The following is a 144179-nucleotide window of genomic DNA, read 5'->3' on the forward strand; positions in this document are numbered from 1 at the left end:
GAAAAGGAGGGCTTGAATTTGCCCATGCAGCTATGAGATTTGCAAAACACTGCCAGGCACTAATGAAATGTGTTAAGTTTCTTTTCTCACAGGTAAAGAAGCGCTACCCAAAGACCCTAGCAGCCCTGCCACTCCTTGGAACCAGGAGACGGGATTGATGTAAAGGTCCACCAACGAAAGACTGCTCTAGCTCCACCCTGGAAAGGCCCTTATTAAGTCCTGCTACCTACCAACACCACTGTCAAGTGCCAAAGACTGACTGCTTGGACCCAAGATTCTCACTGCAAAAAGACCTCTCCACATCAGGAGAATTCTCCTATTGATGCTTAGCCTATTTCTCCTTCTAGCTCCACTGTGCCTTCTGGACAGTAGGGAAAAAGTATAAGGTGAAGTGCTAGTAACCTCTCCCTTGTCCACTGACAGATCTACTGTGCCTTTGAATTTTTCTAGAAGAATCAAAACCATTACAGGGTGATGTGCTGGTAACCTCTTCCCTGTAGGATGCTGCACCACGACTGTTTTGGGAAAGAAGGAACACTCACTCCACTAAAATTGCCAAAGTCCAGGAATTCCTGACTAGAAAGGACGTTAAGAACTGACCCTGGTGAAGAAACAAAGAATTATACACTGGCGGGAGGACATTTGTGGGACCCATGTTTGGGAATGTGGTATTAATTGGATTTTGGGGTTTATTCTACAGGCTGCGCCCTGTGTTTTGGATAAACCCTTCAGCATGTATAGCTCTCTCTAATTGGATTTTAAATAACAAGTACCCAAAGAGTTTGTTCTGCTACTAGAAATTGTACCCGTATTGAAACCATTCCAGTGATTAATAATGTGTGCTATTAATGGGAATGCCTTTTGACAGTACCTGAGAATAGTTAAATAACAGGTGTATTATAGTACTACACCAAGAAAAGATGGTATTGAATATAACTGAGGCTGGGAAGGCATTGCAGTGGGATCTAGTATGTTTAGGAATTCGGGATTTCCTGAATGACTAGCTGATGGCCATTCGGAGTGATCTTGAGTACCAGACTTGGCCCACTGCCCTTACAGACGCATCAGGAATACCATCTGATCTGTGATCATGAAGACATACTTGGACACTTTCTGGGTGGAAGTGTGGCTTCCCAGGGCGGGGTGTGCGCCCTTATAGGGGATGAATGCTGTACTTAAGTCCCAGAAAACGCACAGGATATTAACAAGTACATCCTGTCAGCCGAACAGGCTTTTGAACAGTGGACAGCCCAGGAAAGGGAACTCACTATTTCTGATTCCCTCTGGGGCTGGTTACCCAGCCTGGGTGGGGCAGGGGGGAGGCATTGCTCGCCTCCTGCTCACTGGTGTGGTGTTGTGTATCATTACTCTCCTCTTGCTTGCTTGTTGTAAAGCACTCCAGCTCCCTAGAGCTTAATCGCTTTTTGTCCTCAAAGTATGAGAAAACTCTGCCAAAAGTTTGTTGAGTATTCTCAAAGGAGGGAGTTGTTGGTGTCACTAGGCATAACCCTAGGTAACTCGGGAGGGTGGTAGACCACAAGTGTCAATGAAGCCCTCCTGTTGTAGGCCTCAATGAACCAATGTTCCTCCATGTTAAACACTTTGTGCAACCTAGTGTAACCTAATATGTTAAGAGCTGTAAAATGTAATGTCAGCAGTTAGTTTTCTGATTGTAACAGCCAGTTCCCTGCTGTAACACACTGGAGCTAAATTGAAGCAAGTTTCAAGGTCGCTTTTAGATACAGTATACATGTCTCAGCAGCGGAGGGGGAGGAGGAAGGGGGAAGACAAAAGATTGAGTGAGAAAAGATACTGCAGCTGGATGGGAAAGGATGGGGGAGTGAGAGATCAACTAGTCAGCAAGAAATAGTTCTCAGAAAGCAACTGGGATATAAAAGGAGGAAGCCGCTTGTGTAGGGGTGCTGGATCTGAGGCATGCTAAGTCTCCCTGCACCGCTTTGAGATCTCAAATAAACTTTGCTTGCTTCTCCACCCTGGTGTGTTTATTGGCGCTAAGCACTCTGGGCACGAACCACTGTTGCTTGCCTTAGGCACCCTCTGTGCCTGCAACAGGACCGCTTGCAAATAGTGACCATAATATAATAACATTTAACATCCCTGTGGTGGGAAGAACATCTCAACAGCCCAACGCTGTGGCATTTAATTTCAAAAGGGGGATCTATACAGAAATGAGGGGGTTAGTTAAACAAAAGTTAAAAGGTACAGTGACTAAAGTGAAATCCCTGCAAGCTGCTTGGGCGCTTTTTAAAGACACCATAATAGAGGCCCAACTTCAATGTATACCCCAAATTAAGAAACAGTAAAAGAACTAAAAAAGAACCACCGTGGCTTAACAACCATGTAAAAGAAGCAGTGAGAGATAAAAAGACTTCCTTTAAAAAGTGGGAGTCAAATCCTAGTGAGGCAAATAGAAAGGAGCATAAACACTGCCAACTTAAGTGCAAGAGTATAATAAGAAAAGCCAAAGAGGAGTTTGAAGAACAGCTAGCCAAAAACTCCAAAGGTAATAACAAAATGTTTTTTAAGTACATCAGAAGTAGGAAGCCTGCTAAACAACCAGTGGGGCCCCTTGACGATAGAAATACAAAAGGAGCACTTAAAGATGATAAAGTCATTGCGGAGAAACTAAATAGATTCTTTGCTTCAGTCTTCACGACTGAGGATGTTAGGGAGATTCCCAAACCTGAGCTGGCTTTTGTAGGTGACAAATCCGAGGAACTGTCACAGATTGAAGTGTCACTAGAGGAGGTTTTGGAATTAATTGATAAACTCAACATTAACAAGTCACCGGGACCAGATGGCATTCACCCAAGAGTTCTGAAAGAACTCAAATGTGAAGTTGCTGAACTATTAACTAAGATTTGTAACCTGTCCTTTAAATTGGCTTCTGTACCCAAATGACTGGAAGTTAGCTAATGTAATGCCAATATTTAAAAAGGGCTCTAGAGGTGATCCTGGCAATTACAAACTGGCAAGTCTAATGTCGGTACCGGGCAAATTAGTCGCAACAATAGTTAAGAATAAAATTGTCAAACACATAGAAAAACATAAATTGTTGAGCAATAGTCAACATGGTTTCTGTAAAGGGAAATCGTGTCTTACTAATCTTTTAGAGTTCTTTGAAGGGGTCAACAAACATGTGGACAAGGGGGATCCAGTGGACATAGTGTACTTAGATTTCCAGAAAGCCTTTGACAAGGTCCCTCACCAAAGGCTGTTATGTAAATTAAGCTGTCATGGGATAAAAGGGAAGGTCCTTTCATAGATTGAAAACTGGTTAAAAGACAGGGAACAAAGGGTAGGAATAAATCGTAAATTCTCAGAATGAGAGGGGTAACTAGTGGTGTTCCCCAAGGGTCAGTCCTAGGACCAGGCCTATTCAATTTATTCATAAATGATCTGGAGAAAGGGGGTACAAAGTGAGGTGGCAAAGTTTGCAGATGATACTAAACTACTCAAGATAGTTAAGACCAAAGCAGATTGTGAAGAACTTCAAAAAGATCTCACAAAACTAAGTGATTGGGCAACAAAATGGCAAATTAAATTTAATGTGGATAAATGTAAAGTAATGCACACTGGAAAAAACAACCCCAACTATACATAGAATATGATGGGGGCTAATTTAGCTACAGGGAAAAGATCTTGGGACTCATCGTGGATAGTTCTCTGAAGATGTCCACGCAGTGTGCAGAGGCGGTCAAAAAAGCAAACAGGATGTTACGAATCCTTAAAAAGGGGATAGAGAATAAGACTGAGAATATATTATTGCCCTTATATAAATTCATGGTACGCCCACATCTCAAATACTGTGTACAGATGTGGTCTCCTCATCTCAAAAAAGATATGCTGGCACTAGAAAAGGTTCAGAAAAGGGCAACTAAAATGATTAGGGGTTTGGAGAGGGTCCCATATGAGGAAAGATTAAAGAGGCTAGGACTTTTCAGCTTGGAAAAGAGGAGACTAAGGGGGGATATGATAGAGGTATATAAAATCATGAGTGATGTTGAGAAAGTGGATAAGGAAAAGTTATTTACTTATTCTCATAATACAAGAACTAGGGGTCACCAAATGAAATTAATGGGCAGCAGGTTTTAAACAAATAAAAGGAAGTTCTTCACGCAGCACACAGTCAACTTGTGGAACTCTTTACCTGAGAAGATTGTGAAGGTTAGGACTATGGCAGTGTTTAAAAGAGAACTGGATAAATTCATGGTAGTTAAGTCCATAAATGGCTATTAGCCAGGATGGGTAAAGAATGGTGTCCTTAGCCTCTGTTCATCAGAGGACGGAGATGGATGGCAGGAGAGAGATCACTTGATCATTGCCTGTTAGGTTCACTCCCTCTGGGGCACCTGGCATTGGCCACTGTTGGTAGACAGATACTGGGCTAGATGGACCTTTGGTCTGACCAGTATGGCTGTTCTTGTGTTCTTACCAATGGCTCCATAGAGCCAGGCCTATGCTCAGAAGGGGCTCCAGCCTGCTCCACTTGCACTGTGCCCTGAGATCCTGCTGGCTCCCCTCACCCACCACTTGCTCCTCTCGGCCTGCCAGCTGGCCAACCAAGGATTCCTTTCTGCTCCCTGGCCCCATCTCCCTGCTCATCTCTGTCCCCTGGCCAAACCCAGTGCACCTCTGGCTCTGGGGCAGTCTCTTGCTTCCCACCACCTGTGAAGCCCTGCCGGTCTCCCCAGAGCTGAGCCGCCTGGGACTGGTGCAGAAGCCTGGCCAATCTCAGCCACGGAGGGGGGAGGGAACAACGGGGGCAGGGGGGGCATAGCTGGGCCACTCCAGGCAACTGTGTCTTGAGGGATCCTGGCTGGGGCATGCCCTGGCCTGGCTGATCACGTCACTCCCAAGAGGCTGGAGTGATTCCCAGCTCAAGGGCCAGCCCTAGTTATGCTGCTGGCTCAGCCCCTCTGACAGTCTCCTCCCAGCAGGGCCGGTGAGTGTGGCCAGGAGACAGGGCATGAGGGAGAGGGTGTCCAGGGGGTTGGGCTGTGAGGTGGCAGGGACGTTCTGTGTGTTGTGGCACTAGGGAGTGAGGGTTCTATGTGGGGTGCTAGTCAGTTGTGGTGGGGCTGTGGGCATGAGTGGTTTTATGCAGGGTGCTGTGCATTTGTGGGGGATGTCTGGGAGAACACTGGGCTCTGGCCACAGGGAGTTGTTGGGTGGGGTTGTGGCATGACATGGGCTTGCCCCAGAGGGGAGGGGGCATGCTGGGAGCACAGAGCCAGGAGCCACTGTGCATCTGGCAACAGCCAGTTTGTAAACAGTGTCCTTGCACTGGGCTGCACAGAGCAGGGCCACCCCTGCCATCTCCTGCCCCATTGACTCTGGCTGGCCCCAGGCTGGGGACTGACCTCCCTGTGCCATGCTCCACTGCCTCCGTGGGGGCCCACAAAAGGTTAATCTGGCCCTGCCCAGCATCTCTGCGTCCAGCACCTGTGGCCCGGGATGCACGGCGAGCAGCCCCGCTGGGAAGGCGAAAGTGTCTCGGGCAGGGGCTCAGCGCTTGTGGCGCGGGACAAGTGGGCCAGGCCTGATCGCTGCGTAGGCTGCAGGCAGCGCCCAGAGACGTAGGAAGCCCACGAGGCAGCCGCACTCACTCCGCTCCGGGAAAGTAACGGCGCCAGCAGGCTCCTAACGCGCTGCCCACTGCGTTTGGAACCTTACGGGGGCTGTAGCCCCGGTGCATGTTGGGCCCTGTAGTCTCATTCCGTCCAGGTGCAGGCCGGGCCTCGCGGTCCCCATGGCGCTGCGTTCTGCTCTATGTGACGCTGCCGGCGAGGGTAGTGGGCGTGTCGCGAGCCGCTGGGGGGCCGGCCCTCGTGCAGGCCGGTGATGAGCGGTTAAGCCGGCCCCTGCCTGCGGCTCACTGGTTGCCGGCCGGCGAGGGGGTTCCGGGGCGGAGTTCGTTCCTCTCACGCCTGTCCCGGCTCCTTGCGGCAAGTTCGCTCTCGGCGTCTGCGGTGAGGGAAATGCTCGAAGTCAGCAGCGGGGACGAGGCCGAGAGCCCCCTGGAGAGCGGGACCGCCCCGGAGAGCAGCAAGAGGAGGAGGAGGCGGCACAAGGTACCGGCGCCTTTTGCGCCGTGAGGCTGCGTGCGGCAGGGTCCTGGCTGCCTCTGGCGAGAACCAGGCTCCCCAGGGCTGCCAACCTGCCGTCGGGCTGGACTCGTGGGCTGCAGCGTGGCCAGCAGGGCTGGTGCAAGGATATTTTGTGCCCTAGGTGAAACTTCTATCTTACGCCCCTCCCCCCCCAAAAAAGTCACATACATTATACACGGTCACAGAGTAACATGTTATAATTTAGAAGTTATGTTTCTGCGCTTTAAGTTTAGCAAATTTAGAAACAAGTTCCTCCAAGTCAATGCTGTGAGCAATGCCATGTTCTAGTGACAAGGTAGATAGCCCGACAAGTCTTTGTTACAACATTGATGTTCGCATGTATGTTTTTATCAACTTGAGCTTCGAGGAGCTTCGCTCACCACTGGCTACAGAAACTGGGAGAGTCAAGAGGATGCAAAGAGCAATAACTGTGTTAGGGACACTATCTGTCAGCTGGGGGTCAGGGCTGTGGGGGGACGGGGTGAGGGGGTTTCCAGCTCAGAGGGACTGGGCTCGGAGCTGGGGGTCAGGGCTGTGGGGGGGATGGGGTGAGGGGGTTTCCAGCTCAGAGGGACTGGGCTCGGAGCTGGGGGTCAGGGCTGTGGGGGGATAGGGTCAGGGGGGGTGCCTGGGGGCACTGGGGCAGCTCAGCTTTGCAGGCTGCTGTTCTCTCCAGCCATCTAGGCACAAGGGGAGCAGGAGCAGGGACCAGCCAAGGATCAAGGGGGCAGGAGCACAGGCACCTGAGGCCGACCTGTGGGGAAACACTTGCTTATCTTGCCCAACGCATGAGTGTCGGGGTCCTCTTTCTTCCTCTACTCCACCAGACCACGGCTGAGGCTCTTTTCTTCTTCGTGCCCCTCGCTGGGGCTGACGTGGAGGCTGAGCCAAGGGGAGCCGCTGCTTTCCTCCAGAAGCCGTGGTGTCACGCCGCTGTCGCAGGGCCCCTGCCATGTGCCCGAAGCAGAGCTGAAGCTCTGCCCAGTCGCCGGCGCCCCCGCCGGCAACGAGAAAAATTGCATAGGCTGGAGCTCCTGCTCTGGGAGGAAGAGGGATTCTGAGCCTCTGCCTGCAGCCCAGGGATTCCCCTGGGTCAGCATGCCGTCGGCAGCCTGAACCTCTGGGATGCCGCGGCGGCGCCCTGACCCAGGGGACCCCCTGGGCTGCCGGCTGCCACGGCGGCGCCCTGACCCAGGGGACCCCCTGGGCTGCCGGCTGCCGCTGGCAGCTCAGACTCTCTCTCTGTCTCAGCAGCAGCAGCTGCTCAACCATTTAAAAAAAATTGGGGGGTGCCGCTTTTTGGCGCCCCCAAATCTTGGCTCCCTAGTCAAGCGCCTAGTCCACCTAAATGGTTGCACCGGCCCTGATGCCATCGCTGCTTCACTTCTCCCGCCTTCCAGGCTTGCGGTGCCAATCAGTTTAGGTGCTGCAAGCCTGGGAGGTGGGAGAAGTGAAGCAGCCACAGCGTGCTCGGGGAGGAGGCGGGGCAGGGGTAAGCTGGGGCGGGGAGTTCCCCTGCGTGCCACACCCCCCCTTACTTGCTGCAGGTGGCCCTCTCCACTCTCCCCTGCCCCAGAGCCCTCCGCCTAAATGCTGGTGGCGACTGGGGCAGCCGAAGATCCGGCTGCCACAGTTGCTGCCAAAAAAATGCTGCCCCCCAAATCCTAGCACCCTAGGCGACCACCTAGGTCGCCTAAATGGTTGCACTGGCTCTGGTGGCCAGGTTGTGTGGGAGCGGGGTGGCCAGTGCTGTCCCTGCGCGGGATCCCCAGTCTCGCGCTCATCCAGCGGGGTGGCGGCGACTCTTGCCCGGGGGATCCCTGGGGCGTCGGTTGGGTGTTGGGCAGCATTCCCTCCCCAGCCCGCTTGTTTCTGTTACTCGATGGTCGTGCCTCCCGGGCCCCTCCGGTGCTGATCCCTGGCGACCGCTTACGGAGAGGTGCTGCCTTTCCCATGTTCACTCTTTTCTCCTTGTCTCTCTTGCCCTTTCCCGTGTAACTTGCCCTTAGCAGTGCTGGTATGTAACCCGGTTAGATGTCCCCAGTGCTTTTAGCTTTTCATATTATACCCAGGCAGTGTTTTTGTGTGCTGGTGGCATTGTTGTGCAGGAATCAGGAAGTGCATTGCACAGCGATCCCTAGAAGCACTAGGACAGTAGAGCTGGATTTGGGATAAAAATCACTTTTTGTCTGTTCATTTCGTACTCTCAGCTCAAAAACCTGTGCTGTGGTATGAATCCTGTAGTCTGTTTTATGACAGACTCTCTTAGGGTATGTCTCCACTGTGAAATTACTCTGATTTTACATAAGTCGATTTTTGGGAACAGATTGTATAAAGTCAAGTGCATGCGTCCACGCTAAGCACATTAATTCGGCGGTGTGCGTCCATAGTACTGTGGCTAGCGTTGACATTCTGAGCTTTGCACTGTGGGTAGCTATCCCACAGTTCCCGCAGTCCCCGCTGCCCATTAGGATTCTGGGTTGAGCTCCCAATGCCTGATGTTGCCAAAAATATGTTGTGAATGGTTACGGGTAAATGTTATCCGTCAACCCTCCCTCCGTGAAACCAACGGCAGACAATCATTTTGCACCCTTTTCCCTGGATTGCCCAAGCAGACGCCATAGCACGGCAAGCATGGAGCCCGTTCAGCTCACCGCAGCAGTTATGAGAATTGTAAACGCCTCACACATTATTGTGCAGTTTATGCAGAACCAGAAGCTGAAAAACCAGGCGAGGAGGTGACGGCAGCGCGGTAATGAGAGTGATGAGGACACGAACACAGACTTCTCTCAAAGCGCGGGCCCTGGCAATGTGGACATCGTAGTGTTAATGGGGCAGATTCATGCTTTGGAATGCCGATTCTGGGTCCGGGAAACAAGCACAAACTAGTGGGATTACATAGTGTTTCAGGTCTGGGATGATTCCCAGTGGCTACAAAGCTTTCGCATGCATAAGGGCACTTTCATGGAACTTTGTGACTTGCTTTCGCCTGCCCTGAACCACAAGAATACCATGATGAGAGCAGCCCTCGCAGTTGAAAGCAAGTGGCAATAGCCCTTTGGAAGCTTGCAATGCCAGACAGCTACTGGTCAGTCAGGAATCAATTTGGTGTGGGCAAATCTACTATGGGGGTTGCTGTGATGCAAGTAGCCAACGCAATCACTGAGCTGCTGCTATCAAAGGTAGTGACTCTGGGAAACGTGCAGGTCATAGTAGATAGCTTTGCTGCAATGGGATTCCCTAACTGTGGTAAGGCGATAGATGGAACCCATATCCCTATCTTGAGATTGGACCACCAAGGCAGCCAGTACATAAACCGCAAGAGGTACTTTTCAATGCTGCAAGCACTGGTGGATCACAAGGGACTTTTCACCAACATCAACGTGGGATGGCAGGGAAAGGTTCATGACGCTCGCGTCTTCAGGAACTCTGGTCTGTTTAAACGGCTGCAGGAAGGGATTTACTTCTCAGACCAGAAAATAACTGTTGGGGATGTTGAAATGCCTATAGATATCCTTAGGGACACAGCCTACCCCTTAGTGTTCTGGCTTATGAAGCCATACACAGGCATCCTGGACAGTAGTATGGGGCTGTTCAACTATAGGCTGAGCAAGTGCAGAATGGTGGTAGAGTGAGCATTTGGACATTGAAGGGTCACTGACACAGTTTACTGTCTTGCTCAAACCTCAGCGAAACCAATATTCTCATTGTTATTGCTGCTTGCTGCGTGCTCCACAATGTCTGTGAGAGTAAAGGGGAAACATTTATGACAGAGTGGGAGGTTGAGGCAAATTGCCTGGCCGCTGATTACCGCACAGCCAGACAACAGAGTGATTAGAAGAGCACATCAGGAAGCGCTGCGCATCAGAGAAGCTTTGAAAACCAGTTTCATGACTGGTCAGGGTACTGTGTGACAGTTCTATTTGTTTCTCTTTGATGAAACAACCCGCCCACTTGGTTGACTCTAATTCCCTGTAAGCCAACTGCCCTCCCCCCTTTGATCACAGCTTGGAAATAAAGTCACTGTCATTTAAGAACCATGTATTCTTTATTAATTGATTATAAAAATAGGGAGATAACTCACAAGGTATCCTGGGTGGGGTGTGGGAGGAGGGAAGGAAAAGGTCACTTCAAAACTTGTTGAATGACAGCTTTCTGTCTACTGGGGTGATATAGTTGGGTGCCTGGAGCCGCCTCCTGCGCTCTCTTCACCCCCGGCATTCTTGGGCATCTGGGTGAGGAGGCGGCTATGGAACTTGGGGAGGAGGGAGAGCAGTTAAACAGGGGCTGCAGCAGCAGTCTCTCTAGCTGACGTTCCTGCACCTCCACCAGACGCAGATCATGTCCGTTTGTTCCCACGGTAGCCCCAGCGTTGCATCCTGCTTCCTCTGATCTTCCTGACGCCACCTCTCCTCACGTTCACTAGCCGCTTTCCTGTCCTGTGCTATTGTGTCCCTCCACACTTTCTGCTGGGCTCTTTCAGTATGGGACACCTGCATAGCTCAGAGAACATTTCATCGTGTGTGCGTTTTTTTTCACCGCCTTATCTGAGATAGCCTTTGGGACGGAGGAGGGAGGCTTAAAACATCTGCAGCTGCAAGAGGAAAAAAAGGGAGAGAAGTATTTTAAAAAGATACCCATTGTTCTGTAAAATGTATACTCTTTCACAGTGAACAACACTACTCACATTACATAGCACATGTGATTTCGGTACAAGGTCATTTTTTGCATCTTATATTGAGTGCCTGCGGCTTTGGTGTTAGGGCAGCAGAATTCGGCTTGCAGGCAGCTATGGTAAGCCATAGTCTTTCAGCTTCTGCAACGTTTGTAACAGCAGCGCCCTCCTTTCCCATACCAAGCAAAACCCATTGAGTTGTCCATTTAGGGCTGTGGTTTTCATGTTAACGTGCAGCAGCACAAACCAAACTATCCCCCCTCCTTTTCTCTGGGATGACTGCTTTAACCCTCCCCCCAACTGCACCGCGTGGCTGGTATCAGGCAAGATCCCTGCTAGCCAAACGTGAACAGCTCAGCGCCAATGTTTCCCGCCCCCGCTTGGCTAACTGCGGGGAGGATTTCTTTTCAGCTACCTGCAAACAGCCACCTATGAATGTCCCCTTAATTAAATTCCCATATTTCAACCAGGTTACCATGAACAATATCTCTCCTGAGGATAACACAGCGAGATAAAGAACGGATGTTGCTTGAATGCCAGCAAGCACCGGGACCATACACTGCTAGGCTTTGTCATGCAAAGATACCAGATTACTTGCTACTAGCATGGCATGGTAAAGTGTCCTACCATGGAGGATGGAATAAGGCTGCTGTCCCCAGAAACCTTCTGCAATGGCTTTTAGAGTACCTCCAGGAGAGCTTCATGGACATGTCCCTGGAGGATTTCTGCTCCATCCCCAGACACGTTAACAGACTTTTCCAGTAGCTGTACTGGCCACAAGTGCATCCCAAGTCCTCAGGGCAAATTAATCATTAAAAAACACTTGCTTTTAAATCATGTTTTATATTTACAAAGGTACACTCACCAGAGGTCCCTTCTATGGCTTCATGGTCCGGGATACCTCCTCGGGAGGGTTGGGAGGGTATTTCAGTCAGGATGAGAAAAAGATCCTGGCTGTCGGGGAGGACGGTGTGCTGTGTGCTCTCCTCAACCTCATAGTCGTCGTCCTCATCTTCCCCATCCGCAGAATCCTCAGGCATGGCGACTGAGAGTACCCCATCATCGGAGTCCACAGCCAAGGGTGGGGTAGTGGTGGCAGCCCCCCATAGACTCATATGAGTCTATAATTTCCTGCAGCTCAGCGTAGAAGTGGCATGCCTGCAGCTCTGTCCCGGAGCATCCGTTTGATTATTTGGTTTTCTGGTACGCTTGTCTCAGCTCCTTAAGTTTCATGCGGCACTGTGTTGAGTCCCTGTTGTGGCCTCTGTCCATCATGGCCTTGGAGATTTTTTCAGAAGTTTTGGCATTCTGTCTTTTGGAACAGAGTTCTGATAGCACAGATTTGTCTCCCCGTACAGCAATCAGATCCAGTACCTTCCGTACAGTCCATGCTGGAGCTCTTTTTCAATTCTGGGACTGCATGGTCACCTGTGCTGATCAGTTGTCCATGCTGGGTAAACAGGAAATGAAATTCAAAAGTTCTCGGGGCTTTTCATGTCTACCTGGCCAGTGCATCCGAGTTCAGATTGCTGTCCAGAGCGATCACAACGGTGCACTGTGGGATAACTCCTGGAGGCCAATACTGTCAAATTGCATCCGCACTAACCCTAATTTGAACTGGCAATGTTGATTTCAGCACTACTCCCCTCGTCGGGAGGGAGTACAGAAATTGATTTTAAGAGCCCTTTATGTCGACAAAAGTGGCTTTGTTGTGTGGACAGATGCAGGTTTAATTTGATTTAATGCTGCTAAATTCGACCTAAACTCATAGTATAGACCAGGCCTTAGGGTTTCTTACTTCTCATATTTTGGTACTATTTACTGCTAGAAACAAACAGTATACCAAACTCAAGTCAAATGTGATATGGTAACCCTATGTTTCTGCTTCACACCAAAGTGTATGCTCACCTTTTTAAAAGGGATGAAGTATTTTATAGTATCTGTTACAAATAATCTGAAAAAGAGGGTAAAACTTTAGGATTAAACCATGATATTGATCTCTCTGAAATTCCTTAATGGGTTGCAAACTACTTTGTAAAAAAAAGCACGTGTATTATGGTTTGAGTTCCAAATGAATGGACAGTATAAATTCTTTGCAAATAAAATCAGAAAAATGCATGATGGGATTTTCCCCCATAACATGAATGAGTCTGTTTTCATTCACGTCCTTATGCAAAAGATGCCTCTGATTTTAACTAATATGAAAACAAGTATTTACAGATGGATAGAGAGCAACCAGTTCCTTTCATTCTTGGAACAATTTCATTCTTGGAACAATTTTACATTGTATGAAAATCTGCAGTTTTATTTTAATTGTGGTTTCTTTGTTTATTACTTAATAGAAAGATAAAAAAGAGAGTGAGTCTAAACACCATGATAAATCCAAGAAGAGGAAATCCCGAACAGAGGAAAATGGGCTGTCTGAAGATGACCTTGAACCTCCCAAACTCAAAAAGATGAAGGGGAGAGAGAGTGCGAATGGAGATACTGGGGAAAGAAGTCCAGAGCACAAGAAGAAATCCTTCTCCCTAAGCAATGGAGTCACCCCCACAAAAACACAATGTAATTTCAGTGAAGCATTAAGTGGAGAGTGTGACAGCGAACAGGAGCAGGTGCAAGTAGATGCTGGGTTTTGCTACAGTTGGGTTCCTCTGTTATACCGTGATTGAGTTTGGAAGAAATTCTCTTTAATAGATTTATTTTTCAACATTTGTTTTTGTGTAACCAATGTAAAGGATATTTAGTTTTTACTTAAATTACAACATGGGCAGCTGCAAAACTTATGCTGTGGGTAATAACTGCAGCCAGGTAGTGCTTTTAGATTCTGTATTAGTCATTCGATATGGATGCAGTTTCCAGGAGTCTATTTTAATTGGTCTATTTTGAATATAATTATTTTTTACAGTAAAGTAAACTTGAATTGCTTCTAGCTGAAAACTACTGCATATATGTATATGCTGTGCTCTAAATGTTTGTGCTTGACTTAATGCTCAAAAATCCCATGAGAAGAACTAGACTGATTTTAAAAATGAAAAATCTTTACTGCAGATTAGTTCCCCAAATATACCCAATCATAACAAGAGTTTATGCTTCTAAATGTAACCTGCTTATTGCTGAAAACCTTTTAGAAGCGTGGAGAGAAGCAGTAACTCCCATGTTCTTCTCTGTTGTTTCTTTATAGTTTTTTTTTTTCCCTTTCTTGAGCCCCATTTGATGTGAAATAGCAATAAGGTTAGTGCTCATTAGTCCTCCTTGTGGAGAGAAACTGAACCATCACACTGAATAGGCTTGTAAAGTTTTACTTGGTGCCCCTCAGAGCCCCCTCAAGTCCCCCATTCTAGCTTTCTTTCCCCAGAGTTCTGTATTGTAGCCACTACAAATTCAATTGATACAAGTTACACATAACTAGGGCTTCCAGTACTCCTTCAGTTTAATTCAAGGATGTTTATTTTTAAAACAGTTACTGGTGGCCCAGTGATAGTGATTTGTACTGCAATAAGCAAAAGTTGGGCTTGATTCCAAGCCATTTCTTACTCCCTGGATTAGCCTACTACTGGTGCACTGCTATGGAAATAGTTTCAAACCTTAAGTGCGTGAACCACAGTTCACTAATATCAATGCCTTCCACAGATTGTGATGCAGTTTTAATACGTTTTTGATGATATAGTGGCTCCAACACAGAATTCTGAGGAAAGAAAGCTAGGATGGGAGACTTCAGGGCTCTCTGAGGGGCACCAAGTAAAACTTTACAAGCCTATTTCAGTGTGATGGTTAGTCCTCCTTGTGGAGAGAGACTGAACCATCACACTGAAATAGGCTTGTAAAGTTTTACTTGGTGCCCCTCAGAGAGCCCTGAAGTCTCCCATCCTAGCTTTCTTTCCTCAGAATTCTGTGTTGGAGCCACTATATCATCAAAAACGTATTAAAACTGCATCACAATCTGTGGAAGGCATTGATATTAGTGAACTGTGGAGTACTGGAAGCCCTAGTAATGTGTAACTTGTATCAATTGAATTTGTAGTGGCTACAACACAGAATTCTGGGGAAAGAAAGCTAGAATGGGGGACTTGAGGGATCTGTGGAGGTCGTCAAGTAAAACATAACAAGCTTACTTTTCTGACTCTGTTCAGTCTCTCTCCACAAGAGGACTAATGAGCACTAACCTTGCTATTTCATATGCATTAGATAAAAAAAATGTGACTTCCTAATGTACTTTTTAAATCCTTTGCATGGAGGTCACGCAAGGCAGTGGTGTTCAGTAGTTAGAACAAGAGATTGGATTTCAGGACCTTGCATTGTGGTCCTGATCCTGCTACTGCAAAACGGACCTTGGGATTAGTCATTTAACCCTTTCTGCCTTAATTTTCTTACCTCTGAAATGCTCAATACTTATGTGCAAAGTATTATTTTTACCTAACAGGAACTGACTGTAGAGCAGAAGGAAGGTGCTTTCTCCAATTTTTGTATTTCCAAAGGGACTATTGAGCTTCTTCGAGGTAACTTTCATGGCATAATAATTTAACAGTAAAACTGACAGAACAGAAGCATCTTTAATTCTGTTTGTGTTGATTGTGAGGGAAAAAGTAGTAATAAGATGTGTCCCCTACCCTTGTGAATGCAAACACTATTGTCACACTTCTGGTGGTACCCAAATGGCATGGTATCCACATATGTCATCCTAGTCAGCTCAGCCTTTATGCTAGAACTTTAACTAACATGAACCCAATATCAAGATACTGTGGCTTAAAATTACTTTATTCCATTTACAGAATAAGAATTAATTCCACTGAAATTGAGCTAAAAGTTCTACAATAAATACTGATGAACAAATTTATAACACAATATTTGTATGTAATATTATAACAGGTTCAAGTAATTCATAAACGACTGTTTCAAATCAAACAGTACTCAAGCGATTGAAGAAATGGGTGGAGAGTACTGCATACGTAGGGCAGCAGAATTATTCTTTTGAAGGAAAGTTGGTGGGCAGGAACAGAGTAATCAATATCTCTGGCAATGCAATGTTAGCAAATTGAGTGAAGTGAGTCCAACTGGATTATTATTGAACTGGATTCTGAGACTTAGTAAACTAGAGAAGGTGATATAATCCTGCTTTTTCTGGGAATAGTGTCTAGTCTGCTTGTGATGTTCTGCCATGTTCAAGTTTACACACATAGAGCACCAAATATAATGTACTTATCAGCTCATTGGACCTTTTAACAAAGCCTTATTCGACTGTCTCACAGCTCGAGGTGTAACATACCTGTTTCCTGTACAAGTAAAGACCTTCAAGCACATATATGATGGCAAAGATGTTGTAGCTCAAGCTCGAACTGGAACTGGAAAAACATTCTCTTTTGCCATTCCCTTGATTGAAAAGCTTCAGGGAGAAATACAGGAGAGGAAAAGAGGCCGCACGCCAAAGGTAACTAAATTACCTGATAGTGAACAAATTCTGATGTCACATTTACTGTTTTTTTGTTGTGCTGGTTCAGGTTTTTAGTCATCTCTGAAAAAGGATTCTTAAAGTATGTGCTCATGTAGATTCTGCTGTAGGTGTGTATGTGCCTTCGGTTCTTCAAGTGATTGCACATGGACGTTCTACTCTTGGTGTATGTTTTTACCTCAAGCACTGTTTTTCATAGATTCATAGATTCATAGACTCTAGGACTGGAAGGGACCTTGAGAGGTCATTGAGTCCAGTCCCCTGCCCTCATGGCAGGACCAAATATTGTCTAGACCATCCCTAATAGACATTTATCTAACCTACTCTTAAATATCTCCAGAGATGGAGATTCCACAACTTCCCTAGGCAATCTATTCCAGTGTTTAACTACCCTGACAGTTAGAAACTTTTTCCTAATGTCCAACCTAAATCTCCCTTGCTGCAGTTTAAGCCCATTGCTTCTTGTTCTGTCATTGGAGGCTAAGGTGAACAAGTTTTCTCCCTCCTCCTGATGACACCCTTTTAGATACCTGTTGTCAGAATGTTTCCCCTAGTAGTACCCATCAGTGCAGCACGAGCAGTCTCTGCTGCCACGTGCCACTGTGTGCAAGTATAAAGGGCGAAGCTGCCCCTGATTCCCTGAGTTCCTTCTTACTGCCCTTGACAGGTGTTGGAATTTGTCTTGCTTCAGCAAGTTCTTTCAGCATCTAGTTGTATATAGATTCCCAGTCTTAGTTAGTAATAACATTTCGTTTATTAAAATTTGTTTCTCAGGTTCCCAATTTCAGGGTTGCATTTGTCGGTATTGAGGAATGCCTTAGTGACTGGGCTTCAAGCCCTATATTTCATCTAAACTGATGCCTGTGCGTGGCCCACATTCTAGTTTAAAGGTGTCTGGGTGAGTCTCACATTAGGGATTGGTATGAGGTTTGTAATGACTTCAAGCTGAGGACCAAGAAAGTTAGAGAGGTCAGGCTAAAGTTTCTTTTGAGGGAGACCTTCAGAGGGTGTTCAGCACTTGGGCTTCTCTGAGAAGTGCACGTCTGATATTGGCAGAGTCCTGGCACCACTCATCCTCTCTGTTGCGCAGGAGGAATCATAGGAGTTCCAAGTAGAGGAAGACAAGCTTTTCCATTCTTTCTACTCCCAGTTGGTGTCTTAATTTTGAATGAAACTAACTGAATGAACTGAAATGAAGAAAATATTCTCTTTGATATTCTCTGCAGAAGTGAATACTGCTGTCAAAAGCTGGTTTATCACTGTAACAAATTGCAATTCCAGGTACTTAGGCAGTGACTTCCACCAATTCAGTGGTTTGACTTTCTTTAGAAATTCAGCAGCAAATATGTACTGCTTGAATATTTTTAAATTTAAAATATTTTAATAGATTATATTAAGTTTAGGTCTTAACATAGGTTGTCATGTGCTGTAATTTTCTATGTGAGATAGCAGTGTCTCTTACAAGCATGTAAAATGATGAGTTTGTGATTTGATGAGGCCATAGGAACCTTGAACTGTGCTTTAAATGTCATTTCTTTAAACCTGCAACAATTACAATAGAGGTGTAAATTTACCAACCTAAATGGAAAACCAGTATGGCTTCTTGACAGACTCCAAGTGAAGTAACATCTATTTTTAACTCTTTCTTCCTTCTTTGTAGGTGTTAGTTCTTACTCCCACTAGAGAGTTGGCAAACCAAGTAGCCAGAAACTTCAAAGACATCACCAAGATACTCTCAGTGGCTTGTTTTTATGGAGGAACTGCATACAGTGGACAAAGTAAGTAAGGTTCTAATGATTGACCTGCAGATTGATTGGTAACACTTCAAACACTGTTGTCTCTCTCCAAATAAATAATTTTAATCAGAAACTGAAAACTCTTAAAGAAACTAAGTAGCCTACTCTGTCCATCTGTGCTAGGAAAACAAGAGGATCCTTAGTAAAACACACAGCTGCCTTCCTTATTCCAGGGGTCATGCACCTCTTCCACATTGACTTGGGTGTTTGAGAGAAAGGAGGACATTTCCTGCTACATGTATATGAAAACATTGTGTTTTCTTGTAAACAACCTTTGTCTTACAAACATCAAGAAAGTAAATCTAAAAGTGGAAGATGTTAAGTCTTAAAGCTGTCAATGGAGATGGCATCTGTGCAAGTAGCTGGATCTCTTATGGAGAATATCCTTATATCCAGGAGGATGGAGGAAACATTCTATATTACGGTAATGTTATTAGTTATATCAGGATGGTTGTGAATGCATAACTAGGATGGAAAGAAGACACTTCATTGTTAATTATGCATCATGGGCATAGCTATTGGGTTTGGCTGGGATCGAGAAGGAATCCTATTTTTCTGTAGGATTTCAGGAAACGGGGGTTAAGTGACATTGACAGCATGAAGAAGTTTTCAGAGACAACACTTCTTTAACATTTTTTAATTCAACTTTTTTGTCCCAGTTTTGAACTAGTGAGCTTTGGTAAACTAACTAATGGCTTGATAGTTTAGTTTTCCCAAGAGTCATTTCAGTTTGATTAAAATAAATAATTTGGAAAGAGCCAACTGTTTCTTAACTGCTTAAAAAAATAACTTGTTTACTCACCACTAAACTCTCATTGCCCTTCTCATTCTTATTAGAAAAAATATTTCACAATGCTGAGACCATTGTGGTCCCTGTCTGTCCTTTTTATCATTTTTTTTCATTCCCCTTCTCTTGTTTTATTTGGGAAATGAACTCTGACATAAAACTTCACAAGCTGTGGCTTCAGTATTTCTCAGCTGTATAAATTTTCTGATCTCTGTTCAGCTATAACATTTATCAGTGCATTATTGCCAATATAGTGAAAGTGATCCTGTACTTGTAAACTGCTGCCATTTTCTAAACTCTTCTGCTCTTACGTGTATCTTTTACTAATTTTTCTTTCAGTTGATTTAATTCGAAGTGGTATTGACATCTTGGTTGGGACCCCAGGTCGAATCAAAGACCACCTTCAGAATGGCAAGCTTGATCTTTCCAAACTCAAGCATGTTGTCCTGGATGAAGTTGACCAGATGTTGGACATGGGCTTTGCTGAACAAGTGGAGGACATTTTACGAGTTGCGTACAAGAAGGGTAAATTCAGTATTTAAGTGAATAGTAAGGAATATCATTTAGTAATTAGACCACTAAAACCCAGGTGGTTGCATGTGGTGTTATAACACCATGTAAATCAACTGTCTTGTGACAAGATTAATGGTAGTGAAAACGAATGAGTGCTATGGAAACCTGCTGGAGATGTCTCTATCTAGTGTACTATAGATCTGGAAATCATTAATAGAATCTTCAGACCCTATAAGATGTCACTCTTCAGGCATGGCCCAAGTCCATCTGCCAATGTCAGCTAGATAACTTTCCTTGGCACTTATCCATAGGCTGAAATGGAAAGTTGGCACTCCTAAGCAGTGTCAGTGGAAGCTCCCTACTCTTACCCTTTTCAGTATGTTAATGGGGTCTGGACATCTCATCAGGCTAGTATTTAATCTTGAAGATAAACCCTTCCTCTTTTTAATCCAGTTTTTTTTTCTCCCTGTATCTGTAATTAATTTGGGATTAGGATTGTCAAGCCATCTGGAGTGGTTCACGAACATGGGTGCCAACGTTAAGGCAGACTTACAAACCAGGGCATAAACTGGTTGTGTGTTCTATAATTAGATTTCACCAACCAATTGTCAAATGTGAACTCTTTAAGCTCCATATAACAGCATTAGCATGGAGTCACAGACAGTTCCCTTGGGCACTCTCTGGTGTCTCTTGCCATCCAGGTAAGCCTGCCTTTTGGTAGATGGTCCCTTACTCCCAAAATTACAATAATTTTCAGGTTACTCCTAGTTCCAAAGGACCAGTCACTTACTTACCCTAGATCAATTTTACCATAGATCTCTCAAAAAAGATGACACTTGTAGCCAATCTTGTAATAGACTAACTAAAGATTTATTAACTCTTACTAATTTGTCTTAGTTATTTATAAGATTAAAGCAGGTAAACATGCACACAAATTAGTTAAAGCCTTAGGTTTCAAAAAGAAATTGAAGCTGCTGTAATGTACTACCTCTACATGTCTTTTAGGGCTAACCCAAGCTAAGTAGCTTGGGGATCTCTTGCTTATACTTAAAATATTGCCTTCTCCAGATTCAAAGCAGCATAATGATACAGTTCCTTCTGGTCAAGGATTTTTAGTCCAGAGTTCAAACTGTGATAGGAGGAGTGTATGATAGGTTGGACACTCCCCCACCCCCTCTCCAGGGTGCCACCTGATGTACTGGGGTTTCACTGGGCCCACCTGTTCCACCAGCCTGGGTTCCCTCACCCTGTCCTGCTGCACGTGTGCACACGCACATACAGGTAGAGACACACCCCGCTGCAGAATGACACCAATACTGAAATCAGTGCTGCATGGGAAGGCTTTCAGCTAGGGAATTGCCTAGCACTCAAGTGCACACACCTTCTGGAAAGTAAACCCCAAATTGTATTGTTTTGTGCTGTATAAAGATCTATACAGTGTAAACTCATGAAATATGCTCCCTCCCTCAATGTGGAGGAAAATATGCACAGCTTTCCTCCTGCTCCAAGCCAGTATGAATTGCACAAACTGTGTTTTAGAATAAAAAACAAATTTAACTACAAAAGATTATAAGTGATTATAAGGGATATCAAACAAATCAGAACAGATTACTGAGCAAATAAAACAAAATACTCAACCTAAACTTAAAACACTAAATTAACTGGTTAATAGCGAATTCTGACCCTAAATGTTGTGTTATGCTGGTTGCAGAGTTTCTTGAAGGTAAACTGCAATGCTTTCAACTAAAACTCCAGGTATTCTTTTCACAGGAATTCCTTTCTTCTTTGCTTCAGTCTTCACGGCTAAGGAGGTTAGGGAGATTCCCAAACCTGAGCTGGCTTTTGTAGGTGACAAATCTGAGGAACTGTCACAGATTGAAGTGTCACTAGAGGAGGTATTGGAATTAATTGATAAACTCAATATTAATAAGTCACCGGGACCAGATGGCATTCACCCAAGAGTTCTGAAAGAACTCAAATGTGAAGTTGCAGAACTATTAACTAAGATTTGTAACCTGTCCTTTAAACCGGCTTCGGTACCCAGTGACTGGAAGTTAGCTAATGTAACACCAATATTTTAAAAGGGCTCTAGAAGTGATCCTGGCAATTACAGACCGGTAAATCTAACGTCAGTACCGGGCAAATTAGTCGCAACAATAGTTAAGAATAAAATTCAGACACATAGAAAAAGATAAACTGTTGAGCAATAGTCAACATGGTTTCTGTAAAGGGAAATCATCTCTTACTAATCTATTAGAGGTCTTTGAAAGGGTCAACAAACATGTGGACAAGGGGGATCCAGTGAACATAGTGTACTTAGATTTCCAGAAAGCCTTTGACAAGGTCCCTCACCAAAGGCTGTTATGTAAATTAAGCTGTCATGGGATAAAAGGGAAGGTCCTTTCATAGATTGAGAACTGGTTAAAAGACAGGGAACAAAGGGTAGGAATTAATGGTAAATTCTCAGAATGGAGAGGGGTAACTAGTGGTGTTCCCCAAGGGTCAGTCCTAGGACCAATCCTATTCAATTTATTCATAAATGATCTGGAGAAAGGGGTAAACAGTGAGGTGGCAAAGTTTGCAGATGATACTAAACTACTCAAGATAGTTAAGACCAAAGCAGATTGTGAAGAACTTCAAAAAGATCTCACAAAACTAAGTGATTGGGCAACAAAATGCCAAATGAAATTTAATGTGGATAAATGTAAAATAATGCACATTGGAAAAAATAACCCCAACTATACATAGAATATGATGGGGGCTAATTTAGCTACAACGAGTCAGGAAAAAGATCTTGGAGTTATCGTGGACAGTTCTCTGAAGATGTCCACGCAGTGTGCAGAGGCGGTCAAAAAAGCAAACAAGATGTTAGGAATCCTTAAAAAGGGGATAGAGAATAAGACTGAGAATATATTATTGCTCTTATATAAATTCATGATACGCCCACATCTCGAATACTGTGTACAGATGTGGTCTCCTCACCTCAAAAAAGATATACTGGCACTAGAAAAGGTTCAGAAAAGGGCAACTAAAATGATTAGAGGTTTGGAGAGGGTCCCATATGAGGAAAGATTAAAGAGGCTAGGACTCTTCAGCTTGGAAAAGAGGAGACTAAGGAGGGATATGATAGAGGTATATAAAATCATGAGTGATGATGAGAAAGTGGATAAGGAAAAGTTATTTACTTATTCCCATAATACAAGAACTAGGGGGTCACCAAATGAAATTAATGGGCAGCAGGTTTAAAACAAATAAAAGAAAGTTCTTCTTCACGCAGCGCCCAGTCAACTTGTGGAACTCCTTACCAGAGGAGATTATGAAGGCTAGGACTATAACAGCATTTAAAAGAGAACTGGATAAACTCATGGTGGCTAAGTCCATAAATGGCTGTTTGCCAGGATGGGTAAGGAATGGTGTCCCTAGCCTCTGTTCATCAGAGGACGGAGATGGATGGCAGGAGAGAGATCACTTGATCGTTGCCTGTTAGGTTCACTCCCTCTGGGGCACCTGGCATTGGCCACTGTCGGTAGACAGATACTGGGCTAGATGGACCTTTGGTCTGACCCGGTACAGCCATTCTTATGTTCACAGGTAGACTTTCTTACCTAGGCTCAGCCCCTGTTTCTTCCTCACCCCCATTCAGCTTAGTTACTTTGTTTCTTCAGGTGTTTTCAGCAGTCTTCCTTCTTGGGTAGGGAGGCAGTGGAGAAGAACCTAGATTAACTCACTCCCCAGCCTTAAATAGGATTTGCATATGGCAGGAATCCTTTGTTTCCCAGTTTTACTTCCACCCCCTTCTAATGGAAAAATTCCAGCAGTCCAAGATGGTGTCCAGTACCAGGTGACATCACATGACCTTGCAGTGTCAAAGCAGCATCCCAGGAAACTTCTCAGGAAGGAGGGAGATTAGCATCTTCAGAGTCCTATTGTCCTTCCTAATGGCCCATCTGGGCTGATTGCATATTGTCTGGTGGGCGTTCTCCAAGTGTAAACACAGTTGTAATTGTAACATAGTTAATATTCCTAACTTCAGGTACAGAAATTATACATGCTTACAAATAGGATAATCCTATTCAGTAAATCATAACCTTTCCACTGATACCTAACATGATGTGTCTTGCATAAAACATTGTGACATTCCGCTCTGGTGTTATCTGGACCGGTGATCTGTTAGGTCATTCCAATCCTAGACTCTGGGAGCCAGCCTTACCCTGCTCTGCTGTGAGAACCTCCACTTCTGGGCTATTCAGCTCTGGCATGTAAGCTGCTCCTTAGATTGTGCAACCGATTGACACTAGCCAATATCTTTGGTCCCAGACACAATCCTTGGAACCTCAGTCTTGCAGTGTCCAGTTATGCCTGCTGGATGCTGCAAGCTTATATGAGTTTGTCAATTTAACAAAGAAATTGATATGTACCATGCTTGTTATCCCAAAGGGAGTCTCTGACACACTTCAGATCAAATGGACTGCTTCAGGTAGACTAAACAAACAGATTTATTAACTACAAAGATAAATTTTAAGTGCTTATAAGTCAAAACATAACAAGTCAGATTTGGTCAAATGAAAATAAAAGCAACATGCATTCTAAGCTGAACTTAACGCTTTCAATGTCCTTACAAACTTAGATGCGTCTTACCACAGGCTGGCTGGTTGCTCTTCAGCCAGGCTCTCCCCTTTGATCAGCGCTTCAGTTGCTTGATGTGGTGTCTGTAGATGCAGGTGGAAGAGAGAGAGAGCATGGCAAATTTCTCTCCCTTTTATCATGCCCTTTCTTCCACCTTGGCTTTGCCCCCCCACCTTCAGAGTCAGGTGAGCATTACCTCATCGCAGACTCAAACTGATCAAAGGAATGGGGTATGACTCACTCAGTCCAACAGATCCTTTTGTTGCTGCCTAGGCCAGCGTCCTTTGTTCCTGTGAGGCTGGGTTTGTCCCATACCTGCCCTGATGAGGTGTGAACTGCCTCTCTGCTCTTCGAGAGTTTTTCCTGGGCTTGCTTTAAGCTATGAGGATACGTTTTCAGCCTCATGACTATATACATGAAATTATAACCTATATCATTACTGTAACAACAATGTTCAGTGCATCGTGAGCCTTCCGAAGACATACGACATGACAAACTTTGCATTGAATACTACAAAATCATATTATAAGGATGAATATTGGGGTGCAGGGTGTTCCCTCGAGGCACTGTGTTACAAATATATCTTAGTTATGCCATATTCATATAATATCTCTATGAAGAATATGGGCTATAGGGTCACAGAGGGTTTGTGCACATCCCCTCTTCATGGGTGTGCGGGGAGCAATCAGCAAAATCTTTTGTCCACTGATGTTCCACAATAGTTTGTCTAGTCTCAGTAGGCCTTTTGTTGGGCAGATGACACCTCTTGTGGTAAACTAGTATTTCATGCTTGGTAATGCTTCTCTCCTGACTGAGTGGGATGGGAGGTTTCTAGTTTCATAGCAAACACTATTATAGTTACAAAGCAAACACTTAAATATTACCTTATAACAGGGATGGCCAAACTGGCTCATGAGTTACATGTGGTTCTTTTACCATTAAAGTGTGGCTCACAGAGCCTCCTACTCCCCTCCTGTTCTCCATCTACCTGACTGGGTAGGGGAACTCGGGACCTCTGCCTTGCAGTGGGGTGGTGAGGTAGGGGTTTCTTCCCAATGGGGAGGAGGGTCTTGGGGCTTCAGCAGGAGTGGGATAAAGTCCTGTGCTCTGTCAGGTGCTTCCTGCAGAGCCGAAGCCCTGAGTCCTGGCAAGTGTGCCTCGGCTCTTGGACTTCTGAAGATTGTCATATGCAGCTTGGAGGATCAGTAAGTTTGGCCACCTCGTCTTATAAAATGGTAACATATTACAAGTGAGAGTAATGCATGCAACAATTCACGAGCATTTCATAAAGTCCAAACATGTTCTTATCAACTTAACATCTATTTTAACAATGCTAGCACACAGGTGCGCCGGACTGATTTCCAGTTACTCATTTGTCAGGGTTCGGTGACTCCTTGGAATGAGCAGGCATCTAGTCTGCCAGTGTCACAAACATTACTTTTGTCTTGTGTGGGTGTCACAGCAGCTTACTGAATAGTACTAGTAGTTGGATCTTGCTAAAGTTGGTTTGTTTTTTTTTTTTTAACTTAAAAGAAAAAGTGGTGCTAATGATGTTTTATGAGTTGGTCTGGTGGCCTGGTAAGCTATAGTCTACATAAATACATGGAGTTTTTTACCTTCCCTCTTGAACAAGATGGCTGCACACTTACTATGAGGGTGGAGGCAAAAACACCTTATGTTGCTCAAAAGAAAAACACTCTTCTACTTTACTGACATGGCTCAGTGTTAACACCCAAGGGAGGTATGTTTAACTCTACTCATCTGGAAGTTGGCTCAAAAGTGAGCACTTTCCAGAATGGTTGGAAAAGAGTACAGCAGCTTAGAGTACCGGTCATCATGAAGACAACTCGAATAGAATGTTGTCCATATTTTATGTATCTGAAGCATCACAAGAGTACATGGGGAAAATTTGTCCTGAATCAACATGCCACTTTAGGATTTTAGATACCAAGGTCATAAAACAGATCATTGGTTTTTTTTAAGATTCTGAAGACAATCCCCAGACATTGCTGTTTTCTGCAACTTGCCCACATTGGGTATATGATGTGGCTAAGAAATACATGAAATCCAGATATGAACAGGTTGACCTCATCGGGAAGAGGACTCAGAAAGCTGCTGTGACTGTAGAAGTAAGTAACTTGGCTAGTGTGGCATATTTTTAGTTCCTTTTTCTGTTTTTCCATGTTACGTATACTTTATTATGGTATGAATTTGAAAATACATCACAAATATATCTTTGTTATTGGTGTAACTTGGAAATATAGTTTGAAATGTAATACTCTTTTGGTACAGAAGTTATTACAGCTACTCAAACTATTTTTTGTAAATGTGAAATGTCTATATTTTCTCCTGAAATAGCTGGTGATCTTACTTGTGGCTAAAGCAAAGTTAGTTATTTAACACCATTCTCTGTTGTTAACCTTTGCTATTTCTGGTCTTAGCATGTACTTTTACTTTTGACCTTCACCTTTGAAGCAGTAGGCTTATTAAATTAGAAATCACCTAGTCTTCTGGCTGGAAGTATCTGCTTTCACAGTGCCACTTCAAACACTGCAAGGTGTGCCACCCTATTGAAGACACTCTTTGATATGTATTCAGTTACCACAGTGCTGGACACAGTATGAGCACTTAAATATTAAAAACAAACTAGTTAAATTGTTCTTTACTTGACAAAGTAGACACTTCCATTTAAATAGTTTACCCTGAAAATTATTTTTGACTGGTCAGTACGGCACAATATGGTTTCTTCAGTAGGACTGAAAAATGCCAAAATCCATTGTCACAAAGAATTGACTTTAATTAAACCATTATCTTCAAAATATGGATTGTTTTTATGTAACTTTCCATAAAGCTCTAGTAAATATCTATATCTATATATAAAACAAATAAAATATGGGCAGGGGGGTGGAATTATGTATACCTGACTCTACTTCGTGAAAGATCAGCTCATTGTTGGTTTCTCTCTGTGGGGGAACTTGTTTGGAACAAATCTAATTTTTCATCCTATGACCACACCTTCTTATTCTGTTTTTTTCTAATCATACTGGGCAAAACAGATCTATGCATTTGATTGCTTTGACATATTTTAATAGTATGTCTAATCTAATTCTGTGTAATCTGAACATATTCCTCAAAGGATAACATCTTTGTACTTATATTGGAGTCTACATTTTCAAATAGATTCTAAATATTTTTAAAACTTGACTTTATTTAAGGTTTTTTTTCTGCCAGCTAAATGGTAGAATATTTCTTCAACAGCATTTGGCTATAGAGTGTCACTGGTCTCAAAAAGAAGCAGTTATTGGAGATGTCATACAGGTTTACAGTGGCAGTTATGGACGGACCATAGTCTTTTGTGAGACCAAAAAGGAAGCAAATGAACTGGCCCTGAATAATTCTATTAAACAGGTATGCCGTCTTAGTTATTTTGCAAGGTAGTATGTTGTTTATCAACATGGGGCTGGCATCAGACACATGCTTACTAAATCTGCAAGAGCGTAACGTTCTTTCTATGGGGACAAGGCAAAATTGGGCAGGAGGTAACTGAACTATCATGTGGTTTCAGAATTTTGATATAACTACCAAGATCAGCCAAGAGTCTACAGCCAGGGTGGGCAAACTATGGCCCCGTGGGTCAGGGGCTGCACCAACGACTTGGCCATGCTCTGGCGCTCCAGCCGGGGTGCTGGGTTGGAGGCTGCCCCACACTGCTCCGGCCAGGGCGCTGGGTTGGAGGCTGTCCCACTCCCGTTCCTGCACTCCAATGGGAGCTGCAGGGGTGGTGCTGTGTGCAGAGCCACCTGGCCACGCCTCCACATAGGAGCTGAAGAAGGGATATATCACTGCTTCTGGGAGCCACTTGAAGTAAGCGCCACTTGGAGCCTGTACCCCTGAGCCTCTCCCCACGCCCCTGCCCCCCTGATCCCCCTCCTGCTCTCCAAACCCCTTGATCCCAGCCTGGAGCACCCTCCTACACACCAAACTCCTCATCCCTAGCCCCACCCCAGAGCCCGCACCGCAACCCCAATTTTGTGATCATTCATGGCCTGCCATACAATTTCTAGTCCCTGGCCAAAAATGTAACCCATCCCTGGTCTACAGCATTGTAGTCTTAAATGTTGGATTCCCCTATGGTGCTGAAGAGTCTTTCTTAGAGGTTACCATACGGGTTGCCAGCATCCACAGCTGAGCTCCTCATGCTCCAAAGTGAGAGTATAAAGGGAAGAATTGTCCTGCCCCTCCTTTGGTTCTTTCTTAACTTCGGTGGTCAGAGCATTTGTGTTCCTTGTCAACAAAAGCTTTTGTACCTAGTGGCACTCCTTTTTGTCACCTGATGCTTACAATTTTTATTTGACTTTGTTGTATTTTAAATAAAAAATTTTTGTTCTTAATCTTTTTTTTTTTTTTTTTTTTTTTTTTTCCAGTCAGCAGGGCATCCATGCCCCACCTGGTACTGAGGGAGCATATGCCAAGGTTCCCAGATTTTAAAACTTGCTCGGGTTGCAGAAAGCTTGTGCTTGTCAGTGACCTTTATTTGTGCAGTCTCAAGTGCTTTCAAGATCAGGACAAAGAAGCTAATGGATGGACATCTCCATTACATTGTGAAGGTGGCTGGCATTAGACCAGTATTGGAACCTTATTGATCATCAAGTGAAGTTTTTCTACTCTCTCTTGCAGTGCTTCCTTGGTTTGTCCTACAGACAGGAGCCCTAGGAGACACCTGTATGTGGTGCTGTTGTCTTTGAGGCCTAAGACTTCCTGGTCTCAGAAATAGAAGAAAAAGTCGGCATCAGGCTATTCAAAGTCTGTTACATGGGACTTCTCTACGGATGGATGCTCTGGTACCAATGGTGGAGTGTGCCCTTTGGCTCCCTACTGCCCAATACTGGCTAATACAGAGATACTTGAGCCATCAACTCTGGTGCCCTCCCAGAGACCATCGAGACTGGCTCCCTTGGTTGCAACCAAGGGAGTTGTTCCTGGTCGCAGTGGGACAGCAGCCTATGTCCGTACTGATTAAACCAGAGGTTAATGTCACGGCATAGGCACCAACTTCCACTGTTCCCAGTGGGTGCTCGGCACCCCCTGGCCCCGCCATCGCCCTGCCCTCATCCCACCCCCTTTCCCCAAGTCCCCTCCCCTGCCCTGCCTTTTCTCGCCTCCTCCCCTGAGCGCACTGCGTCCCCACTCCTCCCCCGTTCCTCCTGGAAAGTCCTAAGCAGGAAGCGCTGGGAGGTAGGCAGCTTGGCTGCCAGTGGGTGCAGAGCACCCACTAATTTTTCCCTGTGGGTGCTCCAGCCTCAGAGCACCCACGGAGTCGGTACCTATGTGCCACAACCAGGGACTTATTATGTCTGTCAGTACTACAGTCACTGTTGCTTCAGGGCAAAGTTCCCTGTCAAGGACTAGTGCAGTTCTCAAGACCGTTTGTACTAGAATGCTCTGTTTTGGAGCCACCAGCTTCAGGCTTGGTATTGGCTCCTTCCTTCTGGTTTGGTGCCAGATCCTCCACACTGCATATTACCAGCAGCTAGGAAGCCATCCATGCTTCACTTGATACCATGCCCCTGATGCAAATATAAATTGAGGTCACAGAAGACCCTTCCTGGTATCATGCCACACTGCCTTTTGGAATTCCCAGATTCTTCGTCAAGCTTTGAGGTAGGCTTTCTGGGTATTGACAGAGAGTTCAGATCTTTCCTCCTGAACTCATTCCTGCACTCACTGGCATGGGTTCAAGAAGACTTCAACCACAGATTGGGACGTTTGGGCCAGTCATGACTAGGCCCCGGTGCTTCCAGTATCTAGATTACACACACACACACACCCTTCTCTTACTGGTTTTGAGACTCCCGACATGGTTGGTAGTGATAAGCCTTTGTATGTTCAAGCTCAGGACTTGCCTCACCTTGCTCCAGAGCTGGAGCCTGCCCCAGTACTACAGGATCAACCTTGGGAGCAATCTCCAGTGCCTCCCCTTTAGACATCCTCCTCCTCATCTGAAGAGGCTCTGATACCAGAGGCATCATCCCTGCTGTGACTTTAAGACATCAGGAGCTTCCCAGGAGAGCAGCAGCTTCCCTGGGCATCCAAGCTGAGCTAGTGGAAGAGAATACATGTGAGCTGATCAACAGTCTCTACTAACTGTAGCAGGAAAGGCAGCCCTGCCTGTCAATGAAGCCATTTTACAGGCAGCTGAAACCTTCTGGCAAACCATTTCTCCATTCCAGTTGTGACCAAACAAATGGAACCGTAAATGCCAGGTTTCATCCCAGCAGTTTGAATGTTTTTTTATTTACATTCCACATGTGGCTCTTTAGTTGTGGCCATGATGAATGAGAGGAGCCAGTAGAGCTGGGCTAAGGCTACACCTCATACCCCTTTCCCACCCCCACCCCCCGAAAACACAAGTGCCAAAAAGCTCATCATTTCTGGTAGGAAAAACTTATCCTATGGCAAGTGTGCAACTCTGTGTTGCCAGTTACCCTGCTGTTTGTCTCATTCCTGTTAATTTTCCTTAATTAGCATTTGACTAGTATGCTAATAGACTTCTATTGTAAGATATACAGTGGTAACCTAGGGAGATAGGTGTCTCCCATCTCCTGTCTGAAGGAGTCTGTCTCCACTGGATGACCTGCCTTTAACTACAAGGCTTTATACCAGAGGTGGGCAAACTACAGCCCATGGAAGCTAGTCCGCAGCCCCTCCCCCACCTCACCTCGCTGCCAGCACTCTGGCCCACTGCTCTTGCTGAGCAGCATGGGCGGTGTGGCTGGTTACAGCGGGGCTGCAAGCTTTTGCTGCTCTGAGCAGCATGATATGGGGGCGGGAGGTTGGATAAGGGGCAGAGGGTCCCCAGGGGCAGTAAGAGAGCAAGGGATGGTTGGATAGGGCACAGGTTTGGGGGGGGGGCAGTCAGGGGACAGGGAGCAGGGGGAGTTGAATAGAGGGTGGGGGGCAGTTGGGGCGGGGGTCCCAGGAGGGGGCGGTCAGGGGACAAGGAGCGGGGGCGTCGGATGGGTCGGGGGTTCTGAGGGGAGCAGTCGGGGGGCAGGAAGTGGGAGGAGGTGAATGGGGGCAGGAGCCAGGCTGTTTGGGGAGGCACAGCCTTCCCTCCCCAGCCCTCCATACAGTTTTGGAATGCCGATGTCACCCTTGGGCCAAAAAGTTTGCCCACCCCTGCCTTATCTGCATAATTTCCAGTGTATATGTGCATATGTCTTTACATATTATCTGTGCGTACATTTTTCAAAGATTATGATGACCAATGTGTCACAGACTTATGTGACAGTCCTTGGTGAACTAGAATGTAAATACCAGACCCAGGGGTCCTTCTAACCCTTATGCATCCCTGTGCCCTCTCCCAGCTGGCATCAAGAGGTCCTTGAGTCAGTGGGTACATCTGGTGACTATTTGAGTGATCCAGCCTCGCATAGACAGAGTGAGTGAAATTAGTCTTACTATCACAACCAAATTTCTGAAAGGTCTAGATAGATAGTTAGGTTCCTGGCAAGTAGAAACACCTTCTTGAGATTACAGTTTAGCATTATCTGCTTTGTTGGACACTCCTTTTGTGCTTTTAGCATTGTGCACACTTCTACACGTGGTAGGTAGTTTTCTTAGTAGCCATTGTTTCTACTAGGAGAGTGCATTGGTCACTGATGTGCCATACACACCTACAAGGACAATGTTCAACTTAGACCACATCTAAATTTCTCTTGCAAGTAGTATCTAATTTCTATCTGAATCGACTGTATAGCTGCCAGTTTTCTTCCCAAAGCCACAAGGAGTGAAGACTTCCCCTGCCTGGATGTTCATTGAGATCTGGCTTTTCACTTGGAATAGACAAAGCCCTTTTGAGTTTCTTATGCAGTGTATGAAAGTTCAATCAGTCACTGTTCAGACTCTTATGCTGTTAGAGGGAGCCTCCTGATGAACTCATGGCATGCTCAACCAGAGCACATTTTGGCCTCGGCAGCAATTGTGGCACATGTTCTGGTTATAGTCATATGTAGGGTGGCAGAGTGGTCTTCTGTTCATATATTCACCAGATATTATGTGTTGTCTGCCACATTGAGTGAAGATACAACTGTAGGGACAGTGGTCCTGCAGTCAAGTCATCCACTGCCTGGGTAACACTTGGGAGTCACCTACAGTGTAATAGACGTATGCAAGTACTTGAATTAAAAACAGTTACCTTGTAACTGTTGTTTGAGATGTCACATATATTCATTATACAACCCACCCTTCTTCTCTGCACTGGATTCTACCAATGGCTTCCAGTGTGAAGAAGCTGAAAGAGGAGTTCTGCAGGTTATGCTCTGAAGTCAGAGTATGAGGAACCTGGCAGTGGACGGGGCTGCCACTATGCATACCAGTAAGGAAAATTCTGACACTGGTGCACAGGCCATGCACATACGTACATCTGCAACACATTTCGAAGAAGATGAGTAATCTCTTTTGTGACAACAATGAAGGTTCTGATATATCTTTTGGAAGGTGATTTGTAGTCATGGGAGTTACTCTGGCAGCAGTTCATAGTGTGGTTAACGTACTATGACACTAGCACAGTGACTGGCTGGGATGCACCTCTTGTAAGAAGTGTCAGTTACTAGGGGTTGCTTCTGTTTTGTTACTTTAGTTATTAATTACTAGGGGTTATTACATTCATTAGTTATTAATTACTAAGGTTTTATTACATTCATTATGAACTGTTTTATGAGGAATTTGAAATTAGCTTAATTTAAATCTGTATTGGGGCATGAAAAAAGGGGGGTTCTCAGACTTTCTAGAGTCACAGAATAGAGGTCTTCAGTTCTTATTTCTAAGTCTGCAGAGAACTGAATATAGTTGATTTTAGTGCTGATACTAGCATTTGAGATAGTGGTGCATCAGCAAATCACCCTAACATTAGTGATGAGTGCTTGTATTGCAGTAAATCCCTTGGTGGTAAATATCATCCTAGTACAACTCCAATCTGCATGGTATTGATTTTAATAATTGATTCAATCAGATCCATTACAGCATGAATAGAAAGTAGTATGGCATTCTACTTTTTGGGGGGAACTGAGACACTTTTACCTGCCACAACTGTGTTCAGGAGTGTTTTTCTCCTGCACTATTAGATGACCTCACTAACAACTAAACCTGAGCATGGAGCCTTTTCCTGCATTCTGTTAGTGATATCACCTGTTGCATGGGAAATGCAGAACTCTGATCTTGGCAGGTAGAAGAAAAAATATTTTCAGCTGTTTTTGTTTTAGTATCTTAATATATCAGCTTGCTGGAGGAATACATACCCATACCCTCTACAAAGCAGCATCAATCTGAAATGTAATCATTTTTAAAGAATTTAGGTCCTATAGTGGTCCCTGAGTCCTTATCCAATTTGTGGTTTATAATCTTTCTCTGTTCCTGTATGGAAGACAACAAAAAGAAAAACTGAGGCTACGTCTACACTTAAAAACACGGACGCAGCACAGCATTGGGGCTGTGTCACTGTAGAGCTTCAGTGTAGATACTTACTACAGTGATGAGAGGGTTCTTCGGTCAATGTAGTAAATCTGTCCCCCTAAGAGGTGGTAGCTAGTTTGGTGGAAAAATTCTTCCATTGACCTAGTGCTGTTTATGTGGGGATTTAGCTGACTGTTGCTCAGCAGTGTCGATTTTTCACACCCCTGAGCGATGTAGCTGGATCAGTGTAACCTTCTGGTGTAGACCAGCCCTGACTATGCATAAAATGCTTTCAAGTGCACAAAATAAAGAAACAATATTCTCTAATCTTTCAGTTATATTAATTTTGGGTGTTTGTAATAATAAGTAAAGAAACTTTCAGGCACATGTGTGGGTGTCTAAAAGATGATTATTTTTAAACTCCTTTTTTTAGTCATTTTTAAAAAATCATTTTATCCTTTAAGAATTACTGGTACTTTTGCCCTTGCTTCTTTTGACGGGAGCATAGGCTGTGTATCTTTCTAACAAAAGGCAGCTAAATGACATTGATGATATAGTGGCACAATAGTGTGACTAGAACTGCGTTAGAGGTAGCTTTTATGTTTTATTTTGGGACGTCAACAAAGCCTGTTGGATAGAGCACTGGATTGGAAGCTGGGACAGGGTTATAGATCTAGCTCTGACACTGACTCTGTGTGGCTGTGGCAAGATACCTGTTGCTTCCATATCCTAATCTGTAAAATGGGAATAATGCTTTCCTACTTCTTTGTAAAGCAGTTTGGGCTATAAGGGTAAAAAGCACTGTATAGAAAGCTAAGTATTGAGATAATTTTTTGCCATGTAAACTAAAATATTTCAGTTTTTCAGTATCCTTCCTGTAGCGTAGTGCCTTTTATACACTGTCATAATAATCTTGTTTTACAGGATTGCCAGTCACTGCATGGTGACATTCCTCAGAATCAAAGGGAGATAACATTGAAAGGTTTTAGAAATGGAGTGTTTAAAGTTCTGGTTGCAACTAATGTAGCTGCCCGCGGTTTAGATATCCCTGAAGTTGACCTGGTTGTACAAAGTTCACCACCGAAGGTAGGAGATGGGTATATTGTGTGTCTTTTGTAATATATACAGTAGTCCTCTATTTGTTTTCATGTGATCGATAAAGTAACATTTAAATAGTGGTATTCACCACACACACAGTTCTTATTATAGTTTTGCTGTAAGGAAGCTTATAGTAACCAGAGGTAGTCTCCTGATCAGAATACAACTTAGGATGCATCAGTTGTAGACTCCATGGTACCTTTTAGAGGTGTTTCCTTTTAAAATGCCTTCTGATGAGCTCTGGCAAGGCTCTAGTTCTGTTTGATATATTAACTGTTGAGCAAAGTTGACTAAAATCCTGCCCTCCAAAGCAGTGTGTGGTGGTAAATTTGAAAAGAATTTGGAGAGGCAGTAGAATGGAATGGCTACCAAGAGCAACATAATTGGGTGGGAAGAAGAGCCCAATGGAGAGAGAGAACCCTGAATGAAGTTAAGCGAATACAGACAAGACCTAGGTTTATTCAGCTTAGCTGGGGACATGCTGATTTCTCATCCTGTACACTGTGGTAAGTGTGATGTGTGGTATTTAGCTACATGTAGTTGCACAAGAGCAAATTGAAACCTTTGCTTGAATTCCCTATGATGATAGAAGCATAGTAGCACATACTTGTCCTAGGCTTGTAACTTAAGCTCTGAGCAATATTTAACCTAGGTTGATGGGTATTTTTTTTTACCTAGTTTGACTTTAAAAAAAAATTAATTAATTTCTCAGATACAATTTATTATAATATATCTCCAAACACTAATGTAATAGCTTCCATGGACCTTTGTGAATTGACTAACTACAAAAGTAATAAAGGTATTTTTCTTGAAGGATGTGGAGTCATATATTCATCGTTCTGGGCGCACAGGCCGAGCTGGACGGACTGGGATGTGTGTCTGTTTTTATCAGCGAAAGGAAGAAAGTCAGCTAAGACATGTGGAACAAAAAGCAGTACAGTATCATTTTAGTCATGTGCACTTTATGTATGTAGTGTGTTAGGATAGCTCATAAAATCCTGCAATCCATACACTATTTGATAATCAGATTGTTATGAAGCGTAAAGTGAGCACTACCCTCTAACTGAAGTGTAGTTGGTTTTCCCTTTTTCCTTTTACTGGATAATCACTTGTCACCCACCTACACCAAAATTTGATGATTTTAAACTCTATGGAATCATTGAATTGAATTTCTAATACATTGTCGTTTTGTTTACCTGGAACGTCTGCAGGCATGGAGCCCCTTGGCTCCCTGTGGACGCGGTTTGGTGTTCCCAGCCAATGGGAGCTGCGGGAAGTGGTGCGCTACTTCCTGCAGCTCCTATTGGCTGGGAACAGCAAACCGCGACCACAGGGAACCAAGGGGCTCCATGCCTACAGACATTCCAGGTAAACAGAATGTCCAGGCCTGCTTGTGGCTTACGCTAACGGGCCAGGAGCCAAAGTTTGCCAACCCCTGAAATATAGGGTCAGTTTATGAAAGGGTCATACAGTTTTTTGCTATTTTTACCGAACCATCTTGGGGAGTCAGCTTATAAACAAACGGGCTAATGAACGAGTATATAGGGTAAATGTTATGCTTTTGTTTCAAGTTTCACAAGACTCTGAGCACTTAGTTTATGTCTGCATTGCAAAAAACATGTGTTCTTAATTCAGATTATCTGGCCCAAATTAGCTAACTTGAGTTTAAATTGTAGTGAAAACACAACAACTTGGCTTTTAATTGAGGTAGCAGCTTGGGTTCAAGACAATATGAGAGCCTGTGGTTGAACTCAAGCTGCTAACCCAAGTTAAATGCCAACCTGTTGTGTCTTCACTGAAATTTAAACCCAGGTTTGGCTAACCTAAGTTAGGTTATCTAAGTTAAGAATTGACTTTTTTTTTTCTTCTTCAGTGCAGACATATCTGCTGAGTTAAGGGTGAAACTTCTTGACATAAAGGCTGTGTAATAGCATATACTTCACTAAAGTAAATTTTAAGTTTGACATTTTAATTTACAGTTTTGTTTAGAACTTCTGTTTTTGTTCATGGGGAATCTTTTCATGAGATTTCAAAATAGACAAAGCGAGTAGTTAGACATGAAATAGGTGATTTTGATATCAAAATCAGTCTTTGACTGGTAAAGAAGCTTATATTTGTGTGTCCATGCAAGAAACACTTGGCATTGCTTTTAGTTCTTGCATACTGACAGTGTGAGGTGATTACCTTCCTTAAACAGCTAACAACCTGTGATATGTAGTTAAGACAAACTTTTTTTTAATAAAGCTAGAATATCGTATTTGTTAACTGTTCTATTTGCTCTTTTAAAAATAAAAACCCAGCTCTTGAACGCCATTTTTCCTTTAACCATGTTTAAGTAAAGAGAACATTTGATTAAATCACCCTAATAGCGATGGACTTGAGAATTTTTGTATGTCAGTGCCACTTGATGAAATTATGTTCAAGGGAGGGTGCCTGCTCAGTTTAGATTCAACAGAAGCACACATTTTAAAAAGCTTCCAGGGGAAATAGTTTCCTTCTTTTCAGGGAACATCATTTCCCTGTAGTCACCTTAACCAAACATTGCAACATCCTTGAAAATTAGTGAAATAGATTAAACTGATTGGGAAAAAAAGTGAAATAGACTAGCCAATTTTCACGGGTAAGCTGAGTGAAATAGTGAAAAATAATTGCCAAAATGAGTATTTTAATCTAAATTGTTACTAGTACAGTAGAGCATCCTGTCTCTCTAAATATTAATTTTAACCCAACAGTGTCTCCTTAATTAGGTTCTAAGCATGTTTAGTCCAAGGAATTCACATAGGAAACTTTAGGCCAGGCTAACCTCCATGTCAGAGTGCTTTGTAAAAAATGTGCACAATATATAGTTTTGTCAACTATTCCGTTGAAAAGGAAAAGGAAATTTAAGGGTAAATGCTTATTGAACTGAATTCCAGCATTAGTTGGCTATAATACAGTTCTTAAACAGTCTGTAAACTTCCTATTCTTCCGTTTTCTCTTAATTGCAGGGAATTACATTTAAGCGTGTAGGTGTTCCTACCGCAACAGATATAATAAAGGCTTCCAGCAAAGATGCCATCAGGTACGTTCAGTGACCCTTGATCTTGTCATCATATCATTCTCATTTATAATAACTCTTTGGATTATCTCTTGCCATACATTTGTCTGAGATGACCATGAAATAAATTGTTCATGGATATCAGTTGATCAGGTTTTGGTCTCTTGCAATTTCTCATCTATCCCATAGCTCCCAGATTCCAGTGTCTAAATTTTGCCTTTTGCCAAGTAACGTTCTTGCTTTTAAATATTTAGGTGTTTGGATTCTGTTCCTCAAACTGCCATTGACTATTTCAAAGAGTCAGCTCAGGGGCTGATAGAGGAAAAGGGGGCAGTTGAAGCTCTGGCTGCAGCACTAGCCCATATTTCTGGGGCTACTTCCATTGAACAGCGTTCCTTGCTCAACTCAGATGTGGTAAGAATATTTAGTTTATTTTTGTCAAAATCTTGGATTTCAAATATCTGAATGTGAGCATGTTTGGTATAATTTACATGAAGCTACAGTCTAACTAGAAGAAATATAATTTCCTGAACACATTTGGTGGTTATAGACAAGCTTGTTCTCCCATAATAAGACTGACTTCTGACACTAGCATGAACTGCTTGTAATTCCCCATTCATGGAATAGAAATAGCTGATTAGTACAGGTAGTTTACATATAGAGGAAGTTTGGGGTCCTTTGTCAGTAGAGACTGTAATTTCCTCTAAGGCAGGTAGAATTCTGAACACTCACATTATGTGTACAAGCTTTGTTCCTACCATTATTTAATGGTAACTATCTGACCCAATTACAATCCCTTTTCTAATCTTTTATTATGGAAAATACTTTGGTGAGAACTCTGAATCTATATAGCTTAGATCTTCTAGATTCTTGTCATTGTCCTGGTTTTGAACTTGGTCATAGCATTGAAATTTCAGTGGTGGTGTTCCTCCTAGCCATGGATAAAGATCAGGTGTCGTCTGACTTACTAGATCAGCTGCATTAGATATTTTAATTGAGGTGTAGACTTGATTGCAGACACAGGGCTGCCATGAGGTGGCTTCATTCTTTCTTCATAGATCCCAGCATAGTTTCCTGTAACTTCTGCTGCAGAGATCTCATCTTACTAACTTCCTGTTTATTGGTGTTAAAAGGTCATGGAAGGGGGCCTGGATAAAAGTGTTTTCAGCACACGTGTGCTCTTTCTCACTCTGTCATCTAACCCAAGGGGTGCAGTTACTGGGTTGTTTATATATATATATATATATATATATATATATATATATATATATATATATATAGTAGTGATTAGGGCCTGGATGCTAGTTTAACCTCAATCCAGAGAAAACTGAGGTAATCAGAGGTTGGTTGGGGGAAGTAACCAGGCAGGGCCGGCTTTAGGAAGTGCGGGGCCCAATTCGAACACTTGCGGCGGGGCCCTGGCAGGGATAACTTAAAAAGAAAAAAGTGTAAAAAAAAAAAGCCTTCCATTTCTTCCATGTATTATTTACTTTCCATAACTATATAAATAATAAAATTGTATATTATGTACATTGCATCATATATGCTGTTGATTGGTTATTAATGACTGCCGTTTCACATGTGTGGGTCCCCGCCACTCCCTGGGGGGGTGCACATGTGTGGGTTCCCGCTGCTTCCTTCCCTCCTCATTGAAGCAGGTGTGCAGGTTACTGGCCTGGGAACTGCAGGGCAGCAGTGGACATGGGGCTGGTTCGAGGCAGGGCAGGGGCTGACTGGAGGTAGGGTCTGGCTGCAGGCAGGGCAAGGGGTGCGGGGCTGGCTGGAGACAGGGGAGTGTGGGGCGGGCTGGCTTCAGGCAGGGCCACAGGGGGGTGCAGCAGGGGTTGGCAGGGCTGGAGACAGGAGTATGAGACTGGCTGGCTTCAGGCAGGGGGTTGCAGCAGGGGTTGGCTGGAGACAGGGCAGGGGGTTTGGTAGGGGCTGGCTGCGGGCAGGGGGTGCAGAGCTGGCTGCAGGCAGTGGGGGGCGGGGCTGGTGCGGGCAGGGCAGGGGGTGCAGCAGAGGCAGCTGGAGCCCCAGCCCTTTAAAAAGCCCCCAAGCCCCCCGCTATCCCAGGGCTCTGGGGGCTATTTAAAGGGCCCGGGACTCCCTTGCTTCTACCCCCCCCCCGGACCTTTTAAATAGCTGTGGGAGTCCTGGGAAATGCATGGGGGCGGTGGGGCTCCAGCGGCTATTTAAAGGACTGGGGTGGCAGAGGCAACTGGAGCCCTGGCCCTTTAAATAGCCCCCAGAGCCCCCTGCTACCGCAGGGCTCTGGGGGCTATTTAAAGGGCCCGGAGCTCCAGCCAGGGGCTCGGTGCTTGCCGCGCTCCAGCCGGAGCTCCAGCCAGGAAAGCGGGGCCGCAGGGCTTGCGACGCTCCGGCTGGAGCTCTAGCCAGGGCCACGGGACTTACCGTGCTCCGGCCGAAGCTCCAGCCGGGGCCGCGGGGCTTGTCGCGCTCCGGCCGAAGCTCCAGCCGGGGCCGCTTGGCTTGTCGCTCTCCTGCTGGCGCTTTGGTCAGGGGAGCGGGGCCATGGAAGACCCCGGAGCAGACCGCAGCCAGGGTAAGTAAAACAATTTAAAAGATGCCTAAAGCGCGGGGCCCTTTTAGGCGCGGGGCCCGATTCCCAGGAATCGGGCGAATTGGCCTAAAGCCGGCCCTGTAACCAGGGGTTATGGTGCAGATTATATTGACCTCTCTGAGTGATTAGCAAATAATACAAGTTCACTATGAAGGTCATCTTATGCTTCCAACTGCTATTACATGAGCCTACAGTAGCAGTGGCTGGGACCATCTGGGTCTAATTGGGAAGTTGATGCTTTTACTTGGATGCACATGTTACTACTGATGAGACTGCAGCACTGTGCTTTGTAGGGCTACACCTTAAACAACTCAAACTAAGGCTATGTCTATACTACAGACTTCTGCTGGCATAGATGTGTTGGTCATGGGTGTGAATAGGTGTGATCCCTGACTGACATAGCTGTGCCATCAGAAGACTCTAGTGTAAATGCAGCTATACTTGCAAAGCTGGATTTTTACCAGAAAAACTATGGTACAAAACACAAGTTTGCCAGTATAGCTGTGTCCGCATTAGGAGTGCTTTATTGGTATATGTCATAACTATAAAGGGAAGGGTAACAACCCTCCTGTATACAATACTATAAAATCCTTCCTAGTGAGAGGCTCCAAAATCCTTTTACCTGTAAAGGGTTAAGAAGCTCAGGTAACCTGGCTGACACCTGACCCAAAGGACCAATAAGGGGACAAGATACTTTGATATCTTGGCGGGGAGAGAGGCTTTAGTTTTGTGCTCTTTGTTTTGGTGGTGTTCGCTCTTGGGACTAAGAGGGACCAGACATCAATCCATGTTCTCCAAATCTTTCTGAACAAGTTTCTCTCATTTCAAACTTGTAAGTAACAGCCAGACAAGGCGTATTAGTTTATCTTTGTTTTCTCAAGTTGTGAATGTTCCCTTTGCTAGAGGGAGGTTTATCCCTGTTTTGTTGTAACTTTGGCTAGAGGAGGTTCCTCTGGGCTCTTTGAATCTGATTACTCTGTGAAGATATTTTCTGTCCTGATTTTACAGAGATGATTTTTACCTTTTCCTTTTATTAAAATCCTTCTTTTAGGAATCTGACTGATTTTTCCATTGTCCAAAGACCCAGAGGGTTGGGTCTTTAATCTCTTTGTAACCAATTGGTTAGGATATTATTCTCAAGCCTCCCTAGGAAAGGGGGTGTAAGGGCTTGGTGGGATATTTTGGGGGAAGAGGAACTCCAAGTTGTCCTTTCCCTGTTTCTTGTTAAATCACTTGGTGGTGGCAGCATACCAGGTTTTACCTAAGCTGGTAGAAATAAGTTTAGGGGGTCTTTCATGTGGGTCCCCACATCTGTACCCTAGAGTTCAGAGTGCGGAAGGAACCCTGACAGTATAGCATTCCAATAAAGCACTGCTAATATAAACCTAGCCTGAAACTGGGGTAAAAGGCAGCCACACACTTAAGTGAGTGTCTTGCTGTGAGCACATAGTTCTAATGCTCTGGAATCTGCATTGGCTGACTTAGTTTCCAGCTGGAATTTCAGATATTGGTTGTGACTATAAAGCCCTAAATACCTCATCTGCCTACTTGGGAACCATCTGTCTCCCTATGCAATACTACCACAATTGCCATCACCTGATTGAGCTATCCTAGCATTTGAATCAGCTCCTGGTAGCTGCTGACTGTCCTCTGACTTTGGAGTTCACATCCCTCTGTGGCCCAAAATAGCACATGCTATATCTTTGGGGACATGCTACAAAACTGACTTGAGTGGACATCTGAGGCTTGCTTGATTCAAGTGTGGAATTATTTAGGGAAATTAAGGTTTTATGAGAAGGGGATATTTAGTGGGGTTGTATGGACTCTGTTAAGGTGTGGATCATCTGCCATTTTAACTGGACTGTGTATTTAATTCTGTCAGGGTTTTTTTTTTATTTCAATATAAAATATACAAAAGATATTACTATTTCCGGTTTTTTATATAGAATCTTTCAGTTTCCTTACATTCAACAGCCTCTCTGCATTGCTTCTGGCAATACAAACTTTACAGACGTGATAGTGAAGCTGGAAGTGTTACATATGTATTAATGCACCAAAATGTCATGTCTGTCCACCATCTGTTTGTCTTCAAATCTACATATTTGCCCTCTAATAACCTTTTATAAATTCTGAATATGCAGATTCATTAGATGCATGCTGATCAGTATTCAGGGAATGTATTGAGGTTATTCCTTTTTACTCTGAGCATGTATTGCCTTTTTATCCTTCAGGGATTTGTAACAATGACATTGCAATGCTCAGAAGAGATAAACAACATAAGCTATGCCTGGCGAGGACTAAGAGAACAGCTGGGTTATGAAATAGATAGGAAAGTGAACAGAATGTGTCTTCTCAAGGGAAAAATGGTAAGATGCAACAATCAGTCTTTATAGTTTTGCTTACTATACTCTTAAGTTTATAGATGTGTCTTCTTAAAAGGCAGGAGAGACTTATTCCCTCTACAGTTCGAGGCCTGATTGTCAAGTCACCCTTTCTCTGGCTGAGGAGGGGCTGGACATAGTAATCTTTGATCTAATAATGCAGCAGTTTATAGTCAGTGGGGTCACTACAGTGCCACAAGATACTCTGTTGAACTGAAATGTTGAGGGAGGGGCTTAATTTAATTTCAATGTAAATATCCAGACAAGTAAACCACTAAATGTAGTGGACACCGGCATAAGTACAGACTCCATGGGTGCTTCAGGGCTGGAGCATCCATGGAATAAAATTAACGAGTGCTTAGCATGCATGGGTAGCCAAGCTATTACCCCGCCAACTCCCTCCCCAGTGCCTCCCGTCCACCAGGGGCCCCGCTGATCAACTCCTCCCTCCAAGCACCTCCTGCACGCCACGGAGTAGCTGTTCCGGGGAATGCAGGAGGCACAGGGAGGGAGGCGGAGGAGCAGGGATAGGGCATGCTCAGGGGAAGAGATGGGGTGGGGCCTTGGGAGAAGGGCAGAGTGGGGGTGGAGCCTGGGGTGGGGGCTTGGGCAGAGGGTGGGATCAAGAATTCCCCCTGGTAGAGAGGAAGTCAGTGCCTATGAACACTGGTACTGTGCTTAGTGCTCATAGTAAATATCAGATAAATGGCTTTTATTGAGGGGACGCTGTCAATTTTGATATCATACATCTGTCAATCTTTTATTAAAAGTAACACCTAAAAGTGAAAGACTAGAGAAACGTTTTTTTAATCTCTTCAGGTTTATTTTGTGTGCTTGACAATGCTGTAGAGCAAGTAGGCATTTTTACCATTTCATCTTTATAATCAGTTTTCCCTGTGTGTATGGGTCACACAGCAATAGGAGAGAAGTACTTTTTTGAAAGGAAAATATTGTAAAGCCACAAATTGTGAGGATGACTTGGGTAGATATAAAACCAACTTTTTGTAGGCTAATCCATTTATAAAGATTGATTTCAAGGAAGAATAAAATTATAGACCAAATCACTATATTTTTTTCATTTTCATAAGTCTTTCTTAGTTTAACTTCACCCTTCCATTCAGCGTTTAGAATACAGTTGTATGATAATGCATTGGCATTTAGAAACTGTTTTTAAAGAAAAATCCTCTCCTACTGACTCCTGAGATAAGTATGGAGTCAGTATTATTTCCTTCAAAAATATAACTTTCAGAAAGCAGGGCTTCTAAATATTGTCAGAATTTCATACATGGTTCACCAACTATTTTTTTCTTGGTAAGTAATTTCCAGTTCTAAAATCCCTTTTCAGGACACTTATGGCACTAGAGCTTTCTACTGTCAATTCTAAACTGGATTGCTCTAGTTCAGTGTCCCCAAACTTTTCAGGGTCACACACACCCCTTACTTCATCCATGCCCCACTCCCAGCCAGGGCAAGAGCAGAGCTGCAATCCTGGTGGGAGAGAGGGGATGAGTAAGGAGACTGGGGCCACAGGTGAGGGCGGGGCCAGGAGCGGAGCTGGATGGTGCTTCCTGCCCTGCCCTGCGTGGGGGCTGGCCTGTGCCCCAGCCATGCCCCCACCAAACAGTTCTCTGTGTGCCCCCCTAAGGGGGCGCACCCCACAGTTTGGGGACCTCTGCTCTAGTTCTTTGTCTTTGTAAACTGTGAATTTTTGTGATAGTATTTGTGGTGTTACCTTCACTGATCTTGTGACCTACTGTTTTAGGATCCTTTCTTCCCTGACTGAAATAAACATTTAATGAAGTTTACATTCTACATTTGAATATTTTAAATCCACAGTAAACGTATACATCTATCTGCTTAGCTCAAATGTTCCTTGTCGAAAAGAATTGACAATCTGAGCCACTGGAGACAGTGGACAACATTTTAGGAAAGGAAGAATAATATTGGTGAGAAGTAAGAAAATATGTATGGAAAGAAGTGGCTCTGCAGGAAAGAGAAAATGTTATCTAGGGAAGAATTAATGAAGAACATGATGTAAAAGCTGCTGTGCTGAACTGCTTAATTCCTGTGAAATAGTTTGAGATCTTGGATGAAAGGCACTATAGTTGTGAAAAACATTGTGCTGCTCCATGTGTCAGTTTTTTTCCAAAGGTAAAATTGCTTTAGCTCGCAAATATTAAGCAAGTTAAACTTGACATCAGAAAGTAAAAGTTCACAGATGTCTTTCATTAAACTATGTCTCTATTACCTAAAGGTTGTGTACCTTAACAAATACTTCAGTGTTACCTGAAATTATGGATTACAAGGTCTAGATTTTCTGGTATCCACTTGAAACTTTTTTTTTTTTTTTTTTTTTTAGGGTGTGTGTTTTGATATTCCTGCAGTGGATCTTAGACAAATACAGGTATTCTCTTTATTTCAGTAATTCTTAATTTATGGTAGGGGTTCCCAAACATTTTCATAGTGTAGACCATCTTGTGGATCCCCTCACCTCCCTGTCACTGCTGGCAGACTGAACTCTGTAGCCAGAACCAGTTCTTACCATTACATCAAAAGCAGTTCCCTGTCATAACTTCATTTTGCCCCAAATCAAAATGGATTTCCTCCACAAATGATTTCTTAATCCAGTTTTTCTTTTGTCAGAATTGGGTTCTCATCACTTCAACTTATATTCATTTCCTTCCCACTTCTACCTATTGCCCCACAACGTTTTTCACAAACTAAAATGGAATTCTCTTAATGCTTCCAGATCAACAACTTAGTCAGTTTTCCCTATTTGCAACTAAGGTTTTTCTTGCTCTTCTCCAAAAACAAATTCCTGCCAATCAAATCTACTGTAATTATTGCTCCTTTGGGGGCCTGGTTTTCCAATTTTTAGGGTTCCCACTCCAGCCATTCCTTGCCCCATGCAGAGGTCCCCCAGTCTTCCTACCTTCATTCAGGATTGTGCCCCCAGTGCTTTCCTACTCCCAACCTCAGCACTGACTCAGACTAGAGTCCTAAAGTGGTGGCAAGTCCTGGTCCAGAGGTGGGTGTTGAGGGTGTTGGTGGCTCTTCCAGCTCCCTTTATAGCTTCACTCCTGTTTCAGGAGAGGGGGAAGGGATGCCACCTCTACTTTTGAGACTGCTCTATAACTCCTTACTGGCAGCTCCCACTTCATGCTGAGGCATCCATTCCTGGCTGGATCTACACTCAAGGCAATAGAACTATCTCCGGTTTCTCCAGTGCCTGACTAGTAGTGGTCCAGAGTCCTCAAAACGGGAACTTCTACTTTGTAGGACCCCAAGGGTTCCTTGATGGCATGTGCTTGTATTATTTATTTCATGTGTACTTTAAGTGGCTGTCTTTATGTACACTTTCATTTTTATAATTGAGACCTAGAGGTTTGTGATTTGTTTAACTCATAACTGTTTGTTTTCATAAAATCTGGAATCAGATGTTTCCTATGCTTCATATTTTATTTTTAATTCCAGTCCAAACTTTTTAGTTATTTTTTAAATACTAGTTTGTATTTGCTACTAAGTAGTTTTTCCTTGTTTGTGCTCAATTTTGCAGTTGCACAATTTTATAAAGCTGTAAAATGTACTGTATTTGCTTTCTTGCAAGTTTTGTCTGCATGTCAAGCTCTTAAATGTATAAAGTTCAAATACATATTTAACTTTGTTTTTTACCAGGGAAAATGGCAGGATTCAAAACACTGGCATCTGACTGTGGCAACTCAATTACCTGAGTTGGCAGAAACCCAGCGAGAAGGAGGCAGAGGGTTCTACGACTCCAGGAATGGGAGGCGAGGTGACAGCTTTAATAGAAACAGATTCAGAAATAGAGACCAGAAACGAAGTTTTGACTGAGCATTTGATCGCTAGCTCTGACAATAAAATTTGCAGAAATTGGACTAAAATACTTTTATCTACATTAAAAGATGTCATGTTCATTATATGTTTGTGCCACTTGCAAAATCTGTCATTCAAAATTTGTTTTTCCAGTATTGCTAGGGATGGCTGTATACAGGACCATTTCACAGAGCAGTTTAATTTATTTTTAAAAAATGCTTTGTTATCTTCCCCACAGCTATGTTTAAAGAATATTCATGAGCCTCCTCCACAGAACCTTGTTTCAGGATGTCTTTTGCAATCAGAAATCTGACTTGGGCTTACTACACAGTATATATCAAAATCTCCATTTGAATTGGTCTCCAGTGGTGACTGAAACCTGTCCATTTTCCAAAATAATTAAAATACTATTTCTACATGGTCATTTGTACATAGTGAAGTGATTGTTGGATGAATGGTATATGTTGCTTCAGTTAGAGAGTGAGTGGGATGTAACCTTGATTCAGTTCCCGTACACGTGCACTATGATAGAACGCAATCATGTAACTAAATACTATTTTTTCCACAAGGTCCTTGCCTCAATCAATATACAAAATCTTTGCTCCACTAGACATGAATCAGAGTTATGTAGTAAGTGAAGCTGTTGTCTGTAGGCCTCTTGCCTCATTTATGGTAGAAGTCAAAATATACATAGTAAATGAAGCGAGGGATTGCAGGAAAAGAAGAGTGTCTCATGATTGAGGCAGTTCAGTGCTGCATTGGCTAAGTGTATTTTATTCTCTCTGCTATAGAATTCATCTATGATGGGCAAGTCGTTTACATTTTCACAGCTGGTCACTGATTGTGTTCCTCATGTTCTGGGTTTTGATGAGAGGCATGGGGCCAGATTTGCAGAAGTGCTGAGAGATCACAGTTGTAACTAAAATCAATTAGTGTTGTAAAAGTACTAAGAACTATGAAAAAATCAGGCCCTGCCATCTTAAGTTAGCCACCCAAACTTAGTGGGCACTTGATAATTTCGGCCTTATTCTCTCCTCAGTTTCCCATCTGTAAAATGGTGGTAAATACCATCACCTGCTTTCACAGATGTGTTGTGAAGAACAAATTAATTGTTTGTGAAGTACTTTGATACTATGATATGAGCACTATGGAAATGCCCATGAAGAAAGGAATATTTTTGAGTTATTGTATATTCCTAGTTAATTGTAGTTGTGTATGTACCAGTGCACGGATGGTGGAGAAATTTTATCCCTAGTCGTAGCCCTCAGGTAGCCTCCTCTGTGGTAGCCTTCTTGACGCTCATCTCTTTTCCCTCACATCTAGTGAGTAGGGTTTTGAACAGAATAGTTTCTGCCCTGTCAGCCTGACCATATTACCTCCTTCCTTAAATCCCTCCACTAGCTTCCACTTCTTTATTACATCAAATACAAGTATCTGGTCTATACCTGTAAGGCCCTTTCTAACTCAGTCCAGCCCTTCTTTTCTACTTGCAGTCTGCTCTGCCAATAATGCTGTTCTCCAATGGTTTCTTGTCTGCTTTTTCCAAATGACTTCCTTTTACTTGGAACACCCTTTCTGAACTTGTCAGTAAACCCAAGACCCTCTTCTTCAAATCCTTCTTCAAGATCCAGTTATCTTGTGATGCTTATAGGAAACTGCCAAAGGCTAATGACTAGGTAGATGAGTTTTACCTGATGTTTACCTACCTTATATTTTATGTATTTTTATAATAAAAGTAAATGGACCAACTTGGAACCATGTATCTGCATGTATAGCTGACTTATATCAATATACATTCTTGTTAATTTTCCTCCCTCCCCATCTCTCCTAATTGTTTGTTATGGCCATTTGTAATTAATCTTAGAGTATAAGACAGCCTTGAAAAATTTGCCAACTATCTGTACAGCAACTGGGCCAGTAGTGGCTTAATCCTGATTAGTGCTTCCTATGTACTGCTGGAATACTTACATCAAGAGAGGGGTTTTTTGGGGGGCAGGAACTTTATCTACTACTTTACAGCAATGATTGTCAATCTCTGGATCAAACCCTGCTATGGAGGTTGATGCCTTGGGAATACAGTAAAAAAGGAGTAATGCAATGGGGCATCAAACATAGAATCTTTATAGCTGAACCACTCCTTATTCTTTCCTCTCTATCACTCACATCCAGCCCTCTTCTTCCCCCTCACACTCCAGGTCCCTGGGAGGGAGTTGCCATCACAGTTTGGTGTGGGCAGGAATGCATGGACCATGCACCCCTGCCCCACCCATGACATAGGCTTTCCACCCAGTGTGCCACAGCACCCTGCCAGGCTGCTGAGGGCTCATTGCACCACAACCCCTGGATGCTGCTTCCAGTGCCAGAGACCATCCTCTCCACAGCTGGCTTTATGCACTCCAGGACGGCACCATGGACAGCCTCATTCCTGGACCCTGCCTTCCTAACCCTTCCCTGCTGGCTTGTGGCTTCCCACCTGTCCCCAGTGCTGAGAGGAGCTGCCCCAGGTTCTGGCAGGCGGAGCAAGGCCTAGCCATGCTCCCTCCTAGCAGGAGCCCATACGTCCCTCACACTGCTCCTTTCCATAGCTCTTGGCTTAAGGTTTCCTGTGATTCAGAGGAGCAGCAGTGGGTGCCAGTAGCGGTGCCAAGCCGGATCTGGGTCTGTGTCTTGTGACGTAGTTCCTGCTGTGTGATGATGTGCACTTGGTGTAAAGCAAGCATTGGTGAGCGGGCCAGACTTGACTGGTGGTATGACCTGGCACAGAGGGTTACAATACTACTGAAATTTAGCCTAGCTGCCCATCCATCTGGCATTATGACGGGGCAAGTGGGCCAAGTTTCAGTGGTGTTGCAACCCTGTGTGCTATGTGCTGCTGTGTCAAGGATTTTAGGTGCCAGAGCAATGTTTTTGACTGATCTGACATCACACCCTTCCTGAGGACCAAAAACAAATAATGGCACATTTTCTTAGACCTAACTCAGGTCTACTTACTATGACTTACCACTCCCACTGGCTACTGTCCTCTTCAAAGGGCAGAGTTAAGGGATTGTGGTGGTGGTGGGGTACTTATCACTGTATTGCCTGCTTCACAAAGGGTTATGTTTAGCCTCTCTCTGTGTTTTGGAATGACACATGGCACCACTGTGCAGCCTTAATTTAATGAAGTTTTGGAGCATTTAATTTTATTGAACCAGATGTATTAGTTTGCTGTCTGGCAAAGGGCTTGATTTCATACAAACACCACGCCTAGCACAGTACAGCTCCACTTTTCATGATGGAGTGCAGGCTGCAATAAAAATAATGAAAAGAGATTATTTTGTTTAGCATAATATTTGACACAGTCTTAGTGCCACTATGGTACTTAGGCTCGTAATGGCCACTGAAATCAGTTAAAGTTAGGAGCCCTAATGACTTTGTGGATCTAGGCTTCACACTGTAGCATTCCGCTTCCCTCAACCCTTCAGTGTTGCTCTATGCTAGTGTAACCCTTCACTGTTCCTGGGTCTATGCAGCTGCCTGTGAACAGTGAAGTGTGTGTGTGTGTTTGGGAAACAGTATTCTGTTTCCAAATCTAATCCATTTTAGTTAGCGGTAATGTACGCAGGGGAGGATTAAAGCTGCAGCTTTCAGAGAGTTTTCTGTGCAGCAATACCAAGGTAAGCCATGGGTGCTCTAACAGAGCATCATGTTGATTCCATCGTGGATTAGGACCCAAACCTGACTGTTGATAGCTACAAATTTTCCCTGAAGCAGGAACTCCAGATGGTTTGTCACATGGAGAAGAGTGTGTATTTTCCAGGCCCTCCATATAGCTGATTAGTCCACTCCACTCACAAATGTGCTGTTCAGTCACTATTAATTTGAATACTTCTGCTGCAGACATTGCAAGTTTCCCTCCAGCAGCTTGAAACAACCTCTCTCTGCTACTAGTGCACCTCAAGACCTGTCATGTCTTCCAAAATATGAAAGAACTGAAATGACAGAAAACATTTTGCTGCGTGGGTCCTATATAACCCTCCCCACCCATCCGCATGGCAATTAGGACATGTTTATGAAGCTGAGTAAAGGTTTTAATTTTAAATTTACCATTGCCTCTGCACTTCTGTAACTACGATTAATAAGTCTGCGTCCACCAGAGACAGCGTGTGGACTGAAGCATCCCCTTCAGAATATGTGTAGGTTCACTTTAGAACTGTTATATTGTACGTACTTGACATTCTACAGTTATTAATTCTGTGCTCCTCCACAGAACTCCTTTAAACAAGAACTCTCTGTTTCTTGTCCTGTTTCAGGACCCTTAACCTACACTGCCTGTGTTCTTCAGGAACTCCATTCCTGGGCCAACATACCCTCATAGACCATTCCAAAAGGAGGCGTTTCCTTGAAGAACTCATGATTGCTGTTCTTGCAGGGCAGACCAGCTGTTCAAGGACCAGAAGAAGAGGGATGACAGACTGGAAAAACTGTATGCTGACAGCAGGCAGAGAGGCTGAAGCCCAGCTGGAGGCGAGTGTTTCAGTGAAGGAGCAGGCACTTGCACAGCAGTAAGATAAGGGAGGAATATGGAGCCCAACAGAGAGAACTGTTCCAGCAACTCCTGTCTGTAATGGCTGCAAGAGCACCGCCTCCTGATGCCTCTCACCATGGCATGATGCCCCAGCAACATACCCTCAGCACAGCAGTAGCTTGCACAACTCCATGCAGTGGTGCGGGAGGGGGATGCATTCAGGACTGGGCAGGGCAACTACCTCCTGTATAGTTTTCCTTCTTACAACTCTGGTGGAAACTTCCCTCTCCCCCACCACAAAGTGAGTGCTAAACTCGTAAAGAAGGGAAAGCAGAACTTGGGGGCCAGGAGACATGCAGTAATAGGGGGATTGTGTTGAGTATTAACTATTTCCTGCCCTTTTTTAGGGGGGGATAAGGGGGAGTGGTTGGTTTTGTAATGGCAGTTGGCCTGCCCAAAACTGTATGAGTGGGACTGAGTGACAGGGCATGGACCATTTGATGATAACTGTCTGTTCATTCCCTTTGGGGCACCTGTCATTGGCCACTGTCAGAAGAGACAGCATACTGGGCTTGATGAACCTTTGGTCTGACCCAGTATGGCTGTTCTTATGTAGTGTTTACATACCTGTTAACAAATAAAGAATATGTTTTCAAGAAAGTTTATTGCTATCAGTGCATCACATCATACAGTCAGGATTTGAGATGAACGTAAAAACGTGTTATGGAGCAATTAAACATGATAAAACAAACAGTATTCCTCTATTTACTGCCCTCCCCCACAACACAAATTTATTTTTCATGTTGATCAAGCATGATGATCAAGACCATCTCCCTCCCAAGAATGAGCCAGTTTTCCCACCCAGCACATTTGTACAGGTGCTATTCCCCCTCTTCCACTGGGCCATACAAGTTCATAATGTGAGCACACAAAGCATCCCTTACATTTGCTGCTTGGGTGCAATCAGCTCCTGCATTGATAGCTGCACTTTCTGGCTGAGGGTACCAATTCTGTGTTCCCTTGCTGTCAGAGGTCCATTCAGGGGAAAATGGCTCACCTCTGGCTTCACAAAGGTTGTGAAGAGCACAACAAGCCACAGTAATGCGGACAGCATTGATGACACTGACATCCAAACGGGTCTGTAAACACCTCCAGCGTGATTTTAATCTGCCAAAAGTGCATTCAACAACCATTCTACACTTGCTTACAGTGTAATTAAACCTTTTTTGGCCTGGGTCTTTGACATCAGGGTATGGTTTCATTAACCAAGGCAAAAGAGGGTATGCAGGGTCCCCTAGAATAACAGTGGGGACAGTAACACCATTTATGTCAATGTCATTGGGTGGGAATAGTGTCCTAGCCTGTCCGTGGATGTAGATTCCAGAGTGGTGAAAAACTCTGGCATTGTGAACTTTTCCTGTATAGCCCACATTGACATTCATAAATCTGCCTCTGTGATCCATTAGTGCCTGCATAACAATGGAGTAGTACCCTTTGCGATTTAGGTACTCGTGCTCCTTGTGGAGGGCAAGCTATGGGCACATGACTCCCATCAATGGCCCCGGCGCAGTTAGGAAACCCCATTCTCTCAAAGCCAGCAATTACTTCAGGAATATCTTTAATGCCTGCTACTTTGGGGTAAACCACACGCCTGATTGCCTCAGTTACCTCTGCCACCACTTTACCCACAGTTGACTTTCCAACCCCAAACTGTTTGGCAACAGACCTGTAGCAGTCTGGGGTAGCCAGCTTCCACACAGTTATAGCAACCCGCTTCTGGACTGGCAAGGGTGACCTCATGTGTGTCTCTTTATGCTGGAGGATGGGGGTGAGCTGCTCACAAAGCTCCAGAAATGTGGCTTTCTTCATGTGAAAGTACTGGACCCAGTGCTGGTCATCCCAAGTCTGCATGACAATGTGGTCCCACCAGTCTGTGCTTGTGACCCTGCACCAAAAGCGGCGGTCTACACAGGGGACATCAGCGGTTATGCCAATTATACTGAGCAACATCTGCCACTGAGAGTCCGTGATGCCAGGGTACTCTTTCTCTTCTGCCTCCTCTTCCTCCTCCTCTTCCTGCAGATCCCTCAGGAAATTAGTCAGGTACCTTTGGTAGGACAGAAAATGCCGCTGAAATGTCCACCAGCGCCTCATGGAAGCTCTGCCAGTTTCCTGACACAGAAGTGAGAGCGCAAGTAGGAGGAGTTCATCCAGAGGTACCTCCTCCATGTTGCTGGCTCTGGTGGCTAGGAGTGCACAGACCAAAATGACTGCTAGGCAGCTTGAGGGGGGAAAGGAGGGGAGCAGTTCCAGTTTCTTATAAGAAGCATGGTGGGCAGTAGAGTTTTCCCACAGTACAACAGGGTCCTAGAGCTACAGTGTCGACAAAGGCAGGGGAAGGGCACTCTGGGACAGGGTTACCTTGACTTGGGTCTGTGCTGTAGTGTGGTTGCCAAAGCCCTAGGCTCAAGCCTGAGTCAGAAACACTTGAACCTAGGGTTAAAATGCAGTGCAGACGCTCACACCCAGGGTTCCATGACACAGGTCAGCTGACTTGAGTTTCAAGGACCCTACCTGCTGTGTAGCCACAGAGCCTGTGACACTAGCTACACTGCAGGGGGGTCTCATCTCCGCAGCAGTGTGGGCTCGCGGGGAGTGGAACAGGCTTGTACACCGGGGGGGGGGGGGATCCCCAGCACCCACAAGCCATAGCTCTGCCCCGGCGGAGGGTGTGCGGGCAACGCAGGGACGGCACGACCCCGCCGGCTCCTTCTGAGCTGCTCCCCGAGACGGGTGACGCGGGCGGCGGGGGAGGGCGCTGGGCCAAGAGGCGGGTGCGCGGGGCGGCCGGGCCATCCCAGCGCGCTTGATGGGCGCAGCGTGCCGCACGCTGCTGTACGGAGCCGGGCGGCCGGGCCCAGGGGCTACGGGGCTCCGCGCCCTACCCCCCCGGCTCGCGCGAGGACCCGGCTCGGCGCGCCCCCCGCTCGCCCCCCGTTCGGCGCTACGGCTGCTCCAGCCTGGCGCTACAGCAGGCGGCGCAGCGCCCTTCTCCCTCGGCCGGCGCTGGGCCTGGGCCCCGGCCTTCATCCCCTCGCCTCACTTCCTGTGCGCCGGCGCCGGGGCGGGGCTCGTTCCTTTCACCGCGGCCGCCGACCAGCGCAGCCGCTCCGTGCCCGAGCTCCACGGGGAACAGCCAGAGGAAATGCCCGCAGCCGCCCTCCTTGCAGCCGACAGCGAGCCCGAGAGCGCCCTGGAAGGCGAGGTCGCCCGGGCGGGCCGGAGGAGGAAGCACAAGGTACCGGCGGTGGAGACGAAAATGTCGGGGAAGAGACGCCACCTAACCCGGGATCCCCGGGCGTGCTGGAGGCAGGGGCGCGAACAGCCGGCGGGGCGGGGCCCGATCCCCGCCGGCTGGAGGGAGAACTGGGTCTGGGGGGTCCCCGCACAGATCCGTGCCGTGCGGGAGGCTCCTCGTGCTATTCGCCGCTTGGCCTCCATTGCTGCGCCACGTGGGCGCCTCGCTTCCTGATAGCGGCTGTGGGCACGGCGGGCTGGGTGAGCGGAGGCCTCGGCACCGCTCCTTTGCCGCTGAACCATCAGCGGCGCTCGCCACGCTGCCGTCCCGATGGTCTGCCGCATTTCTGCCCGCTCGTCAGTCTCCCAAGGGACGAGAAAGCGGCCAGCCCTGGGCTGTGCCAGACGCAGAGCATGTGTGTTCTCTAGCCAGAGGGACTCCACCGAGCACGCCCTGCCTCCATCCCCAGAAGGTGTTTGGCCCAGACACTGGCGGCTGGATGAGTTATAAGAGCCAAAGAGTTCTGTGGCACCTTATAGAGTAACAGAAGTATTATCATGCATCTGACAAAGTGGATATTCACTCAGGAAAGCTCATGCTCCACTATTGCTGTAAGTCTATAAGGTGCGACAGGACTCGTTGCTTTTTACATATCCAGACTAATGCTGCTACTCTTCTGATACATGAGTTAATGAGTGGCTTGTGCTAGCCAGCCGCCTGAGCTCAGAGCCAGGGGGTTGGGTGGGCTTGGACTGGGACAACTAGCATAAGCCATCACCTGCTCTACAATGTCCAGCCTGCTATTTTCAGAGCATTAGTTTGAGCACTGATAGTGAGAGTGTGTCTACTGATGCCGATCATAACGTCTCTCAGCTGCAGTGTAAACATACCACATTTTCAGATTATAATGTGTCCTCAGTTTGGTTATAGCACATTTATACATACTAATCCCACCCTATCCCAAATGTCTGTGTGAAATGCAGATCTCTAAATGTCAGTGTCTAAAAGCTCAAGATTTGGTTTAATATCTTGGTCCAGTGGATAGGATAGGGCATTAGACTGGGACTCAGTAGAGAGTTTTGTTCCTGACACTGCCATTAACCTTCTGCGTGAGGCTGGGCAAATCACATCACCTCCTGCCTCTGTTTCCCCTCCTATCATTTGTCTGTGGTGTCTGTTTTGATTGTACATGCTTTGGGATAAGACAGTTGTGCCTGTACAGTGTCTCTTAAAATAGAGTTCTAAACTTGTTTGTGGCCTCTAGGGACTTCCATCATACAAATAATAATTACATATGGTAATCATGAGTGAGTAAACAGGTAGATGCATGTGACACTAATTCAGCCACTGTTAGCCTAGGAACAATCTGATTCTCCCCAGATTCAGTACTTAGGATTCAGTATCAGTTCTCAAGTAATCTAACTGTGACTGAAAATCCTCTTGCAATAGGGGGTGTTTTAATTAAAATGGGGTATGACCTTCCTGGAGAGATTCTGACGACAAAGGAATCCTGCTCTCCCTGAAGAATATCAGGCGTCACAGACGAAAAGTCTAAAGGCATTTTACTTTTCTTTATAGACTTTGTTTTTTGTCCTTTTTTGTTTGATGTCGTTGTCTCTCTGAAGGATAAAAAGGAGAAGAAATCGAAACGCCGCAATAAATCCAAGGAGCTGAAATCCCAAACAGAGGAAAATGGGCTATCTGAAGATGACCTTGAGCCTCCTAAACCCAAAAAGAAGAAAAAAGTTAAAGAAAAAGTGAATCTAGAGATTGAAGAAAACAGTCCAGAGAGCATGGTGAAATCCTCGTCCATGAGCAATGGCATTGTCTGCTCAAAAGCTCAGAGTAATTCCAGCGAAGCATCAAGTGCGGAATATGACAGTGACCAAGAGCCAGTAAAGGTACACACTGAAACCCTTAATTTTCCCTGCTTTAAAAATGTAATCTACCAGTCTTGCTTGGTGGAAGTGCTCAGCACTGCTAGGAAATATCTTGTGTCATCCCTGGTCCTAGCAGAGGATGGTAGATTCTTTGCTCTACCTATAAGAGGCGCGGCGCAGAATTCACAATCCAGGACGGGGGGACGCTAAAGTGGCTTTAAGTTTAATCAACCTTTAAGCTCTGTTGTTTCTAGTCTGCTCTGGTGGGTGGAGCAGCCCTGATGTAACTTGGGCTGCCTGCGATACAGTCTGTCCCCAACTGACTGTAGGCAGCAGCTCTGCCAAGAATCTCTGCAGAGATTGCCCACATACAGTCCACATTGCCCTCTTCCCCCCCATCTCTGCCAGAGTTTACAAACTGGTCCTCATAAGACAGTTTATGGCTGTATTCTTCAGTTCTTGCTCTGGAAACAATTCTCCCCATGCCAGGTCCAGGGCTTTTAGACCCCTTTGACCTGCGTAAAGGTGTCAAAATGCAAGGGGGAAATCTCACCATTGATCTGTAAATCCATCTCCTGCCAAGGAAGGATATATATGGTTTTTTTTGTACGGCTAAATTTACTGACATGATTATACTGGTATAACTCAATGTAGTTGTATCTTATTCTGGAATAAGAGTATGCACTTGGGGAGTTACGCTGGTATAATTAAGACAGTAAATTTTTCTGTCTAGACAAGCCCATAGCCTCCATGCCAAAAAATATCAGACAATCTGATTTCATGCATCAGGCTGAGAAAGGAATTTTACAAAAAGAGAGCATGGAGTGCCTTCTGTTGCTGTGTTCTGTTTGATCAGAGTCTTGTTGACAAGTTTCAGAGAGACCGTGCTCACTGAGTTCACCACTTGTATATATTGCTGGGTCTTGCAGCTCTTCTATTTATTGCATGTTACATAAGAAGGTGTATGTCAACAGTAGAGTGTTTTTGTAGCTCACCTGTAGTTTGTTTTCAATTTCTGTAGCAGAAGTTGGGTAGCTAATTTCAAATTAGTCAATTTAGTGGATAATTTAAATTAAAATATTTATTTGCAAAATCTCTGAGAAAGTTCCATCATCCAGAAATGTTCTTTAGTGGATTTTATATGCTAATAGTGAATATGTGTTTTGTTTTTGTTTCTTCTGCATTTGGCAGAACAATTTTCTAATGTTTTCCAGGGGTGAGTTAAAAAATATTAATTAGCAAAGGGAATACAAATAGTCCAAAAAATACATTCCTTTTATTGCCAAGTGTATACGCACAATGTAATAGCAGCCTGAGGTGCAGGGGCCAATGGTGGTTGCCCTGCATTTATCAAGGTTGTAAGATGACTTTGAGGGTCTCCTTTTTCCCTATATACACAGAGGATCATGGGTAAGACTGTTCTGGAGAAGAGGTTTTTGTTTTGTATTTTTCGGTTAAATTGTTGTGGAATGAGTAGTACAGTAAACTGATTGTCTCTTTATGCCTAATCTGCTTTATTTTAATTTTAACAGCAACTGACCGAAGAGGAGAAAGAAGGTGCCTTCTCTAATTTCTCTATCTCCAAAGAAACAACTGAGCTTCTTAAAGGTAACTTCTGTGGAGAAGAAATTTACTAGCAAAAAGATGATTCCAAATAGATTGCAAGTATCTTTTTAAATATAGTAACTCCTCACTTAACGTCCTCCTGCTTAACATCGTTTCAAAGTTACGTCACAGCTCAATTACGGAACATGCTTGTTTAAAGTTGTGCAATGCTCCCTTATAATGTTGTTTGGCTGCCTGCTCTGTCCACTACTTGTAAGATTCTGTGGAATGGCAGCTACTTTACAAGGGTGCATTGCACAAGTTCCTCTTCTCCGCCTCCTCCCCCTCCCTCCCAGTGGCAGTGGGGGAGAGGGAGCGGGGATGCAGCTGCTCTGGAGAGGAGGTGGAGTGGGGTTGCTTAGCGATAATGGTAGGATGACAAATGGGAATGAGGCTATGGAGGTAGATATTACCACATCCGAGGTAGAATTCAAACTCGAACAGCTTAATGGGACAATATCGGAGGCCCAGATAATCTTCATCCAAGAATATTAAAGGAACTGGCACATGAAATTGCAAGCCCATTAGCAAGAATTTTTAATGAATCAGTAAACTCAGGGATTGTACTGTATGACTGGAGAATTGCTAACATAGTTCCTATTTTTAAGAAAGGGAAAAAAAGTGATCCGAGTAACTATAGGCCTTTTAGTTTGACATCTGTAGTATGTAAGGTCTTGGAAAATTTTTTGAAGGAGAAAGTAGTTAAGGACATTGAGGTCAATGGTAATTGGGGCAAAATACAACATAGTTTTACAAAAGATAGATCGTGCCAAACCAACCTGATCTCCTTCTTTGAGAAGGTAACAGATTTTTTAGACAAAGGAAACGTGGTGGATCTAATTTACCTCGATTTCAGTAAGGCATTTGATACTGTTCCACATGGGGAATTGTTAGTTAAATTGGAAAAGATGGAGATCAATATGAAAATTGAAAGGTGGATAAAGAACTGGTTAAAGGGGGAGACTACAATGGGTCGTACTGAAAGGTGAACTGTCAGGCTGGAAGGAGGTTACTAGTGGAGTTCCTCAATGATCAGTTTTGGGGCCAATCTTATTTAATCTTTTTATTACTGACCTTGGCACAAAAAGTGGGAATGTGTTAATAAAGCTTGCGGATGACACAAAGCTGGGAGATATTGCTAACACAGAGAAGGACCGGGATATCATACAGGAAGATCTGGATGACCTTGTAAACTGGAATAATAGTAATAGGATGAAATTTAATAGTGAAAAGTGCAAGGTCATGCATTTAGGGATTAATAACAAGAATTTTAGTTATAAATTGGGGACACATCAGCTGGAAGTAACAGAGGAGGAGAAGGACCTCGGCATATTGGTTGATCACAGGATGACTATAAGCCACCAATGTGATATGGCCATTATACAAGGCACTGGTGAGACCTCATCTGGAATATTGTGTGCCGTTCTGGTCTCCCTTGTTTAAGAAGGATGAATTCAAACTGGAACAGGTACAGAGAAGGGCTACTAGGATGATCCGAGGAATGGAAAACCTATCTTATGAAAGGAGACTCAAAGAGCTTGGCTTGTTTAGCCTAACCGAAAGAAGGTTGAGGGGGGATATAATTGCTCTTTATAAATATATCAGAGGGATTAATATTAGGGAGGGAGAGGAATTATTTACGCTTAGTACCAATGTGGACACAAGAACAAATAGATATAAACTGGACACTAGGAAGTTTAGACTTGAAATTAGATGAAGGTTTCTAACCATTAGAGGAGTGAAGTTCTGGAACAGCCTTTCAAGGGGAGTAGTTGGTGCAAAAGACATATCTGGTTTCAAGACTAAGCTTGATAAGCTTATGGAGGGGATGGTATGATGGGATAGTCTAATTTTGGCAATTAATTTGTCAATTGATCTTTGATTATCAGCAGGTAAGTATGCCCAGTGGTTTGTGATGGGATGTTAGATGGGGTGGGATCTGAGTTACTACAGAGAATTCTTTCCTGGGTGTCTGGCTGGTGAGTCTTGCCAACATGCTCAGGGTTTAGCTGATCGCTATATTTGGGGTTGGGAAGGAATTTTCCTTCAGGGCAGATTGGCAGAGGCCCTGGAGGTTTTCGCCTTTCTTTGCAGCATGGGGCACGGGTCACTTGCTGGAGGATTCTCTGCAGCTTGAGGTCTTCAAATCATGATTTGAGAACTTCAGTAACTCAGACATAGGTTAGGGGTTTGTTCCAGGAGTGGGTGGGTGAGATTCTGTGGCCTGCATTGTGCAGGAGGTCAGACTAGATGATCATAATGGTCCTCTCTGACCTTAAAGTCTATGAGTCGGGCCTGGAGTGGAGCAGGGACAGGAAGAGGCAGGCCTAGAGCATCCCCCGGCAAAGTCAGCACCTGTTCTTCTTGGGGGCAGCTGCTGCTGCTGCGAAGATTCTTCCTGGCGTCCTTGCCTGAAGCAGGCTTTGCCTGTGTAGGGGGTAAGCCGGGGCACTTCCCTACCACAGTACAGTACTGTACAGTATATAATACCTTTTGTCTGCCCCCAAAAAATTTCCTTGGAACCTGACCCCCTGCATTTACATTAAATCTTATGGGAAAATTGGATTAGTTTAACGTCGTTTCACTTAAAGTTGCATTTTTCAGGAACATAACTACAATGTTAAGTGAGGAGTTACTGTAATTTGCCCAAAGCCATTCTGTGTTAGTGACACAAGCAGGGATGGAAACCAGAAGGCCTGACTCTCTCGCCCTACTGTAACCACTAGGCACCTTTGCTCCCATTAATGCGGGTTTCACATTTACATGATTTCAAGTACAGTCTCATCAAGGTAGAATTATTTCCTCTTGTGATACAGTTGTTTCTAGATACAAACTGGGGGAAAACAGTTGCTTGTTTTTAGGGCTGTCAAGTGATTAAAAAGATTAATCGTGCAATTAAAAAAATTAATCGCGTTTAATCGTGCTGTTAATAATATAATACCATTTATGTAAATATTTTTGGATGTTTTTTACATTTCAGATATATTGATTTCAATTACAACACAGAATACCAAGTGTACGGTAGTCACTGTATTTTTTATTACAAATATTTGCACTGTGAAAAACAAAAGAAATAGTATTTTTCAATTCACCTAAGACCAGCACTGTCGTGCAATCTTCTTATCATGAAAGTTGAACTTAGTAATGTAGAATTTTTACAAAAAAAAAAAAACTGCTTTCAAAAATAAAACAATGTAAAACTTTAGAAGCCTACAAGTCCACTCAGTCTTACGTCAGCCAATCACTCAGCCAAACAAGTTCGGTTACAATTTGCGGGAGATAATGCTGCCTGCTTCTTGTTTACAATGTCACCTGAAAGTTAGTACAGATGTTCGCATGGCAGTATTGTAGCTGATGTTGCAAGATATTTATGTGCCAGATGTGCTAAAGATTCATACATCCCATCATACTTCAACCACTATTCCAGAGGACATGCATCCATGCTGATGGCAGGTTCTGCTCGATAGCGATCCAAAGCAGAGCAGACTGATGCATGTTCATTTTCGTCATCTGAATCAGATGCCACCAGCCAAAGGTTGATTTTCTTTTTTGGTGGTTCGAGTTCTGTGGTTTCCGCATCTGAGTGTTGCTATTTTAAGACTTCTGAAAGCATGCGCCACACCTCATCCCTCTCAGATTGAACAGCACTTCAGATTCTTAAACCTTGGATCGAGTGCTGTACTCATTTTTCGATATCTCACCTTGGTACTTTCTGTGCGTTTTATCAAATCTGCTGTGGAAGTGTTCTTAAAACAAACAATATGTTCTGGGTCATCATCTGAAACTGCCATAGCATGAAATATATGGCAGAATTCAGGTAAAACAGAACAGGAGACATACAATTATCCCCCAAGGAGTTCAGTCACAAATTTAATTAACACCTTTTTTTTCTTTTAATGCACATGGAAGCATGTCCTCCGGAACGGTAGCTGAAGCATGAAGGGGCATATGAATGTTTAGCATATCTGGCATGTGAATATCTTGCAAAGCCAGCTACAAAAGTGCCATGTGAATGCCTGTTCTCACTTTCAGGTGACATAAATAAGAAGCAGGCAGCAGTATCTCCCGTAAATGTAAACAAACTTGTTTGTCTGAGCGATTGGCTGAACAAGAAGTAGGACTGAGTGGACTTGCAGGCTCTAAAGTTTTACATGGTTTTGTTTTTGAGTGCAGGTATATAACAAAAGAATAATCTACATTTGTGAGTTACACTTTTAGGATAGAAATTGCACTACAGTACTTGTATGAGGTGAATTGAAAAATGCGATTTCTTTTGTTTATCATTTTTACAGTGCAAATATTTGTAATAAAAATATATAATGAGAACTTTGTATTCTGTCTTGTAATAGAAATCAATATATTTGAAAACGTAGGAAAACATCCACAAATACTTAATAAATTTCAGTTGGTATTCTATTGTTTAATAGTGTGATTAATCGCAATTAATTTTTTTGAGTTAATCGATAGCCCTACTTTTTTTCTCCTCTCATTAGCATTATGTTGTGAGGTTGTCACTTACATTGTCTACTGTAACTTCCATATCTGTTTCTGCATACTATTTTCTGAAAAACTATCCCACTTTATATATATGCATATTATTTCTTCATGGGGTAGTACCTTAAATTATCTATTAAATAAATTTATAACTGATCACCTATCTCAACTTTTAGATCATTTGGCAGTTTTGATCTCTTCTCTCTGGCATTCCGCTATCTGAGATTACTATACTCTGTGAGTTTAATCACAGTGGAGTTCACATTGTTCTGATCATTGAGTACTGGTAGAGTTTAAAGCAACACACAGGAATCCATTTTAAACTTTCCTTGTTCTGAAGTCACACCATGAATAATTTGTATATACTACTGGCCAGTTTTTATTCACCCTAATGTTTACCTCTTTGTGCAGCATCTTTCAAACTTTTCTAAGTCTTAATGTGCATCTGTGTTTAAAATCAAAAAAAATCCCACAGCCTTGACTGATATCAAAGTCAGTTGCATGTACTGTTGATTTCTGTACCAGATGTAGCAAAAAATAGTTATTTACCCCAAATATCAGATCTTGCTCTCAGAAAAAAATAAAAAAATGCTTTGCCAAGTATAATAGAAATGAAAACAAATGTGTATTTACTGTTTGCACCCACTGTCAAATGCAGGACTTGCCATGATCTGTCTCATGAAATTGGTTTGCTTTTCATTATCATACAAAAGGGCTATCAGGTGTCCATCTCAGCCCATTGTGGATTCACAGCACCTTTTAATAAAGGTATATTGAACTGTCTTGCAGCTCGAGGAGTAAAGTACCTGTTTTCTGTGCAAGCAAAGACTTTCCAGCCCATATATGATGGCAAAGATGTGATAGCTCAGGCTCGAACTGGAACTGGGAAAACGTTTTCTTTTGCTATTCCTTTGATTGAAAAACTTCAGGGAGACACGCTAGAGAGGAAGAGAGGCCGCACGCCAAAGGTAATTTAGCCACTTAAGGGTTCACTGATGGCTTAAATTATGGCAGTATTTGAAAGTGATTTTATAATTGTTTTTGGTTCTTATTAAAAATATCCCCTTCTTTCTTCCAACTTACTCGCTTTTTTTAAATGTTCCTTCTGATCCTGGAACACATTCTTCATAATAAGGTTTACAAAATGACACTTCTGCGCAGCATCCTAACAATGACAAAATATATGGCTTTGTGATTCTTTGTGATTATATTGCATTCGTTGTGTAATATGCCTTCCCTCTTTTCAGCCTATCTTCTGTATTCATATGATCATATACAAATATTTTGCTCTTAGCTGCCTAGTGATCAGGTTTCTTTTATGGTTTGATACCTCTCCTACTCATAAAAATGAAGCAGAGCAGCAAACTAGTGTTATCCCAAATCAATCTTGCTCTGCATATAAACTCCAGGATGACACTTGCTTTTTCCCTCCAAATTGGGACAGCTTAAGTTCTGATTTCAAGTCCTGGCATAAATGTTCTTTATGCTTCTATTTAAGCAGATGATTTAACTGATAATGTGCTATAAAGGGGTTTTGTCAAGGTTGATTTGTTTATAGTTAGACCAATCAGGTTTGTTGTGCTTTGTGGAATAAAAACACATCTCTTCCATCTTTCTGCCCTGCCTTTAAAGTGAACAGTATATGGTATTGTCTGAAAGATTTTCAAGAATATTATTCACTGGTTGATACTATCTTTTAACTCTTATGGGCTAACAATTGCAATTCATTTGGGAGGTAGGGAGAGTGATCGCTCACTAGAGTGATTCAAACTTCAGTGTTTTATTTAAAATAAATTAAATAGAAGCTCTCTTGTTATCCTAAAATTTTGGTTCATGCACCTTTTTGTCTTTTAATACTGAACTGTGTCTTGGTCATTGTCATAATTTTGGAAAATATGTAGATTTGGAGAGCATCCTTATTGTGAACAGTTCTTTTTGAACTATCTTAATTGTACTGTCCTCAGTTGTTAAATCTGGTTGCCAGTCAGGAACAATGAGGCAACCTGATCTAAACAAACGAATAGAGGATTGGGAGTCAGAAATTCCTGATTTTATAATCCCATTTCTGTTGCTGACTTGTTGTGCAGCCTTGGGCAAGTCAGTTGACCTCTCTGCCTCAATTTCTTGATCTATATTATGAGTCAGACCCTTACCTGACTTTCAGAGGTGTTTGAGAATTAATTACTAGTGTTTTAAAGTATTTCAGACTCCTAAATAGCTAAATAAGTGCGAAGTATGTTACAGAGAGACTGCTGTTACGCAAGAAATATCAATGAAAGTTACATTTTTAAAAGGCTTCATTAGGTGTGTTATATAATTCAAGGCATAACTATGATGTAACTATCGCTAAACATTTAGTCGGCCTTAATTCATCTTCCTTAATGGTGGGGAGGAAAGTGTGGCAAAAAGAATGGTCTGCACCATACTTCTGAAGGATCTGGAAATCCTAGAAAGAGATCTCTAATTATATTTTCTGTACACTGTCATTTAGCAATGATGCCAGAGTAACTGTTTTTATTAATGCTATTCTTGGTGCTTAAAACCTGGTTATGCTAACCTACGTGTCCTTGAATCATAGAAGATTAGGGTTGGAAGGGACCTCAGAAGGACATCTAGTCCAACCGCCTGCTCAAAGCAGGACCAATCCCCAGACAGATATTTACCCCAGCTCCCTAAATGGCCCCCTCAAGGATTAAACTCACAACCCTGGGTTTAGCAGGCCAGTGCTCAAACCACTGAGCTATCCCTGTGGCAGCAACGAAGTGGACATAGCAAAATAACTATAACAGCAAGAATTAACACTGGATAACTAAGAAAATTCAGCTAATATCCTAGGCAAATAAATGAATAGTAAATTTAAAAGTAAAGGTTCATGTAAGTGTGAGGCACTTTTATCTAAACCATTCTGTGGGACATGTGGCCCATACAGTTGCAGGGGGCTCTCCTTTGATTTGCTCTGTGACCAAGGTTAGTGGAAGGGTCGGATCAGCTTTCAGTAGTGCATAAATCTGGGTTCCAAGCTTTCTTTGAAGTCCATAGCGCTGGATAGCTCATTGTGGCTCCCAAGTCAAGATCAGTGCTAGCTTGGAGAAAGCTATACCAGTTCTGCTTGTTCGTACTGTTTATGAAAGCCATGATCTACCAGTTTCCTTCTGGCTGAGAGTGTGATCAGAATGATGAGTAGGAACTTGGATACCATTGTGCTGAAAGTGGCATAAAACCACATATGATTACAATCAGGAGAAAATTCAAGGAAGCGGTGTCAGATCAACTTTGCAGCACAACTTACCTGATAGGGTGGGGAATTTGGTACCAATCACCAAGTGGCTGCATTTCTGACGGTTTTATCATTCTGTCCAGGTGCTAGTTCTTGCGCCAACGAGAGAGCTGGCAATCCAGGTAGCTAGGGACTTTAAGGATGTCACAAAGAAACTCACAGTGGCTTGTTTTTATGGAGGAACGCCATATCGTGGACAAAGTAAGTACATGTTTAGAATTCGCTTTGATATCTGCTCTTGTTTCATGAGAATCATTCAGGGAATAAAACTGGCTATTTTCCTTAAGGTTTCACTTCAGTAAAAACTGAAATTATTTTAAAAAGAAAAGGCAGTTCAGGTTGGCTCCATCTCTACTAAAAGAATCCCAGGTGATTTCTGTCCAAATGTAGAATTTATTTGCTTCAAAGGTTATAACATTTGTTTTAAATTTATAAAGAAATAATCTTGTTCCTGAGTGGATGAACGCTGGGGCCAGATGACTGTCCAAGGAAAGCAGAGTGCTCATTTTAAACTTCGAGTGATGGTGGTCCAGTTTAGAGGGTAGTGAAACTGAACAAATCAATCCAGTTCTTGTCTATTATTTTGTCCCTGCCATCTTGTAATGTTGCTTTCAGCTTCAGTAGTTTGTGGCTCAGATACCTCTCATGTGATCGGAGAGTATGTTAAGGAGCTCAGCCTTGAACTTGCACTTGACGTCAGCACTGTAGAGTGACAGCAAGAAATGCAGAAAGAAATGATTGGATAGATTGTCACTTTTTTATTTAAAAAAATAAAGTGGGAACTCAGTTGGGAGAAGAGAGACTGTAAATTATGATGAAGTCCTGATAGTGTTAAATGCAAATTGCCTTCCATCAAAATCTTCATTTTCATTCATTCTCATTAAGTTATCAGTTTTGGTTTTAGGATAGCAGTCCTTATAGAAGGCCACAGATCACTGCCAGACTCCTTTTACTTGTGACCTAAACTGATTTAATCCTGTCTCCAAAAGTGAAAGGTTAGGGCATTAACTACCTAGGCTTTAAATTAGAAGTATTACTGTAAATTGATAGTAGTTTAACAGCCCTGGAAATTCTGTGATCTCTAAGCATTCTTACACATGTGCTGTTTTGCTGCCCTTTCTTCCAGTTGAACATATTAAAAATGGCATTGACATCTTAGTTGGGACTCCAGGACGAATTAAAGACCTCCTTCAGCATGGCAAGCTGGACTTTTCCAATGTGAAGCATGTTGTTTTGGATGAAGTTGATCAAATATTGGACATGGGCTTTGCTGAACAAGTGGAGGAAATTCTAGCATTTGCTTACAAAAAAGGTAGTACTGAATTTCTATGAATATTGCATTGTCTAAGAATTTTTCTGATACATAAGTGTGCGTATGTGTATATATTGGAATACTTTTTTTGAAGGAAATGGTGGAAGCTTTATCAATTGAAACATTTGAAACGCACATTGTCAAAGCAGTAGGAAATATAAGAACAAAAGAATGGCCACACTGGATCAAACCAAAGGTCCCTCTAACCCAGTATGCTATTTTCCAACGGTGACCAGTGAGAGGTGCTTCAGAGGGCACGTACAGAACAGGCACTTATTGAATGATCCATCCTCTGTCATCCATTTCCAACCTCTGGCAGTCAGAGGCTAGGAGCACCCTAAGCATGAGGTTGTATCTATAACCATCTTGACTAATTTAGTTCTTTTTTGAGCCTAGTTATACTTTTTGCCTTCGCAATATCCTCTGGCAACGAGCTCCAAAGGTTGACTATGTGTTGTGTGAAGAAGTACTTCCTGTTTTTTTTGTTTTGAACCTGCTTCTTATTAATTTCATCAAGTGACCCCTGATTCTTGTGTTATGTGAAGGGATAAATAACACTTCCTGATTCACGTTCTTCACAGCATTCATGATTTTATAAACTTCTACCATATCCCCCTATTACTTGTCTCTTTTTCAAGCTGAACAGTCCCATTCTTTTTTAATCTCTCGTCATAGGGTATGTAACAGTTTCCATTACTCATTTTTGTTGCACTTCGCTGTTCATGTTCCACTTCCAATATTTTTTTTTTAATGGGGTGACTAGAATTGCATGCAGTATTTGAGGAGTGGGCATGCCATGGATTGATATAGTGCATCATGATATTTTCTGTCTTGTCTTTCTCTATACTAATGATTCCCAACATTTGTTACATTTTTTGACTGCTGCTGCATATTGAGCAGATGTTTTCAGAGAACTATTCACAATAACTCCAAGATCTTTCCTGAGTGGTAATAGCTACTTTAGACCCCATCATTTTGTATGTCTAGTTGAGATTGTTTTCCAATGTGCATTACTTTGCATTTATCAACATTGAATTTCATCTATCATTTTGTTGCTCTGTCACCCAGTTTTGTGAGACTACTTCGTAACTCTTCACAGTCTGTTTTGGACTTAACTATCTTGAATAATTTTATATTGTCTACACATTTTTGCACCTCACTGTTTTACCCCTATCTCTGGATCATTTATGGCTATGTCGAACTGTACCGGTCCTGGTACAAATCGGTGGGGGACACCACTATTTACCCCTCTCCATTCTGAAAACTGATCATGTATTCCTACCCTTTGTTTCCCATCTTTTAACCAGTTAATGATCCCTCCCTCTTATCCCATGACCACCCTTGTCCACATGTTTGTTGACCCTCTCATAGAATCCTAATAGATTGATGAGGCATGATTTCTCTTTACAGGAGGCATGTTGACTCTTCTCCAACAACTTGTGTTTACCTATTGTCTCACCATTCTGTTCTTTACTATAGTTTTAACCAGTTTGCCTGGTATTGAAGTTAGGTTTACTGGCCTGTAATTGCCAGGATCTCCTCCAGAACCTTTTTTAAGAATTGTCACATTAAAAGCTGATTTATATAATAGGCTACATTTCATACATATGTTATAGGAAATGATTTGCATTGATAGAGGGTGGACTACCTAGAGGTCACCTGCATCTCTGTTCCAATGCATGTTCATCCTGAGGGATCTATAAAAATAGGCTGTGCATTTTGCAGTGACAGCTACTGAATGTTAAGCTGTCTGATTTGGAATAGAGCATCAAGTCTGTATTGCATGATGATATAGTGAATGTGCTGAGCATCATGCTGAAAATAATAGTAAACCATCAGTTGAGTTCATCCTTTTATTTTGCTCTGATTCAAATATTGGAAATTTTGCTATTGACTTAAATGGGGAGCAGTTTTGGTCCTGTTGATACTTAATCAATTTTTTCCCACTTTTAATCATTATACATTGGTTATTGTAGCTGATCAGTATTAAAATAACACACTTCTCCATCTCCTATATAAACTTATTAGCCTTCTCAAAATTTTGAAAATTATGCCTATTGCTTTATAACTAGTCATTATAACATGGAATCTGTAACGAAACATCAGTTCTTATATTGTAATACTACTTGGATTATTGATAGTATGTGTTGTTTCAAAGATTCTGAAGACAACCCCCAAACACTGCTGTTTTCTGCAACTTGTCCACACTGGGTGTATGATGTGGCTAAAAAATACATGAAATCCAAATATGAACAGATTGATCTTATTGGAAAGAAAACTCAAAAGACGGCTGTGACTGTAGAGGTAAGTAGTTTCGTTACTGAGTGGTATAGGTGCTAGGGTTTCATAGTATGGATAAATATGGGTTATGGTTCTGACCTTCAAAAGGTATGATATTACAGTAACTAAAGCTTAATTTTCTTTTGGCAGTGATTAAAATTAACATAAAGCTTTTTTGTAAAAATAATGTTATGTGGGAAAACAATATTTTTGTTTTCTTGGGTTTTTTTATTTATTTTAAATAAAAACCTAAAAATTTTAGAGGATTTTTAAATCAAAATGTTGTCTTTGTGTAAAGATGTTTAGCTGATATCCTGTTGAATTACAGCAGATATAAACATATTTTCTTTCCCAAACAGCATTTGGCTATAAAGTGTCACTGGTCTCAGAGAGCAGCAGTTATTAAGGATGTCATTCAGGTTTACAGCGGCAGTCATGGACGGACCATCATATTTTGTGAAACTAAAAGGGATGCAAATGAACTGGCCCTGAATGCTTCGATTAAACAGGTATTGATGTCTGAAAAGATGGTCATGGTTGTAAACATCAAGGCTAGAAATTCCTGAAATGAAGATAGGAGGGCAGCCATACAAATAGAATTTTATGGTAGACTTCATGTTTTGTCATCAAGGCTGTTTTTTTTTAGACATTACAGAAAGCTGCAAGTTTCTCCTTGACCGTCATGATGATAACTTTTTGGCTGCAAGATCCTTGGAGAAAGGAACTTTGTTTTTTGTGTACTGTACAGTGCAAAACACATTACTGACACTATACAATAAAAATAATAATGGAACAGACATCACAGCTGTTTGGATTCCTGATTCTTACAACCATGCATCATCTGAATAATGGGTATTTGAGATACAGGGTGTCCTATAAACACAGTATTACATTTACCCTAGGACTGAAAGGCCTACTCACCCTCTTTTTAAAAAAAAACAAAAAAAAAACCCACACCCCTCTTGAGCCATTAATTCAGGCCTTGTAGAGTGTATTGAGCAGGCCTTTTGCACAGAGATGAATTTTACTCATAATGAAGAATAATCCTGGATTCTTACAGAGCAAATATTGTTTTGATGTTGAATGTTAAAATCAAGGAAAAGAGGGAATTGGGGAAGTGCTGATATATTTAGTATTCAGTTAAATGGGGTTTACTGTACAGGCTAGACATAATTAGTTCTGTAGCTTGCTTTTTCCTGTCCTACTTGTGCATGTAGAGATTCTGTGTAGTTCATTAACAGTAAACCAGATAAATATGCTAATAACTTTAACAAGGTTGTGGAGTGACACTCACAAACACTTGTGATTTTTATGCTCATATTAACCCTTTGAGGCTAGGTGAGTGTGAAGTTCTGTGTTGTATTTAATAAATTCTGCTTTTGCATATTGTATTGAGAATTCTCACTTCCAGATCCTGATCTCTTCCCTGTTAGACAAATTTAGGCACCACCTCTTTTCTTGCAAATACCAGAGGCAGTTCATACTTGTCAGTTGGGCTTGGCCATGTTGCTGAAAACTTTGTGCCATATTCTCTCTTGCCTGCGGGGAGCTCTTCCAGGCAGGGACCTTGGTCTTGATTCTCATCTCATACTAGTATTAGATTTTAAGTTTTTGTATCTTCAGTGGAGTTACTCCTGAGTTACACCAGTGAAAGTGAAATCAGGATCAGGTTTAGTCGTCTTATCGGCCTGTAAAGCATGTAGCACCACAGTTGGTGCTATCTGCTGCTGTGAACAGTGTTTGGGGTTGTGAGGAACAGCAAATTGTGCCACCGTTGTCATTGGATTGCTGCTGCATAGATACCCTGTGTTGGATGAAGTCTTAATGATCTTTTTCTTTTGACAGGATGCCCAGTCATTGCACGGTGATATTCCACAGAAACAGAGAGAGATCACGTTAAAGGGTTTCAGAAATGGAACATTTGAAGTTTTGGTTGCAACCAATGTAGCTGCCCGTGGTTTAGATATCCCTGAAGTTGACCTGGTCATACAGAGTTCACCCCCAAAGGTAAGAAACGGGTATGAAAAAATGAGTCAGCCATTTTTTATATGACAGGACAGCAATGGCAGATGATAACTTTATCTGCTTCAAATAAAGAAAAATGTTGATTTACTGGTGATATGAATTTAAGTAGATTTTTTTTTCTAACTGCAGGTGTAAAATTTTCCTGTTGAGCATTTAATTTTTTGATTAAATTAAATGTAGGTGTTTGTCCTCCTTTTTTCTTTATTGTCTTCTGAAGCCCTTTTTCAATATTTCTAAATTTATTTTGAATTCCATGTGTTTTTCCAGTGAAATTTCAGATTGTATGAATCCTTTATTCATAGATTCTAGGGCTGGAAGGGACCTTGAGAGATCATCAAGTCCAGTCCCCTGCCCTCATGGCAGGACCAAATACTGACTAGACCATCCCTAATAGACATTTATCTAATCTACTCTTAAATATCTCCAGAGATGGAGATTCCACAACCTCCCTAAGCAGTTTATTCCAGTGTTTAACCACGCTGACAGTTAGGAACTTTTTCCTAATGTCCAACCTAAACCTCTCTTGCTGCAGTTTAAGCCCATTGCTTCTTGCTCTATCCTTAGAGGCTAAGGTGAACAAGTTTTCTCCCACCTCCTTTTGACACCCTTTTAGATACCTGGAAACTGCTATAATGTCCCCTCTCAGTCTTCTCTGTTCCAAACTAAACAAACCCAATTCTTTCAGCTTTCCTTCATAGGACATGTTCTCTAGACCTTTAATCATTCTTGTTGCTCTTCTCTGGACCCTCTCCAATTTCTCCACGTCTTTCTTGAAATGTGATGCTCAGAACTGGATACAATACTCCAGTTGAGGCCTGACCAGCACAGAGTAGAGTGGAAGAATGACTTCTCATGTCTTGCTCACAACGCACCTGTTAATGCATCCCAGAATCATGTTTTCTTTTTTTTGCAACAGCATCACACTGTTGACTCGTATTTAGCTTGTGGTTCACTATAGCCCCCTAGATCCCTTTTTGCCGTACTCCTTCCCATTCTGTTCCCCTTCTCGTCCCATTCTGTATGTGTGAAACTGATTGTTCCTTCCTAAGTGGAGCACTTTGCATTTTGTCTTTATTAAACTTCATCCTGTTTACCTCAAGACAGTTTTGCCAATTTGTCCAGATCATTTTGAATTATGACCCTATCCTCCAAAGCAGTTGCAATCCCTCCCAGTTTGGTATCATCTGCAAACGTAATAAGCGTACTTTCTATGCCGTTATCTAAGTCGTTGATGAAGGTCTTGAACAGAGATGGTCCCAAACCAGACCCCTGCGGAACCCCACTTGTTATGCCTTTCCAGCAGGATTGGGAACCATTAATAACTACTCTCTGAATACGGTTATCCAGCCAGTTATGCACCCAACTTATAGTAGCCACATCTAAGTTGTATTTTCCTAGTTTATTGGTAAGAATATCATGCGAGACCGTATCAAATGCCTTACTAAAATCTAAGTATACCACATCCACCGCTTCTCCCTTATCCACAACACTCGTTATCCTATCAAAGAAAGCTATCAGATTGGTTTGACATGATTTGTTCTTTACAAATCCATGCTGGCTGTTCCCTATCACCTTACCACCTTCCAAGTGTTTGCAGATGATTTCCTTAATTACTTGCTCCATTATCTTCCCTGGCACAGAAGTTAAACTAACTGGTCTGTAGTTTCCTGGGTTGTTTTTCATTTCCCTTTTTATAGATGGGCACTATATTTGCCCTTTTCCAGTCTTCAGGGATCTCTCCTGTCTCCTATGATTTTCCAGAGATAATAGCTAGAGGCTCAGATATCTCCTCTATTAGCTCCTTGAATATTCTAGGTTGTATTTCATCAGGCCCTGGTGACTTGCAGGCATCTAACTTTTCTAAGTGATTTTTAACTTGTTCTATTTTTATTTTATCTTCTAAACCTACCCCCTTCCCATAAGCATTCACTACGTTAAGCATTCCTTCAGACTTCTCGGTGAAGACTGAAACAAAGAAGTCATTAAGCATCTTTGCCATTTCCAAGTTTCCTGTTACTGTTTCCCCCTCCTCACTGAGCAGTGGGCCTACCCTGTCCTTGATCTTCCTCTTGCTTCTAATGTATTGATAGTCATTTAAGTTTGATACTTCCAGTCTTTTACCTGAATCTGGTGTTACTCTTCCTCTCCAAGGTTTTATTTCTTCTTCGTGGCAGTCAGGAGGGTCACTTCATTTCCAAACAGACTTCCAAGAGCACAATAGAGCATACCTCTGTGAAACCTTGTATTTCACACAGACTACTTGCATTGAGTGAATCAGATTTGTTTTCTGATGTTGCAAGATTGGTTGCACTGGGTTTTGTTGTTCCTCTTTTGGCTAGACACTTTCCTCTTATTTGAACCTTGCATTTTCTTTTTAATGTTTACTGTCTTTCTGGATAGTTAAACCTGTTATGATAACCTTCCTACAAAAACCTCTTTATACAGCAGGAATAAGGGAGCTTGGTTTTTATAAAAATCATCTAGAATGCTTTTAAAATTTCTAGATGTTTTGTGAAACCTTCTAGGCCTTTTAATTTTAGAAGACTTAAATGTGTTCATGTTAATTTTCATTTTTCAAGGATGTGGATTCATATATCCATCGGTCTGGGCGCACAGGAAGAGCTGGACGGACTGGAATTTGTATCTGTTTTTATCAGCAAAAGGAAGAAAATCAATTAAGACTAGTAGAACAAAAAGCGGTAACAGTCTAGCTTTCTTTGGGGTTTGTTTTGTTTAATCAGTCATTCAACATCTAAAAATACAGTGTGCGCATATATTTTTGGGGACCTCACAGTCAAGTGCTGTGTAAGGCCACAGGGTTCCAACCTTGAAATAGGCAGGGCCTAAAATGGTAATACTAGTCTTTGAAAAGTTTTTATGTACTGTGCTGTGTTGTCTTCTGCAGATTTTCCTATTCTTCAAATAATTTCCTTTCAAATATAAACTTTGCCAAGGCTTGTTGATGTGAAACTTCATGTGTATACTTGTAGCAGTTGGTGTCTGATAGATTGTGGAATGATTACATGTTCTTTCTGTGTACTACAAAAATCTATCTTTAAAGGAGAACTTGAAAGGCTGTTCTGAAAACAATGTCAAAGCATTGAAGGTACTGAATCAGTAATGTGCAGGCTTTTAAATTGACAAATTAAAATGAAATACTTGAAAATCCTCTCCTATTTCACTTACCTGCTGAGGCTTGGATTTAGAGTTGTGTAATCCCAACAAAGATTAGATGGTAGAAATCCCACTTTTTGCATTTCCTGTTCTGTTTTAGTGTCATTAGCTGCTGAAGGCTAAACAGAGAATTTTGAACTCTAGGTTCTCTTTCTTTTTGGCATGTATTAAACATTCATCTGAGAACTTTACTTACTTCAGGAATGTTTAATGGAAAGAGGTAAAAATTATACAATAAAAGTAGAGCCTTGAACCAACTATTGTCTCAGTTCCCTGGCCTCATTCTGTCCCTCATGTTTTCAGTTTCTTTGAGGATTAAATACTCTTGCTCTGTATGATTAAATTGTTTTCAGTGTCAATCCATTGCCATTGCACAAACTATTATACTGGCTTTCGGCTAAGATCATTATGTCTAAATCTGATACATCTTGTGTTGTGGGGCTGGTTTCTGATCTAATGAGTCTTTCCCATTTCTAGTGTCTTTGATTCAAATATGTGATCATGACACAGGTACCCACACATGAACAGAGATAAGAATAATTTTAATGTGTTCTATTTTTGTAGTTTTTAAATTGTCATGGTTAAATAAAGATTGAACAAAGGACTAGTAAGGGAATGGTGGCCTTGGAAGCAGGACTTGACGAGAGTTTAGTTCTGTTGAGTAATGTAGGGAAAAGACCTTGAGCTGTAATTCATTTTCTCTTCTCAATTTCAGGGCATTACATTTAAGTGTGTAGGTGTGCCTACGGCAACAGATATAATTAAAGCTTCCAGTAAAGATGCTGTCAGGTATGTTCATTATCTGTCCACAGTTACAAGATGTCTTGAACTTGTAGAAGAAAAATATTGATGCCAATATGGAGATGTAAGACTCAGTCCTGTTACATATACAGGCATACATCTCTGTCTCTTATAAAATCAGTTGCCTTACATAGGTATGCTGGCTGATTTTAGTAAGATATTAGCAGTAAGCCCCTGTGTATTTCATTGCCTCACACAGCAAAATGTTCTTTTTAAAAATATATGTTGTTAAAAGTAACTTTCAATTATAACCTATCAAACCTAAGTAGTAGAATAGAAATGTACTTACTTATAGGGAAACTGACTTATTCCTAGCAGTTGCTATTGATTTTTAAGAATTGTTACTATATTTAGTATAACTAGAGTAGCCTTTTAGTTAATGTATCTGTGGTAGCTCACACTCTGCGTTTTGTATCAGATTCATTATTAATGTTGCTGTTTTCACTCTGTTCAGCTTGACTCCTAGCTTTGTACACATCTAACACTTAGTTGGTGGAAATCTCTTATCCACCCCCACCACTGAGGACCCTGTGCTCCCCCCTCAACTGACCCCTTCCTTGCCCACCCCACCCCCAGAAACTGTGCTCACTAACCCGCTACTGTTGATTAGGAGGATTTTCGCACCGTATCATCTCAGCTGCTGATTGTTGGAGGCAGAGAAGAGGGTGGGGTGGATGAACTCTGGAGAATGCAACTCCTGGAAGAGGGAATCTGGCTGCCCAGCGCTGCAGCTGAGAGCTCTGCCTGGGTGTGTACTGCGAGCAGACATCCAGTACGAAATGACAGTTGGGGGGACAGATAACCTCTCCTGCCCTCCCTAAATGGTGCCCTTGCCCTGGGGCCGGAGGACTTTTCCCAGGAGAGAGAAAAATTGATGGGGTCTGTGCCCGAGCTTGGACACCCCCTCCCCCATTCATGCCCCTACTTCGCTGTCTTGAAAGCTTTTTCCCCTGCGTATTTGTGAGTGATGTGTTGATGCTTTCCGTATATCATTTACAAAAGAGAGGTGGTTTACCACTAGTCAGTATCAAATCTGACGTTCTTGAACATACATATCTGATACTTGTAAGTTTGGACCCAAATCAGCCTTCAGTTGTGCATCTACAACAGCCACTGAAGTCAGTGATCGCTGCACCTATGTAACTGAGGGTCTCCTGTATCCATCAATAACTGCAGTGATAGGATCGACTAGCCAGCAAAATAGGCCCTTTCTAAATGTAATATCTATCACTGTTAATTAAGATGACTAGGTATAACATTCTATATTTCTAAGAATTTCCTTGAATACAGTCTAATAGTATGTATTTTCTGTATATCAAGAATAGACTTTGCCAGTCTAGTATGATTTAGAAATATTTGTTCGGTCTGAGATTGGCAGAGGTTTAATAATATAACTTGAGGGGCTTGATCTGGAGTTGTGACCACCCTTCTCTTCCCATGTTGCTAAATGGGACTGGGAGTTCCAGCATGGAAGAGGCTGAGAACTATTTGCCTAGTGAGCTATTGGTATGCACTGCCGTTGGAGATACAGGTTTAACCCCTCCCCCAGCTTGGCTACCTGTGTCAGTGGTAAGTGTCAGTGTGTTGAAGCAGCAGGCTCTGGGAGTGGGAAGTAGTTCACTCAGCTCATCAGTGACATTATGGTGTGCTACAAAAGGCCATTGACAAATGCTCAACAGGGATCTATTTATTGCTCATGATGAAATGATGGTCACTACAGGATCTTCTGTGTGGAGCATAAAAGGAGGGAATTGGCCTCACCGGCAATACAGAGTATTCTTGGGGCAAAGGGCACTCTGCATATGTTGTAGCCTTCTCTTGGGTGGTTAGCTCAAGGTTTTCCAAGTGACTGTCTGGGTGCCAAGCTGGGAGATGCCTTAAAGAGGCTGGATTATCAGAGGATGGGGACTTGCCACTTGCAGAGTATCAGGCCCCTTTGAAGGTACCCAAGATTGGTGCACAAAAATTGAAACACCAACAGTAACTAGTCACTTCTGAAATTCTTGGCCTTAACCTTTGAATTAGTCTTAACAAGTTAATAAAATTTCTCTTACACAATTGAATTTTGTAATGTTGGCTTTCTGTATATTGACCTATCAAATCTTTGCTGTAAATACATAGGTCTTTGGATTCCGTTTCTCCTTCTGCCATCGACTATTTCAAACAATTAGCTAAGCGGCTGATAGAGGAAAAGGGGGCAGTGGAAGCTCTGGCTGCAGCATTAGCCCGTATTTCTGGGGCTACTTCCATTGAACAGCGTTCCTTGCTCAACTCAGATGCGGTAAATAATACTGTTGCATGTCACTGCTGTGCTCAGAGCACTGTATGAACTAATCCTCCTAACACCTCTGTGAGAGGGGTAAATATTCTATCCATCTTAGAGAGATTATGTATTGAATGGTAAGCAGTGTTGCAAATTTACTGAATAAGTGTAACAAGGCCTGATGCCCTTCAGCTCTCTGTGTCTGAAACTAGCCCTCGCCATCTGTTTCTGGCACCGTTTAGTTATAGAGATTGTTGCCTCCATTCTCCTTTAATGAGGTACTCTCAAGTTGTTAGCCCAGTCCAAACAGAGCTTCCTTGTTGCTTTCCTAGCTAAGTGCCTGAGCTGCAGCTATTGTCAACCTTGCACCAAATTCCAGTTTTCTTAACTAAAATCAAATCTTAGTGGCATAGTACAGAAAACAGGGGAACTTGAAACTAGTTAGTATATTTTGCTTTGACCGGCACTAAGAAAAGGACCCCTAATTTGTCTCAGGTCTTAACTACAGAAAAGTGTGATACCATAATGGAAAACGTCAGTAAAGTTTTTTGAGCCAATAGGAGGGTTTTTGCTGCTGGCTTAATCTGTCTTTCTGGAAAATGTTTCAAGTCCCAGCATATTTCAAGGAAAAAGAGAGTCCAGCAGGTAGTCTCTGGGAGTATCTTGTTACAGGAAAGACCCTGTAGAAAAAGCTCTCTCTTTGATGTGGGCAGAGGCTACCCAACTCCAGTTCATCTTTGGATGGGAACTGTTTTGAAGGCAATGTAACGAGATGAAATCTGTTGTACTGACATCTGGATTGCCTTTCCGTATGTTGGCCTGCACTAAGTTTTCTCATGTCTCTTCCTTTTGTAATTTTATAAATGGATAGTGATGTGCATCTAATAATTGTTCCTCCACTTCCAGCGAATATATTCGGTCTAAAGACTGATACCAACATGTATTTCTAGCTAGTCTTCATTTTCTCTTGAAGGCTTTTATTATCATGTGAATGGAGGGTGCCTTTATTCCAGACAGCCGACTTGTTAGCAGAACAGTAGAGCCTTAAATATTACAGTAGTCGCAAAGATGTATATAGGAATTCATATTCGACAGATTGGACACTATCTGCCACAATCTGGTTTAGTCCTTCATTGTAAACACATTTCTCTGTTTGTTTTTAAAGGGCTATGTGACAATGACATTACAATGTTCAGTAGAGATGCACAACATGGGCTATGCCTGGCGAGCACTAAAAGAACAGCTTGGTGATGAAATAGACAATACAATTCCCAGAATGCATTTTCTCAAGGGAAAGATGGTGAGATGGTTTATCCTATTGTTTTGTATATTTGTTTTATTTGGGGAATTTAAGGGCATCTTCTCCTTTTAATGCAGGTATTGGCTTCTACCATGACCACATCAAAGTTGTGTCTGTGAGGAGGGTTGTTTTTCTACATTTTGCCTCTATCCAATGACAGAGAAGTTAGGAAATTAACTCCATATAGGAACCCATCATGTTACACTAATGGGTTGAAATTGTTTCTCTTTCATCAGAAAAATATTCAAGTAGTTCTTATTACTCACACTTATTTGTAAATACTTTGCAATCAGCAGTTCAGGGACTTGGCTTAGTTGAGTCACTTGACTCCTGCGCAAAGAGCATTGACAAAGAAGTTGTATTGCAGAAAGCTCGTGCCCTGCCTTTGAACAGATACATTACTTTAGGGAAGTGGGGCTGCTATCAGCACCAAGCATTTGATTCCTCATTTCTTGGCAAATCTAAAATTTTTATTTCCCACAGAATATAAAAAATAGAGCAGGCACTCTGCTATGGTGTTACCTTCATACTTACTTAGATTTAATAAGCAGTGTTTCAGGTGTAGTCTGTTATCGAAGTTAGTGTGCCAGTGTCTCTCTTTTTGGATGCCAGCTTGGAGGGTAAATGAATATTATTTCTGTTGTGTTTAGGGGGTGTGCTTTGATGTCCCTGCAGCTGAGCTAAGTCGTATACAGGTATGTTCTTATTGCTGGAGGGCCTTTAGAATCCTTTTTAGGACGTTTAAGCCAAATACTGTAGCTGCTACTTACATCATTATACTATAGTAGTATAAGGCTTGCAGTTTAATGCAGAGAGTCCAAAACTTTTGTGCATGAAGGGGGCTGCATATTCATTACAAAATATACTCTTTCCTGCTGTTCTCGTTAACTGAACATATTTTGTTGCTTCTGACTTTTTGCTTGTCTGTTCATTGCTTTCCTCTTCTTTACAAAATCCTGCGTTGTTTTCTACATTGTATCTTGGCCTTTCGGCTGCTGCCAACCTCCCTAATTGAGGGCATTAATAGTAACCAACTTACGCTGTGGTTATTCTCTCCTCTGTCCCATGACTGTGAATTGTAAGGGTTTTAATGACTAATATTGATTCTTGTCCATAAGATGGATCTGATGAACTAGTTCGGTGAGGGTGCGGTTGGTTTTGAAATAACTTCTATGAATGTGCAGGCATGCAAATTCAGTTCCTATGTTTTCATGATTTCTTTAAATGAATGCATTAAACTTGTTTGATCAGGAACAATGGCAAGATTCAAGACGCTGGCAGCTGTCCATAGCAACGGAGTTCCCTGAGCTAGAAAAAACTCCGCGTGAAGCAGGCCGAGGTTTCTCTAACTTCAGGAACGAGAGGCGAGGTGGTGACCTTAACAAAAGTAACAGATTCAAAAACGGAGGCCAGAAACGAAGTTTTCACAGAGCATTTTAGTAACTAATTCAGTTGATGTAGCTATGGGACTACATAATGCTTGCCATATTGAAATTAAAATCTCTTGAACTTTCCCATTTGTTTTTGTTACTTGCTGAACGGGTCACTTGTCTGTAAGTGAGGATGGCAACGAAATCTACTTGCTGAAGTGACATAAAGTTCATTTTAAAAATCTTGCTGTTTTCTTCCACTGACTTCCACTCTTGACAGACATGTTTGAAATGTGTAGTTATAAAAATATAAGCTAACAATTCACATTTTTTAATGAAATCCCTTTCTGCCTATATGTATCAGGACTCACTGTCACACTAAGAACCTGCCTCTTTGGGTATGTCTGCACAGCGGCTGTGAATGACTGACTTGCATTAAAACAGTAAAAATAGCAGCATGGACGTTGCAGAGCCCAAGCTCCAGCCCAAGTCACCAGGTCCACAGTGCTGTTTTTAGCACGAGCCCTACTAGTGTAAGTCTGCCTTCTCAGGCTGGGCGCTCACTCCAAGCTGCAGTGTAAGTATATCCTTTAAGAGGCAAATGGTATAGAGTTGGTGTACTGATAATGTGAAATTCGTTTGTTACAGTCTCTTCTACTGTGCTTATGCTGTGTTAAGTGGACAAATTTGAACATAGCTGCCATAACACTTCATCTTTTCATTTTCTTTTAATGTTACAATTTAAAGTCTTTCTTAAAAAATACCCCCGTGGGATAAAGAGACCTCCCGTCCCCTGCAGGCATTAAAGCTTATCCTGAGAGTTCTGATGCTTTTTCCCACCATACTGTAGCTTAGCTCCTGCTCTCCTTTGGCGTCTGATGCAATTTGGGTTTTAAATTAACAATTCTCAAGGTTCTCAGTGAAATTGACTGTTTGCCTTGCCATCCCATCCTCACAAAACATCCACAAAGGTGAAAGATGTAGATAATTTTAAAAATCATGGGATCTGAGAGCCACCACGGTGCCCTTGCAGAACATGGTAGAACGAACCCGAGTGCTCTGGGGCAGTCCATCAGCATCCACCCCCATCTGCCACTGGTCACGCACCATCCTTTCTTCTCCACAAGCAAAAAACATGCACCTTAAATCTCAAACTGGGGGTCAGGACCCTTCAGGGGTTTGTGAGGTTATTACATGAGGGGTTCACAAGCTGTCAGCCACCACCCCAAACCCCCTCATTTTTGCATAGTTCCCCCTTTTTAAATTAAATGCCACAGTGTTGGGCTATTGAGATGTTCTTCTCATCACAGGGAGGTTGAATGCTATTGTATTATGGTCACTATTTCCAATTGGTCCTGTTATAGTTACCTCTTGGACCAGCTCCTGCGCTCCACTCAGGACTAAATCTAGAGTTGCCTCTCCCCTTGTGGGTTCCTGTACCAGCTGCTCCATGAAGCAGTCATTTAAAATATCGATAAATTTTATCTCTGCATTTCATCCTGAAGTGAAATGTTCTGAGTCAATATGGGGATAATTGAAATCCCCCACTATTGAGTTCTTAATTTTGATAGCCTCTGTAATTTCCTTTAGCATTTCATCATCACTATCACTGTCCTGGTCAGGAGGTCGATAATAGATCCCTAATGTTATATTCTTATTAGAGCATGACATTTCTATTGTCAAAGTTAGACTCAGGACTCAGTTTGTCAGACCACTCTGTTTTATTAGCACAGCACTCTGCTAATAACACCCAGATAATGTGAGCACCATGCAAGGCACAAACTATCTTATTTATACAGATAAAAAGGCAAGCACTTAACAAGATAACAAAGGAAACAGAATCTGATAAGTTTACCTGGGCTAGGCATGCATGTCTTATTTCCTTACTAACTATTACCGATCCTCTGTTAAAGTTTCGCCATTAGCACCCTTGTTTATGCCTAATGTTTCTTTTCCTGGCACCTGTATTTCAACATTTCTTATTTCTGCTTAAAGGTACATACAACATTCCTTTAATCCATTCTTATGTTTATAATTTAATTCATTCTACTTTCACACTATCCATAGAGATTCTATGGAATGTGGATTCATTTAAGATTTTTACTTCATTTGATTCTACATTTTCTTTCACATACAGTGCCACTCCCCACCCCCCCACACGACCCGTTCTGTCCTTCTGATATATTTTGTAACCTGGAATTGTGTCCCATTGATTGATTGCTCTCAGTCCACCAGGTTTCTGTGATGCCTATTATGTCAATATCCTCCTTTATCACAAGGTACTCTATACCTATCTTATTATTTAGACTTCTAACATTTGTGTACAAGCACTTAAAAAACTTGTCACTGTTTATTTGTCTGCCCTTTTCTGATGTGTCAGAATCTTTGTGTATGTTTATCATCTGATCTGGCCCTTATCATCTGTCTGGCCCTTACATTATCCTCTTCCATTCTCTGCTCCTGACTATAACCTGGAGATTCTCTATCATTAGACTCTCCCCTAAGAGAAGTCTGTGTCCGATCCACACGCTCCCCTGCATCAGTCGGCTTTCCCTCATCTCCTAGTTTAAAAACTGCTCTACAACCTTTTTAATGTTTAGTGCCAGCAGTCTGATTCTGCTTTGGTTTAGGTGGAGCCCATCTCTCCTGTATAGGCTCCCTCCATCCCAAAAGTTTCTCCAGTTCCTAATGAATGTGAACCCCTCCTCTCTACACCATCATCTCATCTACGCATTGAGACTCTGAAGCTCCGCCTGCCTATCTGGCCCTGCGTGAGGAACTGGGAGCATATCTGAGAATGCCACCATAGAGGTCCTGGATTTCAGTTTCTTCCCTAGCAGCCTACATTTGGCCTCCAGGACATCTCTCCTACCCTTCCCTATGTCATTGGTCCCTACATGTATCACGACCACCGGCTCCTCCCCAGCACTATACATAAGTCTTGTCTAGATGACTCGAGAGATTCGCACCAGGCAGGCAAGTCACCATACGGTTCTCCCGGTCATCACAAACCCAGCTATCTACGTTTCTAATGATCGAATCTACCATTACTAACACCTACCTTTTCCTAGCAACTGGAGTTCCCTCCCCGGAGAAGTAACCTTAGTGCAAGAGGCAGCCCCAGCACCATCTGGAAGGAGGGGCCCAACTACTGGAAGGTTTCCTTCTGCTCCCGTTGACTACTTTGCTTCCCTGGGCCTTTCATCCTCCTCAACAGCGCAGGAGCTGTCTGACCAGAGGTGGGACAATTCTACAGTATCCCGGAAAGCCTCATTGACATATCTCTCCGCCTCTCTTAGCTCCTCCAGTTCTGCCACCGTGGCCTCCAAAGTCTGTACGTGGTCTCTGAGGGCCAGGAGCTCCTTGCACCGAATGCACACATACGCAACCCGCCCACAGGGCAGGTAATCATACATGCTACACTCTGCAATAAACTGGATAGCCCCCACTCTGCAGCTGGGCTTCTGCCTGCATTGTCTCCTAGTTAATGAAAGAGTTGTTTAAAGCAAGAAGTTTAGAATATAATTTGGTTTATAGGTTTTAAGGAGAATAAAGGGAAACAGATAGAACTGGCAAGGGACCTCTGCTCCCTTCCCAAACTCCCTTGCGAAACTCTCTGTTAGCAGCCCCTGTTCGCAAAGCTCCCTGGTTGCTTGTGCGCTGCTTTATAAAGCCCTAGCCTGAGTGAAGGCCTTATTAAGGCTCAGCCAGTTACCCAAGGCTTCTAGCTTTTAGACCTTCCTTTGAAGCTCATAGCTTCCAACTGCCAGCCACAGCACACAGTCCTTCAAACAACCAAACAAACACAAGTTCAGCACACAGAAAGTAACCCCTAAACAAACACACACTACAGACAGTTGCTTTCCCCACAGATGCTGTATTTGCTCCTTCACCTGGAGAACTCCCTTGCGAAACTCCCTGTTAGCAGCTGCTGTTCACAAAAAAAAAATATTTAAAAAATAAAAAATTGATTCAAGGGAATTAGCTGATCTGGAAAGCAGATCATGCAGAAACAACCTTAGAATCAGAGGAGTTCCTGTGGGAGCAGAACAAGAGAAACCTCTGGATTTTATCCCCAGCCTTTTAATAGAAATTCTTGATCTGCCTGAGGAAGAACTCACAGGTCTTTGTCCCCAAAGCCTGCCCTTGGAGCTAAGAGCCTAGAGCACTGATCATTGATTGTAAACCTGAGAAATTTAATCTATTCAAAGCCAGGGGGAAAAGAGCTCTGGGGCAATGGTTTCTCAAGATTTTGCAAGGGCTATTGTGGATATAGGGAAGTTTTGCCAGGCCTAGGGGAGAAAAAAAAAGGGCTAACATACTACATGTTGGTTTTCTCCATTGTTTCATGTATCGGGAGGAGTGACCTAATCATTCCAAAAACCTCAGGAGGTGGAGAGCTTCATAAATAACCTATAAACTACTTCTGATGTATTTTGTTTCTGACTATTCTAACTGCTGGCACTTTGACAGCCGTGCAGATCTAACTAGCCCCCATTATGTTTACTCCCCACATACTTTGCCCGGAATTGGGTGTGGTGAAGTTGGATCCCATATATATGCTGTGTGTTTTCTGTATGGGGGTTTTGCTGAATCCTGAATGCCACAGCCTTGCTAACTGTAAATCATCATTCCTGTGATCTCTTTAATGAGCTGCCTGATGCTGAGGGAGTAGAAACATAAAACTCCCTCATCCAAACCCTGCACTGGTAGGCAATAGGAATCCTAACTGAACCATTTCCTAACAACCACTAGGTAGCTTTATGCATGGAAAGCTGGCCTCTCATAAAGTGATGTTGAAAACCTGCTTCTGCTGCACAGAGGAGCTGAGGAATCTGAAGACACATAGAGACTGCAGTGAGCAGGGGTGACTCAGAGCTGTCTGCACATTGTTGGGAATCCTGAGAACAGATCTCTGATTTAGATTGTCGTGCCATTGCTGGTGGGTAGCTGCAGCCAGGGCTGTCCTTAGGCATAGGCAGCTGCGTAGGGCACCTTAAAATTTGGGGCACCACTGGGTCTTAGTGTCCACCCTCTTGTTTTCCTATCCCTGTTCTGACCCTTCCTGCAGGCTCCCACAGATGGCTGCTCTAGCCTGGTGAGTCTTCCTTGGGAAGGAATCTAGTAGTTAAAAGTGAAAAAACCTCCAGCCTGCCAGACCTATTAGCACAACATTGAAACTGTTAAAGAGACATTCAAGGGGTAATAAAGCCATTTAACAGGCATTTGCCAACCCCAAGGTATATACTGACAGGTTTCAGAGTGGTAGTCCTGTTAGTCTGTATCAGCAAAAACAAGGACGAGTCCTTGTGTCACCTCAAAGACTAACAAATTATTTGGGCATAAGCTTTTGTGGACTAGAACCCATTTCATCAGATGTCCACGAAAGCTTATGCCCAAATAAATTTTTATACTGTCAGTTTCTGACTTTACTGACAAAAACAGTTGTGCATTAATGTAATATTTACACAGAACATGTCAGTCTACAGGACCTTAATTTAAAATTTGCTTTAAAAATATTTCATTAGTGAGCTGGTGCAGATTATAAAATCACATTTCTAAAAAATGCTTGCATAGGTTTTAGATGCACAATCATCTTTAGCCTTAAATATGTGGATCTTCAGACATACAGTTTTTTAAATAAATCCTTCAAAAGACCTCCCTTATCTAAAATACACATTTTAATTACTATAGTTAACAAAAAAAAGTGCTTCCAAGTCTTCCTGTGTCCTTTCTGTCCATCCCTTCACCACCTCTCCCCCAACTGAAGAGAGCCCTTAAAGGGACAACAGTCCTTCCCTTCCAGATAGCTGGACAAAGAGTTTCCCTTTCTTTACTTCTGACTATCCAACGAACTAGTTTTAAAAGAACCCTCCAGCAAAATCAGTACCTTAGTAAGACAAAATCCTTGTTATACCTAAAATCTTTGGAAACATATTTTTTTTAAAGTTGGTGAAATTTCATAACCATGTCTCTTGTTAAGGAGATCACACAAAGTAAATTACTGTTCCCTTTTTCTAAAAGCAATGAACATTGTTATGAACACACTAAACCTCTCTGATTAATTTAAAAGAATGTCTTTGTTTCAGTGAGTTAAATATGTAGTAATCTGGAACGCTGGTTTAAGATTTGAGTACATTTAAAATATAAATTCAGTTTAGAAATACTGATTAAGAAAATGTAAAACAGAGAAGAGCTGCATCATGTATTCCATTATATGTAATGTTGTATTCAGCAGGACAGCTGACTCACCCTTACTATGAAGTTTTTGCACATAAATCTCTGACAAACTTCATGGCATATCAAAAAACCTGTGACTGACATTTTTTATTCCCAAATTTTAGTGCTTTTAATTAGGTACTTTCTTCATGTCCATTCTGCATGAGGGAGAGGGCATGGAAGTCTCTGCAGGGAACTGCGACTCTCCGCCACCATGAGGCAGGCCGGGCATCTCATTATCCTTTGCTGTCAAGTCCCTCCTCCCCCTCCCCCATCAGGCTGTGAGCTTGGGCTGCTATCCGGCATAGGGGCACCAGTTTAATAATACTGCGTAGGGCCCTATAAATCCTAAGGACGGCCCTGGCTGCAGCATGGACCAAGGGATGATATTCAGGGAAGTTCCTATGTTCACTTTTGCTTATCTCCTTACATTGTTGCAGGATTGTAATGTAACCATCGAACACATTTAGTGTGCAAACTAAGTGTCTGGGGATACTGGCTTACCTACCTGCACTTCAGGTTGGGGTAGTAGTTGTTGGATTAATTGTTTATTGTTTGAAATACAGGAGATGGTAATTCCAGTAGGAATTACTTCTAATCATTTGGTAGAGAGGGTCCCTGACCCAAAACCCTGCTGAGTCCATTGCATCCTACACAACTCAGAGACTGCTATAACCATGAGCACAACGCTTGTTGTGTTATGGAATATAAACATCAAACCTTCCAGATCTTTGTTGGGGATGTATCCTGGTGCAGTTGTTATTTATAATACTTTTCAAAGCCATTTAAGGGTTTGGATCCTGGGGGGGAGGAGGATGACTCTGGTGAGCAGTGACAAGCTGCCTATGTCTGCACCTGCTGGCGTATCAGAGCATTTTATCTATATTTAGCTTGAAGTGTTCTTTCAATGCCTGATAATGGATGACATTGATCCCATGTGTTGCCAAGTATGTGAATGTTCATATGTTGCTATAATTTTTTTTTCATTTTGTTACGTTCTGTTGGGGTCTCTTTTGTGCCCCCTTTGCAGTGTCTTGCCCCATGTCTGTCTCTTTCCCCTTCTTCCCTCCTGATCTTCATACTCAGGATAATTCTACCCTTCATGACAATGATTTCCATCAAGCTTCTGCAGGTGGCTATAACTAACACTGACATCTCCCCCCCAATTTTCCTGCACCTACCTTGTTCCCTGGAGGTCTGGCAGGTGGTGAGCATCTAGCAAGATAATGCTGAATAAGTGTCCTGGGGCATTTCACTGATAGACTGCCCTCTTGGGGGGTCCTCTGTGGGGAGTAGAATGAGATGCAATAGAGCACATGATACAAAATTCAATTAGTCTCATTTGTAAGATCATGCATGACAAAAAATAATTCTTGAATTGGTCCTGAAGCAGTTTTATTTCCTGGAATATAAAGGATTTAACACTCCAATTTGAAGAAAGTATTTTTTATTTAAGAGAGGAAAGGCAGATACAGTGAGTGCTTTAGTAGGAGACACCTCTAATAAGGCTGCTAAATTAGAATGTGACTGCTTCCCATCCAAATCCAGAGGGCTAGTCATACTCTTCTATATGTATCCACTGTATGTATACATACAAAGCACTGCTCTGAGTCAATTTCAGATGATCAGGGCAGATTCTTAACACTTAAAGTCACCATAAATGGATCTGAACTAATCATTGCTAATATGAATGAGCCTGACCTTGATGATCTTGAAACCTTTCATAGGTTATTTTACTAAATTGACAGAGAACCCCATATCCCTATTGTGATTGCAGTGGATTTTAATTAAGGGCTTGATCCTTCTGTGGAAGAATCTGGCCCTCAGTGTCATAAACTGACTAAAACCAGAATGGCTCTGGAATTGCACATTAAAGACCTGGGACTATGTTATACCTGGCAGCTCATACATCCAAAGAGTTGGGATTATTCATACTTTTCCCCAGTATATGCATCCCATTCCCCTCTCCAGGGGCTTGGTTAATTCTGTAGTTGATTCCTGCCTGGATAAATTTACTGTCTTTGATCATACCTCTGTAATTCTGAATAGCAACAGATGCAAGGAAGTAACAGCCGTGTATATGGAAATTTAATTCTTCATGTTTATTAGATCCCTATTTCAACATTTTTATTGGAAAAAAATTGCCTGTTGTTGGAGACAAACGGACTTTCAAATCTTCTAGCGCACCATTGCGATGAACACCCATGCCCTCTGTGAGGGGTAGAATTATTAGTTTCTCTTTTTCCAAGAAGAGGGAACATGGAGAAAATATGATGGCTCTTGAGAAAAAAGTAAAGCAAAGCAAAGTAAAGACAAAGCTTGATTTGTCTTATGCCACAGCCTCAGCTTCAGATTTGTTGTGATCCTTGATGACTTATAGACAAGGGCGGCTCTAGGTATTTTGCCACCCCAAGCACTGCAGGCAGGCTGCCTTCGGGGCCATGCCTGCGGGAGGTCCTCCAGTTCCGCGGCTTTGGCATACCTGCCGCCGGATTGCTGCCGAAGGACTGGTGGACCTGCTGCAGGCAAGCCACTGAAGGCAGCCTGCCTGCCCCCCTCACAGCAACCAGCAGGGTGCCCCCCGTGGCATGCCACCCCAGGCACACGCTTGGCGTGCTGGTGCCTGGAGCCGCCCCTGCTTATAGATATTAACTCAACAAGCTTCACTTGGCACAGGCTGAGTTTGCCCTATTTTGACTCAGGATTTCTGGGAATAAGGTGGAAAAGCTGGCAAGTTGCTGACATACCACGTAAGACAAAGGGTCTCATCATGTGGAATGCCAACTATCTGTATAAACATTGTAAATTATGTACATTATCTAAAGATTATTAATATTTCTTTAGTTTCTCTAATATCTGTACAAACTGGATGCAAACTCCTGCATAGATACTTTGGATCATTTTTTAGAAACATTACCACAAATCATCATAGCCCAACATGGAAATCTTGATGCTCCTCTAACGGAGGATGAGTTAATTAAGATGATTAAGAATATAAAAGTGAAGAAAGCTCCAGACCAGCTGGCTTCCCTGCTGAATTCTGTAGACACTTCCTTGAACTCCTGTCTGACAAGATATCTGCAGTGTTTAATGAGTCATTTCCAGAGGGCACCCTTCTCCCTCAGGGAAATCCTAGTTTCCTAAACCAGGAAGTGATGCCATGCTATGTTCTAATTATAGGCCAGTTTTACTTATTAACAGTAATGTCAGAATATTGTCAAAAGTTCTGGTAGTGAGGCGGGAGAAGGGTTGGAGCTCTCTCATATACCCAAATGAAGTTGTTGTGGCTCTGATAACCTTTGACAGTTTATTGGTATCACAACAAGTGAAATATAATGACCCCAAACCACATGTCATTTGAGCCTTAGATGCAGAAAAGCCTTTTGATAGGGTGGGCTGGAGGTATGTGTTTTATATGCTACAAAAATTTAGATTTGGACCCTTGTATTGTTCCAGGATCCAACTATGATACTCTCCTTCAACCTCTTGTATCACTACCTACAATGTACCTTCAGGGGTACTAGGCACAGATGCCCACTGTTTCCATTACATTTTAATTTGGCTCTCGAGCTGTAGGCAGTAGCTGTATGTTCTCAAGCTATTGGAAACATACAATTCATTTCCAGAGAGTATAAATTGATATGGACAGATGATGCCCCCTTATTTACATCCAAGCCAGAAACCACAGTTCCAGCCCTTTTATCACTAAGTCAAAAATTCAGATCAATATCTGGTTACAAAATTAATTGGGGAAAAATCAGAGCTATTGGAAATTGCCCAGTTATCGTGTAGCATAGCTTTCTCTCACTGGAATTTCCATAGGCAAATTGATGCTATTAAGTGTCTAGCTATAAAAATACCAAAAAGATTAACAAACTAGTGAAGATAAATATATATCCTGTGATCTCTTACATAGTGATACAAACAGGTGGCATCCTCTCTCCCTGCGCCTGTGGGGGAGGGTTAATGCAATAAAAATGAATATTCTGCTTAGGGACCTGTATATTCTCAGTGGCCTACCTGTATGTATCCTTCCACCTTATTTTTGAAAATGTAGTAACCTTACCAGAGTTATTTTTATGGAGCCTGGATCAGTACCTATAACTAATAAACTTCAACTCCCTTTGGGAAAGTTGGAGGGTTCCTAGACCCACATAATTATTATGCTTGTATTGGTTACAGCATTCTAACACCCTTATATCCACACAGGTGGAAACAGAACATGTATTAATACAGCCAATTCTCCCTACAGGTCTCCTTGGTTCCTGTTTTTGTCCAGTGGAGAAAAATAAGGTGCCTACAATGGTGGCTGCATGAAGGTGTAACCATGCCTTCGTGGGTCACAACTGAGAATACCAAATTCAGGAATAATTGCTGAGAAATACGGTAGACACCCCAAAACTGGTTTGTTCTCCCATAAGCTATACCAGACTTCAGTTTCACCACACTAGCTAACAAGCAGGGCCGTCGTTACCATTTAGGCAACCTAGGCAATGGCCTAGGGTGCCAGAATTTGAGGGGGGGTGCTATTTTGCCGGGGGGGGGGCGGCACATGGGTCCAGTGGATCTACCGCAGTCATGCCGGCGGACGGTCTGCTGCTGGAAAGGCTCCGGTGGAGCTGCCACAGTCATTTCGGCGGGCGGTGAGCTGGTCTAAAGGCCCCGGCGGACCTACCCGCAGTCATGCCTGCGGCAGGTCAACCGGAGCCTTTAGACCAGCAGACCGCCCGCCGAAATGACTGCGGCAGCTCCACCAGAACCTTTCCAGAAGCGGACTGTCCGCCGGCATGACTGAGGTAGGTCCACTGGACCCACGGGGGGCGGCGAAATGGCCGTCCACCTAGGGCGTCAGAAACCCTGGCGCCACCCCTGCTAACAAGAAGTCAGAAAAGCAGTTTCCTTAGGCATTCCAGTCCTTATATCACCACCAAAAACACTAGACTTGAAGATGAGTGGTTCTTTAAAACCAGTTTAATCAAATAAAAAGTTCTTCTGATCTCAAAGGACCAGCCACACACCCAGGTCAATATATAACTCAGATCTTACCCAATAGTCATGCGATTGCCAATCTTTTAGTATCTAAAATCTAAAGGTTTATTTATCGAAAGAAAGGTGAGAGTTAAAATTGGTTCAAGAAATCAAATACATATAATAATTGCAAAGTTTTTGGTTCAGGCTTGTAGCAGCGATGGAATAAACTGCTGGCTTAAGTCAAGTCTCTGTTGCTTCCAAATCATTGGAAGGTCCTCAGTCCCTGTGTTAGAATGCTCCTCAGGGCCGGCTTTAGGCCAATTCGCCCGATTCCTGGGAATCGGGCCCCGCGCTTTAGGCGCCTTTTAAATTTTTTTATTTACCCTGGCTGTGGTCTTCTCTGGGGTCTTCCATGGCCCCGCTCCCCTGACCAAAGCGCCTCAAGCCCCGCGGCCCCGCTCTCCTGGCCGGAGCTCTGGCCGGAGCACGACAAGCCCCGCAGCCCCGGCTGGAGCTCTGGCCGGAGCGCGGTAAGTCCCGTGGCCCTGGCTGGAGCTCTGGCCGGAGCGCAACAAGCCCTGTGGCCCCGGCAAGAGCTCCGGCCAGAGCGCCGCAAGCCCTGCGGCCCCACTCTCCTGGCTGGAGCTCCGGCTGGAGCGCAGCAAGCCCCGTGCCCCTGGCTGGAGCTCCGGGCCCTTTAAATAGCCCCCAGAGCCCTGAGGTAGCAGGGGGCTCTGGGGGCTTTTTAAAGGGCCAGGACTCCAGCTGCCTCTGCTGCACCCCCTGCCCTGCCCGCACCAGCCCTGCCCCCCGCTGCCTGCAGCCAGCTCTGCACCCCCTGCCCGCAGCCAGCCCCTACCAAACCCCCTGCCCTGTCTCCAGCCAACCCCTGCCACACACCCCTGCCTGCACCAGCCCTGCACTGCCCGCCCTGCCCTGTCTCCAGCCAACCCCTGCTGCACCCCTCTGCCTGAAGCCAGCCCGCCCCACACTCCCCTGTCTCCAGCCAGCCCTGCACCCCTTGCCCTGCCTGCAGCCAGACCCTACCTCCAGTCAGCCCCTGCCCTGCCTCGAACCAGCCCCATGTCCACTGCTGCCCTGCAGTTCCCAGGCCAGTAACCTGCACATCTGCTTCAATGAGGGGGGCAGGAAGCAGTGGGGACCCACACATGTGCACCCCCTCAGGGAGTGGCGGGGACCCACACATGTGAAACGGCAGTCATTAATAACCAATCAACAGCATATATGATGCAATGTACATAATATACAATTTTATTATTTATATAGTTATGGAAAGTAAATAATACATGGAAGAAATGGAAGGCTTTTTTTTTTTACACTTTTTTCTTTTTAAGTTATCCCTGCCAGGGCCCCGCCGAAAGAGTTCGAATTGGGCCCCGCACTTCCTAAAGCCGGCCCTAATGCTCCTATTAGTATAAATCCATAGTCAAGAGGTTTGAGCAGGAAAGAAGCAAAATAGAGATGTTTCCAGCACCTTTTATAGCTTCTGCCATGTGGAAGAAAATCCATTATTTCAAACAAAGCCCACAGCACAGCTAGTGGAAAATTACAGGTAAGAGATGGAGTTTGGAATCACATGGGCAAGTTTCATGTCCAAGCATTACTTCAGTTAGAGCAGGAAAGTCCCTTAAGTGTAGATGGGCATTCCCCATGGTCCATTGTGAATTAAATGTTCCTTGATGAGCCACTTAATTTGAATTATCCCTTCAAGATGTGCAAGCTAAATACTTTGTGGGAGTTACCCTAGGAGCAAACATTTGAAATCCAAGTATAGAGCTAATACTCAACTTCAAATACAAAAAAAATGATACTTAAACTCCAAGACTGTGTCCATTATGTATACTTTGTTCATGAAGAGGAACTCTTAATCCAGTGTGGACAAACTATGGCCAGGGACCGCATCTGGCCCATGGGTCGTTTTAATAGGGCCCTTGAGCTCCTGCGGGGAAGCGGGGTTGCTCCACACAGCTCCCAGAAGCAGTGACATGTCCCTCACTTGGGCACCTATGCAGATGCGTGGCCAGGGGGCTCTCGTCCATGCGCTGCCCCCAGAGCTCCCATTGGCCAGGAACCATGGACAATGGAAGCTGCAGAGACAGTGCCTGCAGATAGGGCAGTGCACAGCAGAGCCACCTGGCCACAGCTCCCCATAGGAGCCAGGGGGTGGGGTGAAGGGACAACATGCTGCTGCTTTTGGGAGCTCAGCCCTGATCCCCCTCCCACCCTCCAAACCCCTTGGTCCCAGCTCAGAGAATGCTTCTGCATCCCAAACCCCTCATCCCCAGCTCCACTCCAGAGCCCTCATGCCCCCCCATATCTCACTTCCTGCCCTATCCTGATCCCTCTCCCACCCTCTGAACCTCTCCATCCTAGCCCAGAGCACCCTTCTACACCCCAAACACCTCATCCTCAGCCCCACCTGTAACAGAGCCCTTCACTGCTCCATTCCAAAAATCAGTTGGAGATGGCTTAATATGCAAGCACCAGTGCCCTTTTATTCTTTGGGTCAGTTCCCACCACTGTTTATATACAGTCCATTCCAGCCAGCTCCCTGGGGGATAACTAGCTTCTTCAGCCAGCTAGGACTTACAAGCACTGACTCTTTCCTTCCGGCCAGCTTTATATAGCCTCCTGGCTAACAAGGCCTGCAGGTGTTTTTCCTTAAGCCTTTTGGCAAGCCACACCCAGCCAGTACCAATTAATACTCCTTAACTGGAACTGAACTAATAGGGGCCTGGCCAGAAGCTGTTTAGTCAGCATCTTCAGCTAAAGCTCTCATCCCTTCCCACTCCCCAACTCCAATTTTGTGACTATTCATGGCCTACCATACAATTTCTATATCCAGATATGGTCCTTGGGCCAAAACGTTTGCCCACCCCTGTCTGAAGTTTTGTGAAAGTCTGGGAAGGGGATTTATTGCATCCCTTAAAAGAATGCCGGTGGCAGAACATATTATGTAATGTTAAAAATGCTTCTGTGGATCTCAGGCTCTGCTGGATACAAGAAAAGATTTTATTCAAAATGCATTGGATGCCACAGCGGTTGAACAAGAGCAAGGTCTTATCCTCTGAAGTTTGTTGGTCTTGTAACAAAGAAAAAGGTACTCTGATGCATGTGCTATGGGAATGTCTGGAGTCAGGCAGCTGTGGAAAGAGGTGGATGCAAGAGTTTAAACTGCTCAGCTTCAGCAGGTGAATGTCAGCTGAAAATTATATCCTAGGTTGTTTACCTGCTAGGCTGGGTTTAATTCTGCCACAAAGACTTTGGTTCTTGAGGGCTGCAGAGATCACAAGTGTGTGATTTTACAAAAATGGAAGTGTAGGCTTATGCCCAAAATAAGAGCAGTGGTATTTGGACCTATCTGAGAATCCAAAGGAAGAACAGCTTCTCACCATAAAGAGCAATTATGTGAATTTGAAGAAAGGTGAACCTTGGTTCTAGATACATTTGGATAAAAATGTTGAGATGGCTCAAAAAATGCCAGGCTCCATTCTACATAACTCTTCCTCACTGTCGCCCACCAGTCCTTTCTTCCCCTCCCTGGTCACATATGTCTTTTCATTTTATTACTGTTACCCCTGCCATAATGTTATGTGTATGCATTATTGTCCAGTCTTACAGCTTTGACAAGTTGTAAAATTGTATAATTCCATAATTCTTTTGGAGATCCTGTGAAGTATGAGTATTTGGAAACATATACCAGCTGGACTTACCTTTTGTACTTCTCACTGATTTTCATAAAGAAATAATCAAAAATTAATCATGAACATTTAAAAATCATGGAAACAAGGACTTTGATATCAGTTGGTAAATTCAGCCTTATCAATAATATCCTAGCCATGCTAAGAAAACTACTGCGTTGCCAGATCCAGTTACAGCGAATAATGTGCTAATTAGTGGTTTAAACACAGTTCAGCTCTGCTTGCTGTAGACAGGACCAAAGTGTGATCTGGTATGGCCATTCTTATGTTCTTATTTCTCTTGCTCATTAAAAATAAAATCTAAATTCTACAGATTTCTCATTTTATACTGTTCAAGTGTGCAATTTGCAATGAGAGCTGCTTGGGCCTACTCTGACATTTTTCTGATTGTTTCTTGAGGTCAAAGAATAAAGAAAAAATGCATTAAAAAGAAAAAATATTTACCTTGTTGAACTGTAGGATGTCATTACCAGATCTAAGAACCCCAGAACAAAATTATTTAAATGGACTGTGCTCTTGCATTTCCCCATGGGCCCTTTGGGGTTTAAGAGAGAAACAATAGGGAGGCAGTGTTAATGTGCACTTCTTCTCTTCTAGTTCTGTGAAACTTACAACTAGCAAAGGAAGATGCTCAGTACTAGGAAATCGTTAGCAATTCATTCCTGGGAGGATGGCAGCTGACAGACATCCTGTATTCCTGCAAGTGCTGCAGCTGCCTTCCCCCAGAGCAGTGGTTCTCAACCGGGGTATGGAGAGATCTTTTGGGAGTAAATCAACTCATCTAGATATTTGTCTAGTTTTACAACAGGTTATGTAAACAGCACAGCACTAGCAAAGGCAAAACAAACTAAACATTTCATATGAGTTGTTTGTATTGTGCTATACTGTACACTGAAATGTAATTGTAAATATCTATTCCAATTGATTTTAAAATATGGTAAAAAGGAGACAGTAAGCCCATTTCCCCCCAAAAGGGTATCTGTGACATGTTTTTATTTTTGTGCGCTTGTAAGCAAGTAGTTTTTTAAGGGAAGTAAAACTTCAGTACACAAGACGAATCAGACGCCTAAGAGGCCTAGAGAAGTCTGGCGAGGTTAAGAGCCAGTGCCCCAGAGCACTTCATGGGCGTGTTTCGCGCAAAGCTGGGTTGTGGCATGTGACAACCCAGGCCTCTTTGGCATCGGTTTATTCACCTGTCCCTGGCACGTGGCACTTTGCTGGGCTGCCCCCGAGGCGCGCAGAGGTTGGGCGCTGAGAACGAGGCGAGGGGGCTCTTCGAAAGCGCCCCCCCCGCGGGGAGGGGCGTGGTAGGAGCCGGGCGTTAGGGGACCGCGTCATGACAGTAGAGAGCAGACACCCCTGGCGTGCTGATTGCTCGCTGGGTGTCACGTGTCCGCTCTCAAACGCCGAGCCGAGCCGAGCCGGCGGCGGGTCGCAGTTGCGGGTGGCGCTGGGCCCGGCGAGGAAGATGGCGGCGCCCGCCGGCTGGGCCTCGCTCTGTGAGAAGTTCCGCAGCTCGCTGAGTCTCTCCAACGTGGAGTCCAAGAAGGACCCGGAGAACGAGCCCTACCGCTCCAAGTACGGCGCCCGGGAGCTGCTGGAGGAGATCCGGCAGCTGCTGGGCTCCGAGGAGGCGGCCGAGGCCGAGGGCGCCCCCGCGGGGGAGGCGGCGGCGCTGCGGGCCGTGCGGCTGGCGGTGCTGGAGTACGAGCTGGGGGTGAATCACACCGACACCGAGGAGCTCTCTGCCGGCGAGGAGCACCTGCTGAAGTGCACCCGGCTGCTGGAGCGCCACCGCCTCTCCCGCGACTGCGTCTCACTCTACATCCAGGCCCAGGTAGGGAGCGGCCGCCGCCCTGGGCGCCCGTGCCGTGCCGAGGAGCGTCTGCCGCGGCGCAAGGCGGGCGGGCGCCTGTGGGCGGATGGCAGCGCCCTGGCTTGACTCTCCTGGCGGGCGAGGGTTTGACTGAGTTGCTCTCTGGGTCCCACTGTGGTGACTTGTCTCGTCGTGGACGGCGGCCAGCACCTCTGGGTAACGGGGGGCGGACTCGCTCTAGACTCTGGGTGGTGGGAGTGACTCTGGACGGGGGGAGTCTCCAATCGGTATGGAGCATCGTGCTATTTGGGACTAGAAGTAGGTTTGGGCAGATCCCCCATTTGCAGACTCATAGACTTTAGGACTGGAAGGGACCTCAAGAGGTCATAGAGTGCAGTCCCCTGCCCTCATGGCAGGACCAAATACTGTCTAGACCATCCCTAATAGACATTTATCTAACCTACTCTTAAATATCTCCAGAGATGGAGATTCCACAACTTCCCTAGGCAATCTATTCCAGTGTTTAACTACTCTGACACTTAGGAACTTTTTCCTAATGTCCAACTTAAATCTCCCTTGCTGCAGTTTAAGCCTATTGCTTCTTGTTCTATCATTGGAGGCTAACGTGAACAAGTTTTCTCCCTCCTCCTGATGACACCCTTTTAGATACCTGAAAACTGCTATCATCTCCCCTCTCAGTCTTCTCTTTTCCAAACTAAACAAACCTAATTCCTTCAGCCTTCCTTCATGGGTCATGTTCTCTAGACCTTTAATCATTCTTGTTGCTCTTCTCTGGACCCTCTCCAATTTCTACACATCTTTCTTGAAATGCGGTGCCCAAAACTGGACACAATACTCCAGCTGAGGCCTAACCAGCGCAGAGTAAAGCGGAAGAATGACTTCTCGTGTCTTGTTTACAACACACCTGTTAATGCATCCCAGAATCATGTTTGCTTTTTTTGCAACAGTATCACACTGTTGGCTCATATTAAGCTTGTGGTCCACTATGACCCCTAGATCTCTTTCTGCCATACTCCTTCCTAGACAGTCTCTTCCCATTCTGTATGTGTGAAACTGATTGTTCCTTCCTAGGTGGAGCACTTTTCATGTATCTTTATTGAACTTCATCCTGTTTACCTCAGACCATTTCTCCAATTTGTCCAGATCATTTTGAATTTTGACCCTGTCCTCCAAAGCAGTTGCAATCCCTCCCAGTTTGGTATTGTCCGCAAACTTAATGAGCGTACTTTCTATGCCAGCATCTAAATCGTTGATGAAGATATTGAACAGAACCAGTCCCAAAACAGACCCCTGCGGAACCCCACTTGTTATACCTTTCCAGCAGGATTGGGAGCCATTAATAATTACTCTCTGAGTACGGTTATCCAGCCAGTTATGCACCCACCTTATAGTAGCCCCATCTAAATTTTACTTTCCTAGTTTATCTATAAGAATATCATGCGAGACTGTATCAAATGCCTTAGTAAAGCCTAGGTATATCACATCCACCGCTTCTCCCTTATCCAAAAGGCTCGTTATCCTATCAAAGAATGTTATCAGATTAGTTTGACACAATTTGTTCTTTACAAATCCATGCTGGCTATTCCCTATCACCTTACCACCTTCCAAGTGTTTGCAGATGATTTCTTTGATTACCTGCTCCATTATCTTCCCTGGCACAGAAGTTAAACTAACTGGTCTGTAGTTTCCTGAGTTGTTTTTATTTCCCTTTTTATAGATGGGCACTATATTTGCCCCCTTCCAGTCTTCTGGAATCTCCCCCGTCTCCCATGATTTCCCAAAGATAATAGCTAGAGGCTCAGATACCTCTTCTATTAACTCCTTGAGTATTCTAAGATGCATTTCATCAGGCCCTGGTGACTTGCAGGCATCTAACTTTTCTAAGTGATTATTTACTTGCTCTTTTTTTATTTTCTCTTCTAAACCTACCCTCTTCCCGTAAGCATTCACTATACTAGACATTCCTTCAGACTTCTCAGTGAAGACCGAAACAAAGAAGTCATTAAGCATCTCTGCCATTTCCAAGTCTCCCGTTACTGTTTCCCCCTCCTCATTGAGCAGTGGGCCTACCCTGTCCTTGGTCTTCCTTAAAGTTGAGGTGTTCCTGACCTTAAGCAGCATAGCACCATAAACCTTGCCAGATCTGGGCCTGTTTTATTTGTGATGCTTAGGATGACATAAACGGTGTGAGTGGCGATAGGAGCTATTGAAATGCTGCAGTCTTAGGGCTGTGCTAGTTAATATTTAAACAGTGCTTTGAAAATGTAAAGTTGCTTTGCAAAATTGTGATGGGAATTTATGGTTGCAGTTAATCTGTTTCCCTGCTCTTTAACGTTAGGGTAATATAATACCGTAGGTATATTGCCCTATCTGAGTGAATAGAGTTTTGCAAATACTATTAATTTCCTTACAATAATTTCATTCTCCTCTGTGTATTCCCTTCAGAATAGTTACCAAATACATGTACATTCTTGGAGATGTTCCAGTCTTCACTCAATTTTTACATCTCCTAAAAGAAGCAGTAGCATTCTTAATCTTAAACATAATGACTATTCAGATGTCCTTAGGACAGCTGGCTGATCTAACCATAACAGGCAACCTAATAATAACTGTCTCCTTGTGAAGCCTTGCAAAATTATTATAATAGGGCAGGGGTGGCCAACCTGAGTCTGAGAAGGAGCTGAATTTACCCATGTACGTTGCCAAAGAGCCACAGTAATACATCATCAACACCCCGTCTGCTCCCCAGTGCCTCCCCACCTCCTCCTATCAGCTGTTTCCCGAGAGTAGGAGGCTATATGGGGCAGGAGCAAGGGCATGGCAGGCTCTGGGGAAGGGACAGGGTCCTTGGGGAAGAGATCATAGACTTTCAGGTTTGGAAGGAACCTCAGGAGGTCATCTAGTTTAAGCCCCTGCTCAGAGCAGGACCAAGCCGCAACTAAATCATCCTAGCCAGGGCTTTGTCGAGCCTGACCTTAATAACCTCTTGTGGAGTGGGGGCAGGGCTTGGGGCAGAGCAGGGGGTTGAGCAGTGAGCACCCCCAGCACATTGGAAAGTTAGCATCTGTAGCTCCAGCCCTGGAATCGGTGCTTAGGTAAGGAGCCACATATTAACCTCTGAAGAGCTGTGTGCGGCTCCAGAGCCACAGGTTGGCCACCTCGTAATAGGGAACAGTGGAGAGACTCTACATACCAGTCAGAAAAAATGACTAGAAGTAGTCAAGTGGGTTACCTGAAATTTTCAAGGTTGCAATTGTGTGTTATCACTGTCTTCCAGTGTGACAACTTGGGTAGGGCTCATACACAACACTATAAACCTGTCAATTAAAATTTACAGGCTTATTCAGAAACTATTCAAAATGGGTTAGTGTCCCACCAGTAATTAAAAGGGTTGCCACTATGCAAGTTTACATCATGCCAGAGTTTAATTTTTATTGCCTTAGGCCAAGGATTCAGCTCTGCTTCTGAATTGACTTTTGTAAATGGTGCTTGTTTGTAACAGACAGGTGCTATCTTCTGGATACACTGTCGTTTTCCTGCTGTTTCAGACCTCTCTCTTTTATTTGCTGTATCCAGAGCTATTTCCAATGCTATTAGAAGTTCTGTTACCAGATGATGCTCTTATTCCTAGCATTGGACAATGCATGCAAAATAACACAACTAGAAATCATGGTGTCTAACTGGGATTTTGCACCTAGGCTTCAGTCTCACAGGCTGTAACAAACCTTGAACATTTAAAGGAAGGCAACATAAATACTGCAGTACAAGCAATAATCAAAAAAAAAAAAAAGGGGGGGGGGCCAGTTCTGTGAAGTGCTTTATATGCTTTCTTTCTACTGACCTCTGTTGTGTAAGCACTGATACAGAGTTCCTTTTATCAGGTCAATTCCTGTGGCCCTGTCTCTGATTTGTGCTCTTCTGCATAGTGCCAGAGGAGATGATTGATGTCTGATTTTGCCTGTTACACTGTACATCAAGTCCCATGGACACAGTGTTTCTCTTAATGAGCACCACACAGTCTGGTGCTCCTAAAAAAAAGGCTTATTTGAGTGGGCCAGCTGCAGAGGAAACTTGATAGAATTCCACTTTTACCCCTCTTTAGTTGTATATTAAGACTTGCCTTTTCAAATGAGCAAATATAGAAACTAAATTAGTATGTGTCCAACTTGGAATGTTTGTAAATGCTAAATCCTTAATGATACACTTGGAGAAACTCTTTGAAATTGGAGAGCCTCCAGAAGCAATGTAAGAAATGTTGCCATGTGAATTATCATGTTTTAGGTCTAAAATACCCGCCCCTTAACTTCCACTTCTTAATTTTTCATGCCACCTTTGTATATTAGTGAAGATACTTATTTAAACATGTACTCTTTCCTCGCTCAACTTCTCATCTTATTTTATCCAGCTTTGAAGTCATAATACTGAATTTCTAACTTCCTGGTCATTTTTATGACAACACTGATGTTATGACTTAATTGCAGGGTGAATCAGAAATTAGAACTGTGAGAGAGATTGCGCATCTGTTTAAACACACACCTGAAGTAAGAAGAAATACAGAAAATTACATGTTTATGTATGTTTGGGTCTTTATTTTCATGTTTGCTATAGTGTGATAAGGCATCTTTAAACAACTCAAGGTCAAAACTATGGACCAGGTACTGCCTTTGGGGAGAAAGACATGTAACTCCCATTGACTCAAATAGGTTGTGTGTGCTGGGATGGAGTTTGGTTGTGTTTAGAGAACTTTGTTGTTGGGAATGAGAAATACTGGAAAATAACTTTTTTTTTTTTTTTCTTTCTTCCTTTTACGTTTATAGAACAATTTGGGTATACTGTGGTCTGAAAGAGGTGAAATTAAAACAGCACAGACTTACTTGGAATCTGCAGAAGCGTTGTATAATCAGTACATGAAAGAGGTACTGTTAACAGAGCTTATTTTATACATGCACTGCACTATTTATTTATTTGTGTTATGGCAGCACCTAGAGATGCCAGTCAGCACTGGGGATTATGCTGAGTGCTGTAGATGGCAAAAGATGGTCCTTGTCGTGAAGACTGCATCTGGCAGAAGAACGTCATTTTTAAGTCTCCGCATGCAGAGGCATTTCTTATTAAGTATACATAGTGAATATTTTTTTCTGAAAAACATCTTTGTGAAGCATGAATTTCTGAGCTTCCTGCTGGCTGCGTACTGTGCTTCTGAAACGTGACATAATGTGTATTGCTGGCGCTATGAGGAACTGAGATCTGTGATTCATGATCGTTTCAATGCTGGTTTAATAATCAGCAAATGAACTCTGCTTAAATACTAAAATAAGTAAAATGTACAATGTTGTAAGTTTTTTTTTTGTTTGTTTGTTTTTTTTTAGCCAGAATTAAAACCAGCTGAAATCGAGCTTCCACTAACTCTACTTAACTTCATACTGATAGTACTGCAAAAACCATGAGAGACTTAAAATCATTCCTTTTAGTTAACAAGGAAAAGTTTTAATCTTAAATATTCCTGAACTATCTGCATCTATTTGCTGTGACAGTTTATAGCGCTGCATGCGTTTTAGCTTTCAGAAAGGTTCTTGTGTGTCTCAGGCAGTCTTGTTAATGAACAATCTAAGGGCATGTCTTCTAGCCATGTTAAAGCACTGCCATAGTACACTGCAATTCAGTGCATTGGGAGGTGGGGAAATCCCTCCAATTACAGTTTAGCATTCACAAATTTTTGGCCTCTTTGTCTTTGTGAGGACTGAACTTTTTAAAAAATGTCTCCTGGTTAATACCTGACACTTATTTCTGGCATTGATGCTGTGTACATTACAACCTGGATTCAAGACTCCTGAGGGCATTCTGCGCCAAAAAATTTAAAATTCTGCACGTTTTATTTGTCAATAAATGTGGAGGCTCCAGCAGGGCAGTGGGGAGCACAGACCATTCACTGCACAAAGGTGGGAGATCACTCTGTAGCCTCCCCACCCCTGGGATACGGACTCAGCGGTGAGGCTGTACCCGATCCTGACACAGCACAAGGTCTGGACCTGTCCCAGAAACACCCTGGGGCCCTGCTCCTCTGTGCTAGGCCCACCAGGTGTGGGGCAGGCAGGATTGAAGTGTGAAGGGGCTCAGTGTGGGGGCATCGAGATGTGTGGTCAGAGGGTTCTGTGTGGGACAATCTGAGTGCAGGCAGTTCAGTGGGGGGTCTAGGTATGGGGGGGATCTGCATGCACAGGCTTAGGGGTGGGGTTTCAAATGCAGGGATGTAGTGAGCTCAGTGGGAGGTGGTCTAGGGTGCAGGGATGGGGGTCTGGAGGCAGGGGTTCTGGGTTTGAGGGGCTCCAGATGAGGGGGTTGAGGTTTAGTGGGGTGGGGTTCAGGTATGGAGTGCTGGAGGGGTTCTGGGTGTATGGGCTGAGGCTTGGCAGGAGTATTTGGGTATGGAAGGTCTGGACCCCATGCACAGTAGTGCAGAATTCCCCCAGGAGTAATTCAAGGTTTTGACTATAAGCATGATCCTGAAGCATATGTTGGTTCTGTCCCTAATGTTAGAAACTGGATTGCTGTCTGTCTTTTCTTTTTAATTATATCCATGGAGCTCTTCCAATGTTTCTCTGAAAAGACTGAATTGAGATGGAATAATAGTCAGTTTGGAAAGATTGTTTTGTGAGGTTAGTTTTAACATGCATTTAAAATTTGAGAAGATCTGTGCATTTGTGGATTTACTGCCTGATTGGTAGGGTCTGAGATTTGAATATTAAATATAATCTACAAAGAACTTTTAAAATCAAGTTTATTCACTTTTTTTTCTGCTTTATGAGGTACAAAAATGGTTTGAAAGCTTTCAAGTTTCTTGTGACAGAATTGGAGTTTTAAGATTCTGTATCTTGGCTTCAGACAGCTTAACTAGTTTTAGTCAATAAGGGAAAAAGCCCAGGAACTCTCAAGAGCAAAGGAGACCTGGCAGGATTAAAAGGGATCCCACTCTCACAAGGAGAAGTAATTATTCAGAGGAGTGAGACAGAGACATGGGAACCCTGCTGGGATGTCTGAAAAAGCTAGGCCTGCCTAGGTCACCGTCACTTTTTTAAGTAAGAAAACAAACTCTCTACACACATCTGTCTTAAAATGCTTTGTTCCTACAGCAAAATAAACAATGCTTTGGTCGCCATTTACATTACTGATCAGACTCCCAAAGAGAAGAACCACAGGTGCTGAGACCAGTTGGACCTGCTCACTTATCACGGTTGATTCAAAGGGTACTGTAGCCTGGGGCCTGGTCTAAAAGCGGGAGAATCATGGAACTCCATCCAGCATAGGTAAAGGTACGAGGCCTGAGATGTGAAGGGTGCACTTAGAGACCGGAAAGGGAAAAGAGCCAGTGCAGGTAGTACTGTAACTTTTTAAACTTCAGAAATGTCGTCATCTCCTGGAGTTTGCTGAAGAACTTGGGAGTCTCTGAGGGAATGTATTATGAGCTCTTGCACCTCAGCTGAGCTGGTGGGAACCTTTAATACATACTTTTTTATTTTAAAAAAAGTTAATTAGTTATTGATACTAAACAAATGTAACCCAAAAAAAAAGCATTAAAAACAAATTGACTCTAAAAATCTTTTCCTCTCTGGGTTATTTAGCTTTAGTACTCTTGTTATGTCATCACTTCATTAGTTCTTCAATCACTATTCTTTTCCAGGTTAGACAGAACCTGAATTAAAAACCAGCAGAAAATAAATAAATTAATCTATATCAGAGTTCTTTTAATAAAGAAGCAGGTAACGACACAAGCCTGTTGCGCTGCGCCCCAACCCCCATTTGTTGGGGGGGAGAAGTAGCTATATTACTCCCTCTCCCAGCCTCTACCCCACTTCTCATGAAGAGTGTTTCTCTGAGCTGCTCCATCTTTCTCTGCAGAGCCTCTCCAGGAGGCAGAGGGAGGTGGATTGCCACAGAGAGAGTTCCATTCTGGCCATGTCTTCAGTTTTATTCTAAGTGTAAAGAACAGAACAACTTGAATGTGTCAGTCTTGTTTTATGTTAATCTCATGAGCTTGATCCAGATTCCCTCTGCCTCATGGGATGTCTTGAGAATGTAGACAGACAAAGCCTGTTACAGAAGTTCCTGCCTCTTGACATGATTCTCTTAGCTTGGCAGAGACCATGTGGCCCAACAAATAAGATACTGAGCTTTGCATCTGGAGATTTGGGTTCTAGTTCCAGCTCTTCCACTGAGCTGTGAAGACCTTGGGTAAGTCTTCTTGCCTCTGTGTTTGTTTCGGCACCTGTAATAGGAGGGTAGTGATATTTATCCTCCCTTGAGAGAGATGGATGAAAAATCCATGTAGAGTTAAGTACTGTTGTTACAGGAACATGTATCTGCTGTTCATTTTTGAAGTGACCAAGCAATAAGCTTGACAACTCCTAAGTACACTAGTACAGCAAGTTGCACTACTAAACTGACCACAGTGTTGAAAATGCTCATAATGTCATATAACACGTGACCGGCAAATATATTGGCATGCATAAAAACTTCCAGAATGGTAAGTGATATGAGGAACCCATCTTGGAAAAATATCCACAGTCCTCAGCCCATGCCACCAGCAATTGAGGCACTATTGGGCAGAATTTTCATAAAAATCAGGCACATACATAGCTATGGAGCAAGTTAGGTGCAGACAGACAAAGTTGTGCCATAAACTGTATTGGCACAGGTATGGCCTAATTGTGCTAGCTATAACTGTGTCTGACAGCTGTCTTACAGCAATGTGGAATGGACACAATGGCAAGATGCTGTATACAGGACCATAAACCCCAGAAATCATCTCCATAAAGAAAGTGAACAAAAACTAGTTAATGTAGAACAGAACTACTTTTACTTCCCACACATCCTAAATATGTGTTTAAATCCTTCTAAATCAGTACTCAAAGCTATGACTTCCCCCTTTGAAAACCGGTGGAAGAGAGATGATTTCCTCTTTGGTTCAGTCTCTTCAGGAAGCATGGTGTCTCTTTGGAATGAATGTTTTTTGTTCTCTAAACCTAATAAACTGAAATTGATACATCAATGGAATTTTTCTTTAAAATAAATTGCACTTTATCTGTGGTCATGCAGCTAGATTTGTGTGGTATCCTTTCACTCTTTGCCTCTTTCTTTTCCTTGTATAGATGACAGTAGGGACCTGAAATAGCAATTGCTGTGAACTGCACCTTGTTAGAAATGGCATGCTATATGGGGATTTGATATGCTGTGGACCTCAAGCTTTCCTGGCCCCAGGGAGTGTGTAACCTAACTAACACAGTGTGTTCTTTTATTCCCTTCTAGTGGCTAGACCACATACAGAGATTTTTGAGTCTATTGCCTCCATGTTAACAGGCTGATGTGCTATAGCTTAAGCAGTAGAGAGACTCATGCTTCTAAGGCTTCTCTAAACACAAATGCTGTACTGCTTTAAGTATACTAGTATAATATAAAGTGAAAAACCTCCTCTAGTTTGCACACAGTATCGGCAGAAAGGTACTTTAGACCAGTGTAACTTTTTTCCCATATGAGAAGAGGAACAAGGTATACTGGAATAAGGCACCCTTATACCCATATAAGTGCTTCCATACCATGACTTGTACCAGTATAACTATTTTGATTTAAAAAAATAAATAAATTCCTAGCCAAAATAGTTTTACCATTTCAAAAACAATGTGTGGGCTGGCCTTAGATCAAGAGATTGTTCATGGGGAATTAACCTGTAATCCCTCCAGGGACAATGTTATGCTTTCACACATGAGTGACATTGCTCTCACAAAGTAGTTCATTGACTTCTGTGTGACTGCTCCTGATTAAAGCTACTCACATGTAAATGCTAGCAGGATCAGATCTCCATGATAGGGTCTGCTTGGCATTTTCTATGCCTATTCTGCAGGAAATATTCTGAAGGATACTTGTGTATGTGTGCTGGTAGTGTATCTTGGTAAATGAATTCTTTATTTGATATTTGTAGACATATTTAATAACTTCATGAGATCAGTATGAATCCAGAGTAAATTAGTTTGTCGCAATGTAATATTCTACAAAATATACATAGTAGTTGTATATGAGTAAAGCAGTTTTATAACACAGTAGAAAAAGTGAGGCATACTTTTTGCCTTTTTTCTAAAAACATCTCATGGACTTTAGGAAATCACATTAAATGTAACATTCAGAAGTTCTGTGGAAAATCAACAGTCTCATGTTGGATTTGGGATTGCAAAACTGCAAATAAATGCTCACCAATCTTTATGGTCTTGCATTGTGTATTTCACATTGCAGCCAGCAGAGGGAGTACAATATCACCAAATAAGGTATAGGTTGTGTGTTGGATATACTGCTTATTCTTTTTCAGAATGGGAACCCTCCCCTTGATCCCAACGAACACTTCATGGCTGAAGAAGAAAAACTTACAGATCAAGAGAGATCAAAAAGGTAGGTGCTGACTAGAGCATATTTTTGAAATGAGTGTGTGATGGCTGTTCTAAAAAACAAATAAATCTAAAGTAAGACCCAAATTGTCTTCCCAGATTTGAAAAGGCCTATACCCATACATTATATTATCTGGCCCAAGTCTACCAACACCTGGAAATGATTGAAAAGGCTGCCCAGTATTGCCATACTACCCTTAAACGACAGCTTGAGTACAGTGGCTACTATCCAGTAGAATGGGCTCTGAATGCTGCTACCTTGTCACAATATTATCTCACTAAGGTAACCCTTTAAATGTTCTCTGCTGTGGTTCTGACTTATTAATCTGCAATCATAAAAAGTAACTACAAAGTCAGAGTTGCCGTTTCAGTAGCTCATCGTGATATGGTGCCTGTTGGATTTTAAAATGCCCTCCTCTAAACACACAAATAGTCCTCAGATGTCAAACATCTGTCTTAAGGGAGTGCAGTGGTTCCACTTCCCATGGTAGCATGTTGCCGAAAGTGAGCCAGGGGTAAACTGAAGAACTAAAGTGCAAGGTGGCACAGTAGTACAAATAATTATTAATAATAATGACAGTGGTTTGTGATATGGTGCTTATGAGGTTTTTTTTAAAAGGTGAAACATAAAGGGAAATAATTATTTTTAAATTACCTACTACTAGTACTTAGTTCTTATCTAACCAAAGCAAAAAAATTCAGGTTTGAGTCTCAATTGTTCTTGGATATTTTAGCATGTGCACAAAATTTGTTGAAGGTTGTGAGAGCACTAGAACTAAACCATATAACGGATGCTGTGTTTGCCTCTAAAGTCTCTGCACTGTCACTAAACAACTCACTGATTTGTGAAGTACTCTCGTTTTTGAGACCTTTCAAACTCCAGACAACTCAAATTCTCATGTGTTCTGTAAAACAGTTTGGTGCTTTGCAGACTTTTGCAATACCACTCAGTTAAGAATAGAGTTTCAGTAGTAACTTGTCACTCCTATACCTTTTGAGGAGATAAATTGAAGGAATTAACCATCAACTAAAGTACTACTCAATGTGAGTAAGGGAATCAGGATCTGACTCATAACGTATACTCAGTTTATGTTCAGCTCAGGGCTGAGTTATGCTTTACAACACAGTGTTTACCACAGACTTCAGGAAGTGACAGTAGCATAGGTCAGAGCAGCGTGGAAAGAATTTATAATGTTCGTGCTTCAGTCCTGCTATAAAAGGCAGTGACTACCTCTGTGGGGGTTGTTGGTTGAGATGGGATACTTGGTGGGAAGGTGCTATATTCCATAGTAGATGTGTAAAATCATCTTTCCTTTTAAATTGTACAGTATTACACCTATATTTTTCTAGTATCCAAAGGAAAATGCCCCTGGACCTCTCAGTTCTGCAATTTCCCCATCTTCACATGTCCTAACTATACAAATTGAGGGACTTAGTTAAGTCTAAAGTAGCAGCTCATTGGCTGTTCTGTACCTATGATGGAACACTGCTCTTTCTCTTCCCCACAGCAATGCTTTATGGAGTCTCGACACTGTTTAGCAGCTGCCAATGTCATCTTTAGTCAAGCTGGACAGGTTCCTTCTTCAGAGGACAGTAAGATTTTTGTTTTAATGGTAGTTAGCTTCAATCAAGTAGCTTTGAATAAGCATTGTTAGTATGGATGTTAAATGCTCTTATTCTCATCAGTTGAGAGCTCTAATAGTAGTTCCAGTTCCTTTTAAGAGAATTAATTCTTTCCTTATACCAGTACTACTGTTAAACCAAGATTTTAAGTTGCACGCACAACGGTTCTTAGGATTTGGTACATATAAACGCCTTGAGAAAAGCTCATATACTTATTGCTGCTTATTCAGGAATTTCACCAGAGTCAGGTGATACTTTAGTGGGTTGTGTTTTGTAAAATTGATGGATGTTAAAAGTTGCCAGGAGGATGGGGAAAAAACACTGGGGCAGGTCTAAAATGTGAACATCTCTACCAGGGCCGGCTCCAGGCCACAGTGCGCCAAGCGCTTGCTTGGGGCGGCATGCCGCGGGGGGTGCTCTGCCAGTTGCCGGGAGGGCGGCAGGGGGCTCCGGTGGACCTGCTGCAGGTGTGCCTGCAGAGGGTCCGCTGGTCCTGCCGCTCCGGTGGAGCATCCGCAGGCACACCTGCGGGAGGTCCACTGGAGCCGCGGGACTGGCGAGCAGCGGAGCACCCCCCGTGGCGTGCCGCTGTGCTTGGGGCAGCGAAATTGCTAGAGCCAGCCCTGATCTTCACCCAGATGTTTTCAGGAGTATGGGGGGGAATTTCTCACCCTTAATTTTTTTTTTTTTAAATTATTGCTCTCACATTTACGATAGTGAATAATCTGTTTAGAGCAATCCCTAAATGAAAACTGTTAAAATGAATCTGATGTGAGAAGACATTTCCTAAGAATAGGCTTAAAATGAAGACTTCAGCAGAAAAGCAGTTCCGTGTAAAACACCCTACAATTTGTCACTTGACATGATACAATCTCATTAAATGGTAGTTATGAAGTTTTGTATTGGTGTAATGAAATAAACAACTCTTAAATCAAAAAAATCAAGTGGAAAAGAACGTACCCTCCTAAAGAGTCAGCCATACTTCTGAGGGTCAGGGTCGCATGACTATAGCTGTGCTACTTGAAACATCCTACCTCTCCATTACTTCCTGTAAAACGGTAAGTTTTCGTTTGCACATCTTCAGCACAGCCCTGGGTGTTTGAAAGTCTTGGACAACTGAAAGCTTCAGATAAATGGAGCTGTAGACTCATTGCAGATTGTGCTAGCATTCAAAAGGGCTGCATTTTTAGATTCCCCAAACCTGCTGTTGCTGCAGTGAATGTTAGCTAGTTTTAAAGGGTTCATGCTAATTGGAATGTAGTCTCCTAAATCCAATTGGCATTGTTATTCAGGGCAAAATACAGCTGAAGGGAACATAGACAAGCTTTCTTTAACCAGAGTTCAGTCAGCTGGGTTGCACAATGTATAAATGTCATCACTTACGACATTTTTTTGGAAACTTGAAAATGGACAAAAACCTGTATAGAGTCACCTATTATATCTCATCTAGCCAATTTAACTACATTTTTTAGGAGGTAGGCTGTGCAAGAGCCATTTTAGATAAGGAAACCCAAGACTTGATGAAATAACTGGGTTATGCTAATTGTAGAAGTCTGTCAAGACATCTTAGAATAAATATGAAATATTTGACAGCTGTGAATTCACACATCTAGATTGCCATGATCACTTGATTGTGTTACTGTCTGGATGACTAGGGTGACATTGGGGTCAGAAATGTGGTATGCTTTCACCAAGGAAGCCACCCAGAGACTCTAGCCAGTAGTAGAAGCAGCCAAAGCTGGAACTGCTGCACTGTGGCGGGGAGGGGTAAAATGGGACCCAGCCAGAGCCACTTTTCCTTCCCAGAACCTTGCAGTACCCAGAACTGTGCAGGGGAGGCCATACGTTCACACTCTGGGGCCTGCATCTCTCCTACTGTCCTGTGGGTTGCAGAAAGGAGACTCCATCTGGTAGGAACCAAAGAAGGGATCTTTGAACATTGAGAACTCTACAGTTGTGACTGGACTTCCTCTGCTCTGTGCTGATTGACTCCCACCCTCAGTCTCTTCACTTGAGCTTCATTCCACACTTGATGTCTTACCTTCTTTTCCCCGTTCCCTTCTTGCTTATCTCCTCCAAACTAAACCTTCCCCCTCAGAGAAATAGTTCCACTATTATAACATGATGTTTGCTGCTGTTCACTCTGCTTGTGTGTCAGACCCTTTCCTCCACCCTAAAAAAACCAACGATAAGTCCACCCTAAGTCTGTCTTGTTTGTTTAGATTGTTTGCTCTTCAGGGCAGGGGCTGTTGTCTACTCTGTGTTTGTACAGTACCAAGCACAATGGGGACCCTTTTCTTGGCTGTCCCTTAGTCACTATAATAAACACGATTACATAGTAACAGAGAAGTATATGGGCAGTGATGGTCTCCACTTCCAGCACAGGACTGAGAGTTTAGAGACAAGGGTCCTCTTTCCAACTCTGCCAAAATCTTCCTGTGTGACTGGACAAATTGCTTAACCGCCCTGTGCCTCAGTTTCTCATCTGTTAAATAGGAATAATGATACTTCTGTCACATAGATGAGGAGGCTGATGACTTGAGATCATTGGATGGAAGATGCTATAGAAGTGCAAATTGATATTTATTACAGCGTGTTGGAAATTCCTCCTGTTTAAATTCTTTCTCCTCCCTTCCTCTTTAAGTTTTTTTTTAATATCCTGAGCCAGTGTACTATGAAAATCATCAAATGGAAAATTCTGGGATCTAAAACATGGGAATAAGTTCCACTGACTCAGATTTTCAAGCTATGAAATGCATATGAAATGGCTGCAATTCATCAAATCTCTTTTAAAGGAGAAAAGGTTGGATTGGTCAGTAAGGGTTTAGAGTTACTTCACCTTAGTACTTGCTAATAAGAACATCTGCTTAAAGAACAGACCCCCGCAAGCATGTGAATAGAACATATCTAAATTCTGTTGTTAGTAAAACAAAGCCCAAACCATCCACTGTGTACAGTGCAGGGATTCTTAAACTAACAAACAAATGGAGGTCACTTTGAGGCTATTGAGAATTCTCTTCTCCAACTCTTTCCCGCCCCCCAACCAAAATGTGAATGTAGTGCCTGTGAAAGGTACTAACTTAACGGCAGTGGAGACTGAAGCATCCTTTGTATCCAGAGAACAAGAATGGCAGTGTCAGCAGCTTTAACTTCCCCACACTGGCCCACTAATTTGTCTGCTTCCCCTAGAAGTGATTGGATAGTTCAGTTTTAACGTCCATTCAATCTTTGGTCCCTGTGTTGAGACGTCAACAGTGTTGCAAATTGTGATTGTGGTGGGGAACTTGGAGAGGAGGAGAGCATAAGAGTTTGTGCGCTAGCAAGTCTTCTTGTTCCTATACTTTGGATTGGCCACGGACTCTGCTTCCTCAATTTGACTCTCTCTCTTTCACTATAATTCTTAGGGCTGTTGCAAGAGCAAACTGTGTGTTAATCATGCTAGAGAGCAGCTTTGCTGTAATAGTTATTTTCAAAGGGCAGATGGGCTCTCACTTTAGAACAGAAAACAAATCTCTTTATTATGCTCTGGAAAAACTCCAAGACCAGGTGGTCTTCCTGTTACGTATCTAAACTATTTTTAAAGGTAATACTTGATAGATCCACAGCAATCTAGCTTCTGAGTCTGCTAGGGTTAGGAATTACAACCTTTGCACTCTTAAAACTGAATGGAAAGACAGAAAAATATCCTGATGAACGTAAATGATCATTCTTTCTTTTAATGTAACATTTGGCCTGGAATACTTCACTGCTTTTATTTGATATGTGTATTTATCAGATGAAACAGAACAAGACCAACAGGATCTTCGACAGAGAAAAGCTGAAATTGCAAGATGTTGGATTAAGTACTGCTTGACTCTTTTGCAGAGTGCTCGGAAATCACTTGAGGTAATCAACGATTACTTTTAAACAATTGTGAACAGAATCAACAAAAACTTTGTTTATGAATAACTTCACTACCAATCATTAAGGATACACAATTGTACAACCAGTAATCAAGACAAATATTTGAACTCTAGGCTGTACATGTTCTAAAAACTGCTAACTCTTGAATAAAGCTGTTATGTTACTAATAAGTATGGAGACAGGATCAGAAACAAGCTCTTTGCTTAGCCCTGCCGGTTGATTAATGGAACATAGCAACTTTACAAGTCTCCCTGATCTTCGCCCACCAAGTCTCATTCTTAGGCTTTAATTCAGCAGAGCACTCAAGTACTTGTTTGGGGCCTTGTCTACACTACAAAGGTTATTTTTGGCAAAAGCTGCCTTTTGCCTACAAAATGGGAGGTCATACACACTAAAAAGCTATTTTTGGTGGCAAAACTCTGGTGTTTTGCTGACAAACCAAACCACCTCAACAAGAGAACTAAAACTTTTTGCGGCAGAGTTAAAGCGAGAGTGTAGACACTGCTGTTTGTTTTGTCCACATAACTGGCTTCCACCAGTATATCACAATGCCTGCCCTGACTGCTCTGCTCAGTGTTTTGATCTCTGCTGCCGAGCAGGGATGTGCTGATCCTTTTGTGGAACAAAGAGCAAATCACTAACGTGGAATGCGTCTGTCTGCCCTGCACTAAGAACACCCTGTCAGGCAGGCTGCTGCTGGGGAGCAAGGATGGGGGAAAGGAACAGCTGTGCTGCTTTGACATTCCTTCAGCATGTAGAGCTCACAGAGCGGCTCAGGATGCTGCTCCCAGCAGCTGTGGAGGCTGTGGGAGAACTCGAGGGAATCACAGAATCGCAAGGCAGGCAGAGTGGGCTGCTTCTGGAGAGACTACTGTGCAGAGCAGAGCCGGGGGCTGACATGGAAGAGGTGTTTCTCCCTTCCTCCCCACTTGCCGCAGGATAGGTTGGTCAGCCTGCTGTCTCTCCTGCCCCAGACGCACCACTCTCCTCTCCCTCCCCCCCACACACTTCAGTTGAAAAAGTGTCTGACAATCTACTAGGATGCCCCTGGAACAATGGGATTGAGAAACATGTATTATGTGATACTGTACCTGCCCCATGAGTTGTTGCAGACCCTTCCCAAAGCACCGTGCAGCCAATTGCACTGTGGGATAGCTACCCATTGTGCACTGCTCTCTGTCAATGCAAGAGCTGTTAGTGTGGATGCGCTCTGCCAATGTAAGCTAGTGTGGACATGCAACAGTGGTTTTATTTAAAGTGCTTTAATTAAAGCGGCATAACTTTTTTACTGACAAAACTTTTTGTATGTCTGCACTACCTGCCAGATGGGCAGGTAGCAATCGATCTATGGGGATCGATTTATTGCATGTAGTGTAGATGCGATAAATCGATCCCCGATCATTCTCCCATCGACTGCTGAACTCTAGCAGTGCGAGAGGCGGAAGCAAAGTCGACAGGGAGCCGCGACCGTCGATCCAGCACCGCAAGGACGCAAAGTATTTTTAATTCAATCTAAGATACATCGACTTCAGCTATGCTATTCTTGTAGCTGAAATTGTGTATCTTAGCTCGATTTTGCCCCCCCCCAATGTAAACCAGGCCATAGTATTGCAGACAAGGATGAAATGTAAGCATGTGGGCAATGTGATCCTTATTCAGCACTTAAGCATTCAAATAGTTCCATTGACTTCCAATGGACTATACAGTGCCTGTTAAGAAGGTGCTGAAAGTACTTTGAATTGAGGCCTTAAAGGGCTCCAGCTCCAATGCGTGTCTGGATCCAAAAACCCCGTGGGGTAGAGAGATACTTCTAAAATATCTATGTTAAATAAATCTCATGCACTACAGAGGTAAGATCATAATTTATGTTTAGTGAGCATAAGTTTTAATATGCTAGCATGCCCACTCTCTTGTCTTACTGCTGCAAACTTCTGTTTGTATTGAAGACTGTAATTAAAAGGAGCTTCAATGCATATTATTCTCTGTAGCCACATGTATTTTAAACTAACATGCTCTGTCATTTTTAGGATAACATCGGAGAATTGGATCCAGACAGGCAATCAGAGCTTAAAGCCCAAAGGAAAAAAGAGGAAGACGAAAAAGAGAAGGGCAGAAAGAAAGTTGTCCTCTTTGGAACCAGTGATCTATGTGACTCTATATTAGCCACAGAAGAGAAAGTGAGCTGTATATGTCCTTTAGATTTTCAAGAAGCCAGAGAAGTCTTCCTAGTGGGTCAGAATTATGTTCACGAAGCAAAAGAGTTCTTTCAGTTTGATGGCTATGTTACTGACCATATTGAAATTGTTCAGGACCACAGTGCCTTGTTTAAGGTGCTTGCTTTCTTTGAAGAAGATTATGAGAGACGCTGCAAGATGCACAAGCGTAGAATAGATATGCTGGAGCCCATGTACGTGGATTTGAATCCACAGTATTACCTGCTGATCAGTAGGCAGCTTCAGTTTGAATTAGCGGACACGTATTATGAGATGATGGATTTAAAGGTAGCTATTGGTAACAGGCTAGAGGAACTCGACTCACATACTAGAAAAAAAATAAATTCTCTGGCTCAGTTAGCTGTCAAGTACTATGAACTCTTCTTAGATTCTTTGAGGAACCCAGATAAGATATTTCCTGAAAAACTTGAGGATGATGTTCTTCGCCCTGCAATGGTGGCCAAATTTCACATTGCACGATTATATGGCAAGCTTATTACTTCTGATGGCAATAAACAATTGGAGAATATGCAGACCTCATTGGAATATTACACATTTCTAGTAGACTATTGTGAGAAGCATCCAGAAGCTGTCCAGGCCATAGAAACGGAACTAGAACTCAGTAAAGAAATGGTCGGTCTGCTTCCAACAAGAATGGAGAGGCTGAAAGCCAAACTGTCTCCGTTCAGTTAAACCCTTGTCTTCAGTGAATGGAAATGTGCAATATTAAAATGATCTCTGTCAAACATACTTTGGGACAGTTTCCATACCTTGTTGTTGCCCTTAGCATTCAGATGTCTGCAGCTATAAGATGCAATTTTGGTAGGCACCATAAAACCTTTTTAAAATTGAGAACTGTCTAGTTTAGTTCCTCACCCATGCTAATGGTATAAACTCTAAATGTAAAGTGAATGTCCATTTGATGACTTGTATTGCATGCTCTTTGTGTAAATATAAAACCTTCCTGCCTTACTTTCTTCCTCCAGTAGATCATTCAATTTCTAAATGTACTTAAGATGTTTCTTTTAAGGGAACCTTTTGGGTAGCCTGACTGGTCCTAGAAACCTTTTCTAAGAATCAGACTTTAGGCATGCAGTCTGTCTACTACACAGGATTTTAGTCTTTCTAACCCATGCTCCCAACAGTATCCATATAGAAAGGAGCCTTATCATAATTGTGTCCTGTATTTATTTTGTGTGTTGCGAAGTGACTTTTGTTGCAATTAATCAGAGACCTATTAGAGGCTCAATAAATGGACTTGCTTTACTAAACTTTTTCACTGAGTCCTGATGATTTGATTTTTGTTTTTTAAGACCTGATTAACAGTAGAATCCTGTCCCACTTTTTGCAGGAAACTAAAATATTTCAAGTTTTAACTAGCTGTAAAACTCTATAATCCTATATGACTTTTAGCAGTTGTACCAATAGACAGGCACCAACATATCCAGAACAGGAAAATAAGAAATAAATGATCAAATACACCATGAAAGGTGTGCTGGCTCTATGCCACCTCAGGAGATTCACAGGGCACGGCGCATCCCTCTATTTCAATGATCTCCAACTGCCAGAACAGCATTTTGACTAACTAGGTATAAGTTACAGCATTGCAATAGCTGTTCTAATGTTCATAAAAGGCTTTCCTGGGTCTGAGCTGGCCCAGGGTTGAAAGAGTATAAAGGTGTCTTATAAACTGCCTTTGTCTCACCTATTCCAGTGTTGCACTGAGAAGAGTTTGTTTTTTCCTGGATTGGAAGTTCTGGCCTAGTATGTGTAAAATGAATATAGCCAGCAGATATCAACTAGTGCCTCAAGTAAAGACAACCGGTAGATAGTGTACCATCCTGAAAACCATTCTTCCCTAGACGAGAAGCAGCTAGTTGTGCCAAGATCCATAAAATGCACATAGCTGAGGAATTTTCATGTCTTTAGCTACTGAAGGGCTCGCACATTTCATAGCTTGTCTAGGCTGAGCTCACTGCATACACCAGGGCCTCTGTGCATTCCTCCATTGCCCCCATGAGCTCTGTGTGACCCTTCCATCCCCTTCTGTGTTAGGGACTCCCTGCAGCACCTCCACCATGCCTGGGGCTCTGGTTGTGCCCCATTCTTTGTGCCATGGCTCCTGCATGTACCCCGTTCCCACTTCCTACATGCCAGCATCTGTCTGCCCCTCTGTGCCAGGGCCCCGATTTTTCACCCATCTAAAAGTTCTGTGTGCCTTTGTCACATTGAGGGGCCATCGTTCTCTTCCCTCCCTCCGCCCCCCCATCCCAAGGGCTGTGTGCATACCCCCATTTCCCCCCCCCCACCATTATTATTTATCTGGGAATAAGTCATTGAGGGTGTCAGTATATTAAACTCTTTGGGGCAGCTGAGCAGAGATGAAATAATGTACTGTCATGCTGAAAGTTTTCTTTTGATGGTTGCTGGCAACCAGTTTGATCTGTAGACAATTGCAGAGGTGTTGAAGCTGTGGCTATGCGAAATAGATGGCAGGGACTCAATGCATCCCCGTTATTTGTCTCCCTTCTGGCTTTCTGATTTTTCCCAAAATCAGTAGGGTTCTGGCCACTAATGCCTAGAACATTCCCTGAAATTTTGGAATTGATCAGATGTGGTGTTTAATAGTTAGTTGTTACAGACAGATGGACTGATGTCAACAAGTTGAGTGTATGGCTTCACAGGATTGGCCAATAACTAATAGAATGTAGAGAGAGAGAGAGAGAGAGAGAGATGCCTTTGCCCCACATGTAAGGGCAGAAAAATATATTTCACAGGCTTTTTGTAAGTGTTGAAGTCCCCTAATTGTGTGCAAAAATTCTGGTAAAAGCACAGAGGACTGACCTATTTCTGTCTGTGGTTAGTGCTAATCAGACACCCTGGAAATTACAGATGGCAGAACTTAACCTTGAGCATATACACAAGTGTGTGGAAGACAGTCTGCTATGTAGATGGACTTACTCAGCCTTCAAGATCTTCCTCCTCTAGTGTCCTACCTTGATTATTCAGTCTTTCCTGTGACACTAATGTAGACCACCTACTATTTCTGAATGATAAAGTCATCACTGAACTGTGCTATGATTATTTATATTTCAGGGCTTGTTTAAAGCTAGTGTCTTTTTTTGTGTGTGTGTGATTTATTTGAGGAATCTCTGTAAAAGTATTTCTGTGCGAGATTATGAGCTCTGTATGTATCTTTACCAAGCTGAAAACTCCATTTTCAAGGGGCCTGCATGAGGCAGGATCACCTCCCTACCTTCCTGAATACAGATGATTTCCCCAAGGACTCCCAAGAGAAGGGTGAACTATGAGGAGCATTGCAGTTAGGAATTATTTTCCTGACTGATCTGTACTCTCTCTTATGGTGGGATTCTGGGAGAAGGTGTGTTTAAGATATGGGGGAGTTTGAACAAGTGAGTGCTGGAGCCAGAGGCTAGGCAGCTGGACAGTAAGTTCCAGCGGTCACGATGAGGTGCCATTCACAAAGTCTGCTGCACCCTAAGAATGTGCCCCAGGACCCCAAGAGTGGGGCAGCAGCTGGGCTCCGTTCAGATGCTGGAGGCTTAAACCACCTATGGGTCTCAGTGGCTGGTTTCCTTCACAGTAGTCTAGTGAATGAACAAAAGGGGCTTGACTGGGAATTTGACAGCTTTATATTCTCAAGAATTCCTCTTGCACTATTTTTAAATATACAGCTTTGGATTTACATATGGTAAGTGTTCTTCACTGCTTGGGTTTTCCTTGTTTTGTTTTTGTTTTCCCCCCCCAAAAAGGGGAGGGGGCTCCTTTAAACAAATGCTAGCAGTTGTACAAAACTGCTTTTATTAGGTAGGTCACAGAAGGACCCATTAAACTCATTTTACTTACAACTCAACAAAGGATTTGAAGTCAAATCTGTGTTTGTGCACTAAACTAGTACACCAATCAGTCCATAATTAATGTTTTCCCACTCTTGTTTCAAACAGAATAAACTTAATATCACCCTTCAAATGTTTGCCCTAGTGGGCCAGTGTTAAAGTGAACTGCAAAGTAATCAAAATTAAGATAATGGGAAGTGTGTGTGCTGAATGTCCCTTGTAACAGGACTGTGGCATGTACTGAGGGCAAAAATTGACTTTTTACCCTCTGAAATTCTCTTTGTGCTTCTTAGGTCTTTGAAGAGATCCCCAAATGCATGTGTCAGTGACAGTACAAAATACCCTGGATTGCAGGGGTAGCATGGGACATTGTCATCCAAAAAAGTACAAATGCATTCATGGCTATTGCCAGTGAATTGGGTAACACCCAAGAAAGTGTCACAGAATTTTAGATAGAGAGTTAAAATTCCTTTAAGTGCTGAATGGGCTCTTCCCCCCTCTGTCCCCCGCCTTGCCAGGATGCTAGGTTTAACCCTTGTTTTGCTTGGTAATTTTCCTTTAAAAGGGTGCAGGGCAATGTCAGTAAAAGGCTTTTTACCCTCTGTTGGCTGTTGATCAAAAACTTGAAGCCCTTTAGCTCGAAGAGCAAGCAGGTGTTCATTGTCAAGGAGTGTAAAATAACTCCATTCTTGTTAATTTCTTAAATCCTAGTGAAGGTTCTTTGAAGTTGAATTTGAAAGGAGATAATCGCCAGAAAATTAGACAAACCAGTGATGCCAATTCTTCATCTCTTCTAAAGAACATTCAAAATTATGACTAGCAAAGTGTATTCTGCTACAAGATGCTATCATACCAGATGTCCAGCAACACTCACGATGTTGCAGTACTTTAAGAAACAAAACAAATTTTATTGGCAGCCCTTCTGATACTTTCCATGTGAACAAGCACTCATTAGCATGAATTTAGATAAATCTAATATTTAATCTCTAAACGAGGGGTCTCAAACTCAGTTTACCTTAGGGCTAGTGCCAGTCCTCAAATCCTCCCAGTGGGTCAATGTCACTCATGCTGCCCAGAACCTGCCCCCAAAAAACTCTGTTCCCGCAAAACAACACCCCCCCACCTGCCTAAGGCTCTGGGATAGAGTTTGAGTGGGGGAGGTGGTCTGGGGTAGGGGATTGGGGTGCAGGCTCTGGGAGAGAGTTTGGGTACAGAAGGGATGAGAGGTTGGGCTCAGGGAGAGAGTTTGGGTGGAGGAGGGTGTTGGGTGCAGGCTCTGGGATGGAGTTTGGGGGCTGCGAGGGGGTGTGGGGATGGGGTGCAAGCTATTGGAGAAAGTTTGGTTTGGGAAGGGGAAGAGGGTGCAGCACTAACCTGAGGCTTCAAGGCAGGGTGGGCCGGGGGGCCTCCATGTGCTTCCACCCCTGCAGTGTCCCATTGGCTGCAGGGGCGCTTGGGGCGGAGGCAGTACGTGGAGGCACAGCCCTGCCCCTGGGCCATAGGGAGGGACCAGCAGCCACTAGAGTGAGCAGGCAGACACTGCTCAGCTCCACTGTGCTGCTGGGGCCCCTGAGGGGGGAGTGCCTGGGAAAGGCAGGTGGGGCCAAGGAAGAGACCCAGCCCCAAAACTGCTGGAGCCCCGTGGGCCACAGTGGGGAGGCTAGGGGGCTGCAGATGGCCCACGGGCTGGGAGTTTAAGACCCCGGCTCTAAACTGTTACTAGATTAGGTGGCAAAGCTCCCTTCAGGAATGTTGAGTTTTAACTACAAAAACTGTGAGGTCAGGTGTTTATTTCAAAGATTAATTAAAGATTAGGTTTCTGTGAACTCAATTTAACCTCCTGGGTTTTTGTTCCTTTTTGCGCCTCAAAAAATCTTACCAATTAAACCATCACACTCCTTTCTGCTGGTACTATGAGTCTGTTTTTTCTTCCCAAGATAAACCAGGTTTAATGAGTATTATTTATTTTATAAGAAGGTCACTGATTGGTGCAGAATTCATGTCATGTGTGATAGTAAAGACTATGTAAACTCAAAGGCTCTTCAGTTTTTTAATAGTTCAAAACGTATAAGATTTCATGAATTACAATTCATGTTTCCACAAAGGTCTTTGATATCCTGGATGAAAAGCAACATATACAGTAGGGACATCATTTTGTCTGATTATAAATGCAATCCTTTAAGTGAAATGTCCAGTGCTCATAGCAGGCAGTTGTGTGTTAAATTTTGTAAAGTGGCTTGAATGAAAGCTGTGCGCTGATTAAACTGATGAGACATCCATGCAAAGGGCCAAATGTCTGCCTTGCTTTGCAGCATGGCCAGAAATAAAACATTACAAAGGGACAGGAAGGCCCATAAATTAATGGAAGGGGAGAATGGAGCCCACTCTCTGTGCTTCATCCGTCCCTGGAAACCTCTCGTTTGAATGCCATGTGGGCTGAGGTGTATGTATTGGATTGGAGGAGGTGGAAGTGGAGAACTACCATTCTTCATGGCGTTCTTCACCTAGCAGAAATACTACCACGAAAACAGAGAAGTCAGTAGTGCTGGTAGCAGCCCTAACATCCCCTTCACATCTGGAAAGGTAGAGTTCAAGTGTTTGGAAGGTGGCCTGGTGGATTGCCCCTCAGCATGCCAAGAGGTACAGAGGGTGACGAAGATGAGTAAAGGTGCTTGATTTTCTTGATACCCAGGAACCATGGGGTTGGAGTCTGTTTTCCTTCTTCAGGTTTGGAAGGCATTAGGTCATGTCAAGGACACAGAAGTCTGAGCCAGAGCAAGTGACCTAACCTACCACAGTAGCTGCAAAATGAGGATAATCATGCTTGCCTCAAAGGATGTGAGGATTCATGCATTATTCAGTGCTTTGTACGTGTGTTAAATGTTGTTGCTTTTATACTTCAACAACAGGAAATACTGGAAGAGTCTGGTTAAACCTCGCCCAATATGATGAGAAGCAAGACTGATATGTCATCTTGACACTGGGAGTTAGATGTTTTGGTTTTGATTAGTGTTTGCTTTTCATTCAACATCATGAAGAACAGGGTCAACCTTAGTTGCTCACTTTGCTTTTTGAGGGACTAAACGGGACCATTAATGTTACTTCAGCATATTGTTGTGGAGCTAATAATTTTTTTGCTTTATATGTTATCCTGTGAAAAACATGCAAAGCAAGACTGACTTAGTGTGGCAGACCATTCAACTAACTTTGCTATATTCTTAACATTTCAGAGACCAAAACTGTTATGTTAAAATTAAGTGTGTAAACTTGTGGTTAGAAGCATTGAGCAACTTTCTTTCCTCTTCATTTGCAACATTTTGACCACTTTGAGCTTGACACAAGTAATGCAGATATTGGACTTAGCGTGAGTGATTAATTTATGCATTTTCTAATGTTTTTCAAGTCAGATTGTTTTCAACAACCTTTTACATTTCTTAGTTTTTTAAATAATTCAGCTGATGCATTTGAAATCTTCATTGCAACAGCCAGTCAAAGCTGAAATTGGGGATTTTCTAATTGGAATAATTTGCCTGACTCTGTCACTCGATGAAGTCAATGCAAATGCTTCTTTTAAACCAAATGTAGGCTAATGTATCAGGGAGATGGTTCATATGCTTAGTGAATTGAGTAAATACTAAACCACTGCATGATGCAACCATGCAATTTCCTCTCAAACTGAAAATTCTCACAGCAGTACTGAAGGCTTGTTTCAGGAAACTAGGTTCTGATCACCAAAGCAATAAATACAATGTAAAGTAGTACATGTCAGAACATTAGTCATTCTACTGTTATATCTATAGATAGATAGATATAGATTTAAAGATGTTGTTCTCCTTAATTTTTCAGGGTACATTACAGACAAAACACAACAGATGCTTTACAAATTGATAATTTACCATTTGTTACCAGATGATGGCATCTGAGATGTTGCCATGTTCCCTTGATAGGCAATAAAGTGTCTCAGCTACTGTGTTTAGATAACTCTGGCTAAATGTCAGTTGTAACTTGTGGAAATACATCTCTGCCTTTCATGTTTAGGTTATAAGTTTGAATCCGGTCCATGTTGAGGAATCCAAGAAATTTTTACCTATCCAATGGCTGTTTTGTGATATGAAAATGAAATGACTTTGGTGGTCTCAGTCGAATTCCTAGAGAAGAGATGACCATATCAAAGAGCCTGCCATCAAAATTGGCTTGCATGTTGGCATACTCAGCACAGGACAAAGGCAGAATAGGCACCAAGAACTAACTATCCTCTCCTCCTTTAGAGATGGTGGCTCTACTTCAGAGTTGAGTAAGCATGGGGAAGCACACACTGACACTGTCTGGGTTAGACTTGTTCTCAAGATGAAGTGCCCTACCACTCCCAGTCTGACATCTATAACATTCACTTACAAAAATCACTCACACCCCCTGTAGAAGCAACAAGTGTCCATACTATGGGCCAGATTCAGATCTCAAAGCAGTAAAGAGTCCTGTGGCACCTTATAGACTAACAGACGTTTTGGAGCATGAGCTTTCGTGGGTGAATACCCACTTGATCAGATGCATGTAGTGGAAATGTCCAGGGGTAGGTATATATATGCAGGCAAGATAGAGATAATGAGGTAGTTCAATCAGGGAGGATGAGGCCCTGTTCTAGCAGTTGAGGTGTGAAAACCAAGGGAGGAGAAACTGGTTCTGTAACTGACAAGCCATTCACAGTCTTTGTTTAATCCTGAGCTGATGGTGTCAAATTTGCAGATGAACTGAAGCTCAGCAGTTTCTCTTTGAAGTCTGGTCCTGAAGTTTTTTTGCTGCAGGATGGCCACCTTAAGGTCTGCTATAGTGTGGGCAGGGAGGCTGAAGTGTTCTCCTACAGGTTTTTGTATATTGCCATTCCGCACCATAGTAACTCTAGCTCAGGAACCAATTCATGCAACAAACCTTGATGCCAGCTCTGCACACATATCTACATATCTAGATGTTCATATCTACACCAGCGACGCCATCACAGGACCTAACCAGATCAAACACACTATCACCGGTTCATTCACCTGCACGTCCACCAATGTAATATACGCCATCATATGGCAGCAATGCCCCTCTGCTATGTACATCGGCCAAACTGGACAGTTGCTACGGAAAAGGATAAATGGACACAAATCAGATATTAGGAATGGCAATATACAAAAACCTGTAGGAGAACACTTCAACCACCCTGCCCACACTATAGCAGACCTTAAGGTGGCCATCCTGCAGCAAAAAAACTTCAGGACCAGACTTCAAAGAGAAACTGCTGAGCTTCAGTTCATCTGCAAATTTGACACCATCAGCTCAGGATTAAACAAAGTTTGTGAATGGCTTGCCAATTACAGAACCAGTTTCTCCTCCCTTGGTTTTCACACCCCAACTGCTAGAACAATGCCTCATCCTCCCTGATTGAACTACCTCATTATCTCTAGCTTGCCTGCATATATATACCTGCCCCTGGAAATTTCCACTACATGCATCTGACGAAGTGGGTATTCACCCACGAAAGCTCATGCTCCAAAATGTCTGTTAGTCTATAAGGTGCCACAGCACTCTTTACTGCTTTTACAGATCCAGACTAACACGGCTACCCCTCTGATACTATTCAGATCTCAGTTACACTGATGTAAACTTGAAGTTGGTGGAATTACTTTGGGTTTACAGTGATGTAACAGAGATCCAAATCCACCATGTCTCCCGGGGTCCAGGGTATACTGTATATACGTTTACACAGCCCATTTTCATTTCTATAAATAATGTTCTACCATAGGCTGTGACAAATGTATATTTACCAGGGGCCAAATTCTGCCGTCAAGTTTCATTCCCACCAACTCCAGTATATGGCCCCATGTGAAGATTTTGGTCCCTATAGTGAAGCCTGCATATCAGAATTACTGGTTAAAAAAATTGTGATATCAATGTTCTACATTGCTAACCATTTTATCTATTCCTCTGATATAAATGAAAATATCAAAAGAATTGTTTGGTGAATAAATTGTAAAAATTATCTCCTTCCCCAGTGCTTCATTGTCCTCATTTGTTTGAAAAATTAAACTCTGTCCATACTTAAATCAAGCAAAATGCCACATATTAAGGAAATAAGCAGAAGAGGCCCTGTCATAAACAGATAGTTAAGGGTTAATGTCTCTTTTACCTGTAAAGGGTTACAAGCAGTGAACCTGGACCACCTGACCAGAGGACCAATCAGAAGACAAGATACTTTCACATCTCGGTGGAGGGAAGTCTTTGTTTGTGTGTTTTCTTTGTCTGTTGTTCTCTCTGGGTTCTGAGAGTAACCAGATGTATCTACAAGCTCTCTAATTTTCTGTTCAAATAGTGAGTATAAGTACCAAAGGCGGTTTAGTCTTTTTGATTGTTTTCTTTATTTGCAAATGTGTATTTTGCTGGAATGATTTTCATGTGTATTTGTGCTGGGGGGAAGGCTCCTCTCTAGTGTCTATAAGCTGAAAGACCCTGTAACATTTACCATCTAACTTACAGAGACAACTTTTACTTTTTTTCTTTCTTTTTATTAAAAGCTTTTCTTTTTAAGACCTGATTGATTTTTTTCCCCCTTGTTGAGGCTCAAGGGAATTGAGTCTGTACTCACTAGGGATGGTGAGAGACAGGGAGAGAGAAGGGAGGGGGGGAAAGGTGGAATCCCTTTGTTTTAGATTCACGGAGCTTGAATCTGTATTACCTCTTGGGGAGGGGAAAGAGGAGGGGGCAAGGTGCATTCCTCTCTGTTTTTAGATTCAAGGAGTTTGAATCACAGTGATCTTCCAGGGTAACCCAGGGAGGGAAAGCTTGAGAGAGGCAACAGTGAGGGAAAGGGTTTACTTTCCTTGTGTAAGATCCAGGGGGTCTGGGTCTTGGGGTCCTCTGAGAAGGTTTTGGGGGACCAGAGTGTACCAGGCCACCTGGTTGGTGGCAGCACTACAAGATCTAAGCTGGTAATTAAGCTTAGGGGGATTCATGCTGGTACCCCATCTTTTGGACGCTAAGGTTCAGAGTGGGGGGGTATGTCATGACAGGCCCAAATTCACTGGCCCTGATCCTTGGGTCTGGCCAACAGGATCTGAGTCACCTCGATGCAAGTTAGAGCAGGCCTAAGGGTGCTCTGATTTATGCCATCTGTACGGCCTGCAAGGGCTAGTTGCTCCAGAATTGCTAGACCACACAGGTGTTCTAGTCACACCCCTCTTCTATGTTGGGGAAATACGGGTGGATTCCCCCACATTGCTAAGGTAGGGCAGTTTTATGGACCATTTGCACTACTGGCACAGAAGAGATGCATCATGAGCCAAGCTCTGGCCCAGGGTTTCAAAAAGTGTCTTAAGGAGCTGTATGTTTGTGTTTCTTAAGACACTTGCTCAGTAGCCGTTCAGTGGTTCTCACCTCACAAAGGGCAAGGCTGGGTATAATTAACACGTCTGCTGCTTCTGTTTAGCTAGACTGTTTTCTACAGGGTTTAGAGCAGCAATGGACTGACTTACATAGAGAGAGCTCTTTTCAATGAGCTATGTCAACTAAAGCACTCATTTGTCTACACCAGAGGTTTTTTCAGCATAGCTGGTGGTAAGATTCAGAAGCAAGGTCGGATGATCATGGTTTATTATGTGGATATTAAAGTAGTTCGCAGCTAGAGAGGGAGAATCTGCACTTAATTCAAATAGTCTGGCAAGTACTAGTAATTTGTAAAATAACACCAAAGTAGGAGATGTTTGGAAACTGAAGCTGAATAAAAGAAATACTAATGGGCTAAACAGTCTACACAAATGCAATTAATATGGGAAATAAGCAAGAACAACTAGATGTGTTACTAAGTGAAAGAAACTGTGATGGGCATATCTGAAACTGGTGAATTGAATCATAAAAATGTAGAGCTGAAAGGGACTTGAGAGGGCTGCACTGAGGCAGAACCAAGTAAACATAGACCATCCCTATACTGGTGTTTGTCCAATCTGTTCCTAAAAACCTTAAGTGATGGGATTCCATGACCTCCCTTGGAAGCTTATTCCAGATCTCAACTAATCTTATAACTAGAAACTTTTCCCTAATATCAAACCTAAATCTCCCTTGCTGCAGATTAAACCCATTTCTTCTTGTCCTACCTCCATGGACATGGAGAACAATTGGTCACCATCCTCTTTAAAACAGTTCTTAACATAGTTGGAGATTGTTATCAAGTCCCCCCTCAGCCTTCTTTCTCAAGACTAGCTGTGCTCTTTTTTTTATTTTTAACCTTTCCTCATAGATCATGTTTTCTAAAGCTTCTATCACTTTTGTTGCTCTCTGGACTCTCTCTGATTTAGCCATCTTTCCTAAAGTGTGGCACCCAGCATTGGATGCAGTACTCCAGCTGAGGCCTGACCAGTGCTTAGTAGAGCAGGACAACTCCCTTTCATGTCTTACATAGAATTATAGACTTGTAGGACTGGAAGGGACCTCAGTAGATCATCTAGTTCAGTTCCCTGCATTCAAGGCAGGACTACATAATAACTAGACCATTCCGACAGGTGTTTGTCTAGCCTGTTCTTAAAAACTTCAGTGAAGGAGATTCCACAACTTCTGTAGGCAATTTGTTCCAGTGTTTACCTATTCTGACAGGAAGTTTTTCCTAATGTCCAAGCTAAGCCTTGCTTGCTGTGATTTAAGCCTGTTCCTTCTTATCCTATCCTCAGAGGTTAACAAAAACAATTCTTCACCCTCTTCATAGCAACTTTTTATGTTATCATATTCCCTCCTCAGACTTTTCCAGACTAAATAAACTAGGTTTTTAAAATCTTTCCTCATAGGTCATGTTTTAAAGACCTTTACTCATTTTTGTTGCTGCCTTCTAGACTTTCTCCAGTTTGTCCACATGTGGCACCCAGAACTGGACACAGTAGTCCAGGTAAGACCTTATCAGCATGGCCTAGGTGAAGAATTATTTCTCGTGTCTTGCTTACAACATTTCTGTGAATACATCCCAGAATGTTTGCTTTATTTGCAACAGTGTTACACTGCTGACTCATATTTACTTTGTGATTCACTGTAACCCCTAGATCCCTTTCTTCAGTAATCCTTCCTAGGCAGTCATTTCCCATTTTGTATATGTGCAGTTGATTGTTCCTTCCTAAGTGGAGTACTTTGCATTTGTCCTTATTGAATTTCATCATATTTACTTCAGACCATTTATCCAGTTTGTCCAGATCATTTGAATTTTAATCCTATCCTCCAAAGCACTTGCAACCTCTCCCAACTTGGGGTGGAGTAAAGAGCAAAACAAATGGAGTAAACAGCAACAACAAAAGGCGTAAACAGCAAAACAACTTGTCTGAGAGCAAACTATCAACAAGATCGACTATTTTTTAAATTCATGTTTATTTTACAAAGTCAAAAACAAATAAAATCACACATATACTAAAGAAACTCGGAAATGTTTCTAAGGGAAAAATCTAGAGCTTTTATTTATTTCTCAAACTAAAATAAATCGTAATTACAGACTTAAAAGAAACATTCTACCCTACATATGATACTCCTGTTAATACACCCCAGGATAATAGTCTTTTTTCTAATTGCATCACCTTGTTGACACAGATTCAGTATGTGATCCACTGTAACCCCTCTAGGTCCTTTTCAGCAGTACTGCCACTTTGCCAATTATTCCGTTTTGTAGTTGTGTCTTTGATTTTTCCTTCCCAAGTGAAGTACTTAGCACTTGTTTTTATTGAATTTCATCTTGTTGATTTCAGACCAGTTCTCTAATTAGTCAAGGTCATTTTGAATTCTAGTCCTGCCCACCAAAGTGTGTGCAATCTCTCCCAGCTTGGTGTCACCTGCAGATTTTATAAGCATACTCCCTACTCCATCATCCAAGTCATTAATAAAAATATTGACTAGTACCAGGACTCTCTGCTGTGGGACCCCACTAGCTATGCCCTCCCATTTTTGCAACTAACCATTGATAACTACCCTTTGAATAAGGACTTTCAACCAGTTGTGCACCTACCTTATAGTAATTTCATCAAGACTACATTTCCCTAGTTTGCTTATGAGAATGGCATGTGGGACTGTGTCAAAAGCCTTACTAAAATCAAGCTGTTCCTCCACATCCACAAGGCCAGTAACCCTGTCAAAGAAGAAACTTAGGTTGGCTGGGCATTATTTGTTCTTGACAAATCCATGCTGGCTATTCCTTATAACCCTATTATCTTCTAACTGCATACAAATTGATTGTTTAATAAGTTGTTCCAGTATCTTTCCAGGTATCGAAGTTAGGCTGAGTGGTCTATAATTCCTTTGTCTCCTTTGCTCCTCTTTTTAAAGATAGGTACTCTGTTTGCCCTTTTCCAGCCTCTGGGATCTCATCTGTCCTCCGAGTTCTCAAAGGTAATTTTTAACCGTTCTGACATTGCTTCAGCTAATTCCTTAAGTATCCTAGGATGAATTTCATCAGGCCGTGCTGACTTGAATACATAGAATCATAGGTCTATAAGGGACCTTGAGAGGTCATCTAGCCCAGTCCCCTACACTCATGGCAGGACTAAGTATTATCTAGACCAGGCGTGGACAAACTTTTTGGCCCAAGGGCCATATCTGGATATGGAAATTGTATGGTGGGCCAGGAACGCTCACAAAATTGGGAGTTTGTCCATGGAAAGGGGTGAGGGCTTCAGCTGCGGGTGCGGGCTCTGGGGTGGGGCCAGAAATGAGGAGTTCAGGGTGCAGAAGGGTGCTCCGGGCTGGAACTGAGGAGTTTGGAGGGTGGGAGGAGGATCAGGGCTGTGGCAGGGGGTTGGGGCACAGGAGGGAGTCAGGGGTGCAGGCTCCAGGTGGTGCTTACCTCAAGCTGTGGAGGCGCGGCCAGGTGGCTCTGCGTGCTGCCCTGTCCTCAGGTGTTGCCCCTGCAACTCCCATTGGCCATGGTTCCCAGCCAATGGGAGCTGCAGGGGCAGCGCTTCGGGCGGGGGCAGCGTGTGAAGCCCCCTGGATGTCCCTATGCGTAGGAGCCGGAGAGGGGACATGCTACTGCTCCTGGGAGCTGCACGGAGTGAGGCAAGCCCTGGACCCAGCTCCCCAGCTGGAGCTCGAGGGCCAGATTAAAACGTTTGGAGGGCTGGATGCGGCTCTTGGGCCATAGAGTGCCCACTCCTGATCTAGACCATCCCTGACAGGTATTTGTCTAACCTGCTCTTAAAAATCTCAATGATGGTGATTCCACAATCTCCCTAGGCAATTTATTCCAGTGCTTAACCACCCTGATAGTTAGGAAGTTTTTTCTAATGTCCAACCTAAACCTTTCTTGCTGCAATTTAAGCCCATTACTTCTTGTCCTATCCTCAGAGGTTAAGAAGTACAATTTTTCTCTCTCCTCCTTGTAGCAACCTTCTACATACTTGAAAACTGTTATGTCCCCTCTCAGTCTTCTCTTGTCTTTTCCAAACTAAACAAACCCATTTTTTTCAATCTTCTCTCATAGGTCATGTTTTCTAGACCTTTAATCATTTTTGCTGCTCTTCTCTGGACCGTCTCCAATTTGTTCACATCTTTCCTGAAATGTGGCACCCGAAACTGGACACAATACTCAGTTGAGGCTTAATCAGCGCAGAATAGAGCAGAATTACTTGTTGTGTCTTGATTGCAATACTCCTGCTAATACATCCCAAAATGATGTTTGCTCTTTTTGCAACAGTGCTACACTGTTGGCTTGTGGTCCCCCATATCCCTTTCCGCAGTACTCCTTCCTAGGCAGTCATTTCCCATTTTGTATGTGTGCAATTGATTGTTCCTTCCTAAGTGGAGTTCTTTGCATTTGTCCTTATTGAATTTCATCCTATTTACTTCAGATCATTTTGAATTATAATCCTATCCTCCAAAGCACTTGCAACCCCTCCCAGCTTGGTATTGTCCACAAACTTTATAAATGTACTCTCTATGCCATTATCTAAATCATTGATGAAGATATTGAACAGAACCAGAACCAGACCCAGAACTGATCCCTGCGGATTCCACTTGTTATGTCCTTCCAGCATGACTGTGAACCACTGATAACTATGCTCTGGGAACAGTTTTCCAACCAGTTATGCACCCACAAGGCCTGTTACCCTGTCAAAGGAAGCTATTGGGTTGCTTTGACATGATTTGTTCTTTACATCTAATTTACCTAAATATTCTTTATCCTCTTCTTTCCCTATTTGGCTTGTGTTCCTTCCCCCTTGTTGTTAAAATTAAGTGAATTGAATATCTGGTCACCATTAACCTTAATAAGAAAGAATGAAACAAAATAGGTATTTAACACCTTTTGATGTAATCAATTCTTAGCTCTTTGTCTCTGCTAAGTAGAGGACCTAGTCTTTCCTTGATTTTTCTCCTGCTCCTAATGTATTTAAAGGATTTCTTCTTATTACCTTTTATGTCCCTTGCTAGGTAAAACTAATTTTGTGCCATAGCCTTTCTGATTTTGTACCTACATGCTTGTGTTACCCTTTTGTACTCCTCCTTAGCAATTTGTCCACGTTCCACTTTTTGAAGGATTCTTTTTTGAATTTTCAGGTCATTAAAGAGCTCTTGATGAAGCCATATTGGCCTCATGCTACCCTTCCTATCATTCCTTCCCACTGAGATAATTTGCAGTTGTGCCTTTAATATTGTCTCCTTGAGAAACTGCCAGCTCTCTCAAACACCTTTTTCCTTTAGCTTTGCTTCCCGTGGGACCCTACCTGGCAGTTCTCTGAGTTTTACAGTCTGCTTTTTTAAAGTCTATTGTTCTTGTTCTGCTACTCTCATTACTTCCTTTCCACAGAACCATGAAATATATAATTTCATAGTCACTTTAACCCAAATTGCTTTCCATGTTCAGATTCACAACCACTCCTTCCCTATTGATCAGAATCAAGTGCAGGCAGGCAGCTCCTCTATCCTCACTGCTGCTACAGCATGTCCCTTTCCCAAGGGAAAGTGAAGCTGACAAGACTCTGCCTCATGGTATCACTGAGGTCTAGAACTTAGCAGGATGCTGGTGGGCAACCAGAATATCCAGCTAGAATAGTAAACACTAAAAATGAGCAAGAGGTTTGGAAGGATATAAATCTTCATGCTTCAGGGTATAAGCCAACCTCCAACTACTGGGGATTAGGAGAGTCTGCACAGGGGCCCATTATCCCATAACTGGCTATTGCAGCTTTTCTTGAAGCTTTATCTGAAGCATCTGGTACCAGCCACTGTCAGTGACTGGATATGGGACTAGATGGATCCCTGGTCTGATCTTGAATGGCATGTCAAGGGAGACTTGGGCTCAATCCCTGCTCTGCCACAAACATCCTGTGTAACCCTGGACAAGTCACTTAGTCTTGCTGGGCCACAATTTTCCATCTGTAAAATGGAAATAATAGCACTTCCCTATTTCTCAGGATTGTTGTGAGGAGAAATACATCAGTTGTTGGGTTCAGTGTGTGGGTGCAGGGTGATGTTAAGGGACTGTGATATTCAGGAGGTCAGACTTGATCTGGTGATCCCTTCTGGCCTTAAACTCTGACTCTAAAATGTTCCCCCGATTACTTTCTGAAATATTGCTAACTGGAATGTCAGCAAATGGATACAAGCTATAAGGAGAGCTAGAAAGGCAAGATAAGGCGGAATGTTGGCTTCACAGATCTTAAGTATTTACAATATTGAGCTACAATAAGGATTTTGGTGGTTAAATACTTTATGTAAAAGGACTATGGTAATTAAAAACAAAGGGGGAAAGTGTGGGCATCTCCTACAGGCCACTGGGGTTGGAGGACAGCAAGACTGAACAATTCCCAGACCAGTTCTCTAACTACTTATGGAAACCACAGAATGCCAGAGTCCTAGGGCTGTAGTTATAGGCCATGGCTACACTAGAGAGTTGCAGTGCTGATGAGGGGGTTACAGCGCTGCAACTTAGGATGTGGCCACACTTGCAAAGCACGGCCAGCGCTGCAACTCCCCAGTTGCAGCGCTGGCTGTACACCTGGTCGAGCCTCGGGTGTAGGGATTCCAGCGCTGGTGATCCAGCGCTGGTCAGCAAGTGTGGACGCCCACCAGCGCTTTTATTGACCTCCAGGGTATAAGGAGGTATCCCAGCATACCTTAGAAGCCTCTCTGGTAATCATGCACACTCCACTGCCCTGGGCTCAGCTGACCCCACCTTTAAATGCCCCGGGAATTTTAAAAATCCCCTTCCTGTTTGCTCAGCCAGGTGTGGAGTGCAATCAATCATTCAATCAATCAGCGACCATGCCTCCACGCCCCAAACGAGCCCCAGCATGGAACAATTCCGAGCTGCAGGACCTCATCAGTGTTTGGGGTGAGGAAGCTGTGCAAGCACAGCTGCGCTCCAGAAGGAGAAATTATGATACCTATGGGCAGATATCGCAGTCCTTGCTGAGAAGGGGCCATGAACGGGACGTGTTGCAGTGCAGGGTCAAAATAAAAGAGCTGAGGAGTGCTTACTGCAAAGCCCATGAGGGAAATCGCCGCTCAGGAGCTGCCCCCACAACCTGCTGTTTTTACAAGGAGCTGGATGCCATACTTGGGTGTGACCCCACTGCCAATCCGAGGAGCACGATGGAGAGTTCAGAGCAGAGAGAAGTGGGGGAAGGTGTAGAGGAAGCCGACAGTGAGGCTACTGGCGTGGAGGGAGGCATCCCGGAGTCCCAGGAGGCATGCAGCCAGGAGCTCTTCTCAAGCCAGGAGGAGGCTAGCCAGTCGCAGCAGCTGGAAGTTGCTGGTGAGGAAGAAGCTGCGGAGTGTGCTCGGGGTAAGCAGATTTTTATGTTTTGGGAGAGGAGGGTTTGGGTTATGGCTGCCTGCATGCATGCCTAAACGTGGAATAGCCCATTGATTTGCTCTATCACGTCTCTGTAATCTGCCTTGGTAATCTCTTGAAAAGTTGCAGCCAGAGCGTGCGCAATGTGCTTTCTCAAGTTTATTGGGAGAGCCACCGTGGTCCTTGTCCCGGTCAGGCTAACTCGTCTGATCCACTGTGCAGCGAGGGGTGGGGGGACCATGGCTGCACACAGGCAAGCTGCATAGGGGCCAGGGCGGAATCCACATTGCTGTAGAAGACCCTCCCTCTCTTCCCAGGTAACACGCAGCAGTGATATATCTGGCAGTAGGAAACCCTGTTGAGAATTTAGGGATACTTGAGTGCAGGGCGCCAGGTTCGCGGTCCCCCTCCAGCCCCGCAGTGTGTTCCGGTCTCCCCACCCCCTTCCAGCACGTAGCCAGCCCCGCGGTGCGCTCCGGTCTCTCCCCCCCTTCCCAGCAGGCAGCCAGCCCCGCGGTGCCCTCCGGTCTTCCCCCCCCTTCCCAGCAGGCAGCCAGCCCCGCGGTGCTATCCGGTCTTCCTCCCCCCCCCGGTTCCCAGCACGTAGCCAGCCCCGCGGTGCGCTCTGGTCTTCCCCCCCCCCTTCCCAGCACGTAGCCTGCCCCGCGGTGCGCTCCGGTCTCTCGCCACCCTTCCCAGCAGGCAGCCAGCACAGCTGTGCGTTTCCCCCCCCTCACCAGCAGGCCGGCAGTTACGCGGACCGCCCCCCCCGCCAGCAGCTCGCCACCTTCCTGTTCACTACTGTCCCCTGTGCAGGACACCAGCTACCTCCTGTACCTAGTGCAGATAAACCTCAGTGACCCATCGGTCAATTCCCCCTCCCAGGTGCAGTCGGGGCAGAAACACTCACCCCATTGCTCGCCATGCCTTTGCTTCCCTGGCCTCTCTGTGTTATGTTAGGTATGTGGGAAGGATGCTACAAAAAGTCTAAAAACTCCTTCACTGTGTAATAATAAACAATGTAGCCTCTGTGTATTACATGTTTCTATGTATGTTTTTTTTAGTGACCTTGACTAATGCAGTCGGATCACCGGCCTCACGTCGGTTGCAGAACTTGAGAAAAAATCTGCGAAAATCAAAAGAAGAACTGATCAAAGCAGTTATGATTCACTACAACAGAGAAAGTAGGAAGACGCAGGAATGGAGAGAGAAAATGTATGAGTGGAGGCAAACAGAAAGCAGGAGAAAGGAATTGGCTACCAAAAAAACCTCAAAGCAGATGATAAGCCTCCTGGCTCGCCAAACTGAGTCTTTCGAGTCTCTCGTAGCCATGCAGGCAGATCTGTACCGTAGTAACCCACACCCCTCCCAAAGCTCTCTTTCTTGTTCCCCAGTATTTGCACAAAACACCTTTCTCCAGCAGCCAGTTTCTTATTACCCCCAGCTGCCCCCAACACCTGTACGATCACCTACCAGCCCTGATAACTACAATTCTTACCCTGTGCGCTCCACCCCCATTACCCTGCAGCATAGTAATCCTGAAGTGCAGCAGACATTGAACAGTAATCCAAACAGGACATATTCAAACCTCTGAATGTACAGTCCACCACCCTAACCCCCCTGGCCTTTTATGTACTGTACTTTGAATAAAGGATTTTATGGCTTTTACAATACGTTTTATTATTGCAGGAAGTGGTAAATATTGTACCCCAAGGTAGAAAGGAGCACAGCAAAGGCACCAAACATTACTATTGGCTCTCAGCATCAAATTGCTCCCTTAAGGCATCCCTAATCCTTGAAGCCCTTTTCTGGGCCTCTCTAGTAGCCCTGCTCTCTGTCTGTGCAAATTCATCCTCTAGGCGTCGAACCTCGGAGGTCCATTCCTCACTGAATCTTTCACCTTTCCCTTCACAAATATTATGGACGGTACAGCATGCGGATATAATAGCGGAGATGCTGCTTTCCCCCAAATCTAGCTTCCCATAAAGACACCTCCAGCGGGCTTTCAAACGGCCAAAAGCACACTCCACAGTCATTCTGCACTGGCTCAGCCTGTAGTTGAACCGGTCCTTGCTCCTGTCAAGCTTCCCTGTATACGGTTTCATGAGCCATGGCATTAAGGGGTAAGCGGGGTCTCCAAGGATCACAGTGGGCATTTCGACGTCCCCTACTGTGATCTTGTGGTCTGGGAAAAAAGTCCCGGCCCTCAGCCTCCTGAACAGGGCACTGTTCCGAAAGATGCGTGCATCGTGCACCTTTCCAGGCCATCCTGAGTAAATGTCAGTGAAACGCCCACGGTGATCCACAAGCGCTTGCAGAACCACGGAGAAATACCCCTTGCGATTAACGTACTCTGATGCCAGGTGGGGTAGTGACAGAATAGGAATATGCGTCCTATCTATTGCCCCTCCACAGTTAGGGAAACCCATTTCTGCAAAGCCATCCACAATGTCCTGCACGTTCCCCAGAGTCACAGTTCTTCTTAGCAGGGTGCTATTAATGGCTGTGCAAACTTGCATCAGCACCATTCCAACGGTGGACTTTCCCACTCCAAACTGGTTCGCCACCGATCGGTAGCTGTCTGGAGTTGCCAGCTTCCAGATTGCGATAGCCACCCACTTCTCCACTGGCAGGGCAGCTCTCAATCTCGTTTCCCTGCGCCGCAGGATAGGGGCAAGCTCAGCACACAGTGCCATGAAAGTGGCTTTTCTCATCCGAAAGTTCTGCAGCCACTGCTCGTCATCCCAGGCTTGCAGGACAATGTGATCCCACCACTCAGTGCTGGTTTCCTGAGCCCAAAGGCGCCGTTCCACGGTGCTGAGCACGTCTGTTACTGCCACAAGCAATTGAGTGTCTTGAGCGTCAGGCGTTTCAATATCATCGTCTGACTCCTCACTGTCACTTTGCAGCTGAAGGAATAGCTCCACTGCCATGCGTGATGTGCTGGCAACATTCATCAGCAAGGTCCTCAGCAGCTCGGGCTCCATTTGTAACAGAAATCGCACCGCAGACTCACAATGCCGCCAAACTGCTCGGAATGTGTAGCAAAGCACCACGGGGCGTTGAAACAGGAAGCGGAAAGACCCGCACCCTTCCGTCCCCTTCCCACAAGCCACAGCGCCAAAATGGGACGAGGTGCTCTGTGGGATAGCTGCCCACAATGCACCACTCCCAACAGCGCTGCAAGTGCTGCAAATGTGGCCACACTGCAGCGCTGGTAGCTGTCAGTGTGGCCACACTGCAGCGCTGGCCCTACACAGCTGTACGAACACAGCTGTAAGTACCAGCGCTGCAAAACTGTAAGTGTAGCCATGGCCTTAGTAGCTGTAAAAGCTGTATTCTGACCAAAAATTCAGTTCAGCAAACATCAAAGAGGTACCTATATTGCACAGAAGTCAGCCTTATCATCCAGAAACTCGAGAGTCCAACCAAAGAAGTCTGGATCAACTTCTTACCAACAAATGGGAACTGATTGAAAATCATGGAGACATTTGGTACCAGCAATTGCAAGCTACTTGCATTTTTGGTAATAATGACTGGATCGTAGGAATTGCCACACTGGATCAGACCAATGTTTCATCCAGTCTGGTGTGCTCACTCTACTAGTGATTGTATTTCTGAGGAATGTGCAAGAAAATTAAGAAATAACCTTTCAACAGGGGAAGTTTCTTCCTAACCCCAGTTATATGGTTATGTCGTAAAGTGTTACATTACTTATGCATTGCTATCCTAGCTAGTGTAACTCAGAATATTATCTATGTAAATAAATATCCAGTTCTTTTTTTAATCTCATTATGGTCTTGGCTTTAATCATGTGTTATGGCAGTGAGTTACATATGCTAGTTTTCTATTGTGTAAAGAAACACTTCCTTTTTATAAATTTTAATGTACAAGATACAAGTAGTACAAAGGTATTAGATTTCAAGAAGGCAAATAGAGGGAATTAAGAAATCTAGTAAAATGTGATGAGAATAGTAGAATCAATCCAGTAGAATCTGCAGAAGGAGGTTTGGGAATTCTAAAAGACACCATTTTACAGATTGGTAAACTAAACTATACAAGAGGGGCACAAAGAAACAAGTTACCCTGCCTGGGTTACTGGACAAAGAAGTTTGGCAATACAAGTAAGCTGGGGATGGGATTTCCAGGGTCCATATTCTTCTATTTTGCGTTGTGCAAAACTTTCCTTGACATCAATAGGAATTTAAATCTGACTTGAGGGTAGTTCACAGTCCTCATTTTGTTGCCACAGATCACAAAACCTAATTAAAAATTTAATTCAGCCCTCTCCACAGAATGCATCTGACACCATTTTAGCCATAGAAATCCTTCTTTATCTTTATTTTAATCTTTTATCCATTTTTTTTCATTGTACTGAATCTAATGCCTGGAAACCGTCTAAGTTAAGAATGGAAGTGCCTTTTTAGTGGGCTGCTAATTAACTCAAGTCTACTGTATCTCTGAGTCATATGAGCACTTTAAGCACATGGACAGTAATGTACCTATTTTGAAAATAATGCTTTATACTTGAACTCTTTTTTTCATGTTTATTACATTTTCTTGTTAATATAGATAGGTGTGAAGCAATCTTACTGTGACAGGAAATAACTACAGAATTCATGCATGTACTGACTAATCCACACAGGGAGTGGAAGATCACAAAACATAATATTACACCTGACTGACCTACTGTATAGACACTGAAACACCACGCTCGCTACCAGTACCTGCCTGCATATGAAAGATATAAGTAATGTCAGTGATAATAGGGAGACAAAAAAATCTGGCCTATGCCTTCCAATTCCGTTGAAATACATTTGAATTTGTTGGGGTTTTTTTGTTTTATTTTGTTTTCTTGTTTGAGGGACCAAGCTGAAAAATGATAGAAAATATAAAGACTCTCCTTCCTAAGTAGGGACACTTGTAATGTATGTGAAACACCTTCTGTGAACACTAGTTTTTGTGTTTGTTAGAAGGACACTGTCATCTTGAGCCATGATTTCCCCTGCACCAGGAGCAGAGCTGGTGTAAAGGAGTCAGAGAACAATCATGAGTCAGGCCCAGATGTGTTGAAACATGACTTCGTGCCAATGGCTATTGTAACAGGTCTTTCTAAAACAATCTCCCAAACACAGATGTGCAAGTTCATTGTAATAGGAAATTTGGTTGTAGTTCTGCTTCATGTACATGCTTTCTGATGTTTCTTTCTCCTTCACGTGTAATTTTTTTCAAAATTAAAGGCTATTTCACTCAAAAACTGGCTAGTGAAAATTCATCTATTTAAACAGGTAATAGGTACCTGAAGCACTCCTGTTAAATCATATAATTTCACAGGTAATTTTACCAGAAACACACAATAGACCTGACAAAATAAAGTATCATAGGTAAATGATTAAACAACTGAGCAGTATCTGATCCAAAATTCAGTACTGCCCAATTTTACTCAGGGGGTGAAAACAACTGGAATATGTAAGAGGGATAGCTCAGTGGTTTGAGCATTGGCCTGCTAAACCCAGGGTTGTGAGTTCAATCCCTGAGGGGGCTATTTGGGGATTGGCCCTGCTTTGAGCAGGGGGTTGGACTAGATGATCTTCTGAGGTCCCTTCCAACACTAATGATCTATGATAATTGAAAGACCTTGTTTCAGGCCTGTATATTTCTATTTCCTTTCTCCCTTCTACCCAACTATTTGTGCTCATTTCCATCGGATAACAATATGTCACACGGTGAAATTTTTATATGTTTTTTAGAACTTGTAGCTCGAGAATGTAAGTAGTTAATCAGAGACCAACCTCACCTAACAAACCAAAAGCTATATGTGAACAATGATAAAAGGGTTGTTTTTAACACACATCAGTGTATGTTTGTATTTTTAAAGGGGGCTGAGAAAAGTGCAGTTTTCCAATGTAAATACATTAGTGAAGGGCCAGGTTCACGGAAATTGTTACCAAAAGCTGAGCAGCCCGGTTTAAATGTGCTGTTTTGCCTAAGAGAAGACTAGTCTTTAAAAATAGGCAGGGAGATGCAGCTCCCAGCAGGTAAAATTCCAGCTGTCTAGTACATCAACTAGTTCAAGCTGGCTTTCTTTAATTTATGACTATGCTCTTGGGCCATCTGTTTAGTCATAGTCTGGTCAGTTGTTTTTTCCTTGAGGCTCTTTAATTGAAATCTTATTTTAAATCAACATTGTTTTCTTAGTTTTGGAGAGGGAAAGAAGCTTGTTTTCCATTTCTCAGGCTTTGGTCTTACGTTTGTGCAGCATAAATTGATGGCATGCTGAAGACATTGTTTATAATACCTTTACATATACTACCTTCAAGACAGTGGCTCTAACTAGGAGCAAGTGTAATTTAAAACCCTATAATGGATAGCAGGTAAAAAGACTGGATCATCTTGACTGAAATACAGTAACTTTCTCAGTAGCTGAGTTATCCTTCAAAAAGATCTGTTTACAAGGTTGATGGCCAGATCTTGTATTGGTTAAAAGTGAAAAGTGCGCTAATCTCTCTTTGGCTCCATAGTTGCTTCCAGCAATTAGGTTACCTAATGCCAGTCTTCTATGTATGTGTATAATATACACAGTAATTAGTCTGTCATTTAAAGATACCTCCCAGGAAGTACTGGAGGAGCGGCTTGCTGATCTAATCTTTGCCTTTAAAACACCTCCCTTTCCAGAAGTCAGCCTTTCTGACTTCTAAATTAGACAAATTGAATTCCATATACACCTCTATCCCAATATAATGTGATCTGATGTAAAGCGGGTTCGCATACAATGCGGTAAAGCTCTGAGCAGTGTGTTAAGGGTGCCGGGCCAGACCGGGGCCGAGGGGTTTGATAAGGGGCAGAGAGTCTTGGGGGCGGTCAGGGGCTCCCCCCAAGGGTTTGGGGGGCAGGAGCTGTGGGAGGGCACTTTTGGGGGCCCTGCAGTCCCAGAGTGGCCCCGGGAGATTAGTGGGGGGCCAGGAGCAGCCTGCTCTGCTTCCCTCACTCCAGCCCCAGCCGTGTCGCTCAGGGGAGGGGGCTTGAGGGAAGGGATCCCCCCTGCACTAACCAGCAGCGGCGGAAGCGAAGCAGCCCGGGCCCAGCCAGTTCCACTCCACTCCGCCACCTCCCAGCCACAGTGCTCTGCTGCCGGCCGCAGGTGAGTGCGGAGGGTGTCCTTTCCCCAACCTCCGCACGCTCACTGGCGGCGGGAAGCGGAGCAGCCTAGCCCCAGCCAGCTCCACTCCGCCAGCTCCCAGCCATGGCACTCCACTTCCTGCCGCAGGTGAGTGCAGGACCTTTCCCCAGCCACAGGCTGGGGCTGGGGCTGCATTGCTCCACTTCCTGCCGCAGGTGAGTGCAGGGGGGCATCCTTTCCCCAACCTCCCTGCACTCATTGGCAGCGGGAAGCGGAGCGCTGCGGCTGGGAGGTGGCGGAGTGGAGCGGGCTGGGGCCAGGCTGCTCCGCTGCCACTGGTGAGTGGCTCTCGGGGCAGGGGTAGGGGGGTGGATAGGGGTCGGAGCAGTCAGGGAACAGTGGGTTTGGGTAGGGGGTGAGGTCCTGGGGGTGATTAGGGACGGCGGTCTCTGGAGGGGGCGGTCAGGGAACAAGGAACGGGGGGGGGGGCAAAGCAAGTTTGATATAACACGTCTCACCTATAATGTGGTGAGACCTTTTGTCTCCTGACGACCGCAGTATATCGGGGTAGAGGTGTAGTTTATGATGGGGATGTTTTTCACTTGTGGTTCTGTGGGAGACATTAAAGAGCCAATTGCTCTTTTTGTAAGTGCAGAGGATTAGGGGTTTGTCTTTGTATCCTTAGCCAAATTTTTCTCATCAGTGGTTTTATGTAGCATGCTGTATGCTGGCTGAACAAGCAATCATTGAATGATCTATCCCCCATCGTCCACTCCTAGCTTACGGCAGTCAGTGGCGAGGGACACCCAGAGCATGGGGTTGCATCCTTGCTACATCCCTGATAGCCCTAGACAGACCTTTCTTCCATGAACTTATCTAATTCTTTTTTGAGTCCAGTTATACTTTTGGCCTTCACAACATCCCCTGGCAGGGAGTTCCACAAGTTGACTATGCATTGTGTGAAGAAATACTTCCTTTTGTTTGTTTTGAACCTGCTGCCTATTAATTTCATTGGGTGACTCATGGTTGTTATGTTATGTGAATGAGTAAATAACTCTTCCTGATTCACTTTCTCCAACCATTCATGATTTTATAGGCCTCTATCATATCCCCCCTTAGTTGTCTGTTTTCCAAGCTGAAAAGTCCCAGTGTTTTTAATCTCTCCTCATATAGAAGCTGTTTCATACCCTTAATCATTTTTGTTGCCCTTCTGTGCATCTTTTCCAATTCTAATATATCTTTTTTGAGATGAGGTGGCCAGAACTTCATGCAGTATTCAAGGTGTGGGTGTACCATGGATTTATATAGTGGCATTATGAAATTTACTGTCTTCTTATCTGTCCCTTTCCTAATGGTTCCTAACATTCTGTTAACTTTTTTGACTGCTGCTGCGTATTAAGCAGATGTTTTCAGAGAACTATCCACAATGAGTCCAAAACCTCTTTCTTGAGTAGTAACAGCTAATTTAGATCCCATCATTTTGTGTGTGTAGTTGGGATTATGTTTTCCAATGTGGATTACTTTGCATTTATCAACATTGAATTTCATCTGTCATTCTGTAGTCCATTCACTCAGTTTTATGAGATGCCTTTGTAACTCTTCGCAGTCTGCTTTAGATTAAACTCTCTTCAGTAATTTTGTATTGTCTGTAAATTTTGCCATCTCACTGTTTACCCCTTTTTCCAGATCATTTATGAATACAGAAGAACCTCAGAGTTATGAACAGCAGCATTACATATTGACCAGTCAACCACACACCTGATTTGGAACTGGAAGTATGGAATCAGGCAGCAGCAGCAGACCAAAAAAAAAAGGGCGGGGGGAGGAAGGAATACAGCACTGTGTTAAATGTAAACTACTAAAAAAAATTGAAAGTTTTAAAAAAAAGATTTGACAAGATAAGGAAACTGTTTCTGTGTTTGTTTCATTTAAATTAAGATGGTTAAAGTTAGCATTTTTCTTCTGCATAGTAAAATTTCAAAGCTGTATTAAGTCTATGTTCAGCTGTAAACTTTTGATGTTTTGTTCAGCCTTACAAACTTTACAGAATTATGAACACCCTCCATTCCCAAGATGTTTGTAACTCTGGGGTTTTACTGTATGTTGAACAGCATTGGTCCCAGTACAGATCCCTGGGGACACCATTGTTTACCTCTCTCCATTCTGAAAACTGAAACTTTGTTTCCTAGTCTTTTAACCAGCTATTGATCCATGAAAGGACCTTCTTGCTTATCCCATGACTGCTTACTTTGCTTAAGAGCCTTTTGTGATGGACCTCATCAAAGCCTTTCTGAAAGTCAAGTACACTGTATCCACAGGATCACTCCTGGCCACTTGACTGTTAACCTCCTCAAAGAATTCCAATAGTTTGATAAGGCATGATTTCTGTTTACAAAAGCCATGTTACTCTTCACCAACAAATCATGTTCATCTGTATGACTGGTAATTCTGTTCTTTACTATAATTTCAACCAATTTGCCTGGAACTGAAGTTTAGGCTTACTAGCCTATAATTGCCAGGATTGCCTCTGGAGCCTTTTTAAAAAATTGGCAACACATTAGCGATCCTCTAGTCATCTAGTGCAAAAGCTGATTCAAATGGTTTGTTACATGCCACACTTAGTAGTTCTGCAATTTCGTATTTGAGTTCCTTTGGAACTCTTGGATGAATATCATCTGGTCCTGGTGACTTCTTACTGTTTAATTTATCAAGTTCCAAAACTTCCTCTATTGATACCTCAATCTGGGACAGTTCCTCAGATTTGTCACCTAAAAAGAATGACTCAGATTTTAAAGGCTCTCTCACATCCTCTGCAGTGAAGACTGATGCAAAGAATTCATTTAACTTCTCCACAATAGCCTTGTCTTCCTTGTCACCCTTGAAAGCTCATGCTCCAAAACATCTGTTAGTCTATAAGGTGCCACAGGATACTTTGCTGCTTTATCTTCCCTGAGTGCTCCTGTAGCACCTGGATTGTCCATGGCCCTACTGATTGTTTGGCACGCTTCCTGCTTCTGATGTACTTAAAATGTTTTTTGTTGTTAGTTTTTGAGTCCTTGGCTAGTTGCTCTTCACATTATTTTTGGCCTGCCTAATTATACTTTTACAGTTGACTTGCCAGAGTTTATACTTTACACTTCAATTTGGGTAGAAAGTTAGTTGGAACTAACTAAGAAGTTTGAGGTAGAAAGTTAGTAGGAATGCTTTGGAGTTAAAGGTTTTAAAAGATTGTACTTCAAGACACAAAAGGAAAACAGCTTGCTTCTTTCTGTCTGACAGGCTCATCTGGTTAACATTTTTGATAGAGATTTGATCGCAGTTTTTGAAAAGCTGTTTGACGTTGATCTTATGAACTTCCTGTCATTCACTATCACTGTTTGGTTTAAAATGCATTTGTGGTTTTCAAGCTCACATCTCTCAGTATGTGCTCACTGCTCATTATTGTTTGGGTTTATTTTCTGTGATGGAGGTGAGACTGGATTTAAAATTTTCTGTTTAATGTTATTAATTTTAATTATTTCTTATGTGACTGAAAATATCCATGGTAAG

The 144179-nt window shown here is 43.3% G+C and overlaps 4 protein-coding genes across 6 annotated transcripts; 3 read left to right on the forward strand and 1 right to left on the reverse strand.

Annotated features, from left to right (window-relative positions):
• The first annotated feature begins 5306 nt into the window (after positions 1-5306).
• LOC127053931 (nucleolar RNA helicase 2-like) lies at positions 5307-51460 on the forward strand. Of its 3 annotated transcripts, XM_050959396.1 has the most exons (16): positions 5307-6095; positions 13149-13418; positions 15227-15302; positions 16053-16231; positions 17913-18030; positions 19175-19360; positions 25958-26103; positions 27233-27382; positions 34352-34513; positions 35340-35459; positions 37513-37586; positions 37817-37976; positions 42378-42512; positions 44887-44931; positions 46203-46320; positions 50654-51460. In XM_050959396.1, exons 1-16 carry the CDS (start codon positions 5718-5720, stop codon positions 50716-50718), a joined length of 2382 nt encoding a protein of 793 aa, XP_050815353.1. In that variant the 5' UTR covers positions 5307-5717; the 3' UTR covers positions 50719-51460. The 3 variants fall into 3 exon arrangements, with proteins under 3 accessions (XP_050815353.1, XP_050815354.1, XP_050815355.1); XM_050959397.1 differs by lacking the exon at positions 27233-27382; XM_050959398.1 differs by lacking the exon at positions 15227-15302 and having other exon boundaries at positions 16187-16231.
• A 55-nt stretch (positions 51461-51515) lies between these two features.
• LOC127054052 (uncharacterized) lies at positions 51516-53698 on the reverse strand. The gene is made up of 2 exons (XM_050959709.1): positions 52595-53698; positions 51516-52035 (listed from the first exon to the last, which is right to left on the reverse strand). Exons 1-2 carry the CDS (start codon positions 53095-53097, stop codon positions 51750-51752), a joined length of 789 nt encoding a protein of 262 aa, XP_050815666.1. The 5' UTR covers positions 53098-53698; the 3' UTR covers positions 51516-51749.
• A 24-nt stretch (positions 53699-53722) lies between these two features.
• LOC127053925 (nucleolar RNA helicase 2-like) lies at positions 53723-80090 on the forward strand. Its single transcript, XM_050959386.1, has 15 exons — positions 53723-54166; positions 55792-56067; positions 57579-57654; positions 62935-63113; positions 65506-65623; positions 66549-66734; positions 68893-69038; positions 69374-69523; positions 70860-71021; positions 73619-73738; positions 74929-75002; positions 77136-77295; positions 78443-78577; positions 79228-79272; positions 79829-80090. Exons 1-15 carry the CDS (start codon positions 53738-53740, stop codon positions 80015-80017), a joined length of 2445 nt encoding a protein of 814 aa, XP_050815343.1. The 5' UTR covers positions 53723-53737; the 3' UTR covers positions 80018-80090.
• A 16090-nt stretch (positions 80091-96180) lies between these two features.
• KIFBP (kinesin family binding protein) lies at positions 96181-116136 on the forward strand. Its single transcript, XM_050959440.1, has 7 exons — positions 96181-96696; positions 101514-101612; positions 107051-107130; positions 107226-107409; positions 108635-108719; positions 112525-112634; positions 114680-116136. The coding sequence occupies exons 1-7, from the start codon at positions 96196-96198 to the stop codon at positions 115556-115558; spliced, it is 1938 nt and encodes a 645-aa protein (XP_050815397.1). The 5' UTR covers positions 96181-96195; the 3' UTR covers positions 115559-116136.
• The last annotated feature ends 28043 nt before the right edge of the window (positions 116137-144179 follow it).

Source organism: Gopherus flavomarginatus, chromosome 6 (genome assembly GCF_025201925.1).
Source record: "Gopherus flavomarginatus isolate rGopFla2 chromosome 6, rGopFla2.mat.asm, whole genome shotgun sequence".
Classification (NCBI taxonomy): Eukaryota; Metazoa; Chordata; order Testudines; family Testudinidae; genus Gopherus; species Gopherus flavomarginatus.

Coding starts and splice junctions, on each gene's coding strand:
- LOC127053931 (XM_050959396.1), top strand. CDS start 5,718: ATGTTGGGCCCTGTAGTCTCATTCCGTCCAGGTGCAGGCCGGGCCTCG. Junction 6,096..13,148: donor GGAGGAGGAGGCGGCACAAG/GTACCGGCGCCT, acceptor ATTACTTAATAG/AAAGATAAAAAAGAGAGTGA. Junction 37,977..42,377: donor CCTTGCTCAACTCAGATGTG/GTAAGAATATTT, acceptor TTTATCCTTCAG/GGATTTGTAACAATGACATT.
- LOC127054052 (XM_050959709.1), bottom strand. CDS start 53,097: ATGGAGGAGGTACCTCTGGATGAACTCCTCCTACTTGCGCTCTCACTT. Junction 52,036..52,594: donor GCTACCCCAGACTGCTACAG/GTCTGTTGCCAA, acceptor CACTTTTGGCAG/ATTAAAATCACGCTGGAGGT.
- LOC127053925 (XM_050959386.1), top strand. CDS start 53,738: ATGGGCGCAGCGTGCCGCACGCTGCTGTACGGAGCCGGGCGGCCGGGC. Junction 63,114..65,505: donor AGAGAGGCCGCACGCCAAAG/GTAATTTAGCCA, acceptor CATTCTGTCCAG/GTGCTAGTTCTTGCGCCAAC. Junction 75,003..77,135: donor TCCAGTAAAGATGCTGTCAG/GTATGTTCATTA, acceptor GTAAATACATAG/GTCTTTGGATTCCGTTTCTC.
- KIFBP (XM_050959440.1), top strand. CDS start 96,196: ATGACAGTAGAGAGCAGACACCCCTGGCGTGCTGATTGCTCGCTGGGT. Junction 101,613..107,050: donor ATAATCAGTACATGAAAGAG/GTACTGTTAACA, acceptor ATTCTTTTTCAG/AATGGGAACCCTCCCCTTGA. Junction 112,635..114,679: donor GTGCTCGGAAATCACTTGAG/GTAATCAACGAT, acceptor TGTCATTTTTAG/GATAACATCGGAGAATTGGA.